The sequence below is a fragment of the Asterias amurensis genome, chromosome 1 (genome assembly GCF_032118995.1).
Source record: "Asterias amurensis chromosome 1, ASM3211899v1".
Classification (NCBI taxonomy): Eukaryota; Metazoa; Echinodermata; class Asteroidea; order Forcipulatida; family Asteriidae; genus Asterias; species Asterias amurensis.
Window position 1 is genome coordinate 25,699,327 of NC_092648.1, and position 121,896 is coordinate 25,821,222.

Below are 121,896 nucleotides of genomic sequence, written 5' to 3' on the forward strand. Positions count from 1 at the left end.
TCGCATTATATAGACATAAATCATGGTGCCATCTTGATTGTTATCCATTGACGTCTATGTAATCAAACCGAGGCTGGAAGAACAAAATAGTCTGGTTCTTATTTGCAAAATGATTATTAGCATTCATTTTTGTTATTTGATACAAGGAACATGACCAAGATGGTGGCAGCATAATAATGTAGGGGCTTATCAAAGAGCTCATGTTCGGTTTTCAACATCAGGGTAGACAGAGTTTTAAGTGAATTCGCCTAACTTTACTTGACCCGTTGCTTCATTTGATTCTGGAACAATTTTCAGTCAGTCATCACTATTTGAACTCATTAGACATTCTTATGAATACAAATAAATAAATTTACATGAGAATTGTATTTCATTCATCAGGGTGTTCAACAAAATTGTGCATGTGGTTATAAAAAAATACAACATAACTTGGTGCATTGTGTCATTTGGTTCTAGCAAAGATTTCAGTCAGTCGTCACCTATACGGACAATAGTAGTCATTGTATGATTTTAAAAAACAATTTCACATTAAAAATGTATTTCATTTATCTTCGGGTGATCATTAACATTGTGCCTATAATAAAAAAAAAGGGCCAGTAGTGGTCATTTAAAGGAATATTACAGAATTAGTATTTAAAAAAAAAACTATTCTGAGATCACAGATTTACATAAAACTTACACGATCTAATGATAATGATAGTAGAAGACATCCCTTTACATAACATTTCTGTCTGAAATGTATTGTTTGTTAAAAGATATTTAAAACTAATTTTCCGTTTGGAGTTTCCGCTCAGTGGGCGTTTTATTTTGTTTTCTTTAAAGTCACTGGACACTATTGGTAATTGTCAAAAAGCAGTTTTCTCAGTTGGCGTATCTCAACATAATGCACAAAATAACAAATCTGTGAAAATCTGAGCTCAATTGGTCGTCGAAGTTACGAGATAATAATGGAAGAAAAAACACCTTTATCACACGAAGTTGTATGCTTTCAGATGCTTGATTTCGGCACATTCAACAACTTATTCTGAGGTCTCGAAATAAAATTCAAATATTTTAGTGGAATATGACTTTTTTCTCGAAAACTACGTTACTTCAGAGGGAACCGTTTCTCACAATGTTTTATACTACCAATACCTCTCCATTGCTTGTTACCAAGTAAGTTTTTATTCTAACAATTGTTTGAGTAATCGGTTTCACTATAATTTTCTTATGACCCAGATGGCCAAACGATCTCAAACTTCTACAGGTTTGTCAGTTTATGTATATCTAAATGTATATGGTGGATGCTTTCACTGCCGCAACTGTTTTGTTAGAAGAAACTTTTTTTTTAAATAGTTTTAAAACGCTTCTCCTTCAGCCGTTTGCTGTCTAACTTGGATGATTTAGTGGCTTTAGCCAGTAGTCACATGTAAGTCATCAGTGGTCAATGAAAACACATTTAAAATGTCGTTTTTAAAACGGCTGCAATGTAATTTGGGGCATTGCTTGTTGAAGTATCAATTTTTGCGGCAATCCCGTGTGGTATACTTTATTTCTGATGTGTAGATTTTGTTCTTTGAGAACTTGCAAGTTCTCTTGCTATACTATTCTACAGCCGTGGAGTAGGCTTCAGAATGCGAAACTTTACCTGTGATTCAGAAGGATAGGCTTACCCATGGAGGATTAGTTCTTGTATAAACTTTATAATCCGATATACAATAATAAACCACAAGGGAAACTGACTAGTTGAATTTAAAAGAACTGGACACTATTGGTAATTACTCAAAATAATTGTTAGCATAAAAACATGTTTTTTTAACGAGCAACGGAGACATGGAGAAACGACTCCCACTGGGGTGATATATATATTTATATATTTTTTTAAGGGATAATTTTTCTCTCAAAAACTAAAGACTTTAGGCCTGAAGCGTTTAATTATGCATCTGAAAGCACAAAGTTCACCAACTGAATCGACATTCACAGATCTGCTTTTTATTGCACATGTTGGGATACAATAGTGATAATACTGGTCTTTGACAATTACCAAAAGGTATCCAGCGCCTTAATCTTGATAGTTACACTAATTTAACAATAGTTTCAGAAAATTCGGAGTGTTCTTAATTGGGTATTGATAGAGATTCGGTGAACTCAAATTTAGCTCCTTGCAGAGTATGATGGCGAAACTAGTCGGTCATTAAGTCGGGGGTCTTCAGAGCTGAGCAAATAAAGAACTTGACAATTAAAATGATAGTTAATAAGAGATGTTAATTTGCATCGGGAATAAAGAATATTAATTTTGATTTTTTACAAATGATAGTTGTTTTGATTTTAGATGAAGCTATTATACTTCGTATGAAGGTTCAATAATCAGTTGTGCGATTATTGTTTGGAAGGTGGCTAGCGGGAACCTAGCTGTTATGAACATACAATATTCTTCGCGACTGAACCGTATAATGATGATGAGCCCTAGAGTAAACAATAATATTAGCCTACGTTTGACATAAACGAGAGGAGAAACAAATATCATCAATCTGTTTCTTTACTCACAAATTAGTGCATGGCTGATTGGGTTGCATTTTGTTATGTGAAGAACATACGTGGGCATACACTATACTTTGCATTTTGATAACAGTCTGCCAATACAATTGACTGTCAAGCAACAATTATATGACGTCCGCGGCATATTGTGTTTATTTGTGTCCGATCGCCTGAATAATTAGCTTTGGTAATTGACGGAAATGTTCAATGGAAATATTGTCGTTCAAAACTATGAATGGAAGTTTGAAAATATGAGAAAATTTACTTAAATGCCGGTGTTGCGGGATTTTGTTCCCATAATACACTATAAAACATATACTAGGCAATAAAAAATAGTCCCAAAACTTTTTCAGAGTAAAGAGAATTATATCATTATTATTATAATATATTTTTTCTTATGAAACGCAAGGATGCCTCATAAATGAAACCCGTGTATAAGGATGTTTGCTTTAGATGTGAGGCCGTAAGGCCGAAGCATCGGGGTAATAAAGCCTACTCGCACACGATGTTTGGGTTGCGTGCAACATAATACCACTACACGGGACATGTCTTACTGATGTTACTGATTTAGGCCTTTTACTTGAGCCTGATCTTTTTATGCTCTGCCTTTTACATGATAAGCAATTGCCCAGTATCTTGTAAAACTACAATTAAATGCTACAGGACAATACACACTTTACCAATTTGTTTTGCCATGTAAAATAAGCGTATAACTAATATCTCAACACGAATACGACTAGTGCAGACGATTATGGATGTCGCGGATATAATTGGCCTGCTGGTGGCAGTAGCACTGATGAGAATGAACTATCGCTCAATTTTTCGTTCTAGGCATGTTAGTACTTATTTTAATGTTTTGTTTCAATGGTGATTCCTAATAAGGTAATGAAATTAAAAGACATTTCTTTTGTTTATAAACAAACCGCCTTGGTTAGCATGGACGGCTGAATGTTACTAAAACACAAACAAAATCAACATGTTTTGCAAAATTATAACTAGTTGTTTGTTTAACAAAATGAACGCCTTGTTTTAATATTTTTGTAACATTGTTACAAACAGTAGCGATCTCTTTTTGATTTGCATTTATGGCTTTCCATTCCAACCAAAAGAAAGGTATATCCATCTATTTCACGCGCTCCCCTGTTCTGTGCCATTTTGCACAAAGTTGCACTGGTTTCAACTGGACAGATGAGGGCGCCCTATGATTACTCCGTAAAAATCACTCCGTTTCTCTTTCAATATTAGGGGACTTTTGGAAAATAACATAATTTGTTATCATACATAATTCAGCCGGATATAATGTAATAGAAATAATTATTATCAGATATACCTGGTCCAAAGTGTTAAAGAGAGCAAATGTCTTGTTCTCATTTTTAGAAGGAATCAAACAAAGAAATGGTAATTGTAAAACAAAAAAGATGGCAATTGTAAAACAAAAAAGTTTATTTCTTGTATATGATCTTATGATCTTATGATCTTTTCATGTGATCTTATCAGCCTTGATGTTGTTAGGTTGGGGTGACAGGCCTATCCTCTCCCATGCATTTATAAATAAAATAAACAAGAGTCACCCTTATCCCACGATGCTCACTTGAAATAAAGTTCAACAACAATTGAACAGGAACATCCAGTTTGGCCAGTGCTTTACCATTGCTGCCATAAAGGTGGCCCACATCAAATCATCGCCCCAGTCCAAATCTTAAAGACACTGGACACTATTGGTAACTGTCAAAAACCAGTCTTCTCACTTGGTGTATCTCAACATATGTATCAAATAACAAACCTGTTAAAATTTGAGCTCAATTGGTTGTCAAAGTTGCAAGATAATAATGAAAGAAAAACACCCTTGTCACACGAAGTTGTGTGCTTTTAGATTGTTGATTTTGAGACCTTAGAGCTGAGGTCTCAAAATCAAATTGGTGGAAAATTACTTCTTTCTCGAAAACTACGTTACTTCAGGGGGAGCCGTTTCTCACAATGTTTTATAATATCAACCTCTCCCCATTACTCGTCATCAAGTAAGGTTTTATGCTAATATTTATTTGGAGTAATTACCAAGTGTCCGGTGCCTTTAACAATACTTTTTTGACAATAAATTTACAAATAAAGATTTTTGTGTAAAAATTACCAATATAATTCTGAATTGTATTTATTTACAACAAGAAATATTGCAATGTACTATAAATCATGAATGAATAAATAAAACACACTTGAAAATAATGCTTTTTACAAACATAGAGAATAATATTTTATGTAGGCCTACACATTTAATCACTTGCCAACAACCACTTCTGATGTTTTAACATGACCAATGGAAGATGCCTCACTCGACCAACTGACCATCTCAGGGAATGAAAAATGTGGTAATTCCAAAGGAGTTTAGCCTTCTTGAAAAACACAAGGAAAATGTGATAACTCTAATTATCCTAAGTTGCTTTTTAAGAAGTTGCGTGACTTTTTAGGGTATAGATGGCCGAGTAAGTTTTTTTTCCATTGGGCCATGGAGATACACATATGACCCAGGGGGCAACTGCCCTCCCACAATCAAGCAAAATAGTGGGGGAAATTTGAGTAGAGCAAGAACAAATTTTCACCCAGTATTAGAAATGGGTACAATGTACTTGTTTTTATGTGTGCATTTTTGCTATATTAACTCATCTGTTCCCTAACCGAAGAGTTCCAAAGGCCAGGAAGACCAATCTGATCCAAGTTGAAACATTTGAGCATTGATATACCATGGAGAGGTACACCTTGAGGTTAGAACAAGTTCTCTTGCCCCCAAAACACCAGGAGATCAAGGTTAACATGGGTTCTTTGGCCCTCAATGTCAATGACAAAAACGTTTGCAAGAATCTTTAGATGATGTGTCACATATTGTGAGTTGTTTGATGCAACTGATTTCCATTAAAAAATGTATTTACTCAACCTCGCAGATTTGACTAAACTCTATACCACTTCTATGTTAAAATCACATTCTGTGAGAATCAATGGTATTTTAACACAGCCCATTTGAGCAAAATGTTGCAACAGTCGCAAATGACAACATTATTTGTGGAATAGCATTACACATTGAACATCTACCATGAGACTTTTGTAACATTAAAGCAAGTGTAAATTTCATAATTTTTTTTAAATAAAACCGTATTCCCTCTTATTATGTAAACCTTGTATAATAACTTACTTGGTAAAATGTAATAAATTTTGGGTGGAACAAAGATAAAATATTACAAATATAAACTTTCCAAATAATTAACCAAAAAGTCTCGAGCGAAATGCTCGTTTTTTTTCAAGGGGGGGGGGAACCAAGTATGTAATGCTCTGTGATGTAAACAAACCTGCACATGCCCAAATGATGGAATATGAGGGCTCACAGGTCCACAGTCCCGAGGCCAGTAGTTTTAGTGACTGCAGTCGACTGGACAAATCCAGCAGTCTTTTATTTTTTTCCATTGAGTAATAAAGCCAAAATGTGTAATTAAAAAAACAAGTTATGTTCAATGTTGACTTTGAGTCTGACAAACTACTTTCAATTATTTTGAGTAGGCCTAATGAAGTATGTATACCCAAAAAGGAAAAGGAAATAAATCGTCTCTCATAACATAATGATTTTTCAAATCAAAACAGTTTGGATGTTTTAAAAACTGTTCTGGTCTTGTCAAAACATTCTTCGATACCATTATTTTTTAGCAACAATCCCTTTGGTCTTGTGACCCCCCCCCATCTTGTGGACACCCCCCCACACCTTGTAAAAAAAAAATACATTTAGGATATTTAAATCACTTTGGAGTCAGAACTGATTAGGATCATCACTTTCTGATGGTGTGCTTCATGAGGAACCCTGGGTCACCATACTTTTGGTTAACGTTTTTTTCCTTCTCAATTTATGGTTTGATAATAACGGTTACATTGGTTTGATTCTACAATCAGACTGTTCTTTAAACGTGTATAATCACTGGGTTTTCCCCTTGTACGTTTTTGCTTACTTGCAAGACAGCGCTCATTTTCATAGAGATGCTTAAGCACACAAATAAGCTAAACACAAACAGATTTGCTTATACCAGAACAAAGGTAACGAGCCAAATCACAATATCATATTGTCTTTGACAGGTTTCATGGTTAGATTTGCTAAGCAGAAAAAAGAATTGTCTCCTTAAGCAAGGCACTGACACCTCCTTCACATCTAAAGGTTTCCTTTAAACAATGTCATTTGTTTTGGATGTAAAGACAGATCTGCTCAGGCAGTGGTTTACATGTGTGAGAAGCAATGGCGATCTTGTTGGTAAAACAATCAATTTCATGCCTGCGTGTCTGCTGCACGCCCAAAGTTTTTGCTACTTCCCGCTCTAAAGCTGGCGAACATTTTTGAGTAAGTTCACAAAAGATCACCATCCAAAAGCAAATCTTATGACAGAAACTTGTTAAACTGAGAAGACCTTCATCTGTGAAGAACACATGTGAAAGCCAAGTCCAATTAAAATTGTCTTGCATAAATCATCAATGTAACTTCTATGAGCTCTGGTAATCAGTGGGCAAGGGTTACAGTGGAACTACACCACACTTACCAAAATGCTACAGCGAGGCCACATGTAAATTTTCACTAGTAACCTTGCCCCAAGCAAGGCTATAAGCCACTCTTGCTATTTAAGGGGCTGCTAGAAGAAAATATTTTAGATAAAAATTTAAAATAAACTCAGGGGAGCTAAGGGTAGTTGATATTCCACTTAAACAGGTCTAGATGGTAGGATGGAGGGAAACATGCACCAGGCAAGGAGTTCCAAAGAGATGCAGTACGTGGAATAAACCTGTTGGAATGGCTCCTTGTTTTAGATCTCAGCAAAGCAGGACCACCATCATCAGGGAGAACACACTGTCAACTCATCATGAGCAGGACTCAAAATTCACTCTGGACCGCAGGCCCTAGGCCTATGGTTTAAGCGATCGGGCCAGTCAACTTACATATGACCGTACATGTCCAGCTGTCTCGTGTTTTTGAATAATAACAACTCACTGCATTTTTAATTTAAACTGATAAATACAATATCTTTTCAATTCTATTGAGCATTGCCCCTAAGAAAAATGATCTTCTCTGTGTACTTGTTCCAAAAACAGCTCAATTGTGAAACTGTGTAGATAGTGTTCTCCTCATTATGATTCCAGTCTTGTAACAAATTATGTAGCCTTAAACGTTTTGAGCTACAAGCCCTGCACAGGCCTTGAACTACGCTCTTGAAGGGGCACAGCAATTTTCCTTCTGGTAAGGGGCACCTCTATGAGGACAATGTAAATTTGTACAGGAACCTTGCAGAGGGCACCACAGCTAAAGCACAGGGCACCACAGCAAAAGCACAGGGCACCACAGCAATTTCGAGGCCTGCCTGCAGTCTTGTGGAGTTTCTCCACCAACCTCGAGCCCTGGCTGTAACCATACCTCAATGTTGATATGATTTCCTGACAAAGTTTTCGGGGTTAGAGTTTAAGAGAAAAGGAGACACCGCATGAGCAGCCGTTTTCAGACATGGGGATATTGATGACCCTGAAGGCAGAGCGGATCAGTTCCTCGTGGTAGTCCACGGTGGCTCCTTTGATGTACTCCAGCGACACCTCATCAACGATCACCTTCACACCGTCTCTCTCAAATATCCTAGAAACACCAGGAGGAAAGATGCTGTTTATTTCAATACAATCATAACTTTGTGAGGATGTAGATTAGAAATTTCAAATCAATCATACATGTAACTACCTTTATTTCGAAAAAACCACCCCATCTAAAAGCTCAACCAATCCCAACTCTCACACAGTTTAATCAATTAGGCAAAATAATATATTTATCTGTACAGTTCCATGCAATTTGCCAACGATTTGACAGGGTATTAGCTTATATAAGCTTAGCTTATTATGGTGACATCATGAGCGCCCAAGCTACATGTACTAGACTTACCCACTGAAGGCCCAATTACAACAAAAAATAAAAAAATCATTTCTTGTTTATTTTAAATCAAGCCCATGGTTTGAGGGTAAATTTTTGTTTTATGGCTACATACAAAGTGAGGATCTGAGAACAAAAGAGGTCCACAAAATGTAGGGACTTTAAAGCAACCGCACAACATCGGTAAACAGTATTGTCCAAAGGCCCACACTTCGTGTATCACAACTTATTTATAAAATAACAAACGTCCTGTGAAAATTTAGGCTCAATCGGTCAACAGAGTCGGGAGAAAATAACGGGAAAACCCACCCTTCTTTTCGCACGTTTCACCGTGTCATGACAATGTTTAAAATAAATCCGTAATTCTCGATATATAGATATCGAGTATTGATAATTGTTTTAATGTTTTCTCAAAAGGTAAAGCATTTCATGAACGGAATAATATTTTCAAGAAAAGTCTTTCTGTACCTGTAAATCTGTTTCTTAAAACACTATAATGTGGACTTACACCCTCACATAGTGTTATTTACAGTGATGAAGAATATGATTTTCCCTTACAAAGGAATGTCCACACTGACTGCAACACAGAGCATGCATGTGTGTGGTCTGTTCACAACCATAACACAGCATGTATAAAATTAGACTGCTAACTCTGGTGATTATAAGCACAGAATGATGTGTGCCTACGGCTGAAGCAGTGCCATGAGACTAGGCTTGGCTTAACTCATGAGATGGGGCATAAGTTAACCCATAAAATGGGGCCTAGCTTGACCCATGAAATTGGGCCTAGCCTAACCCATGAAATTTGGCCTAGCTCAACCCATCCCTCCAAAACCACCACGGTTGACCAACCTGGCAGTTACACGTATATTAAATTCTTCCATACCTGTCATCTTCCTGAATGTTTTGCTCAGAGTCCAGGTTAAACAAACACTGGAAGCCAGAGCAACCTCCTCCCTCCACAGACACTCTCAGATGCTGCTTTCCTTCATTGATCTTAGCAAGATGCTAACAAGAAATTCAAAACAACAAGTTCAATATCAACGTTACTTCCATAGTAACACCATGTGTAGGCTATATATCCACTTGCTGGGAATGAGCATGTTCTTTTAAGAACTTGTCTTGCTATTATTATACTGTGGAGTAGATTACTTGCAAGACAGCGCCCATTTTCAGAGAGATGCTTTAAAAAGCACACAAATAAGCTAAACACAACAGATTTGCTTGTACCAGACGTGAGAACGAGCCAAATCACAATATCATATTGTCTTTGACAGGTTTCATGGTTAAATTTGATAAGCAGAAGAAATTGAAATTGTCTGCTGAAGCAAGGCCCTGACACCTCGTTCACCAAGTGTATATATCCACTTGCTGGGAAGATTATGTTCTTTTAAGAACTTGTCTTATTAATATTATTATACTGTGGAATATATTTTTGTGAAATTCTAAAAAGAACTGTCCTTCTTATTTTAACTACTACTACGGAAGCTAGGACCTCGGCTGGGACTACCAGTGGTACCTGCGCTTAGTGGATCAAAATTAATTTCACTGCTGCGGGGTAAGTTCTTAATTGGTCTCAACATTTCGACTAGCTTACTGTAGGTAACTTTAGGGGGCATTATAGTAGGAAAAAAAATTCTCTCTCTTTCTCTATTCATGTAGAACTTGACTGCCTAAGCATGGTTTATACTTCCTGCAAATGGGGAGCGCATTTGATGTAAAAACTCTGTTTTTCCTGTGAGTGAGAATTGCAAGAAGAGCACAAACTCTTATGAATTGTTTGTTGAAATTATGCACATCATTTTCCAAGGGGGAAACAAAAATATTAATAAAATTAATAACAACAATATTCTCACCTTGGCACAACTGTCGGTGATGTTTATATCCTTTGCTGTTGATTCTGCTTGAGGTTTTGTTGAGAGTTGTCTTGTCTGATACAGATTGAGATTGGCATAACTTCTGAAGACCCTGAATAGCGGAAACAAGAGAAGATACTGTAAACAAACTACACAAATGGATACAGTTGAGGGTGCAAATCGTGGCTATCAAAAAGTGGTTCCCCCCTAATAATTTTAGACAGGTGTGTCCCTTCCAAGTTTTAATTTAAAAATCTTGATCACCGTTGGGTTTTTTTTATCAGAAATTTTACAAACAAAAAGTAAAGTCAGTTATCATGCACACAACGTTCACAGCTTTTGTACTGTTTATCCAAAAGCCAAAGTCAGAATGAGTCTGAAAAAAGACAGTTCCAAAGAAGTAAACCACACAAGGGAACTTAGTGACTAGTTTAATAACTTTACAATTTCAATGAATTTTGAGTCAAACAAAGACTGAGTGTTAGTGTTTGACAAATTTATTAACTTAAGCAGGACTTGAACTTGCGACCTCCGGATTAACATGCCTATAGCACTAGAGTATCAACACACTGAGCAATTTACCCAGCCCTAATGTTGGTGGCCACCCTAATTAATGCTTTGATAAATGATAATTCACAAATGCCCAGGCAAAATAATATAAACATAATGGGTGCGTTCGTTTAGCTTCCCCGGGGTCATCGCCCGTCTTCCCCAACGTGCGTTCGAATAGCTTTTGACGTCATTCTAGGGGCTCACCTAGCCTTGCTCAAGGCAGTCGAATTATTCACTCCGAAAAAAGACCGCCGCTGTATAAAAACCCACCCGTATTCAATGTGCGTAAAACCCACCCGTATTCACTGTGCGTAACATCGCACGACACGATGCCCCCGTACACTATCCGCATGCGGAGGCCGTCAGGCCGACAGCCTTGTAGGGTCTGGATTGAAGCCACTGACCTCATTACTGTAATAAGCAAAGAGTTCCCACGGTCAGCTCATTACTATAATGCCCGCGAAAGATGAGACATGTCTACATCATCACACACCACCACCACGGACGCTCAGCGAGCATGATAGGCGTGTGTGATTGGACGTCAAAATGAATAATTCATTTGCCTCACATCCTGTGTTGTCTGATAGGTCTGACGAACGATATACATATTCATGAGCTGCATACTAGCATATCCTAGAGCCCCCCCCCCAATTTCGTCCACTATTGGAATTTTTTCAATACAACACATTAAAACGGGAAGATACAGACCCGACAAGGCTGTCGGCCTGATAGCCTTGATCAAGGCTGTTGACGTACTGTTCCCCGGCCCGGTTCGCTGCACACGCATGCAGTGCATACACAAATGTACATTACCATACATTGTATAGCGAGAACAGTATAGCGTAGTCGTGAGTACGGTCGTGTCTTTCTACTTTCAACCTCGCACACGTGGCTCAAACAACAGCCTTGATGGGTTTGTAAAGCTTTATCGGAATTCCGATAAAAGGGTATTCATGATGTGGGCGTGTCATTCTAAACATTGGCCAATCACAGGCGCGATTGAGAATGACGTATTACTGCAAGCAATCATGCCACGTCCATGCATGCATGCGTGTGTGTGTGTACGCTGTACGCTAGCTGTATGGACATGTACTGTAATACGTGCTTTTTATAGCAGTGTCGGGAGCGTGGTGTGTATATTAGCTATGATTGTAAGGGGTCTGAATGCGCTGCCGGACGGGTGAGCCGGACAAGACTCGCCCGGTCGGTAATGGTGTTGAACAACTTCGAACAACTTCCGTTGTCTTGCGTTTCATTATAACACGAGGACTAGCATCATAATTACAACGTAGCTGGTAGATTTGTCCCTGAATTGAAAGCTGCTGTACTATAAGTGTAACGTTGTAGTGTAGTACTAGTAGTATGGCAAGAGTTAGTTTATGAAATTGAACTTTACTTGTAGTTGTTGTTCAGCCACATGTTCAGCCACACGCCATCTTCTACCGTCTGGTATGTTTTCGACAACACATATTTTCGATCCCCAACTTTGATTTACCGCGAGAAACGTAATAAATAATAAATGTCTACATTAAGACAAAATAAACAGCTGGGTTTCTTATCTCATCTGGTCTGTGTTTGTGCTTCAAGGGGATGGGGTGTGTTGTACTGTCATATGCCCAACACCTAAGAATTCTTACCAAGTAGCCATCTTGCCGGAAACCCATGACACCTGGATACTTTTTTAACCTTTCTCAAACACATTTCACATGTTCTAATTTTCTTCCTTCTATTTCTAAACCCATGATTGATGCATTAAACGCGGTTGTTATATTTTGTTGAAAGTTTCTGTAGTTGTGTTGCAAATTATACACCACTGATTTCCAGCGACTTACTGTTTTGTTTTACTATTACTAGTAGGGATTTCTCCCTCGCCCGCCGCCATTGCAACTACAACCACGCACGGTTTGTTTACAGCTACGTCGACGAGCACGTGTGTGCGAGTGCTTGCAGAACGTTGTGATTGACATCGCAGCGAGAGGTTATAGGTCAACCAACAACCAATGAGAACGGGTTGTTAGTAAACATTAGCATAATGAGCTCCGCCCTAAATTTTGGCAGATACAAAACCATCAAGGCGCTACTTAACAAGTACCCATGTACCGTAAGTGTACCGTATACAGCTGGTACATGTACATGTACAGTACATATGTGTGTACATACGCTGTATACGTATTATATGCACTGTGTTATGTATGGGGGTGCACTGGTGGAATTCAGTGATGGGGACTGGGATTTTGCAGATCGCGGCTGGCTGTAGCGCCTTGATCAAGGCTATCGGCCTGACGGCCTCCGCATGCGGTTAGTGGTGTACGAGTGCGATGACTTGTGTGAACAGTATTCGTGCGATGTGACAGTGTGTATACGGGTGGGTCATTCGGTGTGATCGCACACACCATGCACAGGGTATACGGCGGGTGGGTTTACAGCTGCGTCTTTTCGGAGCGAATAATGCAACTGCCTTGAGCAAGGCTAGGGCTCACCCAGGTCAGCCCCCAGTGCCCTGCTTGTGGAGTGGGTCACTTGGGGGCTGGCCCCAGGTAAACAACGTCGAGCAGTGAGTGGTTGTTCGTTTAGCTCTTGTCAGGGGCTCACCCGAGTGAGCACCGCGGGGTAGACCTTGGGAAGCTAAATGAATGCACCCACTGACACCGGCAGCAAAAGTCAGAACCTAGATTGGAACAGTTTCGCTAGGGCGCTACCACTTTTTCATTCGATATGAAATAATATAATAATAATTAATAAATAATAATTGTAAAAATGAGTGAAAAAGTGGTGGAGCCATCCCGGAAAGTTATCCCCTAGGTTTATTTTGTACCTCCGTCCGAGCTCCATGCATGGTCTGGTTATTAACTTATGGTCAGACAAAAGACATGAAATTGAAAGAGCATGACACAAACAGAACCATCCCATAGAGAAAACCCTCTCTCTATGTCAGATCAATTCAATCTCTTTTCCTGTGCCTAATCTTGTTGAATATAATAACTGTACTTGATCTTGAGGTGAAATAACACTGACACGACAATCCATGCAATTGCAATGACTGAAGCCCGGTTCATTTCATACTTCATGCGAATGGGCTAAGCTAGCTGAGCAAACAAAATTACGTAATTAAAAAAAAGGAAAACATTTCAAGACAGGCAAGATTTGTCCCTCTCAGTCTCATTTTCAGCCATGGTGGTTAGGTTAGCTGAATGCTTAAACAGTCTATGACACTGAAACATGATATTCATTTTATGAGTAATCGCCAAACTTGAAACAAAAATTAAATAATTGTACGTCCTTACCTTCGACTGAGGGAGCCCACGTAAGCGGCCATTTTGTTTGTTATGATCGTGCAGCAGGAATAGCAGCAGTCGCCGTTTAAAACGCTGATGACATGCGAGAATCAGCCTCCTTGCCAAAATTAAAAATCAATCATGACCTGCCGTTTAACATTACAAATGCCAGCCCAACCACACACACAAAAGAACACCAACCGTGACAAATCTAAATTTTCAACTTCTTCCTTAGATACCAGATACAGACGTAATCAATTTCACGAAAAGGTGGAAAATTGAGTTATACAGCCGAGAATTTGCATGCCTGGATTATTAATGTTCAACAAAATTTGCAAGGTCATCCAGGGGCATTGTGGGATCGCGTAACAGATTTCCTCAATTTTTCTTTATCCGAGACGGTTCTCTACGCCTGCCCCATCTGTCAGCGATGAATATGCCAAAATAGAGACGCTTTTTACAGCAATTTCGCCGGCTCTCCGGCCCCCTGGTCTACATTTTCACCGAGCAGTGGAATCAGTTGTCACCGGTGCGCCGGGAAGGAGATAAATTGCCGTGAAAATGGTGGTTTTTAACGGTACTATTCGGATGCGAGTGTGCGAGGCCGTGGACTTAAAACCGACCGATTTCTCCACCCGGCACAGCGTATCATCGAAAGACTCAAAGAAGGGAGTTACAGTGATAGACCCGTACATTATCATCACTGTCGACGACCAACATATCGGGAGGACCACGACCAAGCAAAAGACGGTCAAACCTTCATGGAATGAAGACTTTGATTCCAAGGTCCAGAATGGCGAGAGTGTTTTACTAACTGTGTACCACAATTCCATTATTCCACCAGATGATTTCGTGGCCAACTGCACAGTTCCCATCGAGGATCTGTTGCAAAATGGAGTAAATAAGAATGGGGCGAGCATCTCTGATATCTGGGTAAGAATCGGGTATCCTTCTTCCTTGATCAAGCTTTCTTTTGGAGAGGATGCGAGCTTCCACTGCCTGTGTACCCGTGGAATATGTGTTTTCTTGCTGATGATATGGAAGAGCTGGTGGAGTGGAATTTATACAAGTTGTTGGAGCTGTGAGATTTGCTGATGATGATAATTTGAGAGTAACTTCTTGAATCTGAGTCTGATGGAAGTGGAGATGTTGATAATTACTTGATGAAGTATGATAATGATGATTTCATAATGTTTTTTTTTTTGTGAAAGTGGCTGTGTGTTTGATTCAATAGATAATAAAATTGCATCGGGGATAATGAATATTGTTTGGTTTTACCTTTAAATTAAGCTGATGTGTTAAAAACACTGTCCTGATGTCTAATGTATGTGGACAAAAATCACAACTGAGTATTAACTATTACTAATATCAATGCATGTGGTTTTTCTTTTGCACACAGGCATGACAGGACTCGTGTAAAACAGCGCTTTACGCACATCGGCTTAAAATGTAATACCAAATAATATGTGTGTTTGCTTGTTGAAGGGAATTCCTACACCTGTCATACTTGAGCTTGCTGAAAGCATGTTAAGTGATTACTGCCAGGAGTGGTGAATTCCTAATCATATGTCTGAATTACAAATTGATACTATTGAACTTTCAAATTTCAATTGTTTTCAACCTAGTCACATATTGGCCCCTACCTACTGGGAAATTATACACTCAAAAAGGTTCAGATTACATACAACAACATTAAATTCTTGATTTAACACAAAATGCTGGATTGATTCGGTCCATCAATTTTACATTTAGAAAAATGTTGAGATTGAAAAATACTTGTTCACACACTGCATGCTCAAAACAATTAAGTAGCAAATAAATATTTAGTATAAGACTTGATGATTCCTTTTGCCAGGCCACTGAAAGTGAAATAATTTTCTAGTGATGATGATCAACATTCAAAACCTTGGTAATTAGTGAAAAGTTGGCTATGACAAATGATTTACAACTTAATTGCTTTCAAACGGGTGGTGGTGTGTTAGGGGGGAGGGGTGCTTCCTTTGTATGAAGGGGGGGAGATTGATGAGTATCTGAGTAAGTTATGAAAATTGGGACATGAGTAACGTACATAAATCAATAAAACATAGTGATGCAGGGATTCTTAAGAAAAATGACTCTGTGAATCCAATTGCTTTTCACAAATTTTAGCCCTGCATCATTTCACAACTGAACAATCTTGTGGTAGTCATTTGGTGGGTTCACTGGGTTGGGGGGGGGGGGAAGTAAATAAAAAACTAGCATGCCCCTGTACATTATTAAGAAAACACACACATAGCTATTTATACATTTATAATAATAAATTGATGCGGTTCTAAAAATCTTCTGCAAACAGAAGCATTAAAATGCAATAATTTTTTTTCCAAATGTTGAAGACTAGTGACCAGTGTAACACTTTGTGCATAATTACATGTAGGTTCAAATGGGGAGTTGATAATTTATACTCGGTACTAGGCCTACAGTGTATATTGTTTTACAACCCAGACCCACCTTTTCTTGAGACAGAAAGGAGGAATCAAACTAAACAAAAACTGTATCCCTAATAATTCCAGGTGGCATTTTGTTTATTGTTTTGTCACTACTAAGCTAATTCAAAGGCCTTCCCCTTGAATCAGGTCAATGTCCTGGCTTTGCTACCAATTAAAAAAACAAATTCTGCATTGTCAGCTGAGTATCGGCTCATCCTTCAAATCATTTAGTGACAGTGCTGAGAAAACATTTGGGAAATTATACCAAGTTTTTTTGGAGAACTGCCTTCAGTTGCAAAGTTAAATTACCTGATATAAGAAACATAATTTATAACCATCTAAAGTAAAGTCTTATTTGAGTACTGTTGTGAAAATCAAAAACTTACTCTCCTGAGGTCAATTTCTCAAAGAGTTAGGACTTATCCCTTAAGAGATATAAATAATGTATGGCTAGTCCTAAGTTAGGACGAGTTACTTGTCCTAACTCGAGATACATTGTAAGACTAGTCTTTACTCTTTATGAAATCCACCCCTGAGTCTATACTGACCACTAAAATAACTGGCCTCTGGTCTACAGTGTACAGTCCACTGTTAAATTTGAGCCCTGCTCTAACCTGGAGTTTTAAATTCCTTAAGAAAAAATTCCTGTGAGGTCGAAAAATTAACCTTTTTATCTCATAGAGAGAATGATTCAAAAAGCATCAAGAATGGCAGGAGAGCTTTTTGCCAAGGATTTTAGCTATTATAAAATGCAAAAAACAACTTTGCCAATTTAAAAAAAAAGGTAGGCCTAAATATGGAATCCCCAAAGGGTTTTTATGTGCACCAAGCTAAAGAGTGTGTGGTCTCCGAGACTGTATGCCGGACAGTCTCCTAAAATAGACTCATTGGATAAAGCGACAATGTAAAATAAAATGTGTATATTTTTTATGTATTTCCTAAACCTGCATTTAATTTTAATACAAATATGTATATGTACACTAGGTGACATTTCTTGTCTGGGTGCGAAAAATTAATAGTTACCCGGTTGTCCGGGGAAACAAAAAAAAACATCCAGGATCAAAATCGGTGATCAAAACATTGATGCCTGTCGGACAACCTTATAAAATAAAAGTAAGAATTTAGGCCTACATGTACACTGCTTATTATTGTGCCAGCTCCAAAGATCATTTAATTTTTCCACATAAATTGCTTCAGAAAGCTTCATGGACCATTGATGAATCTCTCAACCATATAAAAGGTATTGCACAAAGTACTTTCAGGCAACCAAACTCACTTGCGTGCAACCTAAATTTTCAGTTGTTGGTTGCCCTGGGGCAGCCAGCAAAATTGCTATAGTTAACCAAAAGTCTTTTTCTGTTTCAACATTTTGCTTTATCCATTGTAAATATTTCCTCTCCTTAACCAACACATTTTTAATCCTGTATATTTTCCTGTAATTTGACCTTTGGTCGCCATGGGAATTTTGTTTTTAAAGAATAAGATCCAATAATGAACGAACAACCAAAGTAAATACAGTCGTACAGCCTACAGTACAGGTTCATGAGCGCTATACAAATTAGCATTAACATCAAACTACTTAATGAAAACATTATGTAACAGGCGTGGGTTGTCGTTATGACACACAAGATGCTGAAACTGCTGACATCATTCAGGAACTGTTGCTTGGTCATTTTATAAAATATTTGATTTTTATTACTGCAATGGTGTCAATACAATAAAGAATACAAGTTACTTGACAATCTTTCCTCACTATCTTACAATCTTAAGATTTTATCAACAACTACAACAATGTACAATACATGTATCCCACTCCTCTAACAGAGCGACACTCCTCCCATCATGATCTTGTCATACCGTCATAAACTTGAATCTTCAATTTCAAGTTAAAAATGTGTTAGCTGTGAATAGACAGGCACGGCTTGGTTTGTTTTTTATTTATTGCAAGAGCCCACAAGCAGTCTTACTCATTATGCATAGTAGTCCTCAGTCTCACATTTATGGCAGTGACACACTACTTTGTATCTGACTCCTTGGATGCTAGGTTTAAGAACATAAAATAACAAGGTTCTCCCCTGGCTCCCCTGGATTTCTTTTTTTTTAAATGGTGGGGCTTTTCAGACCAAAAGTTTTACCGAAGCAAGGAACAAGGTAACCCTCCCCTTTTTTTTAACTTGATGATATTTGTTTGGTTTTTAAAATCTAAATTTTCTTTTTATCTCTTAAATATTCTAATGAACTTCTTTTTTTTTTTTTTTTGGGGGGGGGGGGGGGAATTGGCCAATAAAGCTGTGTGTATTGGCTTGATAGCTAATGTATCGTAGCTTGGCTGTTAATTTTTCAATTTATATACACTTGTCATAAAAAATCTCTAGCAAAATAGTCCTGTTTGTGGATGATGAAAGTAAATTTATTTAATTTTCTATTTTTTTGAGAGATGTTTCAGACATTACATTTTACATTACAGACGAATGAAAAAAACAAACTCAGTTGTCAGACATTACATTTTACATTACAGACGAATGAAAAAAAACAAACTCAGTTGTCATTTTTATTATTCACACATTTCCTTTGGTTCTTTCATTTCATCAGCCTATTTTTAAATTCCTTTTAAGTCAGAAACATTTATCGATATTCTATTAAAGTAATAATTAACAACAGTTACAGGAAAAGACGGATACATGTATATGATGGCATTCCTCACAGGAAACCGAAGCTTGTGAAATGACTCTGACCACCGTTGATGACAACAAATCAGACAAAAACTCAACTTCTAACTAAAGTAAACAATGAACAGATGGGTTGGAGTATAGGCAACCAGCAAAACGCTGACAGCGAAACCTGGTTACATAATATTACCTCTTGCCAATTATTTTTGTCACAACTGCTGGGAAAGATTAGGTGGTGCTGTTTGGGGAAATTAAAGTTAATGGACCTGGAAAATCTGAATAAATCACCAGAAGTTAAGAGTTTATGGGAGGGTAATCCTTTGGTAATTACTCAAGAAAGTAATGACCATTAAAACTTCCTTAGTAGGTAGCACTGCAGCTGTTGATAATGTGCATTTTGTAAAATAATTTCCTTCAAATGAATGTGGTTTTAGAGAGAGGAATTCAACAAAATCTCAATCTGAAAAATGGTTCTGCATGAAACGTTTCTCAGATTGTGTATTCCAATAACGGAGTAGGCCTATTCTTCCTGCGTGGACATACATTGTACGTGTACATGTATAGCAGCTCCAGATTTTCGGCAATATCTAAAAAATGCTACCTCATAGAAAACAAACTTTTAAATTTTAGTGTTATTGTATGTGGTTCCAAAAACAATTGCCTTTATTAAAGGCAATAAAAGAAAAAATTACAATGTATCAATTGAGAAAAAAGAGGATTGTAATATAGTTGATTAGACAGAGTGAATTACAGAGAAAATTTCATTGTCATGATTGTGTGCAAAGTGTGTAGGCCTAGTTGTGTCATACGTATGAGATGATCTGATTTATGATTTATTATGAATACTGCAAGTGATAATGATATGTTCATACACACCTCGGGAGACATTCCTTAAGACTTGCACACAAACAAGTAACCAGACCCCCTGTTCAACGTGCATGTTGGTGTTGCTTCAAAACTTTTGCATTACAAGCTAGAGCGTCCCTTTGGGGTAGTTAGTGACCATAAAAAACTTGGTTTTGTTGGGAGGAACAATGTAATAGTGCCCCCCCCCCCCATTTCTATCATACTGTAATCTTAGTGTTTTCGGGAAACAGACCTTTTTCTTGGTGCAGCCATCTAGAAATTTCTCCATCTATATCAATGTAACCATTCCGAGGCTGGAAGAACAAAATAGTCTGGTTCCTATTTGCATAATGACTGTTAGCATTCATTATTGTCTAATTTGATACAAGGAACGTGACCAAGATGGAGGCAGCATGATAAAGGTCTATTCTTCCACCTCCTTGGGAGAAGAAGTGAGACAATATCAGGGATAGCAGGATTTTCCATATTTTCTTTCCAAAACTGGGGCTTTCTGGACCCACATAGCATACTGAATTAGTCAATTAAGTTCTTTGAAAAAATTCTCTTTTTGGTTTGCACCGTTTATATTGGTTAGAAAAAAAGTCCTACTGAACAATTTGGAGCATTCTGTATGGTTTTCTCTTGATGTTTTTAGTGATTTTATTACAAACCAACATTAAATTTGTTTGCATATCGGCCAACATTTGCGCGAATCGTCAACAATTTGCGCGAATCGGCACTCAAATCACGCTTAACGGCCCGTATACACTAGCTTGTGCATGAGGAGAACCCTGTACTTGATCATATTTCCCCAGGAGATTTGTATAGTCATAAGACAGTGTTAATTTTGTGTGTGAACAATGTAAATATACATGAAATAACAAACCTGTGACAATTTGGGCTTAATTGGTTGTGAGTCAGGAAAAAATATTGAAAAACCATGCACATTTTTCAGCATGTAAACACATTGTCCTTATAAATTTTGGTTGTATACAGGTTTTCAGATACAGTAGACTGGAATATGACATTGTTTCAGAGGGAAATGTTTAAAGCGTTGCTATAGAAATGTGGCTTGCTGTTATCAGATAATGATCAAATGTTGAGTTTCCCGTAACAGTATGGCAATTGTCAAATGACCAGTATCCTCACTTGGTGCATCCCAAATTCGCAACACGCAATATAACATACAAAATGTAACAAACCAGTTAAAATTTTTGTCTCAATTAGTTATCAAAGCTGCAAGAACATAATTTTTAAAAATCCCATCCTTTCATATTCAAGTTTTTGGGTGAAAAATGAACCCTTTCTCTAAAAATACATTACTTCAAAGGGTGCAGTTTCTAACGACGTTTTTTTTAAATATCAACAGAAGTGTTCTGTACCAAGAAGTATTTCATGGTCGGTTGTTTTTTGTGTAATTTGCTAAAGGTACATGTATACCCTCCCTTTAAATATTTGTTCAGATAAGGGGTCGGTATTTGATATCCCCCTATGCGCATCCTTGTTTTTTGACAGAGTTTTCCTGTTTTCAAAAGTGAAGTTGGCTCATTGGATAAGGAATGACATGTACTAAAGTATGTACATTACAGATTAGAGGACATATTTTACACTCTGAATGTTGGCTGCAAAATGGGCTTAGAAAGGAACACATACAATGCAGTAAAACAATAACAAAACTTCATTGGATTGCGTAGCTTTAAAAAAATAAACCACTCACATGGTAATTTTTTTTGTAAACTCATGGTTTGTTTATTGATTGAATAACCAGGACACAGTTTGATTTTCTTTTTACTGAGTAAACATCATGTATTGAAAAAACAAATTGAATTGTTCCATGGTTGGCTATTTGAGATTGTTTTTTCCTCAATAACATTTGGATATAATTATTGTTCTTGGTCCCGCTAAGTGACCTACTTGGTCCAAAGCCCCAAAATATGTGTTTTGAAAAAGAAATGCTTGCAATTGATGTTGCACTACATGAACATTTTGGGGACTGGTGTTTCGGAGTCTGCTTACTACTTTTTATTAAAAAATTTATGACAGAAATACTATTTCATTCATACAGTACTGCCATGTGATTTCATTCTTGCAACTTTTGAGTAATTCACAGGCCTGTATGCTTCTTTTTTAAAAGGCCAAGGGCACCAAGGCATTTTCTCCCTGGTAAAGGGCAACAATTTCCTCATAGAATTTCTATGAGGAAATTGTAAATTTCTACTGTACAGCATTTCAAGGACATCAGGGGACATAGAGGCAATCGCCTTTGTTGCCCCCGTGAAGTATCAGGCCTCAATTCATTTCTTAACTCATACATCACTTTAGTGAAAATGAGTTTTGCCTGCAAAGCACTGTGTACTTGTAAACCAATGCATATTGAGATTTTAAAAACACTACGCGCTTCACTCGATACATGTAGTTCGGACAGATTACAGGTCTAGACCGTCTAGGTCATTTCATGAAAATGCAAAAGTTGAGACTGCGCTATACATGTAGTTAAAGGCACTGGACACGATTGGTAATTACTGTTAGCATAAAAACTTGTTAACGATCAATGGAGAGCTGTTGATAGTATAAAACATTGTGAGAAACGACTTTCTCTGAAGTAATGTAATTTTTGAGAAAGAAGTATTTTTCCACTTAAATATTTGTATTTGATTTCGTGACCTCATAATTTGATTTTGAGGTCTCGAAATCAAGCATCTTGAAAGCACACAACTTCGTGTGACACGGGTGTTTTTTCTTCCATTATTATCTCGCAACTTTGATGACCAATTGAGTTCAAGTTTTTACAGGTTTCTTATTTTGTGCATACTGTATGTTGAGATACACCAAGTGAGAAGACTGGTCTTTTGACAATTACCAAAGGTGTCCAGTTAACCACTAGGGAAAGCGACTGGATAAATTCAGGCAAGACTGATTTACAAATGTTGTAATTTATGACAGATGCATACATGTAGATGTAGATGTAGGTCACTTTGTGGCACCAGCATCGATATTTGTCCTCATCATCAGATAGATATCAAGAGAGACAAACCAAAACATGAAACAAACAAAAACAATCAATTAAAAAATTGTGCAGGCATTGTTATTGTTTGTACATGGAGATTATGGACCACTAGCCAACCGATGGTTGTTGACGCTAACATGTAAATGGCCTCAAATTAAAATGCAAAACGACCCCTCCCCTTTCGGATTCACCCAAGTCAAATCTTGGATGCAATTTCACTAACAATCTTCGTCAGTTACAGACCACAGATCCTTGAGAATGTTAGTTCATTAATAACTTATAAATAAAAGAAACTACCCCTTAGCAAAACAGCAGGATATCTTATAATGATTGTGTACGAGCCATGCATACAAAACAAAAACAGAACACAAAATCAATCCTGGATTTTCTGCGTACCCTTGGGCTTCTCCAAATCAACAGCCGTAGTGTGTTTTAAAAAGATGAGGTGCTATATTGCAGACTACGGCTGTTGACTGTCATACTGCCTATGTGGAGTAATATCTTGTTGATGGCAGTTTGTATTGTATACAGTTTGAGTCCAGAATAAGATGGTATAGCCAGAGGGTGCATTTTGTTTACTTCATTTTGTTTGTCAAGATACATGTATACTGTTTTGCCAAAGATGTTTTCTTTTGTTATTTTGCGAGTAACAACATAGATTGAACATTCTACAGGTTCTACATGTACTGTATAGTCATTAAGCAGTTTGTTTTTAAAGAAAACATGTTTGGTTGACAACATTGTTTTCTGTTATTTTTAACTGGGGTAAAAAAAATTAAAAAAATGCCTTACATAGGATAGGCCTACTGTTCAACGTACATTGGTTTGTGAAAGAGTTGATGCCCATTGTCAAGTTTTTGGTAAAATTTCCTTACAGTGAACCCTTGAAAATCATATTGTATACACTTTAATTTTTTTCTTTTCTGTTTTTCTTGTTTTGCACAGGAAAATAAACACAATTGTTAATAGCCTGAAACCTGTCTCAGATGTAGATCAACCCTTGTACTAAATAAAATAAATGGTCCCACTCTTTTCCTAAAAATATTTCCAAATGTTATACACAGGATAACAAATAATCAGTAAAAACACATCAAACACATCAGAATCACTACAAACTCTTACTGACCAAGGCACGTAAATGAGTCCTGACCCTGACCTCATGAAATAATAGTGCAAGGGATTCTTTTTCCTTATTTCACCGGCCTTAGTTAAAAACACAACTGAGATGTTTTTCAGATAGGTCTATTTTCTCACCAAAAATTTTACCAGTGAGAAATGTAAGTGATTTTGTGCATATTCAGCTTTTCATTTATGTATGATACAGGCCTTGATTTACGCAGAGACTACTTTGAAATTCACTACATATATCCCGCTTCCCTACCTCTTTAAAAATTTTAATTTTATCCTCATATTCAAATGTGATATCAATGGTAATCTTTCTACTGTTTGATTTCTTCTTCTGTGTTCCCCATTCTTCCCTTTTAGCCATCACCTTGAGTTGGGGTTTTAGACCCTCTGATTGGAAACCCCTCCACCTGATTTTTGTTTTATATGCAGGCCTGGAATTCATCTGTGAGAGGGCAAGACCAGTTTCGTTTTGCAAAGGGCACCTCCATTGGAAAAGGAGCATCAAGGCCAAGACCAGGGCAATGTGGGTCATGGATTCTGTAGCCTCCCTGTAATTCAAGGCATGTATATGGCCTCCGTTGTCTCAGTCTTGGCCTTGGTGCCCTTCCAATTTTCCAATGAGATTTTTAAATGGAATTGCCCTTTGCCCTTTGCAAAGGTAAAGCAGCTTTGCCCTTTCAAAGATGATATTCCAGGTCTGAAAAAAAAAAAATTAGGATGTTTTTTCCATCAAGCCAACCAAACTAAGTATTGTGGCGTAATGTTCTTGTACGTTGTTAGTATTTTGTAAAATATTTCTCAGGATATATCCCTTTGGTAATTGTCAAAGACCAGTCTTCTCACTTGGTGAAAATTTGAGCTCAATTGGTTGGGCGAAGTTGCGAGATTTGATAACTAAAGAAAAAACACCCTTGTTACATGAAGTCGTGTGCTTTCAGATGCTTGATTTCAAAACCTCAAATTCTAAATCTGAGGTCTCAAAATCAAATTTGTGGAAAATTACTTCTTTCTTGAAAACTACGTCACTTCAGAGGGAGCCGTTTCTCACAATGTTTTAAACTATCAACAGCTCTCCATTACTTGTAACCAAGTAAGTTTTAATGCTAAAAATTATTTTGAGTAATTACCAATAGTGTCCACTGCCTTTAACCTCTTGCTTTTCATCCCTTTAAAGGGGCTGTATACAGTTGGTAATAACTCTGAAAGTTAATGGCAATAAAAACTTACTTGGTAAGGAGTACAGCAGCTTTGGTTTGTAAAATGCATTTTGAGAAACTATTCGCTTCAAAGTACTGCGGTTATGGGAAAAGAACATCACATTTTATCCCCCAAAGTTTTAATCTGAGAAGCATTACTGACATTGACAGTTCTAAGACAGGTACTGGACACTATTGGTAATTACTCAAAATAATTTTTAGCAGAAATAACATTCTTGGTAACGAGCAATGGAGAGTTGTTGTTGTTGAACGGCTCCCTCGAAAGTAACGGGTTTTTTTTAGAAAGAGGTGCTTTCTCACTCAAATATGAAAATACTTCAGGCCTGACGCCTTTATAAGGCATCTGAAAGCACACAAGTTTGTGCAACAAGAGTGTTTTTTCTTTCATTATTTTCTTGCAATTTCGATGACCAAATGAGTAGATTTTTTTATCCTAGATGCTTTCGTTTGAATACACCAGGTGAGAATACTGGCCTTTGACAATTACCAAAGGTGTCCAGTGCCTTTAATGGGAGATTCAGCTACCTGGAGTAGCCATGCGTTTAAAATCCAGACGTAGGTACTCCACTCTTAGACATGAACATTCAATGTGCTGATCAAGTCAAGAGGCGCTTCTTGACTGTGCTTCACAACTCAGTATCTAATATGAAGCACTTTGTGTACAGGGTAACAAACAGAATGTAAAGGGAAGGTACAGTACGTTTGCGTAATCACTCCTAAAATTAATGGCAGTATAAACTTACTTGGTTAGAATTACAGCAGCTTTTGATAGTATATAAAAAGCATTTTTAGAATCATTTCATTGAAGTAAAGTATTTATGGAAACAGATACAAGTTTTTTATACCCCTAAATTTTATTTTTAAAAATGTTTTTTTTTTTAGATTGTTTATTTTTTTCAATTACGGATCATTCTTCCTGCTTGGACATACATACATGTACATGTACATTGTGGTGTAACCGCTCCAGGTTTTCGGTCGATAGGGCCTATCTTAAAAACAATACCACCTTTTGAAATGAAATTTACACAGCTAGGTTAGTTTTATGGTACATGTATAAATCTACATTTATATAGGATTAAAACAATTGAATATTATAAAAAGGTATACAGTCCCTTTAAAAGAGGGGGAAACAATAAGGACCATGACATGTCAATCTGCCTAGACATTACGAAGCCTCATGTTTTATTCAATGGATCCAAGCAGTGCATAATAAATCTAGCCTTTTCTCAGTCCTCATGATATCACTTGGTTAATTCAATTTTATAGAATGTAGACTTGGCGGTATGGAAATTGAAAAGCTATTACGGTAACATTGTGGACATTAACAGTTAAAAAAGTTAACTTTGAATTATTTACATAAAAAAACCAAGAGAATAAATGATCTTGAAACTGATGACTGTGATCATGCTTGTTTTAAGTCCAATTTAGTCCAATCCAAGGGCGAGCAGTTCAACAAAAATATTCCTTTTTAAATGCAGTGGACACTATTGGTAATTACTCAAAATAATTATTATCATAAATTAAAACCTTTCTTGATTACGAGTAATGGGGAGAGGTTGATAGTATAAAACATTGTGAGAAAGAAATAATTTTCCACGAATTTGATTTCGAGACCTCAGATTTAAAACTCGAAATCAAGCATCTGAAAGCACACATCTTCGCGTGACCATGGTGCGACAAGGATGTTTTTCTTCTTTCGTTAATATCTCGCAACTTTGATGACCGATTGATCTACAAAAGGACCGTAATTAATACTGCTGAGTTAGTTCTTGGATTGGTCTCAATGTTTTGATTTGCTTGCTCTAGTCATCTTCAGGAGACTGTCGGGAGCAAATAAATGTTATGTACACGAACATCAGCGATAAAATGCAGCATAGAGACATTTCAACTGTGGTTTCCCCAAAAGTGTTTTTATGCATAAACCCAGATAGCAAGTGTAATAAAAATTGCATTAAACACCTGATTAGCAATTGACAGGATGTGTGTATGGTACATGTATGAGATTGCACTGTGCATGAACGCAGATGATCTGTTTAGACAATCAACTCTCACATGCACTATTTGAACACATTAAAGGGGGACGCACTCACCTTTTTGTGATCTGGCTTTCAAGTAATATTTAATCAGGAATTTTTGTGGGAGATGTAAAGTATAGTGTTGTACCATATAGAGCAGTGGGAGTAGGTTTTTTGTTATTTTGCTTGTTTATCTTTGTTTCCTAGGCACACTGTTAAAGCCATTATACACTTTCGGAACAGAAAGAAAAGAAAAAAAAGTTCACAAATTTACAAATAACTTACAGGGTTTACAGAAGGTAATGGTGAAGGACTTCTCTTGAAATATTATTCCATGAAACGCTTTACTTTTTGAGAAAACATTAAAACAAACTCAATTCTCGATAACGAGAATTACAGATTTATTTTAAACACATGTCATAACACGGCGAAACAGGCGGAAACAAGGGTGGGTTTTCCCGTTATTTTCTCCCGACTCCGATGACCGATTGAGCCTAAATTTTCACAGGTTTGTTATTTTATATATAAGTTGTGATACACGAAGTGTGGGCTTTTGGAGAATACTGTTTACCGAAAGTGTCCAATGGCTTTAAGAATTTGATTGTACCTTCAAACTTTAAGCTGAGTTTCACCACAATGTTTAGTACAACATTAGGTACGGTGCAGCCATATTGTATTGCCCCCCCAAAAATATATCAGTTGATCATCCGGATTTTTCTAAAAAGAAGAAAGATGAGGGCCTTATTATTATTATTATTATTTTTTTTTTTCTTCCAAGATGGCCGCTAAGTATTTCATGTCAAACAGGCCACCAAATCATCAGTTTGAACCAACCGCAAACTTACTTTATATATATCTATTGCATGTTGCATGAGGACTCGGGTTAACAGGGTCGGATTATTACACTAAAAATACTTGCTGGTATGCATTCACTAATTTTGTTTTATGAACTGATGACACAGACGGTTAAACATGTTCGAGAGCATCAGGTAGATTCAGGAAAAGCCCCATAGCCAGTCCTTTTGAAAGGATGGATTAAAAAAAAAACAGTACAAAAAATTGAAAGTAAAAAATAGTAAAAAAAAGGATGCGGCCCCAAGGATGCGGGCAGTGACCATCAACTGGTCATTATTTTTTATTTGGCCTAGTTTTATTTATTTCTTTCTTCCGAAGGGAACATACATTACATGTAGATTGATCCCTTTAACAAAAATAGAAGGAAGAAAAAGAAAATCATTTTCAATTCTATTTGGAAGCTGTCATTAATAAAATGGTGACTAAAGGATCATCAGTAATTTTTTGTCTAAATAAACGACACCTTCGCACAACATTTTTGTACCAAACCCTGGCTAATAACAGTGCCCTGCATGGTGTGTTTACCACAATAGAGGGCAGTTGATGGAGCCTAAATGATAGTGACTGAAAATACGTGGTGTGTATGAACTGAAATAATGTTGCTAAACAACGGAACCTGGAAAAATAAGACAAATCTCAGTCAAAACACATACTGACAGATGATCTTTTTAGAGCTTGACGTTGGGGCTAATTGTTGTGTTATTTCCTGGCTAAGTTTGGTGAGAGGGATGAAACTACATAGCCCTGTAATTTCAGAAGTTTTGTTTTTAGAAACTGCCTGACACTTCATAGTTTCAGTTCACACACCTCAGTAAACATTCACAGTTTTAACTTGAAAATTGAATTATCTAATAGTTTCACTTGTACATGTATGTTGGAGTGAAATAGTCCGAAACCACCTCATGTTTTGATCGTCACAATAGATTGTCATGCATAATTTAGTTAACCACAAATGATTGGGGTTTTGTTTTTTACATCATTTGCATATTATTTGACATCAAGGTTCTGAACACTTTAAAATTCATGACGATTAGAATAAGGTTATATTCTAAGAATATCTATCAAATTTAACATGGGTTGTTTACTGAATAGTACAAATTGTGGACAAACGCCGATTACAGGAAAAGGAAAATAAAAATAAACAAATCTTAAAATTTAGAAATCATACAAAACATGTAAATGTAAAGAACTTAAATTAGAAAAGTTTAATTAATAAACAAATAAATAAATACATTCATTCCTTTTCTGTTACATCTTTGATGATTTTCCCCCCTCCCAAATTCCTCTCTTTTCCCCCTCTTTCTCAATCAAAATCGTGCATTTAAAATTCAATGGATCACAATTTTTTTTCTATACAAAGAAAGGACTTTCACTTTGAATAATGGACTCTTTTTAGAACATTTTGATCTTTTGGAGATTATACCACATAAAAGATACAAGTGTGCAGACAATGCAATGTGAAACACAGTACATGTACTTGTCTTTCATGCTGTTGTGAGCTATGAATAAACAAAGTATGCTTACATGTATAAATAAACGTGCTTTCTCTCAGATTCAGCTTCCAAACTGTGAATGGGTCCGTGCAGGCCTGCGTTAGACATTTGGCGCCTGGTACAGCAATGTGCCTACGTTGGACATACAAATTAAAAAAGGGTGATTTTGGGTAATGAGCCCAATCCGCCTAGCGTCTAATCCGCAGGAAATTTCAGTACTGTCCCCAAAAAAGCGCCAGGGTTCACAATTTTTTGTATTGTGCCCCTCCTGCAAATTCTAATTCTATAGACTAATGATCATCAAGAGGTTGTTATTCACAGAGATGTAAATTCCTAACACAGTATTACTGTCATACTAATACCACCACAGGTGTAAATGTGCACAGAATACGTGGAAATATTTCTTCTCCGAAATCGGAGCTCTGCCTCTGACTGGCCCGATGTGACCTAATTAAACAGCAAGACGGAATATTTTACATTCAGACCGTACAACCAAGCAACAAGACGTAAATAAATACCTTGCCTTTAATTGAGCTTCTGTATTACACGTATAAGAGTGTGCCCTGGTGTTATTCAGAATAGTGTATTGATTTGTTAGTTAGCCCCAACTGGTGGCGGCAGACGCTTTTGCATTTCATGCACTGGCTGTTGTCCGCGTTTACGGTACGCCCGGTGCATATGTAATGTTTAGCCTACCTATGTGCTTTGTCATGTGAATGCACGCCGTACATTTTCCCCTCAAGAAATTTAGCCAGAAATTTGAGTTGGGAAAAGGTTAATTACATGTGGTTGAGGAGTAGACTGAATAATGTACATGATGCACACATAGCCATCGAGTGATATTTAGAATAGACTCCAGACAGTTGCTCTACCTGTCCATACCATTTGCACATGTACATCATGCATACATTACATGCACTTGTTGTACATACGTGTAAATTTCACACCTCTTAGAAATTAATATGTGCAGAGTGCAGTAGCAGTAATACACTGTGTGTACATACATGGAGGTAGGACTCCATGGTAGATGTACATTCTATTAACTGTTTTTGTTTACATATAATGAATAAATGAAATCTTATAAAGCGCACAAATCCATCGAAGTGCTCATGGCGTGTGCTCATGGTGCTAAATACAAACAAGTACATGTACACATGCCATGTACATGGTGAATGATAACCCACATTGAAATGTGACGAAGACATGGTTATTGTACATCTGATCGTTTCAGTGGTGTAAAGAAAGGGGTGGGGCACGTAGTCACCCCCATCCCCCCCCCCCCCAGAGTTGATGTCCGTTTCTCCATTTGAAATCTGGACTTTCCAAAAAATAAAACATCAGAATAAAATGTTACATTTGAGTTTTTATATTGCTAGTTTTAATATTTTTAAAACATATTTAGGTCAGATTTTCTTAAGAAGTAATTTTAAATAACATGGGTTGGCCAGAAGTGCCCCTCAGAAAAAAAATGGTGCACCCGTTTGCCACCCTAAATTTGTACAATACAGGGGGCCTGTTGTCCCTTAAATGTGTGATAGACTTTGTATTGTACCTCCCACAATTTTGGTGATCACTGATAAAAAGAACGAAAAAAGAAAACAAAAAGAAATGGAGTGATGAGCACTGCAATGGACCTTCACCTTGGCCTTTGCCGACAAAATTTAACGACTTTAAGTGAATCTGCAATAAATTGGAAGGAGAGTTTCAGAATGAACGCCTAATGTATAAAAAGTGAGAAAATGCGACTGATGTTAGGTATTCCCTGAAAGTAGATTGCAGTTTTATTAATACCACAAGCGCACTCATGCGTGGGTGTGAGCTGATATGCAATTAATTTTTATGATTTGTTATATTTTTTATGGGAAATCATCTAACATCACAAAGCTAGATGAATGCTTCAAGGTGGGGATACACTTAACTGGTTTGGGCCCTCAACCCAAATCAACTGCCACGAGGGGCATGTTGCCACTTTCTCATGAGACTCAAACAGGGTTAAATGCCCTTTACGGTTGGTAAGCGCATGGGTATCTCTACTAAAGACCTTTATCACGGTGTGGTCATCTTGATTTTACTCCATTCCAACTCTTTGTAACCAAACTGAGGCTGGACAAAATAAAAGTCTGGTGCCATGCGCAATGAATGTTAGCATTCATTACTGTTATTGGAAGCGGGGAACATGACCAAGATGGTGACAGTGTGATAGGAGCCTAAATGTAGCTGGTATAGCAGAATGTACTTCATTTGTTGTACCTTCCCAACTTGTTCCATTGTTGCACACTGAGCATAGCAAAGAACGGCCAGTAACAACAGAGACAAATCCAGCAAAACTATGGATTTCCTCAAATCTTGGAAATTATTATTAGATTTTGTTCATTTATACCTTGTCATTATGTCTGTACTCCATGAGACTTTCATAGTATAATACATAATTCATACAGTTTTGTGTTAATGATAGATTATGATGATTATTATTTCTCAGAGTATAACATACTCCTTGTTAATGTTCTTGAGTGCCTGTAATCAACAACTCTAATCGCATTTGTTTTCTAAGAAGTTTAATATTTGTTATGTAAACATGTGTATTGTATGTTAATTTTCTTGCTCATTCATATACACATGTTTTGTTTTTTGTAAAGCGCGTTGATATTTTTTTCAATTCTTAAATGCGCTATGAGAAGAATTAGCGATGATTTTATCATGGAATCAGATTAATTCTTAAAACAGACATGGAGTAGTCTGGCTCCCCCAGTGCAGTACAAGATGTTGTGAAACAAGCTTACATATACATGTAGTCTGGACCCCAGTGCAGTGCAATAATGTTATGAAACAGGTTTAAAGACACTGCACACTATTGGTAATTGTCAAAAACGAGTCTTCTTACTTGGTGTATCTCAACATGCTTAAAATAACAAACCTGTGAAAATTTGAGCTCAATTGGTCATCGAAGTTGCGAGATAATAATGAAAGAAAAAACCACCCATGTCACACAAAAATGTGTGCTTTCAGATGCTTGATTTCGAGACCTCAAGATCTAATTCTGAGGTCTCGTAATCAAGTTTGTGGAAAATTACTTCTTTCTCGAAACTATGTTACTTAAGAGGGAGCTGTTTCTCACAATGTCTTATACTGTCAACAGGACCCCATTACTCGTTAACAAGTAAGGTTTTGTGCTTGTAAATATTTTGAGTAATTACCAATAGTGTCCACTGCTTAAAAATGTTGGTGTCAAAAGCTGTCTACATGAACCTGAGCTCAGCATAGTGTTAGAATAGCCTGCCCCCCCTTTAGGGGATTAACGCTGTATAATGGACAGCACATTATTAATGCTGGTGTATAAACCTGTGGCTGTAACAAGACCAATATCATCATCCTAGCCTGCATGTTTATTGTCTGTCTGCAAGATTTTCCTTCCAAGGGCAAACAAATTAGGATTGAACTAATTACAGAAAATGTCTGGCATGTTGGCCATGTTCTGTGAATGGGCTGGAACACTGCAGCGGGGGTATCTTGCACTATTGTCACATATTCTCCATATGTTTCCTTTGTGTGCAGTTTCCAGAAATAAGGTCTCATTAACTAGGCATGGTATTATTGAGGAATTGTTATATTATTTTAGGATGAGCAGTGTACTGTTGATATGATGACAAGACGATTAACTAGACATCCATTTTTTTTGCTACTTGTAAACATCACCAGATGATAACAAAATGTTTGTTTTTTAATTTTGTTATTATATAGTTGGAAATTTGCATTGGGGATAAAGAATATTAATTTGGGTTTTACACATTACACCGATGTGTATTAAGGTAGCAATGTATACTCGATACTTTCACAAGCTCTGTGGACAAAGTACTGAGTATACAGTGCTACATATAATATGGGTAAAACCGAAGTTAATATTGTTTATTATTTCGACTGTTGATATGGGCTTGCACCATTATTATGAAAACGTTTGAATCTAAAAAAGCCACAATTTAAAACTTATTTGGCATTGTCAAATGTGATGATGTCATCATCATTGTTACATAAATATTTGATTGACAAAAAGTTGTTTTCATTTAAAACGTCCTTTCAATTACAATTAATCTTGGGAGCGAATGTCAGACCTTATTAAATTGTTCTTGAAAGAAGCTGTTGCGCATGATACATGTCAGGCCTATTACTTTATGGGGGCAACAAAGGCGATTGCCTCCATGCCCCCTGTTGCCTTGCTGTTCTTAAAATGCTCCAGTAGAAATGTAACATTTCCTCATATAGGGTACCCAATTACCAACCAAGGAGAAAATGCCTTGGTGCCCTTACAGGTCTGGTCAAGATGTGTTAGTTTTCTAATGAAAGTATAAATCTGCATAAAGTTATCCAAGTATACCCCGAAAAAGCCGATACACCGAGTGAGAAGACTGGTCTTTGCAAATTACCAAACGTGAACCTTCCCTGTAAACAAATATTACAAGATGGAAAAAATTTGCTTACTTGTCGGTAACATAAGTGGAATACTTTTAAGGTACTGGACACGTGTGATAATTGTCAAAGACTGGTATTCTCACTTGGTGTATCCCAACATACACGTACAATGTATGCATACAATTACAAATCTGTGCTCAATTATGGTCATCGAATTCGCAAGAGAATAATGATGCATATAAAAAAGGGTTCAGCTGAAGTCTTTTATTATTTGAGTGAGAAATTACCTCTTTATCAAAAAATACAGTACTTCAGAGGGAGCCAGTGTCCAGTGCCTTTAATGTATTTCCTGTCAGAAGTGAACAATAACGTTTATAGTAATAACAAAAAAATGAAAAAGAAGCATTTCCTGCCGCTCTAACATTGACAAATTTGATCATAACTGTACTGGGTAGTAACTCACACGCCCTAAACCCCTGGTAGCACCAGTGCTTGAGTTGTGTCCCAAAATTAAGGTAAACCCTGAAAGTTATAGGATGTTCCGGAAATTGAGCATTTCCTCGTTTCTAGCTCTGTGGTCAAAACAAAAGTTTCTGGTCTCTGGAGGTCAACACTCATTGTAAGTTCCTTAACCCTAAATTGACGTGAAGTACAGTAAGTACAGTTCTAGTTCTACTTCTAGGGTTAGTAAAGGTATTGGTTAAGGTGTACAAAGGTCTCTAAAAATTAAGGGAACCCGTTGCCTTGGATCGGTCGAGTTGGTCTTTGAAAAGCGTTTGTAACCGTTTATTTTAAAATGCATATGGTTAGAAAGATGTCTAAAAAGAAGAATACAATGATCCATACAAATTTGCCTCGAAATTGCGTGGTTTTCCTTTTGCAAACTAACACGGTCGGCCATTTATGGGAGTCAAACATTTGACTCCCATAAATGGCCGACCGTGTTAGTCGACGAGGTAAAAGGAAAACCACGCAATTTCGAGTGATACTTGTGTGGATCATTATATTCTACTTTTAAAATATCTTTCTAATCATGCATTTTATAACAAACGGTTACAAACGCTTTTCAAAGACCAACTCGTCCGATCCAAGGCAACGTGTTCCTTTAAATACTGAAACATTTTGGGCTAATTGTACCTTGTAGATCTATCTATAGGATAAAATTACGACATATGGATAATCTTCATTAAAGGAACACGTTGCCTTGGATCGGTCGAGTTGGTCTTTGAAAAGCGTTTGTAACCGTTTTTTATAAAATGCATATGGGTAGAAAGATGTTGTAAAAGTAGAATACAATGATCCACACAAACATGCCTCAAAATTGCGTGGTTTTCCTTTTACCTCGTCGACTAACACGTCGGCCATTTATGGGGGTCAAAATTTTGACTCCCATAAATGGCCGACCATGTTAGTTCGCACAGTAGAAGGAAAACCACGCAATTTCGAGGCAAACTTGTGTGGATCATTGTATTCTACTTTTATAACATCTTTCCAACCATATGCATTTTATAAAAAACGGTTACAAACGCTTTTGTTTTGACCAACTCGTCCGATCCAAGGCAACGTGTTCCTTTAACTGTGCTTTACTGATATTTCAACGAAATGCAACAATATTTTTCAAGACAATATAGTTCACTTGTCAAGCCTGTATGATTCGTTTTTAAGAGGGCCAGGACACCACAGCATTTTCTTCTTGATTAAGGGCAACCTATGCTGAAATTGTAAAATTTATACCAGAGCATTTTAAGGGCACCAAGGCAATCCAGTGGGCATGGAGGCAATCCTCCTCATGGCCTCCATGAATTATCAGGCCTGCCCTGTTGATGTTACACAGTGTAAAGTGGGTAATTTTTTATGGGCAATGGTAGTAACTTTTTTAATGCACTTTTGTGTTAATATTGCAAGCAAGAGTTTATCAAATTCATTGCATGATTGGTCGGTGAACCACTTGGCTGCTGCAAAGGTAAATTAGGCAGTAGACGCAGCTAAAAGCCAAAACCCGTAAAGATGGCGCCATAGAACTATCAGCAATGGTCTTTCTAGGTGAATGTCAGCTGTCTACGTCTGACTGACTAGAAAAATAGAGGGCTATCTGAACTTGTTCTGAGCACTCAAAAACATCCACAAGGAAGCCCAGAATTTTTTTAAATATTTTTTTTTATACTTTACTTTGAATGAAAAAGCCCACCATTTTTTTTTTTTTTTTTTAAATTGCAATTTGGAAAAGAAAAAGAAGAAAAAAATCTCTTCCCACTAAACAAAATGTATCTTGCTGATTCAGGTTGCCTTGGCACATCCCAAAGTCCATAATATTTCCTGAGTATATGTTAATGCCCTCTTGTGATGTGGGTCGTACATTACACTTGATGACACTTTTTGAGTATACTGAATGACATAATTTCTTTCCCATCTGACTATGTAGTAGAATCTCAGATTCACATATTGAAGTCCTTAAAGGTGTAGTCACATATTGGTAACTACTCCAAATATCGCGTGATGGGGCACAACTGTTTCAGCCGTTGCTCTCGACCAATAGGAATGTAGAAACTGTCTTATAAGCACAGGTGCAAGCTCGCGTGTCACGCCCATGTTTCAACACTTTATACTGGTCATAAACAAAGGTTTAAACACACCCACATGACGTGCTCTCCACCAATAGGAATAGCGAAACTGTCTGAGGTATTTGTGAATGATCATTAACAACTTGATGGTGGGAAGCACTGTAGCTTTTGATGGTGTAAACTGTTTTGAGGGAGGATTCTCTTCGATGTAATAATATTGGTTTGGATAAATTTTCACCCCAAATCATTGAATCTGAGAAACATTTCATGCTTGAATAGTTTCTCAGATTTCTGAGAGTCGGTATCCGTTCGTGAATACTGCATTCAGAGTTGCGGTTGGTACCCTGTCATCTGGCTTAATGTGGATGCATTCAACATTCTTGTGAGAAGAATGTGTCTTCTGTTTGCTGTTTTCTTGGCAAGTAGCGGTGTATTCAGCTAAAACTTCCACAGATCATTTATGGCCACAGATCATTTTTCTTACGCTGCACCATTTCTTCGGAAAAGTTTGCCTGTGCATATTCGCCAGGCTACTTCTTTTACACTGTTTGAAGTCTCTGTTAAAGGGAAGGTACACGTTTGGTAATTACTCAACACAAATATTAACTTAAAAACTGACTTGGTAACTAGCATTGGAGAGCTGTTGATAGTATAAAACATTGTGGGAAACGACTCCCTCTGAAGTAACGTAGGTTTGAGTTGAGAAAGAGTCAATTTGTCTCTAAAATAATAAAAGACTTTCTAGCTAGAAGTCTTTTATTCCTATCTGAAAGCACACAGATTTGTCCAACAAGGGTGTTTTTTCTTTCATCATTTTCTCCCAACTCCGATGACCAATTGAGCTCACATTTTCACAGGTTTGTTATTTTATGCATATGTTGAGATACACCAAGTGAGAACACTGGTCCTTGACAATTACCAATAGTGTACCTTCCCTTTAAAAACTCATTTATTTGAAGCTACTTAATTGTAATCTGCTTATTTGCAAATTTGTACCTTTCACTTCTTGTATAATTGTTCTGTTTATGCGCTTAGAGGCTTTTGCAGTAGGCGCTTTACAAACGTCTTTTATTGTTATAAGAAATGTTAAATTTGCATTCAGGGATAAAGAATACTAATTTTGGTTTTTACCCATACACCGATGTGTAATAGCACTGTATACTCTTTATTATTATTATTATTATTTATTATTATTGACTTTTGTTATATCTTTATTGGTAATTTTGCCTCTAAATCAGCATTTCATTGACAAAAACCAATCTTTAACCCTATTATTATTATTATTACATGTACCTTTAATTTTGAGTACTCTTGAAAGTGTGTACCATACATGTGCAGTTAATGACATATCTCTGGCGTCTGCACTCCAATTTTGTGGGTGCGAAATGGAATTATATTTTAATTGAATGAGTTCATAGAGTCATGATTTGATTTGTTGGGCAATTATATCCTAAGACCCCCTCTAGAATCCTACCACAGTGAGCCGGTCTCCCACTTTGCCAACGTGAAGCGGAATGGATGGGTTGGTGTCTGTGTGTGTTCGAGGCGCTAAAACTGTACGCTGTGATTGAGTTTCCACGTGTGAACAATTAAGATGTGTGGGTGCATGTGTTCATATACAGCTGACAATGTAAAACACGGGTGCTGATGTTTCATGTACGTTTCTTGTGAGCTGATGTGTTTTAAATTTCTGCACCATTTTTGAAGGTTCATTAACCTTGAAAGTTTGGGTTAAAGTATTGTAAAGGGTTACACGTCTAATTTAAAAATTACTCTAAACGTAAGAACTGGAAACCAATTCTTTATTAATTTTCTACATAGCCACAATTAGGAAATGTCAATTTGATTTACATTTTCCGTGATGGCGGTACCCAACTTAGTTAAACATTACGAACCATGGCAATGGAATACATTGTGTGCTTTCAGTCTGACTGGCTTTATCGAGTAATCATGATCTTTTCTTCGCTGGCCTTGCAAAAGGAAAGTTTGGTCAGGCAGTTCTTGTTTTTGCCTTGTCTGCCGTGAACCTTGCTTTTATCTGGTTATCTTGCTTGCACTACTATCTGAATGACAGGTTGATTATTCAGTAAGAAGTGAATGTGCTGTGCAGCCAGGGGGGAAAAAGGAGCTTCAATGAGCAATTGTGTAGGATTATTTATAACATCACATCGCCTGAAACGAACCTTGTCCTACAAGTGTAAAAGGACTGTCACCTAAAGTACATTTGTCAAACTGGTAATTATCAAAGACCAGTATCCACACTTGATGTAACCTATAACATGATGAAATAACAAACATATGAAAGTTTAAGCTCAATTGGTCTTTTTATTTAGTCACAAGACAAGTGGATAACAAATGTTTTCACTGTTTTCAAACATTGATTTTTCGGCAGTTGCAAGATGCAAGCCAATTGTTTTTTACTCATTTCTCAAAAACATTTCAAGCAAAACTATTTCAGAGGGAGTTTCATAATAATTTTTTTACCATGTAAATGAATTTGGTTTGCAAATCTGTGAATATTTATATTTTTACTCTGTATAAACAAGTTGAGACATGTAATAGTAGGCCCTACAATAAAACTAAGCTGTTAACATTTCTGAGATTCCGCAAATCTGGAGCATTGATGTCTCGCTGGAAGAATAATCCATAATTGGAATACACCTTCTAGGAAATGTTCTAAGCGGAATGTTTCTCATATTGAAATGTTTTCAAATCCCTCTCTCTTAAACCATGTTCCTTTGAATGGAATAATTTCTCAAAATGTTGTTCATTATCAATAGCTGCAGTGCTTCTTACGGGGTGTCGTGGTCAAGTGGTTTAGAGCATCAAATTTAAGTTCTTGTGGCTAAGGGACAGGGTGTGGGTTTGAATCCCTGTCATGACACTTGTGTCCTTGAGCAAGACACTAACTGTAAATGCTTCTCTTCACCAAGGGGAAATAAAATGAGTTTCTGTGAATGTGTGATGGCAGAGATAGTTTTTATGATTGATTTAGATTAGTGTGCTACACACATGTACTTGGCAGCACAGGCTATAAAATACATCTCCCCAGGGAGCTGAGATGGTTTAAGGAATGACATAACCGGCCAAGTGAGTGATAAAGCCAGTATTATTATTTTGAAAGTGAGTTTTTGTAATTATATTTTGGAGTAATAACCAAAGGTACATGAACATGTTAGGCCAAATAAATAAAAATACCAGTTGATCGTCCGGATTTTTCAAAAAAGAGGAGGATGAGGGCCTTATATTTATTGTCTACTATTTTTTTCAAGCTGGCCGCTTAGTATTTCAAATCAAACAGGCCACCAATTCTTCAGTTTGAATCAACCACAAACTTATTTTATACCTATTAGTTGCATGAGGACCTGTGTTAACACTAAAAAAGATTTGCTGGTAGGCATTCACTAATATTGTTTTATGAAACAGATGGTTACAAGTGTTCGAGAGCATCACATTAGATTCGGGAAAAGCTCCTAGGCCAGTCCTTTTGAAAAGATGGATTTAAAAAAAAAAATTGAAAAATAATAATGAGTAAAAAAAAGGATGCGGCCCCAAAAAAGGATGCGGGTATCCTTTGATCAACTGGTATTTTTTATTTATTTGGCCTTATACCCACCTTTTAAGTAACCTCACTTTGTTAGCCTTGTCTGAGGCTCTTTACTCAAGCACCCAGCTCTCTGAATAGCGTTGAACGACAAAGTACTGTGCACTGTCATGGTACTGCGCGCGTACTTGATATACAGCACTTGATACTGTGGGGTTGAGGCATAGTTTGTCAAGGTTTTTCAACCTCGTACAAACGAAGCAGCTACAGGCTTTGTTTTGGCTTCATTGTACGAGGTTGAAAACCCTCCGACCCCACGGGATCATTAAGGACTGTTATGTACTGCGCAGTACATTATGCAGTTCATCGTTCGAGTGGGCCAGTGCTTGCGTAAAGAGCCTTTGGACAAGACTACACTTTGTTGACATGTAGCCTAGATGATCCCCCTTCTTAATGATATTTTTGCTTGTTGTTTTCCTTTTCTGTAGATTGACCTTGAACCCTCTGGGAAGGTCCATGTAGTCATTGAACTGAAAGGATCTTCTGAAGGTAGGAAATATTAATTGTTTTAGTTATCCCTGGACTTGTAAAAGTTAAAGCCTGGTGTATTGGTTAATTTCATTCTTGATGAAAGATGGCTCCCTTTGCTATTTGATGATTGAGACACCCCAGGTGTTTTAAAAACAAAGGAGAAAATAGGTTCAAGTAAGGGAATAAAAGGGTAGCGACAAGTTATTTCATGCCGTTTAAACCGGCAGGGTCGTTGCCGTGTGATAAAGGCCCAAGCCGAAGGCGAGGGCCTTTATCACACGGCGACGACCCTGCAAGGTTTTAAACTGTCGTTTAAGAACAAGTCGCTACTATTTTATTCCCATTCATTATGCCCTTTTGGTTAATAGTCTTGATAAAGTAAGAAACATGTGTAAAACTTATCTGTTTCCGACATGCTTCAGCTCTGTACATGTACGTCCGTGTGTTGCACGGTTATGACTGAGACGTCTTTTTCCGACAGTTTCCGGATTTGTTCTTGCGCATATCGTCTTGGTGCAAGATGTTCTCGCTTTCCTTTCACACACAGCGCGGCCAACTCACCGACAGCGGCCGCATTGCCCGTAACAAGAAATCGCTTGCACTAAGATTAACTGGTTATAACAGGGTCCAGCTGGTCATTATCAACCGTTTAAACACCCCCACGTGACACGCTCTCCACCAATAGAAAAAGCAAACTGTCTGAGGTATTTATGAATACAATTTTTAAAAACCTTAGAGACCGATAAATTTCTATCTGAAAGCTCACTGACTAGTAGGGTTCATCTGAATTCTGAATGCTCAATGCATGGTTATTATTAACATCAGTTGGATTCATAGTGTTAGCAGGAGGGGTGTCTGGGTGTCTTTGGACACACTATATTACACATGTTTTTTATCTTTCATTAACTTGTATATAGGCCTATATGTATTGTTTTAAAATTTCAAGCAAATGTTGACACCCTTTTACCATGTTAACCATGTACTGGCTGAAACCTTGGACCAACTCAAGTGTACACAACTCACTGACATTTTCCCCAGGAATTCCCAGAGAAGTCCAAGTGTTGTGAAAAGGGCTACTATGGTGTGTTTCTTGAAACAAAATGTTGCCAAAGTTATGTTTATAAATGTTATGTGTACTTCTCACAATCATGTTGCTTTTAAAACAAGAAACAAATTGGCACCTCACTTGGCAAAACTCCATGCAAATACCGAGTTTGGAAGTGACACATTCAACACTTGTACACAGTAGGTATATGTTTATAAATGTACATGTAGGCCTAGGGCTACAATTTAGTCACATATACTGCTGTTCAGCCTGGATAACTTCCGTTTAGATGATAGAAACCAGAGATCCAATCAGATTTATGGAAACTTACTTTGACAAGCAGTCAGGAGTATTTCAAAGCAACTACTTTCAATTTGAAAGTTTCCTAGGGAACTGGTCTTCAATATAATAATACACGTACATGTAGCTGAATATTTATAACGGCCAAGTTTGACACCTGCCAAGTTTGGCTGATTGTGAATGGCTATGCTATTCAAATGACATTATACACACAGACCTACCAAGTCTCAAGCATTAGGCGTGAGACTCGATGCATTATGAGTCCAACTCCTGTTCACACGCACGACAACCATTTGCTCACGAATAGCTCCAGACCGGGAAAAAAAGAAGATATGTAGGCCTATATAAAAAGCGTGTGTACAATAAGCACATTCTACAAAATTTGCACAATCTGCAGATTGCATGCAGTTTTTCCGAATCATCATCAGCTTTTTGCTCTCTCAGCAGATTCAGCTGACAATTCGGAAGAGCGCAAAACTTAGATTGCGCACAAATTTGTCCCAATTCATTGAGCAAATTCGTTGAATGCGCTCCACGAGGGTAGACTCGACAGGCGGAAGTCGTGACCGTAGGATTTAATTTTAGCCGGAAATTTATCTTTTTTTTGGGGGGGGGGGGGGAATATATCTGACACAATCGTACCTTCATATTAACCAGCAACATCTCCTGCATATACCTCATGTGAGTTTGAAGTAAACTGAAGTGGTCTTTGATGCATTTTGAAACTTTTGATTTTATTTTTTAAAACAATTTTTTTCGTTTGGCCATTTTTGTTTGTAAACCAAGTAAAACATGGCCTAATCAAAATTAATGAAATTTTTCAGGGTGGGGGGTCTGAAAAGTCTCAAACCTAGCTGTTCTCTGAACTTGACATCTCTGTACACATGTCCTCATATCCTTCATCTAGAGGTCCATTTTAGTCTAGAGGTCAATGCTACACAATGTAGTTTAAAGGTCAACTGGTCATTGGCCCATCCTGGGCATTGTGCGTACCTTTCTGGGTTAGTTTCAGCAGTGTTTCGTCAATGTTTTACCTCTAAGATGGTAGTGGGATGTCGTTGCACATGCCTGATGCTCGTTAACTTTTCTGTTTGAGCAAGATGAATTTAAAAAAACAGTTCAACTACATGTACATTAAACCTGTGCATCTACAGTGTACATGTACCTCAATACATATCGGTTCTCCAAGTTGTGTTAATATCAACTGAGGTCCCACTGTGTACCGTATAAGTATGTTCTCTTGATATCAAATATGCACGAACTGTACACTTGGGGGTTCTTGGAGTCAATTTATTGTTGTATCAGTTACACGTATGTATTATTTCATGATGCATAAACCTGAATTCAGAGGAGTGTAAAACAGAGTGCCGTCTCTGCTTACAAAAAGAGGCTCTTACTGTCTATAGGGCCATGTCATCGTGCAATGAGGTATGGTACGTCCAAAAGGTGTAGCCGTAGAAGTAGATTTGGCCTAAGTGTACATTTGGCACGTTTAGCTATGGATCTATATGTACATACATGCCCAAGTTAACCCAAAGGCCAATAGACCGTATTGAATATGACGTCACCATTCAAAAACTTGCCCTACAACATGGCGTCTTTGAGCGTGTGTGCGTAGGTGTGCCATGGAAATAAAACCGGGAACGATGCGTGCTGCGTGCTTCATTGATGTACGTGTTTAGACGCGCATACGGTTTGCCTTATATGATGGCGACTTTCATAGCAACAAAGGGATAATTTAATTTGGTCTATTGCTGACAAGCGGCCAGTCCCTGGTAAACTGCATACAGTTTTTGGTAATGAATATCCGGCAATTTTGACAGGTTTTCCCGATGGGTCATTTCACTTAAATGACCCATGTTTACATATACAGTACATGCACCATAAACTCTTAGATACTCGTAGTTCCCAATAAACGCCATCTTCATACAGCAGCTAGGTTTTGGCTTTGAGCTGCATCAAGCGCTGTTAATTATTATCTATGCAGCCAATTGGTTCAACGAAGTAGTAAACAAATTAGTTCAAAACTGTGATGGAGACAAATTGCGCATAAATTTGTAATGTCTATATTGCCTATCATCTGATGATCATTAACTGATGACCCAGCTCTGACTTGTTAGCCTTGCTTAATTGAGTCCAGAACTAGGATTCAGTACCATACAAGTTTAGTCTGCGTACATGTTTAATGTGACCTGGCATTGGGGCCCAATTTCCCTGGGCAATGGCAAAATGTGTTAATTTGCAAAGTAATAATAATAATAGTGGCAATTTATAATGCGCCATGTCTGTCTTACAGAAACTCATGGGGAGATGCAGCTAAGCAAGTGCATGTACATGTATCTGTGTATGACAAGAAAATAGCTTAGCAGAAAAAATAGTTCTTTTAGCGCGTATTTTACAGTAAGGTTGTATGACCTTTTTTCGGGCACACAAAGTACAACTTTTTTGCCCCAGCAGAGGGTCACAAGCAATTTTCTAGGTATTATATTAAAAAAAAAAAAATGAGGGAGGGCATGATGGTTGTGTTACTGCTATGTTTTTTCATTCCCGTGGAATTTCACACTCACACTCAGTTTTTCTTGAAACACAATTTTGGACAGTGATTGCTTACGACCTTTTGTGGGTCACACTTTCGTAAACAACAATGGCTCAAAATTATATTCACCTACAGTGTAGGTACGAAGAAAGAAAAAAAATAAAGAAAACAAAAAATTGGCAGTGCCTTTGAACCCAAATGGCAAAAGGGGAGTTTAAAGACACTTGACACCTTTGGTAATTGTCAAAGACCAGTCTTCTCACTTGGTATATCTTAACAATGCACAAAATAACAAACCTGTGAAAATTTGAGCTCAATTGGTCGTCAAATTGCGCGATAATAGTGGAAGAAAAAACACCCTTGTCACACGAAGTTGTGTGCTTTCAGATGCTCGATTTCAATTCAAATAATTTACTGAGAAATAACTTCTTTCTCAAAAACTATGTTACTTCAGAGGGAGCCGTTTCACACATTGTTTTTTTACTATCAACAGCTCTCCGTTGCTTAACAACTATTTTCAATAAATAAAATTATCAATAGTGTCCAGTGCTTTTTTAAGGGAAGTCTTGAGGTGATGGATGAATTAGAGTTAATTGGAAGCGTGTATGTAAACATACAGTGTGCTTCTAAAAATGAATACTACACAATCCCAGTACACCCTGGGAAATGCAAATCTCAAAATGGAGCAGCCAAGATTTACGTTGGTGGCAGTGTCAAGTGAATTGGGTCAAGGGAGCTCGTTGTCTAGTAATTGATTACTAAGTTGTAGCTGCGCCAAATTCCATTAGACTTGTGGGCGAACAAATTTGCTTAGTCCCGGAAAATGTTTGCTTACAGTAGAAAATTGTTTTATTTAAATTGTTTCTTTTATGCACATACAAGGCATACTGTAGTGGCTCATTGCTCTTGAGTATACTTTGCTAATAATTGGTCATGTTGGGAGCCGAAATTACATACACACAGTGGTGCGCGTCTAAATATGCATACACAGTATTATAGGACACACCAAGAAACCTAACTCTCAAAATGGCGCAAACAAGATTTACTAGTGGTGGCAACGTCAAGTGAATTTGGGTCAATGGAACAGGTTGTCTAGTTATTTACGTTCGGCTGGCAAAATATACACATTGAGTCTAATATTCTGGGCATGGCATCTGTGCACCGAGTAAGAAAAACAAAAAATAAACAAGTATGGATTTTTGTGTGTGGTGTAATGGCTACTTAGTGTCATACCTACACGTATTTTAATTATATCATTACCAATAGTTATAAATGTGAAAGAAGGTGTTCCCCAAATGTACCTGTATTTTGACACACTCTTTTCCTCTTGATACAGAACTACCCCCGCCCCCTTGCATCCACTTAAGTTTTCCTGCAATTTCCAGAACAATACGCACCATCAAATGTCATCTTTGATGTAGTAAAACAATGGAAACTTTTCAGCCAATGGTAGCTCTTCATACATGTACGTGCACAATTCATCAAATACGGCGGCTAATGACGCCTATTGCAATCCACGTATAAGAAACAATAGGAGGGGGTACACCAAGCCACATACATGTTTCGAGCATTTAACCAATTTTTTCATGCTCGAAACCTTAAATAGAGTCAAGACAAGTTTGTTATATATGACATTTTTCTTTCTCAAAATACATGATGGCTGTTCACTCTTTTCCTGAGCCTGGCATCCTCTTTCTCCTCCCAATACTTAAAGACACTGGACACTATTGGTAATTTGTCAAAGACCAGTCTACTCACTTGGTGTATCTCAACATATGCATAAAATATAAAACCTGTGAAAATTTGAGCTCAATTGGTCGTTGAAGTTGCGAGATAACTATGAAAGAAAAAACACTCTTGTCACGCAAAGTTGTGTACTTTCAGATGCTTGATTTTTAGACCTAAAAAACCATTTCTCACAATGTTTTATACTATCAACCTCTCCCCATTACTCGTAACCAAGTAAGTTTTTATGCTAATAATTAGTTTGAGTAATTACCAATAGTGTCCACTGCCTTTAATCCCTGCCTCATTCCACATGTTCTCAAGTGTTGACGCACCTGTCTGGAAGAAGGGAACCTGTGATAATACCTTCCAGCTCTCACTTCCCGCTGGACAATGGCTGAGGAGCAAAACTCAAAAACTTCATGTCCATGCCTCGTACAAAAAGCCCGAAAACCTGATTTAATTACTTGATGTTCACTTAAGGGACTACGTTCATGAACACTCGGTGCCTTTTTCTTTAAAGGTGTAGCATAGCAGGTACTTTGGATGGTCTGAAAGGCTTGGTTAGTGGTAATTAAAGGGTGTTTTAAAAGTCACTGGGTTTGATTGTAATAATTTAATACAGAAGGCCCTGTAGTTTGCTTAAAAGTATTTGCAGTTGGACAGGGCCTAATTCCATGGCCCCCTGCTTACTGCCGAATTCTGCGCTGACGATGTGGGCAAGCGCTGATATTCTGCGCAATCTGTGTAAGCTGAGGAGCAAAACTAAAAAACTTCACTTCCATGTCTCGTACAAAAAGCCAGAAAACCTGATTTAATTACTTGATGTTCACTTACGGTGACGAGACTACGATCATGAAGACTATTTAAAAGGTGTAGTGTACCTCAGATGGTCTAAAATAGGCTTGGTTAGAGCATATAGAGCAGAGGTAAGGGGTTTTATAAAAGTCACTGGGTTTGATCCAAAAAGGTGGAATGTACACACAGTAGGCCATGAAGTTAGCTTTAAAAGTATTTGCAGTTAAACAGTAATGCCCCAGTATGGACTCTAATGGCTGGGAAGGCACACACAGGCAATGTGTACACAGTGTAAGCTATCTGACGAGTTTCCAATGAATTGCAACCTTTCAAATGCACATTTTGTCATGTGAAGTACATTGTTGTAAGAACAAAATAATTAGTATTCAGCAGGCCTGGTTTTAACCAGAGGCACCCACAGGGCATAGCTGTGCACCCTTTGCTTTTGATGTGGTGCCCTGTGCAAAGTTCCTATCCAAATTGACATTTTCCTCATAGAATTCCCCCTTACCAGAGGGAAATTACTGTGCCCCGTTAAGAATGTACATTAATGTTCGTACAAGTACACACCCATTTATTTTTTACATCCAATAGTTCATAAGTGTCAAATTTTACTCTGAAAGAGTATCAAACAGAAGTTTTAAACCAATGTAAGGTTAGAATTTTCAACAGTTTCCCCACTTGCCCTTAAGGAGTATCCATTGAAAAATCAGCGCATTCCGAAATTGAACTTGACCTTAGAGCTCTTCTTTAAATACCGTATGAGGTACATGTACCTACACATCCTTTCTCAGTATATAGGTAATGTATGCATCCATAGTACTTTGTGATATTTTCACAATTTGCCATCAGGTGAGTTGCTGCGCCACATTTCACACAGCAAAGGCAAATAGCGTCACGTGCATACCCCGATGAGCAAATGCTATACTATGCAACCACACCTCTCTACCTGTCTGAAGGCAAACATTCAATGCTTCTTCAGTCCTGTCCGACAATCTCACACCCGACTTCGCCCATCAGCTCATTTTAACAGATTCAGTACACATACGCAAACCTCTGTGATGTTACTACGCTTGATTCCAAGCTGTCCATCCAAAATGAATTGTTCATGTGAGCTTGTCAAATAAAAGCTCATTTTCCAAGAAAGAAAATGTATTAATAGGGATTTTCCCTTTTTTAATAATACCTCGGTGATTGAGCGTTTTCTAGTAATCTTGTGTACACAGTCAAAGTGCATCACGGTTCTCTGCACTCACGCAGTGAGCATTATGTTAAATTATTTGATTTGATTAAGACTTCCACTTCTTTCCATGCTGTATCATACATGTGTAGGGGGAAAATAAGGAACAAATTGCGTACGTGTACAATGTACATGTACATGTGCATTGCCCAAATTTAACACTGGATCACAGGCTCGAGGCCAGTAGTTTAGCTTCGGGCCAGTTAACTCATGACTGGACAAGTCTGGTGGTATTTTGTGTTTCAACTGAATAATAGTATCTCACTGTGTAATATGGTGTTCAAATGGCGGCTTTGAGTTTGATAAAATATCTTCCAATTCTATAGGGCCTACAGTACTGAAGTATATTTAATATGTAAAGACAAACTAAAGAGATAAATCTTCTCTTAACATGTCTTAGTGCATACATGTACGTAGCTGTGTCGGGAAGTATTTTTCCTATTTGAGTCTGGTCTTGTAAAAACATTTTTGGTCTAGTAAACATTTTTAGTAACAATCCCCCGTGATCTTGTGGATTTTCCCCCAAAATTCTAGCCCTAATGCAAGGCCTGGAGTTTAACCTTTGAGAGGCAAGCATCTCAGCTCAGGCCATTTTTATTTTGCAACACGGCACTTCTGTTGGTATGTGGAGAAACCTTTGAAAGGGGCACTTAGGGCAAGACAGAGGCCGTCGGCTCTGTGGCCTGTCCAATGTAATTCTAGGTCTGAGGCCCTATAGCCTTTGAATAGCAATGAACCTGTCATATGTTCTTGTTTTTTATACTGGGTGGATTGAATTGAGTAATTATTGATAATTGATTAGTGGTGTTTATTCAATTTGTAATCAGAAAATCCATCACAAGGTAAAACAAAAATTGTCACTGTAGGTTTTATGTCTTATTGTCAATGAAGCTATAATCAGGGAATGAACGCGTAGTGAGTAGTTCTTTCATGACTGATTTTAACCAGACGTTTAAACAAAATGTCAGTTTAAAAAAACTGTCAGGGTTGAAGGCCCTCGCCTTCATCACTGCGGCAATTTGACCCTGGAAGGTTTTAAACAGCCTTGAAAGAACTAGTAGCTACCCTGTTATTCCCATTCATATTACCTTTTTGGTAATAAGGTAAAAAACTCTGTAAAACTTATCCGTTTCCGATGTGCTTGGGCTCTGTATGTTTCTACCTCCATGGTATGTACATGTTACATGTACATGTCAATGTCCGTGTGTTGCATGCCTATTTCCAGCAGATTCCGGTTTTCCTTTCACACACAGCGCGGCACACTCGCCGACTGTGCCTGCATCGCTCGTAACAAGAAACGTCTTGCATCAAGACTAGCGCGGAGTATCCGCTCACAACCGGTTATAAACACTGGTCATTATCAAAGGTTTAAACACCCACACGTTACGTACTCTCCACCAATAGGAATAGCGAAACTGTCTTAGGTATTTATGAATGATCCTTGTAGCACGGGTCAAAACATCTGGCCCAAAATAAATTATGTTTATCAAAAATATCATCTTCTAGAAACTGACCTTTGAGCGTACCTCCGGAATTCTCGAAGACATTGTTAGGTGGATATAATTAAATAATTAAAGTATACATTGTAAGTGAAAATGGGGTTATCTTGTGAGCTACTGTATGATGTTGTCAAGATGCCTAAATACGCATCATTATTACACGCTAGTCTTGGTGCAAGAGGTTGGCACATTTTCTGTTATTATGCGGGGGAGGGGGGGGGGTGGAGAAAAAACAGCATTTTTTTCCTTCTGTATTAATAAAACCCTTTCTCCAGGGTTTTCTAAAATGGGTGTTATGTGACTGTGCATGAAGGCATTTGTTTTGTAGGCATGAAAGGATGGTGACCCAGACTTCAACAACTAAAGTATTGATGATGGATGGTTGTGCCAATAGTTCAGTGACCTTTATGGGTCGTCACACTTTTTCCTGTCTTTCTCCTATTCATGAATGTACATTGTACAGATATGCGTACATAGGTGTACATGAACATAGTTACATGCCTGTACATGCTGTATTTTTGAAAGGGCAAGGGCACCAAGGCATTTTCTCCTTGGTAAAGCGCACCCCCTATGAGGAAACTGTACATTTCTACTATCTCAAGAGCACCAAGGCAACACCCCCGGGCATGGAGGCAATCCCGCCTTTCGTTGCCATGGTGAAGTATCAGGTCTGTAAATTGGTCTGTTTTTTTCTTTCCTCCAGAATGTTTCATACCTTGTTTGATGTGATTGCCGCTGCATATTGAAATAATTTCTTTAATGAGATAATACATAAAAGCAATCTGTTTTGACTCCTCTTTCCCCTTCTAATGGTTTTTTTTTTTTTTTAAATGCCAAAATGTACAGGTCTTTGGTTTTTGGAACCTATCAATTGTTTTTAAGACACTGGACACTGTTGGAAATAATCAAAGACCGGTCTTCTCACTTGGTATATCTCAACATATGCATAAAATAAAAAACCTGTGAAAATTTGAGCTCAATCGGTCATCGAAGTTGCGAGATAATAATGAAAGAAAAAACACCCAAGTGTTACACGCAGTTGTGTGCTTTCAGATGCTTGATTTCGAGACTTCAAATTCTAAATCTGAGGTCTCGAAATCAAATTTGTGAAAAAACACTCCACTTCTCACAATGTTTTTACTACCAACCTCTCCCCATTACTCGTTACCAAGTAAGGTTTTATGCTAATAATTATTTTGAGTAATTGCCAACTGTGTCCAGTGCCTTTTATCCTTTATATACAAAATCAAATGTACATGTATCGGTAAAAAGTTCATTTTAAAAGGTGATAGTGTGTTTGAGGTATTGTTGAATATCTGGAGTGGTTATGTCCATGCACAATGTAATCAGAATGCACAATATTGGAATACATTAACTATCTGAGACACTACTATTTTGTATCCCATTGAAATATTTGTTAATCCTACATGTATTCTCTAAAACTGAATTCCTTAGAAAGGAATAGTTTCTTTTTAAATGAAATTTTCACATTTTGTTTTATTGTATATACGTATCTACATTTGTATAGGACTTAAACAAATTGAATGGCTCCAAAAAACAATGGTATACTTTTACCTTTAAAGGCTGTGGACACTATTGAAAATTACTCAAAATAATTGTTAGCATAAAATCTTACTTGGTAAAGAGTAATGGGGAGAGGTTGATAGTATAAAACATTATGAGAAATAGCTCCCTCTCAAGTGGAGTAGTTTTTGAGAAAGAAGTATTTTTCCACGAATTTGATTTTGAGACAGCAAATTTAGAATTTGAGGTCTCAAAATCAACCATCTAAACGCACACAACTTCGTGTGACAAGGGTGTTGTTTTCTTTCATTATTATCTCGCAACTTCGATGACTGATTGAGCTCAATTTCTCACAGGTTTGTTATTTTATGCATATGTTGAGATTCACCAAGTGAGAACTTTTATCTTTGTCAAATACCAGTGAGTTGTCTTTAAACAGAGTATAAATTTGAGCAATTCATCTGTGGGAAGTGGTGTGAAGTATGCGGTGACTGATTTGTACATTGCAGAACTAGGAAGATGCATTTATTCAATGTGCCCTCAGTACACACATGACACATAAGGCATATTTGTGTGGATGCACCTGATGCATCTGAAGATGTTTTCAGATGCGGTTGCCAGTCAAAAGAGCAATCAACCAGAAGAGATGAAGCGCAGTCAGTGGGCTGAATTAACTGTACTTTGCAGTCCATTGTCAAACCCCATGGAAATTTCGCACTACATATCACCAGGCCATCTAAAATTAAAAGACAATAGTGAAAAACAAAACCCACGGGCCAACATGGTGAAACAGCTGGGCGAAAGTAAATCTCTTTAAATAACGACGGATTAACTGGTTAGGTTTGTTCATTATAATGCACTTTGACATTTAGTCTGAGCACGGGGCAGGCAGGCAGTCCCTGCTTACTCTGTTCATTTTGCATTAATAACACATCGTCGGTTTGAAGCTACTTAATATAGACATGGAACGAATAGGTTTAGCTCGCAAATAAAGCGACTGTCAGCGTGACTTTAGGGAGGAAGAGAAAAACTTGAGATGTTTATTGTCTTGTGACCTTTTCTTCCTCCAAGGTCTTTTGCCGTTCGGAGACGGCGTATTTATCGAACTGTGTCGAATTGAATTGAGCCGTGCCAATCAAGTGTTATACAATTTAGGTTTTTTTCCCCAAAATTTGTTCAACCATGAGGAAATTCATGGTAACCTCGTTCTGAAAAAGCAAAAAAGTAAAAAAAAAAACAGAAACAAGAATAAAAACGACAACAATTTATTTATCGAATCCTCAAAATACTAGACAATTAGAATTACAACTGTTTTCAACGAGAGTTAATATCTACAATGTACCTCTCTGACAACCTCATAAACCGCCAGCATTCATGTAGGGCTAGATGTCTCAGTTGGTAGAGCTAGGGCAATATATATTAAACCTAGTTGGAGTTGGACCCAGAACTGTCAGCATACTAGAAGAGATTCTTATTCTTGACACCCCGTAATTCCCCCCCCCCTTAACAATTTTTTTTAAAATGTTTAATCTTACTGTTTAACAAGAGATATACCGGTAATAGTTGGCAGCCAGTCATTTTGTAATATAAGGAATACATTTGTACAAACATTACTTTTTCAGATTGTAATAAATTTTTCCTTCAGTTAAGTGTGAAACATAAATGATTTGGTTACATTTGAACATTTTATAGATTTAAAGAATTAATTGACTTGAAAATAATACAAGTTGCAGCATAAATGGGAAGTATTTTGGGGAGTACACCTTATTGTTCTTGGTGCAGTTCTCTGAGCATAAATTATTATAGGAGAATCCATGTTGTAAACGCTGTCAGTATTTTGTGATGCTAATTATACTACGCGTGGCGTGTCATGGCCAAGTGGTTAAGAGCTCCGGATTCAACTCTCGTGTTTGATCAGGAGAGTGTGGGTTCGAGTCCCGGTCGTGACACCTGCTACGTAAAATTGGGGAGGTAGAGCTTTCTGCTCTACCGGCCAGGCTTCGGACCGATGATACCCAAGCCTACATACATGTACATATGGACTGTAAAGGGGGTAAGCCTGTTTCAGCCCTAGGAGTTGGTGGCAACGGCCTCTGGAATAAAATAATAGTAGCCCACACCTTGAAGTGGCCTTCAGGCCTTGTGTGTCTGGTGACTTGCATATAAATCCTTTTTCTGTACCACTTACAAAACTTGGGAGGTAATCTGTGCACACTTCTTTTTCTTATTCTTATTCTTTATTTGGCCATTAAACAGTTACAAGCAGACAGTATATGTAAAATTAATATATAAATCCAAAAGTAAATACAAAGCAAGACAAACAAACTGTAAGGGCACAAGTAAATTTCAAAACAACCGTAATGTGATGGCCAGGATCAACAAAAATCTAATTAAACACTGTAGCTGGAAAGCCTGTTGATCCAGTCACATTTGGGTGGCAAAAATCTATATAACTTTATAAAATACTCCCTTTTATTTTTTTTTTTAAAATAATTTAGAGTAAATATATATAATCTGTAATCACCCAAGCACAACTTAAAATAACAAAAACAAATTTGATGCAAAAACAAATGCTAGAAATGTGACAAGCCAAAAAAGAAAGAAAAGTTAGTTAATTTTTGTTTAGAAAGTCCAAGACGGATAGTCCAAGATAAACCTGAAAACAAGCTGAATATACCATTTGAACCATCGATTCCTAGAAGAGATAAATTTCACACAACTGTTATCAATGTCTTACTTCCAACACCATCTCAAACTCTTACCTTGGAAATACTTACGTGTATGATGAACTCAAAAAATACTGTTTTTTCTCAAAAAATAAAGTTTTTTTTTCCTTTTTTCAAAACGAATACATTTTGTGGTGGAGTGCACCAACGAGCCTGATCAAAGAAAAAAAAATATATGAAAGATAAAAATTCCTTCGTATTAATGAATTAATTCTAAAGGCCACATGCTTGAAAAATGAGTGAATTTTGTTAATTGTTGTAAGTCTTATCTTGCCCTAAGTGCACCAAGAAGCCTGATCAACAAATAAAATTGGTACAAATAAAAATATACAACTCAATAGATGAAAAATTTGCATCCTGTATAAAGAATATTAATTTTGGTTCCAACCATATACACCGCTGTGTGCATAGTGTTAGCAGTACTGTTCTGTGAAATAGTGTGATTTTTTTCACAGAGCTTAGGAATGTACATTGTAGTATAAACTGTGCCAACACAAATTGTATGAGGAAAACCAAATTAATATAAGATAAAATTCCTTGTGTAAAGGCCACATGCTTGACAAATTGTGTGAAACATTGTGAATTGTTGGGAGTCTATTGCCCCTTTAATGCTTGCCATGGCTGCCTGATCGTTATTACTCAGTTCCTTGTCATAAATTATTCAAATCAACCTCTGGAAAAAAAAATCTTCTCGTCTGATCTCGGAGCCAGGTTTCCCATCATGTGTGGGGACAGTCTATTTTAGTATCTAAAGTGTTACCAGGGCCCTCCTAACGACCACTGGACATGTATGCAAATGTAGCATCTCGGCTGTTTGAAATTTTAATGTCCCGTGCAAAAGAACGATTTTAATGATTCACAAGGTTTGAGGGTATTTGGAATGCCAGGACTCTTGATTCAGCACTTGGAATCCGGAATGAAGTTGTCATGTCTCGTTGATGTAGATTAGCCATATTCAAGGAGTTTTCTTTCTTCTCCTCTTAGAGATTAGTCCTCTCTCTACTCTCTCTCCCTTTTTTTTTTTTTTGGGGGGGAGCTGTTTTGCCAATTGCGTTTTAGGATTGACGCAAACATTTTGTTTCAAGCTGGCAACTATTGATGTGAACTTTGAAATCAACTAGCTGCGGCAATAATATTGAATAATCAATACAGCACAATAATTAAACATGTTGAAAAGGGCAGATACCCTTTTGTGCCATTGTATTTCTCTTTGTGTGTCAACAATGTGAGGTACATGTAGTAGGCTACATGTATTAGTGAAAATGCTTAATTTGTACTTTCGCCTTTTGGATATGTGGGAATTCATTTCAAACCAGAGAACAGGAATGAACTTATTCTTAAATCAAAAAAATATGTTTGATAACTCATGTACATGTATGTGAAGAAATTATGTAAACATTTTTAGGGGTGACTCATTTTTGCATCTTCTACAATCACACATGATGAAATTTCCACAGGAAAAAATAACACCATATTCTTATCAAAGCACATACATTTTTTCAACAGGGTACAAGTAAATAAAAGTCTATGAAGAAAATTTTCTTGACTATACTTTAATTTTTCTGAATGGGTTTGTGAGGTTCTGTAAAGATAGCTGTGCCAAATTTTATGTGTCTGCTGCTGTATTTTGAGCTGTCCATCTCCTTTCTCCGCTTACTATGCAAGCACTGAACTTCTGCACAACATGTAGCCGTATAAGTGAAGAAAGCTTAGTGACGTGGAGTACCTATGTATGCGTACAGGTGAACGTTCCCTGCCTACCTGAGAAACAGGCGTGGCGTTATTGTGGAATTCCCTGCTTTCGTGATTGCCGATTCTTTGCTTGCAGTTACATGTAGCAGAGCCATGAATTTTGGGCCCAGGCATATAGCTAGTCCTAAGTAAGGACGGGTTACTTGTCCTAACCTAGTACTAGCTCTACGTTTGTAATATCTCCTTGAACTTTTCCTAAGTTAGTAGGCGTGTACCCAGAAATTTCCTGGGGAATTTAACCTGGTGTGTGAACGCGACTTATGTAAAGAGGTGATTTTTCTCCTTAAGAATTTCGTCTGGTGTGAACATGACTCAAAGGGATGATTCTTTTCCTTGAGTCCACAGTTTGGGGAGCTGACTTTTTATTTGACAATGGCAAGTGACAGACTCTTGATAACTACAGTAGGCTGTCAGGCTTAATGGCACTCATATGCATGCCTTGGTGTTCATGAATGCCTCGGTGTTGAGGAATTTAATTCTGGCAAGCAGTAATGTAATTTTTGTCTTCTTCTTTTCCCCTTTTGTTAAAGGGAAGGTACACAAATATTAACTTAAAAACTGACTTGGTAACAAGCATTGGAGTGCTGTTGGTAGTATAAAACATTGTGAGAAAGAGGTAATTTCTCACTAAAATAATAAAAGACTTCTAGCCAGAAGTATTTTATTCCTATCTGAAAGCACACAAATTCGTCCAACTAGGGTGTTTTTTCTCTCACCATTTTCTCGCAACTTCGATGAACGATTTAGTTCAAATTTTCACAGGCTTTTTATTTTAAGCTTACGTTGGGTTACACTAAGTGCGAAGACTGGTCTTTCACAATTACCAAACCTTCCCATTAACGACACTTCAGTGTGAGAAAATCTTGTCTGATTTTTTCTTCGCATTTTGTCTGAATGTTTAAAGGGTTTTGATACCTTTTTATAGATCAAGTTTTTTTGCCATAATATGAATTCCTACTCACTGTGAATGAAGATGTATGCGATATAATTTACCAGTAGAAATTTCAGCTTCATAAGTTGTCAAGTTTTTGTGATATTCACAGTGCAATGTGAGAGTGGTGTAAATTGTTGTACATGTACGCATGCTAACATAATTTTCGTCTCACTGAGTTGAAAAATATTTTCGTGAATTTGTTTAACTCATTTCTCAAAAACTAAAGCACCTCAGCAAATAGTTTTTAAGTTTGATTGGTGTTCTCTGAGGGAGGGTGTGTGGGAGTTCTTGTCATTAAAGCTGTTTTCCTTGTGAGTGTGCTCAATACTAAAGCAGAAAAGAATGTGTGTTTAAGAATAAACGTGTATTCCACAAAGGAGGCTGAAGATGTGACAGCGCGTGTGCTTGTTCACAATGGGTTTGCATTATTGCGGTACTTGTCTACTTATAAAAGCCGCTGGGCAAGTTAGTCTGCTGATTGCTTTGCTTATGGTAAGCATTGGTTATGAATTAGAAATTCTGGTTATAAAGGCCAACAACAAAATGTTGTTTGTCCATGGGGGTCCTCAAAATGTAGATTCGGGTTTAAACCACTCGTTGAAAACCGATTCAACACATTTTAATTCCCATTCATAAATTCATTTTGGTCAAAAAGTAAAATAAATGCAAAAATTGTAATTGTTCAATGATTTCTTTCAACACAATACCCCTCCAGCTATGAAATGGTAAGGCCCTGGGGTAAACAACTCCTTATAAGGGAATGCTGTGCGCGTCGCGTGTATCGCGTGATGTTGCAAAACTGTCCCGGCCGTTGCTCTCGACCAACAGGAATGAAGAAACTGTCTTATAAGCAAAGTTGCAAGCTCGCGTGTCACGCCCATGTTTCAACACTTTTTACTGGTCATTAACAAAGGTTTATACACACCCATGTGACACGCTCTCCACCACTAGGAATAGCGAAACTGTCTGAGGTATTTATGAATAGTATTTTCATACTAACAACTGTTTAAACAAGATCTTTTAGTTTCTTCTTGCATTCATCGTGCGACCAATTTTTTTGAGATTGCTAATTTAAAATTTTTGGGAAACTTAAAAACAATAATAACAATAATTTGTGTTTGTTGCGACACAAATGACAGTTGGTCAGACAAGAACAAACACATGTTTTGGGGGGCCCAAGCAGAAAACATATGGGCCAAATATTATATTGTTCAGCTGAAAATGGTGCTTATTAGCAAACTGTTCAGCTTAGCAAAGATTAGCAGGGAACCCAGTCTCAAACAGTGTACATTGCATGGTAAATTTGGCTGGTAACCTCATGTATCTGCTTTTCAAGATTCTACTGTGCTAAGCAGATTATTTTGAAATAGTGCCCTGCTTACCTTGTTTGTAGATTCATCAGTCCATATACATGCACATTGTAATATCGGAGTCTTATACATGTATAGCGCATGTATCTACCAAACAAGGTACTCAAGGCGCTGAGTATATACAAACTTTCAGAAAGATAGGTAATTGCAGTGATGAATTTTGAGACCCAATTATTTAGCACCTTATAAATATAAGGGTTTACAAGGTGCTACGGCGCATACAGCAGCCACGGCCAGGAACACCGGGGCGAACCCCTTCTCTTTTCGAAAAGTGCACTGGGTTCTTTTACATGCGTTACACAACCTGACAACACATGGGACCAACGGCTTTACGTCCCATCCGAACAAAGACCACTTTACTTCAGGTACATTTTGTACTCTTCAAATTACCTGTTTATAAATGCAAATTACCATACCCGTATGTTTACGAGTTCTGTCACATAACTAATCTAAGGTTTGTGATATTGTTGTCAAAGAAAGACCTTCAAATTAATTGATTGTTTTTAAACATGATTTTAAATTGATAACTGTTAAAGCCATTGTAAACTTTCGGAACAGACAAAAAAAATTAAAGTTCACAGATTTACAGATAGCTTACAGGGTTTACAGAAGGTAATGGTGCAAGACTTCTCTTTAAAAATAATTCCATGAAATGCTTTACTTTTTGAGAAAACACTAAAACAATTATCAATTTTCGATATCGAGAATTACAGATTTATTTTAAACACATGTCATGACATGGCGAAACAAGCAGAAACAAGGGTGGGTTTCCCATCATTTTCTCCCGACTCCGATGACCGATTGAGCCTAAATTTTCACAGGTTTGATATTTTATATATGAGTTGTGATACACGAAGTGTGGGCCTTTGGACAATACTGTTTACCGAAAGTGTTCACTGGCTTTAAAGTCAATAATTATAAAAAGATTAAGGTGTATAAACTGAGAATTGGATAGTATGAATGAAATAAAAGCTCCTGCATGAATCTCAGCAGAGCCTCACCACATTCAGGACTTGCTCTGTGTACTTGATCTGTCACAAACAGGCTGTCATATTTACCCACACACGTATTGGAATTTGCGGTACACACACACCAACCGCAAAGATATTAAGGCAGTGCATTTTGGCGCTCGGCAAGTAACAGTGCCGCCGGTAATTCTATTACTCCCGTGTTCGAAGGAGTCTTTTGCCTGTACATGATGCAGTGAGCGGTGAGCAGTGAGCTCTGTGTTTATGTATGTAGCGCTGTTGAAGGGACTGGCTGCAACCAATGCAGCTGTATCTAATGCTATTGGATATCATGTGCTCTTCACTGTGCTGTGTATGGGTACAGCAGCGGCGACAGACAATGGGCGTGTGTACTTTTGCTAGACGTGTGTGTACACAGTACACACGTATTGTGCATCAGTTTCTTCTTGCCGGCAAATTCAGATTTGATATCACTGGTATCTCCTAACGCCTCCCCCCCCCCAAATAAGAAAATAATTATCTAGTTGTTTAATAAAACAAAATATCATCCAAAAATAGAAAAGATGAAAACAAAATTGTTGTACAAAATTATAAATAGGCCAATGACACAATAAAAATTAATTAATAAACAAATAAATGAATAAATGGGATACATAAACAATTAATCCACTTCTGTATGAGTTTACCAAAAGCATTGCAAATTCCAAGAATTTTAAAGAGCGTACATATTTTATCAGCATCAATTTTCCCTGAACTAACTGCTCGTAACTTGTTCATTGCTTGTGTTGGCCAGCTCCTGCGTTTTCGCAAGTTATGTATGTGGACAAAATCTGTTTATCTTTAAAGCCACACACACACACAATGGGCTTTAAATATTGAGACGTTTTTATTGTAGCATCTTGTTATGACATTGAAAAAAACAAAAAACAATGATAGAATCAATTTTGTCAGTATTATTCATAAATCAATAATCAGGCTTCTTGTCAGCTAAGATTAAAGTTAGTTTAAAGTTCCTATTTTAAAGTAAGCAAAGATTTTTTCTACACTTCGCTGTTGTGCACTCTAATGGTGACGGGAATGAGTAAATGAGTACTTTCCCACACTGTACAAGTTTGAATATGAGTACAAGTACAATACTTTATTATTGTGAGTATGTACCAGACGGTGTCTGTGAGTAACAGTAGACAAGTACTAGACTTGTTCTGTGTGTAATATTATGAGTACAAGTACTAGACTTGTTCTGTGAGTAATAGTATGAGTACAAGTACTAAACTTGTTCTGTGAGTAATTGTATGAGTACAAGTACTAAACTTGTTCTGTGAGTAATAGTATGAGTACAAGTACTAGACTTGTTCTGTGTGTAATATTATGAGGTACAAGTACTAGACTTGCTCTGTGTGTAATAGTATGAGTACAAGTACTAGACTTGTTCTGTGAGTAATAGTATGAGTACAAGTACTAGACTTGTTCTGTGAGTAGTTGTATGAGTACAAGTACTAAACTTGTTCTGTGAGTAATAGTATGAGTACAAGTACTAGACTTGTTCTGTGAGTAATAGTATGAGTACAAGTACTAGACTTGTTCTGTGAGTAATTGTATGAGTACAAGTACTAGACTTGTTCTGTGAGTAATTGTATGAGTACAAGTACTAAACTTGTTCTGTGAGTAATAGTATGAGTACAAGTACTAGACTTGTTCTGTGTGTAATATTATGAGGTACAAGTACTAGACTTGCTCTGTGTGTAATAGTATGAGTACAAGTACTAGACTTGTTCTTTGAGTAATAGTATGAGTACAAGTACTAGACTTGTTCTGTGAGTAGTTGTATGAGTACAAGTACTAAACTTGTTCTGTGAGTAATAGTATGAGTACAAGTACTAGACTTGTTCTGTGAGTAATAGTATGAGTACAAGTACTAGACTTGTTCTGTGAGTAATTGTATGAGTACAAGTACTAGACTTGTTCTGTGTGTAATAGTATGAGGTACAAGTACTAGACTTGCTCTGTGTGTAATAGTATGAGTACAAGTACTAGACTTGTTCTGTGTGTAATATTATGAGTTCAAGTACTAGACTTGTTCTGTGTGTAATATTATGAGTACAAGCACTAGACTTGTTCTGTGAGTAATAGTATGAGTACAAGTACTAGACTTGTTCTGTGAGTAATAGTACGAGTACAAGTACTAGACTTGTTCTGTGAGTAATAGTATGAGTACAAGTGCTAAACTTTTTTGTGAGTAATAGTACAAGTAAAAGTACTAGACTTTTTCTGTTTTCTGTGCGTAATAGTATGAGTACAAGTACTAGACTTGTTCTGTGTATAACAGTATGAGGTACAAGTACTAGTACAAGAATTTTTTCGGTGAGTAACTAGAATATGAGTAGAAGTACACACATGTACAAGTACAAGACTATTTAGTGTGAGTACTGTAGGCCTATTCATTGAGTTGAAGTACCAAGTACATGTACATGGTGATGAGTGAAAGACAGTGGTAATACAACTCTGTAACAACCAAGGATCAGAGCCATTTACAAAGAAAATATATAACACAAATGTTGGCCCTACATGTACATCCGCAAGTCATCTTCTCCTAGTTATCTTCTCCTATTTATGAAAATAAATAGCACTACATCCTTGCACTGTGTTGGCTGACAAGACGGCCGACTACCATGACTACACAGCTGTATCATGTTGCGTGACTCTATAAAGCTATGCTATGAAATGCAATCCAAATGAGTAGAATTAATGGTTTGATCATAGAAAACCACAATGGACATTATCGCTGACCTTTCCAGTCGCTCTATTTCCAGTGGTAACCCAGCCCAACCTAATGGCTCCTACGTAAATGCCAAAGACGTGAAAAAGTACCCACTCACCTTTCAGTGTACTGTGTGTCAGTTTGTGTGTAAAAGCCATGGAAAAAAACTCTCTCCGTTCACCATAGAGATATGTAATTTCAGCTCTTTGTATATTTTTGGAAGGACACAAACCAAACAGTCTCATCATTCAGTAGTTTAATGTCAAACAAAAGGTTAATTACTGGTGTTGTTTCAGGATTATTTGTGTTGCACTCTAATCCGTCCTGTTTAAAAAAAAAAATAAGTATTTGAAAGCAAGAGATTTGAATTCAAACCTTTTAATAGGAAATACATCATGAAACTTACCCCCATGGGAGTTTAAAGTCACCTGGAAATAGAATTATTTTTCTTTCAAACATAAGAGTATATGCTTACGAACAATAAAACAATTTTTTTAGTAATTGTTTGTCTCGATTTATATGTTTAAAAAATATATAAAGTTGTTTGGGGGCTGACTCCGCCTACCCCTTTTGTGACGTCAATCGAGGCAGACTTTGCCTGCAATGCGTATAGTAAACACACGTGCAAAGTACATGTACGTCCAAGTCGTGAGTTGGTACATTTCAAAAAGTGTTTTTCTGCATTCAGCAGCAAAACACCTGGTCGTACAAACTCACGACTTGGTCCGTACATGTACTTTGCAATTGTGTTTACTCTATGTATTACAGGCAAAGTCTGCCTCGATTGACGTCACGAACAGCACCCTCTCGGGTCGGGGTCTACTCTTAAATTTGTAAATAACATAAGAACTGATTTTTTAAAACCTTAGTTAACTGTTTATTCACATTCCACTCATCAAAACACATATATTAGTGACAAAAGCTTTATTTTGAAAAAATACCACTTCCAGGTGACTTTAATAGAAATTACTTTAAGAAATGTAACACGTAATTTTTTGTCACAATTTGAAAAGTTTTTGATGTCATTATGTTCAGCACCACACACCATGGGCCCAGTTTCATAGAACTGATTGAGCAAACCATACATGTATTGTTCACAAGTTTACTGCTATGTATGTACATGTAAAGCAAAATTGAGCAGGATACTAGTCCCAGATAGTAATTGCAGGCATGATATTTTTTAGTCTGTTCCGATATTTTTGCCCTAAGATAAATGAGAAAACTTGTAATTAAAATGATAATCCACATTCATGTAGGGCTTCATAATACTCAGTGTTTCTTAGCACTTTATAAATATTAATAAAAACAACAAACTTGCGGAATAAACATGTGAAGAAGAGCAATCAGGAAGTTTAACTTTTAAATAGGTATGTTTTCAATCTATTGTTGAGATATTGAGAGTCGGGGAAATCACTTTATGACAATGGGAGATTGGATATTTGTCCACAAAATAATTTGGAGCGATGGGTAGTAAGACGGTATGATCTATGAGGGTTATTCTTTACACCACAGTGAAAGCCATTGGGTGGATTTAAAGGAACACGTTGCCTTGGATCGGACGAGTTGGTCAAAACAAAAGTGTTTGTAACCGTTTTTTATAAAATGCATATGGTTGGAAAGATGTTTTAAAAGTAGAATACAATGATCCACACAAGTTTGCCTCGAAATTGCGTGGTTTTCCTTCTACTGTGCGAACTAACATGGTCGGCCATTTATGGGGGTCAAAATTTTGACCCCCATAAATGGCCGACGTGTTAGTCGACGAGGTAAAAGGAAAACCACGCAATTTCGAGGCATGTTTGTGTGGATCATTGTATTCTACTTTTACAACATCTTTCTACCCATATGCATTTTATAAAAAACGGTTACAAACGCTTTTCAAAGACCAACTCGACCGATCCAAGGCAACGTGTTCCTTTAAAAAGAACAAGTTTAGGATTTTTTGCACACAAAAAATCTTCAGTGGCCTGACGTTTCGACCCAAAGTCTTTCTCGGGGAAACAAATTTTTTTCGGACAGAACTTTAAAGGCAGTGGACACTATTGGCTTCCTCTGAAGTACATGTAACATAGTTTTTGAGAATGAAGTTATTTCTCACTAAGATATTTGAATTGAATTCGAGACCTTAGCTGAGGTCTTGAATTCAAGCATCTGAAAGCACACAACTTAAGCAACAAGGGTGTTTTTTCTTCCGTTATTCTCTCGCAACTGCGACGACCAATTGAGTTCAAATTTTCACAGGTTTGTTATTTTTTGCATACGTTGAGATACACCAAGTGAGAAGACTGGTCTTTGACAATTACCAATAGTGTCCAGTGCCTTTAAATCAGTTGCAAAACAAGAATGTGGCTATAATGGCTGTGCTGTGATCATTTTGTTGTTCAGGATTTGTTATGTCTGTCGTGGTGTTTTATTTTGAGACATACCAATGTTCTTCAGTGTGTCTCCAAAGTATTGTTTCTCAAAGCTAGACACACACACAACCTGTAGTTCTCTTTTCTCGGAGGACCAATGGAAGTGCATTTTGCAGACCTACCTAATGGGACAGCAAAACGGACTGCAAACCCCAAGTTGGTTAAAGGGTTTCGGTACTTTTTGTATGACACAAAACACAATGTCCACAGATTTACATTAAACTTGTACGGTTTGAAGGTAATGATGGTACATGTAGTAGATAAAGCATTTCTGTAAAATATTACTTACTGAGCTGCTGTAGTTGTTGAGAAATGAGTAAAACAGTTTCACGAAAATTACGTTTGCATAACGAATTTACGCGACGCTCCTGAAAACATTTCTCTGTGATTTTTACTTTTTTTCTCCTCAAAATTTTGATGACTAATGAAGTTGAAACTTCTACATGTATAGATTAATACGTCTTCATTTACAATGAATATTAGAGATTCATATCGTTGCCAAAAACTTGATGTACAAAAAGTAGCAAAATCCTTAAAATAGGACTCCCTGTTTACTGCCATTCTTGATGACATTGCAAATCAAAAATCCTATTGTGCAAGTCTCGTCAACTGAGCCCCAGGAACATTTAGAAATTGCAGGGCTCTCCCAAGAATTTTTAAAAACTGTGGGGTATTCTGGACCCAAATTTAGAAAGTTTGGCCAAAGGAGGCTGAATTGAAACACATTGTTTAATTTAAAGACACTGGACACTGTTGGTAATTATCAAAGACCAGTCATCTCACTTGCTTTATCTCTACATATGCATAAAATAACTAACCTGTGAAAATTTCAGCTCAATTGGTCGTCGAAGTTGCGAGAATGAAAGAAAAAGCACCCTACATGTAAGTCACACAAAGTTGTGTGCTTTCAGATGCTTGATTTTGAGACCTCAAAATCTAATTCTGAGGTCTCAAAATCAAATTCGTGGACAATTACTTCTTTGTCGAAAATACGTTACTTCAGAGGGAGCCTTTTCCCACAATGTTTTATACTATCAACAGCTCCCATTACTCGTTACAAGTAAGTTTTTATGCTAACAATTATTTTGAGTAACTGCCTTTATTAGATGTTAAATTTACATCGAGGATAAAGAATATTCAGTTTGGTTTTACCCATTTACACCGATCCACCGATCCACTTTAATGGTATATTATTTTAGGCCCATGATTAATCAACAGTTTTGCGTGATTCAGGATTTTTTAAGACCTCTGCGAGTCTTTAGATTTACTTGAAATAGTTAAGTAATCATCAAAAGGAGAAAGAAATAGTTGACATTGTGTACCAACCTGTAGTTCTGTGATGATTCATCAATGAGTCTGTAAGCCTCCTGCCATCAATTTCACAAAACTCTTCCTCACTTAAGACTAATCTTAGGACTTAGGACGAGTCCCAACCCTGCACTGGAGCATGAAGACCTTATAAGACGAGTCCTAACTCTTTGTGAAACCGACCCCTGATCTTTATTATCAGAGAGGGTTCTTGATTTAGAATGAGGAGGGTAACCCACAGGCCCATAGGAATTTTTCATCGTTAACAAATTTAGATTTTACAAAAAAATTTCTTTTTGTTTTCTTGACACGGTTGCAGATCCTCCCAAAGAAAAAGTTTTCAAAGTCCGGGAAAATGCAATACGTAAGAGAAGAGGAGCAGTGCGAAGGAGGGTTCACCAAATCAACGGGCACAAGTTTATGGCCACGTTTTTGCGACAGCCAACATACTGTTCACACTGCAAGGATTTTATCTGGTAAGTTTTACTAAAAAAGCTCCTGAAATGGACACGTTGCCTTGGGCCAGGCAATTTGGTCTATGAAAAGACTTTAAAAGGGTTTGTTGCAAAATGCATGTGGTTAGAAAGATGTTTTAAAAGTAGAAGATCCACACAAATATGCCTCAAAAATGCATGGTTTTCCTTATATGTCGTGAAATAACACAAGTTTTTGACTCCATAAAGCAAAACCACGCAATTTCGAGGCACATTTATGTGCACTATATTCTACTTTTAAAAAATCTTTTTAACCAGATCAATTTCATAAGAAAGGGTTCCAAACGCTTTTAACGGACCAACTCGACCAATCCAAGGCTACGTGTTCCTTTGGAAAATCATTGGGTATGTCAAAGACAAGTTTACACTCTTTTTTTGACCCCACTGCAAACATTAATGATTTGATGATGTTAGTGAGCCCTAATGGAATAACCTCAATGGGCCAATCATATTGTTCACTGCCACTGAATAAATTTATTAACCTCTAGGGTAACAGACTGGGTAAATTCTTAATGATTTGGGGTTGAATAAAGAAACTTTACTAGAGCGGGGTTTGAACCAGCGACCTCTGGATTAACATGCCAGCTCTCTTAAAGCCATAAGACACTTTCGGATCAGAAAAAAAGAAAAAAGATTTACAGATTTACAAATAACTTACAGGGTTTACAGAAGGTAATGGTGAAAGACTTCTCTTGAAATATTGTTCCATGAAATGCTTTGCTTTTTGAGAAAACATTTAAACAATATCAATTCTCGACATCGAGAATTACGGATTTATTTTAAACACAATGTCATGACACGGCGAAACGTGCGGAAAAAAAGGGTGGGTTTTCCCGTTACTTTCTCTCGACTCCGATGACCGATTGAGCCTAAATTTTCACAGGTTTGTTATTTTATATAGAAGTTGTGATACACAAAGTGTGGGCCTTGAACATTACTGCTTACCGAAAGTGTCCGATGGCTTTCCACTTACTGCTGCTTCCCATGTTGTATTCTAAACTTGGGTGTGATGCCTGCATGGGTACACAGCAGCTAATACTTGTATAGTTTCTGACTGGCACCACGAGCAAAGATATTGACAAAATAGGGAGACTGCCAACATAGGGCTAGATACATGTAGCTCAGTTGGTAGAGCGCAGGCACGTTAATTCGGAGGTCGTTGGTTCAAATCTTGCTCTAGTCAAATCTTCTTTGTTCAATCCCAAGTTATTTTAAAAAAAATATAACATAAGAACTACAAATTTACAAAACTTGAAACAAAAACATTGTGTAAACCATGAGGTGATTATTGTTAGAGTGTCAAACAAGCCTACTTCTTGATGAAGTCTGAATGCCATGGAAGCTACAGTGAAATCAAATGAAAAACAAAATCCTGAAACAATTGTGTAAATTGTTCACCAACAGTTGAATGTGTTTTTCCCAAAAGGAAATGGCAAAGTTTTGAGAGTTTGAGCGATAAAATCCTGAAACAATTGTGTAAATTGTCACCAACAGTTGAATGTGTTTTTCCCAAAAGGAAATGGCAAAATTTTGAGAGTTTGAACGATTCCAAACTCTTGAAAATCATACCGTTAGGACTCCCTACCCCTGAACCACATGACCATCACACAATCCAAGTATTTTTGTCTCCCAAAGATTGGATAGCATTTTCCAAAATTGAGGTTAAATTCTTATGAATTTGAATGAATCCTGGACCTCTTGGTGAATATACAGTAAGGCCTCCCTAACCCTGAACCACATACAGACCATCACACAATCCAACAATTTTTGTCTCCCAAAGATGGACAGCATTTTCCAAAATTGAGTTGAAAACCTTCATGGATTCATGCATGAACTTGATCACCGGCTCTTTCCCACCATACCTGTACATCTATAATACTTAAATCAGATTTATGTGCCATAATTTCAATTAGTCTCTCTCTCTAGTAAAATGCAATGGTATCGTGTGTACACAAACAGCACTCGTCAATCTGTTGTTTTCAAAGGCATTTAATACTCACATGTAGCACGTGATTAATTGTGCTTTTTCGAAACCCCATGAAGCAAGCGATTAATTGTGCCTTTTAGAAACCACATGTTACCAGTACATAGACAAAAATCTATATAAAGAAATCAGAACCAATTAACACGTATTATACATAAATAAACCCTGGATATGGTATTCTGTGTGGTGTAGCTCTCTACCCCTCTCTTTCCAAACCGTTAGCTCCCCACAATGAGGGACTTCTAGAGAAGAAAAAGAAAAAAAAGGGCTAATATCTCAAACGACGATACCGAAGGACTACAATCGGCCTCAATGACAGCTATATTAAAGGAGCAGAGGTCCATCATCATTGAATAAGCAGTTACCATGGCAACGGGACCGAAGCAGCCACAAAACTGGGTTAATGTATAATGCAATGATATTGCACCCTTGACGGGAGAACTGATGGAGTGATGCAGGACATCTTACGAACACCGTACATACGTACATGTACGTACAGTGCATAGTGGGGGGGGGGGGGGGTCTCCCTGCTGCTGACTCGCCGTGCACGCAGGGTACGAGATGATTTCGGTCGTGGTTTTGTTTCAGTGCAGGGTTGCATATGAAACTAGATTTCTAGAGATTGGTCTAGTAACTTAATTATGCAGTGATTCCCACTGGCAGTTTGGGCTGACACATTCAAAGGGAAACGCAGAATTGATTCATTTGTCTGGTGCGCCTGTTGCAACTCAAGGAAAAAAAAAACAAAAAAACACATACAAAACCAAAAATGCTGCTGCAGTGTTCTGAGATGAGCATTATGTATGAGTTACTGGTGCATTGGTGAAATGGTTGCAAACAACAAAAGGCAATATACCTGACTAAACAAAGTCATGTCATGTTTGTAATTATCTTGTTTCATTATGTATTTACACAATATAGCATTAGGCATTGCTGCATAAAGACAAATACAGAAGAGATCAATGCAAATATTAAAAGTACTCTTTTTCATTTGTCGATTAGCCGAAGGCAGATTGTTAAATTTTTGAATTGGCGCAACTCTACAAGTTGAATACGTTGTACATGGTTGAATAACTGTAGGCATGTGTATGTAAAATAAAATGCTGTACAAGTAAAATACTGTACAAGTAAAATGCTGTACGCAGCAGAAATAATTCAGCAGTAAAACTTCACATTGTTTTAAAAGGATGGGATGTGATTTCGAAGTTTTTGAACGGAATTTCATTATTTTTTTTTGGCCTAAAAAAAAAGGGAACTCATTTTTGTTTTAACCCCCTCCCCCCATTTTTGTGCTATTTATTATTTATTAATATTTTTGTTTTTATACATGTAAATAAAATAAAATTAAAATAATAAATAATAATAATAAAAATCCAAACCAATACCCAAATTAGGCATATTACTCAATTGGGATGTGAACCCACAGTCCCAACATTCTACATGTATGTCAACCACTAAACCACTGAGCATGTCTGATGAAAAGAGGCCAGTTCGAATCCTGTTCTACTTAGCAGCAGTAAAATTTGCAGTGGGGATAGACCTTTATCACGATGTCACCATATTGGTCATGTTCCCTGTTTCCAATAACAGTAATGGGTGGTAACATTCATTGCACTTAGCATGGCACCATACAGGGCCCAATTTCATGGCTCTGCTTACTGTAAGCACAGAATCGGCGCTTACAGAAGCAGGGAATTTGTATTTCACGGGTTAGCGGCAAACTTTGGCTTTTGCGCGCGTGCGTTCTTCACGTTACTAGGCATTCTACGCTAACAAGGCTAGCGCAGAAATTTGACGCTTGGACGTAAACGGGGAATTCGCAGAATTCGGGGAATCGGCGGTAAGCAGAGCCATGAAATTGGGCCCAGATTGTTGGTTCGACCAGCCTCAGTTTGGTTACAATGAGTTGGATTTGAGTAAAATCAAGATGGCCACACCATGATAAAGGTCTATAGAGAAAGGTTCTTTTGATTTCACATTGATGTGTGATAAGCAGGAACTTCATGGAGGCAGCGAATGCAACTGCCTCCATGCCCCCTGTCCATTGCCTCTGGTGCCCTTATAACGATACAGATAGACATTTACCAATTTCCTCATAGGGTGCCCTTTACAAAGGAGAAAATGCCTTGGTGCCCTTGCCCTTTCAAAAACGAAGCATACGGGCCTGGATAAGCCTTGCAGTCCTGCAAAAACCAATTAATTAAAAAATACACATACATGGTAAAAGTAGTCCAAACGCTTTCATTAGAAAGAAAGATGTACATGTTGATGCGCATGATTTGAGCCATGAAACTATTTTCATAAGTTGTATTTGGCCTTTAAAGGCAGTGGACACTATTGGTAATTACTCAAAATAATTATCATCATAAAACCTCACTTGATAATGAGTAATGGGGAGAGGTTGATAGTATAAAACAATGGGAGAACGGCTCCCTCTGAAGTGATGTAGTTTTCGAGAAAGAAGTAATTTTCCACAAATTTGATTTCGAGACCTCAAGTTTAGAATTTGAGGTCTCGAAATCAAGCATCAGAAAGCACACAACTTCGTGTGACAAGGGTGTTTTTTTCTTTCATTAATATCTCGCAACTTCGACGACCGATTGAGCTCAAATTTTCACAGGTTTGTTATTTTATGCATATGTTGAGATACACCAACTGTGAAGACTAGTCTTTGACATTTACCAATAGTGTCCACTGGCTTTAAACAGCCATTAAAGGATGATCTCAAATATATAGATAATTACAGTTTTCTAATAGCTGCAGTCCATAGGAAACAAACAAAAATATAACGAGTCTCTTACCTCACTTTAAAACATGGTAAAAATGGGTTTTTCTCAGAACGCTCCAAGCCGAATTTCTGAAAAACGCGGAGTCAAATAAACCCGAAGGACAAGGAATTGTAACGTCAGTGGCGGCTATTTGATGTGGAAAATAGCGCCCTCAGTTTGCCAAAGCTTGACAACTGTGTTCAAACATTAGGGGAAAATCATCACTTGCGTCAAGGGGTCATTATAATAGATAAGCCGTTTTCGACTCTCGGCTGAAAAAGCAGCGCAGCCGGGTGCATTTTTGACTCAAGTTATTTATTACTAAATGCAAATTTTGAGAGGAAAATGGTTATTAACCTGTATCTACGATGTTTATTTGGCCATAAAAAGGTAATAGTTGAAATACTCAGATCATCCTTTATTGGCTGTTTAAGGTTTTATTTGTGTTTTATTTGTCCTTTTGTTGGGGTGTGGTGTCATTCAAGGAAGTAAAAAAGTCTGGCCATGCAACCAAGGTAATGATTTCAGTAACCGGACTAATGTTACGGACTAAAGGTATTGGCGCACAATTTCACACGAATCGGCCGGATCTCGCTAGCTTGAGCATGTTGAAAATCCTGCTGACATGTACATTTCAACAAAAATGGAACTGTACAAAATGTAGTAATTTATGCCTCAAATGAAACGTGAAGTTTTGACTAATACAATGTATTTTGAATAATTGGTATTGATGCTTGTACTTTTCTTTGATTTGTTTTCAGGGGTTTTTACATGCAAGGGTATCAGTGTCAAGGTAAGTGTAATAACTCAGGTCAAAATTCCAGTTGAACCCAGTTAACTGGGAACAACTGGTTTAACTGGATAGTGACCAAACTCGTCCATTTTCCATATTAACTGTGTTCAACTAGGTTTAAATAATCCAGTTGGTTTCTGTCCATTTTCCATATTTAACCAACTGGTTTTAACTGTGTTTAACTAGTTTATCAACTGGTTTCAACTAGTTCCAGTTAAACCCAGTTTAACTAAGTTCAACTGGAATTTTGACCTGGGAAGGTGGTTATTATTACTATTTACTCGAAACCAAAACACTACATGAAAGGTACAAGGAAGAAAAGTACACAGAATACAAGGTAAAATGGAGCTATAAAGTAAAGGTATACAGTAAAGTTAAAAAACGTAAGCTAAAAATAAATACATGCATGTACACACACAAAATTAACATGCTATTGAAGAAAGGCAACTTTAGTGGGCCATCACCAAACAAATAATATACATTTTATTTTTGTTCAAATTGTTTTGTTTGTATTTTAGTGTTCGAATCATTAATTTTCCGCGTTTTCAATTCTATAATTTGTATCATTGTTGGGATGGACAGTATTCAAATCAGACATTATTTGTAGATTTTCTTCTTACGTTTTGGTCCATCACCAGGCCTGGAATTTCATCTTTGAAAGGCTATTTTCATTTTGCAAGGGGCATTTCCATTTGAAAATCTTAAAGTCAATGGGGAACTTTTGAAGGGGCACCAAGGCTAAGATCAGGGCAACATAGGCCATGGCCGCCGTGGCCTGCTCGTAAAACGCAGGCATGCGATTCACAACATTTTTAGTTCACGCTTTTTATCCATTGACGACACCAGCCCCCTTTCCTCGACACCACTCCCCCTCCTCCACCCTAGGCATTTGGGATGTACCTCAGTAAAGAGTCTGCTTCATCCAACCTCCAGCCCCCTCCCTGCTCAACAGAGCAACCTCCTCCCATTCAAGAAGAAAAAGATTGTCCCCCAAGACTGCGTCCAAGACTCAAAGGGCAACATTGGCATTTCTAGCTGTGAAGATCTTCTCAGTTGTTCACATAGGGCCCCGCAGCACACTGCAGTGCATTTTGTTCAAAATGTATCAAGCGGAGAGATTTTTAATCAATGCTTAAAGGGTTTTGATACCTTTTGTAGGTCAAGCTTTTTTTTTATCAAGAATCCCTACTCACTGTGAATGAACGCAATTTATGTATAGACTAGAAGTTTCAGCTTCGTTGGTTGTCAAATTTTTTTTAGAAACAAAAAATGAAAATCACAGAGCACTATTTTCAAGGGAGTTGCATAAATCCATTGTACTTCTATGCTAAAAAATGTTTTGTCTCACTGGAAAATCATAACATTGTTGTCCTCAATTGGCCCAGGTGAATTAGTTTACATTTTGTGGGTTGTTTTGGTTTATTGTTATTTTTTCATGTTTTTTTTTTTTTTGTTTTTTTGTTTTTTTTTTTTTGGGGGGGGGTTGTTTGTTTGCCTGTTTGTTTATTTATTAAAAATGCTTCACTTTAACAAAGTACAAGCTTACAATGTAGATCAGGTGAGCTTTTTTAACACTACCTCCCAAAATATGTCACTAGTGACTATCTTTGAAAATAACATTGTTAAAAATGTTTCATTCAGGGTTATTTTTTGTAAAAATCTGTTTTTCTGACAACAAACTTTTGAATGCAATGTTCTCTTTTCAGTGTGTACGGTAGTGGTCCACAAAAGATGTCATGAGCTTGTAGTAACGAGGTGTCCAGGACACAAAGATGATATCAAAGAGGTGAGTGCGCCCTCTTGTGTCCAACCTGTGGTCATCTTCTGCCATGTTCTGCATGTGATGATGTACATGTGCATGGTACACGATACCGGGTAGTACATGATATCATGTATAGCCCTAGCCTGAACATCTGACGCCACACTTCGAGGCTTGTGAATAACGCCAGAGAGTTGCCTCTAGCACCTTTCCCTTACATGTACATTCATTTCATGCACAGTTGTGCAAGTAGATGTACTGTACATAATACACAATCTGGTGGACACTAATAATAATAAGAAGAAGAAGACTTGTAATGCGCACTTATCCAGCCTGCTGGGTGTTCAAGGCGCAATTAAAACCAACAACAAACAAAACAAATCAAAGAAAAACAGACAAAACAAAATAAGTCCTTGAAAACCTGTGACATAAGATCAGTTTTGAGAAGAGATTTGAATGTTGTGGTACAAAGACAAGATCTTAGATTAAGTGGTAGAGAGTTCAGCTGAAGAAAAAGACCTGTCTCCCCATGAGTGTCAAGACGTGGGTTCAATGAGAAGAAGCATGGAACTGCATGCAGATGAGCGAAATTAAGCTTTGTTTTGATTGGTCTGAGGTGATGTTCGCAGCTGCACTCACATCACCCCAGACCAATATGTAAAGCAACGCCTCTGCACGTTTGTCCATGACATCATTGTATCCAATAAAAATCACATGTTCTTAAAAGCAAATTGCAATGCCATTACCCGGGTTTTTGCCAACCTAGGTTGGAAAACTACATATGAAAATTCATAAATGTAAAACAAAAACAGGTAGCTACATGTACTGTTAGTAACAAAGTTACACAAATATTCAAAAAATAGTGTTGAATTTGTTAGAAACAAAGCAACCAATCAATGGAGTTATTTTTGTTTGTTAATTGAATGTTTGCAGAAATGGTGAATTTTGAGATAATTTAAAACACGATATAGTATTTTACCTTCCATCATGTCCATGCCAACCAGCACGCTTTGGTTATTATTAATGGAAAGGTCTATACATGTTGCTGAATGTGACCCAACCTGAACAGAGTCATTGACATGGCTGTAGACCAAGAGATTTCTGACTGAAATTCATCTTGAGCCATGTTCTCTTTTTCTTAGAAATGGCTCCCCCCCCCCTTCAGTGTGTTAATCTTGTTAACAAGCTCAGTATTTTACATTTTAACAGACTCTGCTGATTTAATCACAAGTGAAGATGGTGAAATTTGACACTTTTAAGCAGGCTTTTTACACACATTTGTACTCACAGGGACCGGGAAAGAATGGTTCAGGGGTTTCTTTCCTTTTTTGGGGGGCGATTCAAATAAGGTTGTAATAGTATACGATAATGATATTTGTATTAAGTATTGCGATGGAATCATGACTCCGTACTACTTAGCACTGACTTCAGAAATTACATTTACTCTCACTGGGGATAACCTAATAAAATGATTGGCTATTCATGCTAAGGAGTAATCTGATACACAAAAATGATGTCGCATCACAGTGAATATTGGTGTGGTCAAATACATGTAGTATCCAATTATAATTTACCTTTGCACAGCGATGCTTACCTCTCCGGTCTGTAACGATTTGGTCGACCTAGGCTCAATTTTAAGGCTCTGCTCTGCTTACAGTAAGCAAAAAAAAAAACCAGGGAACCAGACCATGGAACTAACATAGAATTCATCTTTTATCCATCACAGCCTATACACCCATTGGTTACCCTCCATGAGCTAAACTGCAGTGAACAGATTTGAATCAAACTTAAATACTTGAGTGTTGAATGTTCATCACACACCGTTTCTTTGCTTTGTTCTCGTATGACCCTTTTGGGGGGTTGGGGGGGGCATGGGTGGTTTCCCTAAACAAAATTAATTGTCACAGTTTTGATGCTTTGTGCTTTTTTTTTTTTTTTTTTTTTTTTTTATCGGGGGGTTGGGGGGGGGGGGGTTGTTAATTCTGATTCCCACACATGTTCATCATTATTGCATGCAGCTTAGTGCCAAATTTCAGTGTGGTTCTCTTTTTTCTTCATTTGCTTTCGTTTCTCAGCTACTAGCTCTTGGCTATATTTTCCCAGTAAAGGCTCCAATTTCTTCAATCATCCTATACACAACCTGGGAATCTCAAAATTAATTGCGGCCAGGTTTGTTCTTCTCCTATTTGGGTACAGCATCCCTTGACTTTAAGATGTGGGTTAGATTTCCAAAACATGAGAAGCACATGGGGACCATTCAATAGGGGACCAGGCAACAGTATGCATCAAGTGACGGTTCATTTTCCCTTTTGAGTGTCAATTTTCTGAGTTGACATTTCAGGTCGGGAGTTTGCTCTCTGATTTTGGAGGTTTTTTTTTTTTTGGTTTTTTTTTGGGGGGGGGGGTTTCTTTTCTCTGATTATAGGTGTTTGGCCAACAGTCGACAAATCTATTATTATTATTATTATTATACTGAGTACCGTTATTGCTCTCACGTCTTCTTCCTTCAGCCTGTACCTTCCCATTAAGGTTTCACGAAAAGAGTCATGTACATGTAGACTTGAAAATTACCATATTACCTTAGACCTTAGTGTGTATTAAAACAGCAACTTTTTTTACATCTACTTTTACTGGATTAAAACAATCAGACGGCTCCAAAAACCAAAGTATACCTTCCCTTTAACATTTGAAATTTTCACAAAACTCTTTTTCTGGGAACCGTGATCGACAGCTACTATCGTTGCACGATATGAAAGCTCTTGACCTACTCTTAAGATCTTACACAGAAAGTGACCACATTTGACCTTATAGGGACACGTTGCCTTGGATCGGTCGAGTTGGGCCATGCAAGCGTTTGAAACTGTTTTGTTATGAAATCGACATGGTTAGAAAGATAGTAGAATACAGTTGATGTACTCATTTCCAAGAGGACTGATGGTTCTCTTGCACACTCCGTGTACAGAAAACCCATCCACATACCGCTACCTCAACGCTCGGTCATTCCATCCTCCTGTGAAAGCCTCAGTGAACCGGACCCTACTTCAAAGGGCACACATTATTTGTGACAAGCAACATTTACCTAATGAACTGGAGCACCTTAACATGTGCTCAAAGAGAATGGGTATAGACCGAACAAACGAGAGTCCCTTTCCAAACACAACTCTCAGTCTGCACGATCCAAAGATATGCCCATTGCGGTCAAAGATATGCCCATTGCGGAAATCAAGATCGAGAAACTTACGCACAAGCTTGTTTTAGTCGCGCAGGGGAAAAGCTTTTTTATTGGTTGTTGAGGCATCAGCTTCCTCTTTAAACTGCGTCACGCGTTAATCTAACACCCTCGCGACCATTGTGCGTCCGCGTATAAACCAGATTCTAGTAGTTCCACATTCAGGCCTAAATTTACAACAGGGGTTTCAAAAAATTGTACATCAAATAAACACCCTTGTCCCAGAGTTCTACTTTCGTCTATACATAAACTATAACTGATTAATTGTATATTTGTTTTTAAAGCCAAAACTAATTTAAACAAGCTGTAATGAGCATTTTATTAGATTCACCATTAATAATAATTTAAATCAAAGATTTGATTGCGTAAAAATAAGTTTGTCGTTTGTCATGTTTTCTCGCTGCACACGAGACTTGCACAGTTTATTATGACTTCATGCGATGCAAATGCGATGCAAATTTGACGTTAGTGTGACGTCACAACTTTGTTTTCGCTGCGAATATTCACAAGAGTTGAGCACAGCTCAATGCTGCGAATTTATGACGTCAGCATTCACATAGCATGTACGCATTTGCAGGAAATGAACTAGGCTTTAAGCAAGGCTATGAAATTGAACTCGGATCTGACAATGGGCTGTAAAACTGGGGCTTGATTTTTGCACAGATTTGTCAATTGGACTACATGTATGTAAATTATAGCGAAGAATACATTTACAGTACGTACAATCTGTACACTCCGGTGAATCATACCAGCCAAGGCAATTATTAAATTGTATAGAGTCATCATATGAAATGAGCAATACCACAAGATGAATTACTGCAGCTAGATGTTTTTTTTTCAATCTCCTTGCTCTTTATTTTCATAACCATGATTTCCCCTCCCCCACGCTCCAGCTCCCCATACTCCTGTTTGTGAAAAAAAAATCCACAATCCACAGTAGCATTGTAATTATGAACCATGCGTCCCCGGTAACAGATAAAAAGCAAAACGATTAAATGCAATTATTGATTGGTAGAGACTGCAATCAGGTGGTTCCCTTCTTCGCTACCCCCCCCCCCCCCCCCCCACCGCAAACATCCTCCAATAAAAAGACAGCAAAGCAGTGAATATGAAGCAAGACAACATACCACATGTCCCAGTTACACACCCAGGCCCTACAAGTCTGGACTGTAGGCCCTACAGCCAGTGTTTATTGCATTTCATGCTTGCTTAGGGATGCAGCATGAATAATGTTGGTATCAGGGTATAGGGGAGAATGCACATGTACATATTGAGATATAATGTACACACACCCAGCCCTGCTGATTGAAATAGACACAAACGAGATGAGTTGTGGCAGTGCAGTGTTTTTGCAGCCTGCACAAACCTTTCCTGAATACACAAAAGCATGAATTCATAGAAACATACAGTCTGTACATTGTCAAATGTTTGTGTGTACATGTACATGTATACATGTCCACGCCTGTACACTTGTTGAGTGTGATATGTACAATTAGTCTATGTTTACATACGATGTTGTTAATAAAATAACAGCATGACTTATATTAACAAAAAAATTGATATTTTATGAAGCACACACAAACATTGGATGTGTGGATATGCATGTCATTTTGTTGGGTTTTAAATTGAATTAAACAATTTGGTGTTCATAGTTTCTTTTTTAGAATGGTTGAAGTGGATGTACAACAAAAATTATTTGGGACTTTTCTTTGACTCAGGAAAGTGCCATACTCTTAAATTTCCAGAATGCAATACTGTTAGGCTGATTTAATTAAGTTATACGCTTATCATGATAAATGACGAACAGGAATAAGAAATTTGAGAGCAGTGATTAGCAACATGAATAGCCCGCACATAGACAAGCTCCATCTTGAAAATATATTGCAATGCATCTTTGGAAACCAAGTACAGTAAAAACAAATAACCAACCCTGCCAAGATGGATGCCATACTGTAGCTACATGTATATGGCCTTTTTCAAATCTACGGCTTTAGCTTCAGATTCAGCTCTCAGCATTCAGCATATAGGCGCTCAGGGTTTCAGACAGACAAGAGGACGGAGCCTGAAGCCAAATCCAAAGCCAAAGCCATAGTTTCGAAAAGGGCCTACATGTACTGTATGTTTTATAGTTATTTATAAAATTGGCTTCAAAATAAGCACGGCATGATGGTTGTCGATGTCAGCTTTGACCTAGAATCCTTTGTGCATCAAATCATGTCGTTGGGACATATTGCGTAAATAAGGGAATAAAAGGGTAGCGACGAGTTCTTAAACTGCTGTTTAAAACTGGCAGGGTCGTGGCAGTGCATTAAAGGCCCAAGCCGAAGGCGAGGGCCTCTATCATAAGGCCACGACTGGGCAGTTTAAGAACATGTTATTGCTCTTTTATTCCCATTCATGAATGCCGTTTTGGTTAAACAGAGTAATAAATTAAGAAACTTTGTAAAACTTATCCGTATTCCGACGTCCTTGAGCTCTGTATGTGTGTTGCATTTTTATGACTGAGACAGTTTTCGGATGCATTCGTGCGCGTAGTATGCATCTTAACATATCTGAAAACAACCGGTTATAAACAGCTCCAGCTGGTCATTATCAATCGGTTAAACGTGACGCGCTCTCCACCAATAGGAATAGCAAAACTGTCTGAGGTATTTGTGAATGGAATATTATAGTTTATGGTTAGATAAACACAAATATTTTATTCACATAACTGCATGAATGTGCTGGAAAGTACAGGTTTAATGGTGTCCATGTAAGTGTGTCCAGTGTAAATTTGATACAGAAAAAACACAACCAAATGTGCGCTGAATGTTTTTCTGATGGCTAAGTGGTTTTAGTCCTAATGTGTTAAAACATTTAAATAATATGCAAATCAGTGTGTGATCATTCATTTTTGGAGTAATAATATCAACGGTATTCCCTCCCTTGCAGGTCCATTAGCTATTCTATTACTACCTATGCGAACCATTCTTTAATCTTTATCCATTGTGTTTGATTTCACAGTCGCAGTCGCTGTCACAGCGGTTTAATATCAACTTGCCACATCGATTCAGTGTTCATAGTTTCAAGAAGCCAACATTCTGCGATCACTGTGGGTCACTACTATATGGTTTACTACGGCAAGGGCTTCAATGTGAAGGTAATGGCATTTTTTATGAGCAGCAGTGATGCAGCAGTCTCGCTACCGTGGGCAGCGTGCCAGATCGGTACCTCTCGTCACTAGCCCCTGGAAGGGAGAAACTAAAAATCAACGCTGATTGGCTAACCAAAGTTGCTGCTTTGCGTGCATGCTTGTTAATTACTTTCCAGCGCTTGTAAGGTGCCTAGCTCGCGCATGTGCAAACGCATGCATTACGACGCAATATGTTCAAAATGTTTTTTATGTGGTAACCCTACACTGCATACAGTTAGACAAATCACAAAAAGAATGAGAGGGGACCAGTTGATCTATGACTTAGACAGAGCGTTCTGAGTAATCTCTAACACAGAATCGATCGACTACAGGACTAACTGATATGTCCATTATTAGTCATACTTCCAGGGGTTACGATCAAGCAAGGAATTCTGGGAAAGAAATAAAATGTCGCGGCGAGATGGTACACCTCTAGGAATGAGGTTGATGCTGCAGTTAATCCATAGAGAAAACAAAAAAATCAAGTTAGCACACCGTTCCGCCTAGTTCAAGTTAGCACACAGCTCCTGCCTAGTTCAAGTTAGCACACCGCTCCTGCCTAGTTCAAGTTGGCACACAGCTCCTGCCTAGTTCAAGTTAGCACACAGCTCCTGCCTAGTTTAAGTTAGCACACAGCTCCTGCCTAGTTTAAGTTAGCACACAGCTCCTGCCTAGTTTAAGTTAGCACACAGCTCCTGCCTAGTTCAAGTTGGCACACAGCTCCTGCCTAGTTCAAGTTAGCACACAGCTCCTGCCTAGTTCAAGTTAGCACACAGCTCCTGCCTAGTTTAAGTTAGCACACAGCTCCTGCCTAGTTTAAGTTAGCACACAGCTCCTGCCTAGTTCAAGTTGGCACACAGCTCCTGCCTAGTTTAAGTTAGCACACAGCTCCTGCCTAGTTTAAGTTAGCACACAGCTCCTGCCTATTTCAAGTTTGCACACAGCTCCTGCCTACTTCAAGTTAGCACACAGCTCCTGCCTAGTTTAAGTTAGCACACAGCTCCTGCCTAGTTTAAGTTAGCTCTTTTGTATGAAGTGCTACTGCATACAGGCATCAACACTAAGGCAAAATGGTCTCTTGATTCCACAAACTGCAGTTACTTGCTCTAGATCAGTATCTTGAAGTGAACTTGAGGGTCAAAGCCGTCACTACAGTCCTCAGGGTATACGTATTCACACATAGTGAGTTTAATGTACACAGAATTTGCAGACTTGCCTGCAGAAGACGACCAATGAGTTTTTGTCCGGCTGTGTGATGAATAGCACTCTGCTAAAAATAGAAGCTTAATACCGTGATCTCAGATAAATGTACAAAATTTTACGCGCGTGTCTACGTTTTATGTTTACTCGTGTTACACTAACTAAGTAGTGTAACGCAAGTAAACATAAAGCGTGGACTCCTATCCTAGTACTACTACTACATGTACAAGTGCCATGTGGCGCTCTGATGATTGCGTGAAAGTAGTGAATGTTTGTCTGATAGCCAGGTATTTTGAGCAAAAGTGACGTTATTAGTGCTGTGTGCTATTACAGTTCTAAATTAGTTATCAGCAAACTTACTCACTCTCTCTTTCTCTCTCTTTCTCTCTTCCCGTTTCCCATTTCAATTGTTTTTATCAGCCTGTAAGATGAACATTCACAGGAGATGCGATCGAAATGTAGCGCCAAATTGCGGCATCAATCCCAAGAGAATGGCAGAAGTCCTTTCCGAGATGGGTGTGACGGGTGATAAATTATCAATACGCAGGAAAAAGGTAAAGATCAGAGTCGCCATTTACTTCACCTCTTAAACATAGCTTGGCAAAATGTAGATAGTCTTGTATTTTGCGGAGTCATTCATAGGAGTGTGGCGAGTTTTAAACACTACAACGTCATATCTTGTGTCAGATAGTTTGTGGGTGGAAAGAAAACTTACTGATGGGGTTGGCGTTTTGTTTTTGTGCTTAGTTAGCTCACTTTCAAGCTGACGAATGCCAAGAATGAAATGTCAGTATAAGTCTTCCCCCTTTACGGTCTGTTCATTGGCAGTTTAACTCCTGCTCCCCTAGTGCTCTCGGTCTTTTTAAGGGTCTGTAAATGTTTGGTAAGGACTCTGAAAACTAATGCCAATCAAAACTTTCTTGATAAGAAGTATAGCAGCTTTGGATAGCATAAAAACTTGAACAAACTTTTCACTTTGAAGATATACCTTTTTTCCTCCAAATGTTTAACTGAGAAGCACTAACTGACAGTTATGTCATCTCAGATTGTGTATTCCAACTGCAGATTGTTCTTCCTGCGTTGACATAACTGTTTCAGAGTTTTTGCAGTATCTCAAAAAACGCTACCACTTTTTGAAATGAAATTTTTGTAGATTAGTTTTCCTCTACAACTATAGATGATTGAATCAAACACTGGCTTCCAATTACCAAACGTATCGGCAGTCTGAAAAATATTGGTTTTTTCCTTTTTTCAGTCTACTACTAAGAACATAACCGTTGTGGGAGCAACGATGCCATTTAAGATGTTGAACGTCTCAGAGGGCTTGAAGTGAATTTCACTTGTAGAGCAGAACATTCTGCTTCTCCTTGAAGACTTCTAAATTGCTTGCTTCTTTTCCCGAAGGTTTTTATGTGGCACTCTGTTTTTGGATATGACCGGCCGATCATGTCAGATTTGTTTTATTTCTTTTACCAAGGCAAATCTATACAGAGAGTTACAACACGAGAAGTGCTGAAATCTGCACCTATAACGAAGGGTTTGTTAGTCAAAATTTGGGAACTAGATTGACACTGAGTGGTTGCAGTTTGCAGTGACATCAAAATTCTTTCCGTTGTTTCTTCTCTTTTTGTTTTTTGGTTTCTAAGTGCAGACTTTTACCTCATTCTTTCACCGTGCCATGCCTCAAGTCTTTTACTAGAGGAAAACATAGGTTTTAAGATTTAATGTCAAGATGAGAGTGGAGGCAAACCAGGAACACAAGGTTCAGGATAAATAGAGTCTGTGGTCGACTTATGGATGGTCGACTTATGGATGGTCATTATCTTACAGATTGGTTTCTACAGAGCTGTGTTTGTACAGTCCCATTTAAAAAATAAAAAAGATTATAATATTTTGTATACAAGTACCCAGACACACAAGGCCTGATGGCCATTTCAATGTGTGGGCTTCAATCTAATTTTCCTTGTGCCGCTGCCACCTACTCCTGGGGCTGAAACAGGGTTACCCCCTTTACAGTCCGTACGGATGTAGACTTTCTAAACCTAAGTTGTCTCGAGCAAAAGAAGAAGCACAAGCCTGAACCTAGGGCGGTATCTGAATTGGCGGCAACTGCTACGGCTACGGCTGGATTGCCCCATCATCATGTGTTGAATGTAGGACACCCTTGGCAACAGTCAGAGCCATAGCTGATCTTGAGTTGAATGTAGGACACCCTTGGCAACAGTCAGAGCCATAGCTGTAGCTGCCAGTCTGGGTACCGCCCTAGGCTGAGGCTTGTGCGCCGTCTTGAGCTCATGCGCCGTCTTTGGCTCGTGCTCTCTCTTTGGCTGAGGTCTCCTGCTTGGGCTCTGGCAATAAACCCTTCCCATGAAATATGTAAATTGCACATAGCGCGTGCGCACTAACGTTTTGGTTGGCAAAATGAGGGAACATCGCGCTGTTTTGTACACGGCTAATGGATGCGTGACGCAGACGCGATTGCGCGTCTGCTTAGTGCACAACTCTATGGCATTTGCCAACCAACAGGGTCTGTACGCATGCGTGAATGTGATTAGCATATTTCATGGGAAGGGTCCATTGCTCGGGCTTGGGCTCTGTCATCAGTTTTTGGAGCAGGGGCGGAGCGTAAGCCGAGGCTTGAAGAAAAAAAAACTTATTGTCTTCAAACTGCAATGTAAAACCCACAAGCTGATTACCCTTGACATCAGTGGGTAACAATCTCTAAACTACCTTAACATGTATTCTGGAACCACTTTATCACTTCAAATGTAACAGAGTGATTTTTGACAAAAAGGATGCCAACTAAATATTCAAAATATTTTGGCATTTCAAAAGAAATTGTGAAATTATCCAACAGGGTTTAGTTATTGTACAATGGAGATCAAGCATTCTGCAAAATTGGAATTCAATTGCTGTATACAGTATGTAAATTTGTGAAGTCAAACAAAAAACGATTTTTGGTATATCTTCACTGCTGTAGCACACTACACTTTGGCCAGTTGGTTCATTTTATGTAGTATAAACTAGTTTCATTAGGGGCGGTACGGTTCCCCGTCTTCTCATCGGACAACATACATTGCCTTCTAACCTTTACATCCACCATGCCATGTATGTACCTAGGCCTTTGTCAGTGAGTCACCTTCGACCTCTACAAGCGAGGATGCAGATGCCTCACCTAAGGAGTCAGGTAAATGAAGTGGCTTGCACGATTGCAGGCCACAGTGGCTGGCCAGAAATGTGGCTAGCTCTGGCAGTTTGACATGGGGCTTTCTCTTTTACAGTGAATAATAGATGCACTTCTTTTAAAAAAAATAGTTGTGTTTATAGTTTGCCTTGAAATTGGGCAAGCTGTTTGAAGTGCTTTTGTATAGTGTTTGTATTAATTCTGGGGTATGAAATTGATGAATTTTAAGGGGAAAAGAGGGGGACCATGTAGAAGGTCAAAGGTCGGGAAAGAATTGACTAGGTTTTAAGAATATTTTTTTTGTGTGCTCATTTGATATTATGATTTCGTGTAGAGGTAAAAATCATAGTCTTAAACCTTGGACACATGTAAGGCAAATTTATTTAGAAGAACGTTTTCCTTTTTTTTGGTGGAGGAGAAGCGTTAATCTTGAAAGTCTTTTTATAGTTGCAAATTCTGGTACGAAAAAGAGGTTTTTACATCTGGTATTCAATGTGAAAGAGAAATTTCCTAGCGTCATTTGTTTAGCCAGCCGGGCATCTAGCAAGGCAATAATGGAATAATTCGCCATCGTTGGAATTCTCAAGTCCAGCTGTGCAACAGGTTGATTGTGTTTTGTTGTTGAGCTTAACGCCAAAATAACTGCAAGTCAGGTGATCTGTTAGCTGATCCGTCAGCTGATCTGTCAGCTGATCCATCAGCTGATCTGTCAGCTGATCTGTCAGCTGGTCTGTCAGCTGGTCTGTCAGCTGGTCTGTCAGCTGGTCTGTCAGCTGATCTGTCAGCTGATCCATCAGCTGATATGTCAGCTGAACCATCAGCTCATCTGTCAGTTCATCTGTGCATCTCATAATCAGTTTCGGTTGCAGCTGGACTCAGGAATTCCAATGAAATGCCGACTTATTCTGGATCCATGCCTTTGGGGTTTAATAACAACTAATGATGAACCAAAATTATGTCTGATGTCAAGTTTTTTTTGTTTTGTTTTTTCTTTCCTCCCCCCATCATTTCCTCCCTCGTGTGTGGGCGTGTTTGTTTGTCCGTCCGACTGGCCGCCATGATGTGTCTCTGTCTTTGTCCGACCTGGCTGTCTTTGCTACCTAATCAACTCGTGTGTGGTGATGTCTATTGTGTTTTATGTCCAATGTGTCCTTGTTATGTTGGATGTGGTGTCGTCCATTCTATGAACATGAACATAACCAGGCCTCCATCTCAGAATATCCCAAATTGGGTTCTTTGGACGCCTGTGCCTCATCCTCTCGCCCCTCATCCCGGCCCACGTCGCCCAGGTCCGCTCCCGCTGAGCTGGCAGGTATGGGCGTAATATGCCATTTTCATTTATTTATTTCACAAATTGGACATAAAAATTATAAGTTATAATATCATTTTCTAAAGTTTGTTTTACTCTTTAAAAAAAAACACTGTTTACAGTTATTATTTGGCATGCTGCACGTTGGTTTTTCCACAATATCTTCACTTTGTATGGTTTGCAACTTTCTTTTTGCATGAGTTTTTGGTGCACATTTTGTCAGGGAGTTCGTGCCCATTGGTTGTGTGCAAATCACATACAATAAAACTTCTTGTACTCCAGTGGGTAGAAAATGCAGTTTCTCTTTTCTAAATGGTCAGAAGTCCTTACACAATCATGCCCATTTAAAGTTTTGCACCTGCACTCTGATATGAACGAACATAATAAATAGCAGAAAAAAGAAAGAAAATTGTACTCCAGTGGGTAGAAAATGCAGTTTCTCTTTTCTAAATGGTCAGAAGTCCTTACACAATCATGCCCATTTAAAGTTTTGCACCTGCACTCTGATATGAACGAACATAATAAATAGCAGAAAAAAGAAAGAAAATAGAATTATAAGCTGTTGCAAACTGCTAACCAACCAAAAGGACCTATGGTATAAATGCAAAAAATAATGGCCTGATGTTTTGACCCTAATAGAGTCTTTCTCAAAGGCTAAAGGATTCTGCTAGGGTCGAAACGCCAATCCACCAAACTATTTTTATGCATTATGAGCGAAAAATAATAAAGAAAGACAGATGTTTTCATAAAATTGGAAATTTCTTTTATTGATTAAAGAAAAGAAGGCAAATGCTCTGAGAAGATTTCAAAGATGACTCAGGAGGGATGGGCTCTAAGGGTTTTAAACTAGGCTCTCAAGTGCAACATCTCACCCAAATTGAAGATTCTGAGACAGCTGAAAAATGTCTTATTTATACATGTGTGTGTGTGTCCCCGAAGCATGGTTTTTACCCCCATAGAAACCATTGTATAAACACCATCGGATATTGATTCCTTGAATAGGGGTGAATGTCTCTTGTGTGGACCGCTGCCATGGCAACGGAACCTTAAGAAAAGATATCCCGCTCTTTTTATTGTTCAATGCTGATGCTCATGACCAGTACAACCTGTGTGTGTTGTGTGTGATTGTAAGGCATTCTGCTCTGATCACTCACTCAGAATCAAGCATTCTTGCCTTGCAGCTAATGACATAATGAGTTCAGTTTACCAACCGTAAAAAGTACCCTCACTGTTTTTGTAACTGTATGGCACAAAATTATAGCATGATAATCGATACAGAGAAATGATACACATGTATGTAACAAGAGAACGTAGTGGTTCATTTTAGGAGGAAGGGAAATTGTAAGAAGTTTTGTACTGTAGTACTAATTTTCCAATAGGTAGCATCCTCATGCGAGTGGGGGAAAAAATTACAATTCTCTAACCTCAAATTCAAATGGTGTAAATTGCCATTGCCATCAGTACTCTTCTAGTGCAAATTTTGTCAATTTCCAAAACATCCGATGACATCATTTGGAGAAAAATGGGTCGGCATGGGGCTTTTTGCTTCTTGACTGACTTTTATAGGAATTTTATTGGATTTCAACAACTAATGGTCTTTACATTCAAGGTAAAAATGGCAGTTTAAATGTCAAATGCGTGGTCGTTTTGATTGAGTATCTTTGAAGTAAGGAATAAATCAAAGCATCCCCATACAAAAAAAAAAACAGACCCATTTTGCTTTGGATGTTGACAAATTTTGCCTGTAATGTTTTGGATTACAATGGCAATTGACACCATTTTAATGTGAGGTTTAGCGACTTGTGATTTTTTCCCCACACACATGAAGACTTTTGCTATTGCAATGAGTAAATCAAATTGAGTTTTGACATTTCCCTAGCTCTTTAAAATTCCATCATCACTCAAAAGCTTTGAATCGTGTCGAATTTTATGAAAATGCTGTTGATGATTAAGAAGCTGTAATGGTTTTATCACTAAACAGAAACTTTTGTCCTGTTGACTTGAAGCATAGTTTCGACATTCTTTATTGGGCAATTCTATTTGAGTATATTTTGTTCAACATGGCAGTGCATTAGACAAACCTTTCAAGTCTTCAAGGAATTATGTTAACGCCAAACCGTGGCCTTTATTTTGAGAATGCTTGAGCTACTCCCAGTCCTGATATAACGTGAAAACCAGAGATCCAATTTATGGAGCTTCTTAAAGGAAGCAGGACTCGTGACGATGTTGTTTTCCTTTAATCGTATCCGGTGAAGAACAAAGTGAGTCAAAAGCAGATGGGGACAAAAAAGGGAGGAAATTATAGACAATAAACATGCCCGTGTCGCTCGATTGAATCGCTTCAAATTAAATTCCTTTTGGGAAACTGACAAATTTCCTTTTCCCTCGGTGAGCTGCCCAGGACGATTCAACTGAGAAATCCAGAATGTGGGAAAGTCTTGTTGATACTAGCATGCGATTCCATGTGATTGGCCGCGTCCAGGGGTAGCCGGGGCTCCCTAGGTTTGATTTTTCAAACAGATAAAAGAGTGCTGAATCTGTGAAATGTTGCATTTGAGAAAATTGGTTCCTATTATGGTCAAGTGGGGGGGGGGGGTGGGGGTGTTCATCTACTTAGCTAGTGCGGCACTTTGGTACACAAGTTCCGTCTTGTTCTGGGTAGAGTCATGTAACAAATGATGGGATTAAAGCCGTACATCAATGCCTTAGAATGAAAAACATCGTAGTATCCTGACAGAACCATTTTGCAAGGTTTAGATTTTAATGATGTCTGGTACCTAGACTTGCCTGGTCACAAGTAATTGCTCAATTGAAATTCCTCATACTAAATCCAGTGCTGTACAATTTTCATGTATCAAGAACTGGCTCTTCTATCAACTGGATTTTGATAGAAATCAACATGGGCCCCCTCCGAGTCGACTCCGTAATATTTCACAAGCGTCATTTTCATGCAGCCTTCACACTTCTGCGATACATTTGCATATTGCGCTTCACACTGCACAAGTTACACAAGTATGCTCAGTGGGAAGCTTTAAGCCTCCTTGTGCCAATTTAAGCAATTGTACTTGAACATTTGAGGAAAAGTGGATCATAAGTAGTGTGAACTTCACAGTTTGTGTGGCCTGTTCATGGATTAGTTATTCTGCTTTTTGTTGTTGGCAAGTACAGTGTACACGGGTTGGCATAAAACCAACAAGCATTCACACTGTTGCATTTAACACATGTTCAGTTCTTAATACATGGATTGAGAGCTCTCAACCCATCTCCTCGATAAGGGTTAGTTTGAAATGGATTAAGTGCTCTGCATAGGTGTATCAGATTTCATTTATCTACATGAGTATACACCATGTTAAAACGCTGAGATGTGGAAAGGTCAATCCAGAGTGCAAGTATGGAACCCAATGTCCAACGTGGAGATTCTCAAATGTGCCAACAGGCGTATACAGGACAAACAACACTGGACTAAGCAGAGTATACTTTTGTTAATTTGTGTATCCCAACATATGCATCAGTGAAAACAAATCTGTGAAAATTTTGACTCAATTGTTCATCGAAGTTGGAAAGAAAATAATGAAAGAAAAGGACATCCTTGTTGCATAGAATTTGGTGCTTTCCGATTTCCTGTGGACCCTTTTTCACATTCAAGTCTGTTATTGAAAATCTACCTCTTTCTCTACATTACAAAGGGAGTCGTTTCTTACAATGGTTTAGAGTATTAACAGCTTTCCAGTGAGTTTTTATGGTCATTAACTAGTGGAATAATTACAAAATGTATGTCCTGCCTTTAGTCTGAGGAATTCAGGCTGGACATTCATTTGTGACTGAAGAAGGCATTGAAGAAGGCATGGTACCAGACATCATTCAAATCGAACCTTCGCAAGTGACTCATTTGGATAGATATTTACACTGTTTACAGTACATTGGAGAGCCTAAATATTGTTTTCATTTTGTTGCGATGATTCTTGTTTAGTATGGCTGTGAATGCCTAGATTGAAATGTTTCTTTTTGTGTTCATTTTTTCTTGTCTTTGTGCTAGGTGTTCCCAAGCTTGTTTTTGTTAGCACTGACTTAATTGCAGGTGAAGTTTGTTTGTAAAAATTGCACTGGGACAAGAAATCTTTGTAAAAGGGGATTATATTTTTAATTTGGGTACTAACAGAGACACTCTTCAGTTTAAAGTTTAGGAGATTGTTTTCTTCTTCAAAATGCTTGAAAATGGTAATAAAACATAGTTTATTAGGTTTGCAACTTAAAACATGTTGGACAATCTTTTAACAACTTAAAGCAAGTTGAGAGCAAAAGGAAAAAATGCAAAAGGTGTACTGGAATTTTGAGGGAAATCCTCATGGACTGTGCAGAGGTAGAGTGTTTCAGCATTTGAAGTAGATATTATACTTGTAATAACTACTTTCAAATGTAGCGTAAACTTGCGTCACGCTGGTGTTACATATGCTGGTGTTATGTTAACTAGTGTTACGCACACTCATGTTACATTGCATCAACAATGTTACCCAGAGATGCCTGTAAGGTGTTGTAAACAAAATGGATGCTGGGCACAACTTATGCCATTATAGTGCCTACCTAGTGGGTGCACACAATTGTCACTTGGATTCAGTGGTAGGACAGTCCATGTTTATTCTCAAAATGTTACGCATGTAGTCTCCAAGAATTTCCTTTTTGCATTTGTTTTGTTGAAGTTAATTTGGTGGAACCGTTTGTGTTTTGCATGCATAAGTAAATATGGATCTTTTCTTTTTGCATAATTTGTATACTTGCGTCATTGTTTCCTTTTTATAATCGCTCCTGTTTCTTTGCAAAACAAAAGCCTAAATTCATGATAGAAAGAGAAGGGAACCAAAATTGCAGCCATCATGCTTGTAATTAAATTAAAAATGAATTTCCACATATTATTTCCAAATTAAACCATGCACTATCCACAAATGCCGTCTTTTCGACTGAGTCCGTCCACACGTTTGTCCACTACATATCTGTTCTCTCTCACCCCCCACTATGTCTCCTCACACTGTCTGTTCTATTCGGTACGTGGCTGTTCATTACACCCTGTGTGCTCGCTCTGTGATGTGTATGTATGTGGCAGTTAAATCTGCTCCACCACCATGTATGTTCATCACCCTTCTGTCGCTTCGATGTATGACAGTTCTGCCCAAAGATTATTGAGGGCTGAAAGGTGCAAGATGGGTAACTCCTAGTGAAATGGGCACTAGAAGCACCATTTCAGCAAGCAACGCTTTTGATGCAACAATAGATCAGGGGCCAATTTTCGAAAAGCCTGTAAGCACAAAAACATTCTGAGTGCAGAAAAGGTCTGCTTAGCGAAAAATAGGTTACCACCCAAATAACCATACATTTATCAATGCTGTGACTGGTACCCAACTCATTTCTTGCCTGGTAAAGGAATTTGCAAAGCAGAGCAGAATTTTCTGCTTAGCAGCTTTATGAAATTGTGCCCAGTGCAGACAATAACCATTGCTATTAATGATAAAATAACAGATTTGCTTGCTGAAATGGCGCCCATGTGTATGTCACGTCCCAACAGAGTTCCCCATTTTGTGTCTTCAACACTCTGTAATCGTTGGTTCTGCCATACATGTATCACACATTGATACCAGTGTGTATGTGATATGTGATCGCTGTATATTGGCACATTTGCTTCAACCCCATCCCCTAACCCCCTCCCCCCTCCCCTTTGCATCCCACTTGATCAATGTCACCCCCAAACCATCCACGTTGGGATTCATTCAGTTTCTTCCAATGGGAATATTTGTGTAGTAACGCCCCCCCCCCCCCCCACAGCAGCAGTAGCAGTTAGATTGAATGCTCCATTCAATTTCATAGAGCTGCTTAAGCACCAACCTTCGCTAAGTTTGTCGCTAAGCACAACCTTCCTACCAGAAGGGGTTGCCAGCCTAAACACAATTTCACATGTACAATTTGTGATTGGTATCCTGCTCAGAAAATTGCTAAGCTTAAGCAGCTCTATAAAGTTGGTCCCAAATCTGCTTACTGTATTTTGACAAATCAGTACAAATGGCTCAGTAAGCAGCATTGTGGAATATGCCCCAGAACCATGATTGCATTAAACTTGGAACTTTTTTCTCAAGCAAAACAAAGTTTGGAAAAGCATTGTGAATTTAATTGGGCTAACTCACCTCAAAACAAACCATAGCTATCATGTGCACTACACGTGTATATATATGTGCGGGGTTACACAATGCGAGTAATAGACTGTGCAAGTCTCGCGCACATTCAAATGTTTGGACTTGTTAAAGTGCGCGAGTTTGTTTCCATCATGCGTTACAGCAATGAACAGGGCACCAAAGTGGTCCTGGAAATGTTGGGATACCTACGGTACAAGGCTTGCATGGTCTATTACTTCCCACCATGTAAAACAATAATCCCCAATGGGAGACTTTTGGGAGCTCTAGGTGGCAGCAGACTTAACCAGGTAACTCCACTGTTCTTGTTAATGTGTGTGTGTTCAGAACGATGTAAACAGTGGAAATTTACCTGGAAAGTCTGCTGCCACCTAGCATTTCAAAGTCTCCCATTATTTGAACATGCAAATGGCTAAGAGGAAACTCGGACACAGTGAAAAGACATTAAAAGCAATGGTGACTAACCATACATGTACTTGGATTGATCAGAGTCATTTGGGGGCACTCCAATCTGCTTGGCGGAAAAGTTACCAGCCAAAATGCTGTGTGATTTATGACTTGTCCTAGATTGACTTTTGCTTAGCATTATTTTTATTGACACTTCACCCTAGCAGTGCCCTGTAATAAAGCTTGCCTTATGCCATTCATATTAAGCTGTAAATTATTCCCTTTTATTTCAAAATTCTGAATAAAAACTTAAGGAATAAACACTGCCCTCAAGACTTACACAAGTTCATAGCTGATTTCTAAAACATTTGTGGGTCAATTCCGCAAAGGTCAGTTTAAGGTTTGTTGTAAACCAATACAGTGCGTAACAATTATGGCTGATTCAACCTGCCCCTGCTACAATACACAGTCCATAAATTGGGCTAGTAAGAGGTGTACATGTATTTTCAGCCGAAACTTTATTTACTAAAATTGCATTCTTTTAAAAGCGGCATTTAGACAAGATCATTAAAGTAAAATCTCTTCACGCTTAGCAGATTTGTTGGCATTTTTATTTATTTTTCAAACGGCTCCACGAGACCTAGCCAAGAACCATGCCTCCATTCATGAGGTGTAGACTGTTACCAAGCACAAGGGAGTTACGCAGACAGTGTATAATGATCATTCCAGCTCTACTTGACTCATGATTTATTGAATGAGTAGTCCCCCCTGACCAGTGTAATTACTAAGCTACATGAATGGTTCACACCGCAACAGTGACCATGCTTTATTTTGATTAGTGCGAGGGTACATAATCGCTATAGTTGAACGACAACTTGGAGAAGGAGGAAGGGGGAGAAAGAAAAGCAATCAAGTATCAAACATTCTTTAAAGAGAAGACAGTCCTTTGGTTTTTTTTCTTTTGCATCCAGATGGTTCAACGTTTTTACTATTTAAACATAAACAGTGTGAAATGAATTGTTTCTTGCAAAGTCTGATTGGACAGGGTCATGCTCGCTTCCAATGGCTTCACTGTGTCTGAGTTTGTTATCTGAAACTTTGTTTGTTCACAATTTACACACGTCACATGGAATGTTAGTAGATGCACACAAATAATCAACAGAACAGGAGTGTCATGTGATACTCTGGGTTTGGAAATATTTTAATTTTCTTCAGTGTTGACCCCCCCCCCCAAAAAAAAAAAAAAAAATTGCTTAGAATCAAGTGGAAAAGAAAACAGTTTTGTTTTTCTGCTGCTATAAGCCCCTCTCCCAAGTGACTCATTTGATTTCTCCCATTAACAAAGCAGAAACCATGAATTCAAACTTAATAATCCTTGAAAAGGGTTCCTGCCAAAAACAAAAACTAATACATTCCAAATGAATGCCACATTTGTTTGGAAGCATTTAAATTTGTTTAACAATTGAGAGGGAGTCTTTTTTGTTGAGCTTTTATTGAAAAAAAAATCACAGAGTTTCAGTCTCTGCACTTGTTTTTCATTTGAACTTTCCCGAGTCCTGATTGGTTCAGAGCTACCAAGATACCTATGAATATTCATTTGAACATTTCAGCAAGACAAGCTCCCTTTTATTTGCATACCACTAACACATAATTATAACATTCCTCCTAACTTGAATACATTCTCACATGTATCATCCTATATTGAGCATGAATATTCATGAGCCTGCACCCATTTCTCCGCCAATCAGGTATCACCAAAATTCATGACCTCGCCGAAGCGACAGCCAAGCTGTCGATGGAGATGGATGATGGGAAACTAGGCGTTGGACACCTAGGGTCGTCGGTGTTAAGAACGCCCTCGCTCAAGGAAGAGCTGGAGCGGATACCCAAGAGAAAGTTTAACCTTGAAGATTTCAACTTCATCAAAGTTCTAGGGAAGGGAAGCTTTGGCAAAGTGAGTGACAAGTTTTTTTTTCTGTTTGAGAAAATCTCTAACTGATGATAATAATAACAGAACTGAGAAGTCCCTCGAACAATCCGACAAATCTACTTTGTGGTAGTGGAATACATAGCAAGACAGTTCTCTAAAGAACAAAATTTACAGTATATGAAAGGTGTTTTGTAATTGTGAGTCTTTAAAGGAACATGTTTCCTTGGATCGGTCAAATTTTTGACTCCCATAAATGTCCGACCGTGTTAGTTCACAAAATAAAAGGAAAACCACACAATTTCGAGGCAAATTTGTGTGAATCATTGTGTTCTACTTTTAAAGCATCTTTCAAACCATATGCATTTCATAACAAACGGTTACAAACGCTTTTTATAGGCCAACTCATCCGATCCAAGGCAACGTGTTCCTTTAAGTGCTACCAATATCTTCCATGTTTTGCCTTTTATAATGTAGACATCAAGTATTTGAGTCCATTAATCCTTTTTTGTATTGAACGATTCATCCTCAACCAGGTGATGTTGGCAGAGCGTAAGAACACGGAGGAAGTCTACGCCGTGAAAGTACTGAAGAAGCACGCCATTATACAGGACGATGATGTGGAGTGTACTATGACTGAGAAGAGAGTACTGGTACTAGCTAACAGACATCCTTTCCTAACCTCGCTACACTCCTGCTTCCAAACGGTGGTAAGTCAACATCTTCTTTAAAGACACTGGACACCTTGGTAATTGTCAAGGACCAGTCTTCTTCTCACTTGGTGTATCTCAACGTATGCACAAAATAACAGACCTGTGAAAATTTGAACTCAATTGGTCATCGAAGTTGCGAGATAATAATGGAAGATTATACACCCTTGTCACACAGAGGTTGTGTGCTTTCAGATGCTAGATTTCAAGACCTCAAAATCTAATTCTGAGGTCTCAAAATCAAATTCAAATATTTTGGTGGAAAATTACTTCTTTCTCAAAAATTATGTTACTTCAGAGGGAGCCGTTTCTCACAATGTTTTATACTATCAACAGCTCTCCATTGCTTGTTACCCAGTAAATTTTTATGCTAACAATTATTTTGAGTAATTACCAAAAATGTCCAGTGCCTTTAAGGTTCTTTCACAAGAGTGCAGTCTGTCGTATGGTGTACTGTGGTTGTTAAAATAGCTTTCTCACCGATGATGTTTTGCTCAAGTAGCCGTTTAAAGTCCCCATCACACTGAACTTGTTCTTACTACGTTCTGAAAAAATGTACCACACAGACTTTAGGCTGTGTGCGAACGTGGAAGTAGTAGCAACTGTCTGTTTATGAACTTCATGAACAGGCTCGGACGGGTTTGATCCAGAACTTTGAGCCTGCTCACAAATTTTGGGCGACCATCCTGTCCTGCATTTAGGCGAAAGCATACTCTGAACGGAATTGCCATACTTGTGGTAAGGGGGGTCTTTTTCTTTTCTTGTGTACCCCTGTTTTTACATGACAGAGTCTTACAATTTAGAAGGTGTTGATACACCTTGTTACAATTTACAATTTGTTGGCACACCTTGTTCGGTTTTCAAGTTCCGGTTCGAATCCAATCGGCGGCACTATGTGGATTGGGTTTTCAGTCCCTACATGACTTTATGGTTTTCTCTGGTATTCACATGGGTTTTCCTACCACATCTAAAACTGAAACTTCCTTCCTTGTCTTCTCTTCATATGGTTCTTGGCTGGTGCAGTGATTATTTTCAATTTTCTGAGAATCATTGGCTTCACAACCAGAACTATATATAACTAAGTAAACAGGAGGGACTTATGGGTGATGTAGAGATAAGCAAACCCCTTACATTTTAGCACATGCCTGTTTTACAAAATATTTTGTCTAGCACAGCAAAAGCAAGCTCTTCGACCACTGCATTGAGAATCTTTCCAATCGGTGTGCAAGATTCAATTTTGCATGGGAAGAAATCTCCAATTAGGGCGGTATTTGATTCGGGTGTTATTTTGATTTTATATAAACCCTAATCCTATCAATTTTGGTGAGGGCTTACCAAGGAGAGCCTGCTTCCACAACCCATTATACTACCCAGCTTTATGGCAGTCCCTCCCTTTTTATCCATCATCAAAAACAACGCAACGCCCACAAAAGATGTCAAGTTATAGAGGGAACTTTCACTCTGAGCAAGATAGCTACGCTCTGGACACGTTTGGTAATTGTCAAAGACGAGTATTCTTACTTGGTGTATCCCAAGATATGCATGTATGTACATAATAACAAACCTGTGAAAATTTGGGCTCAGTTGGTCATCGAATGTGCAAAAAAATAATGAAAGAAAAAACATCCATGTTGCATTACTTTGTGTGCTTTCAGATGCATAATTAAAAGCTTCAGCTGAAGTCTTTTATTATTTCAGTGAGATCTTACCTCTTTCTTTAAAAATGTTTTCTTCAGAGGGAGTCATTTCTTACAATGTTTTATACATTGTCCAGTGCCTTTAACCTTAGCTTGATTACTCTGTAAGCGCGGCCGGAGGGCACGGATATGTATCGCAAGCGAAGCCAAAATACAGCATCGTTAAGTTACCTCATGTATGTTTACGCTGACTAATGTGCGTCTTTGTTGTCAGGATCGGCTGTACTTTGTTATGGAGTATGTCAATGGTGGAGATCTGATGTTCCAAATACAGAGAGCGAGGAAATTTAATGAGCCGAGGGCAAAATTCTACGCAGCTGAAGTAATTCTTGCACTACAATTCCTTCACCGGCACGGTGTTATATATAGGTGAGTAAGCTAGATGCTTTTATTGGGTTTTGTTTTTGTTTTAATCTAGTACAAACAGTGCAAAGGTACTGTATACTTTCCTCAGTTCTGTGGAAAAAAAACATCGGCTAAAGGCAAAGTCACACAGGCCCCGATAATGAGAACGAAAACGATAACGATAAAAATGCACGCCCTCGATTGGTTGAATGAGCGTGGCCGTATTCTGCGCGGAGCATTTCAACCAATCGAGGGCATGCACTATTATCGTTATTGTTTCGCTCTCGTTATCAGGGCCTGTGTGACTTTGACTTTAGCCGGTGTTTTTTTCCACAGAACTCAGGAAAGTATACAGTGAATAACCCTTACATAATAATAACAATAATAATAATATATTATTAGCACTAATACCGCCTGCAGCTGCCCTGCATATCACCCACAGTGGCCCGCAACAGCCTTTGAAGTTTGACAAGTTGTATTTTTGAGTACAATTAAAAACACAGCAAACAGCCAAAGATAGAGCACGATCTCAAGATGACAACAGTCTAAAAGTAACACATAATTTGCATAATAAGTGTTTAATTTATGCACAATGAATATGATATCAATTCAAAGACTTTTGTGCACTTGGATACCGACAAGGTCACAGCTTTTTGAGATTTAAGTTTGTCATTGTTTTCTGCTAATTTCTGTAGTACAAAACAAAGTCTTCCAACTAGACCACCAAGCTAGCCCAGTGGATTGAGGCAGTAGACTACTTGAATATGACTGTTCTCACATTATGTTGCTTAGTTGCCAAAGAGAGCTAAAATGTTACAAAACTAAGTGTCGAGAAAATAAAATTAGCTGTTGCAAACAACTTACATGTACCAACCAAATGGACTGATGGTATAAATGCAAAAAATGAAATAATGGCCTGACGTTTCGACCCTAGCAGAGTCTTTTTTGAAGGCTAAATGACAACACAACACACATGAACAGGTAACCAAGTGATACATAAAACTTAGTGTCAAAAAATTGCATAGTATTTGATACCCGCCAACAAGAGCAAAATTTTTCAACATCCAAAACATTGATGACATCATTCTGAGAAAAATGGGTCTGTACATTTTTCCCTTCGGATGTATTGGTTCATAACTGACTTTTACAGAGGGAAACTTGAAAAATGAAGTCATTGGATTTCAACTAATAATGGATCTTTCCATTCCAATGAGTAATTTAACGAAAGTCAGGAATAAACCAAAACGTTCAAATACAAAAATGTAGAGACTTTTTTTTCTCAGAATGATGTCATAAGATAATTTTACACCATTTACACCTTTTTAACTTGAGGCTAGAATATATCAAGTAATGAAACTGACTGGGTATATTTTAAATAATTTGTAGATGAACAAAGACAACTTATTGGCTGCTATAACAAGAGGAATTGCCACAAATGGTACTCAAATAACTTGGGAAATCATGTATAATTTTTGTTGCTTTTCTTTGTGTTTGTGTGTTGCAGAGATTTAAAATTAGACAACATCTTGTTAGACATGGAGGGTCACTGCAAACTGGCTGATTTTGGTATGTGTAAAGAAGGGATCATGAATGGTCGAACGACGGCAACGTTTTGTGGTACCCCAGATTACATTGCTCCAGAGGTTTGTATTTCTGTTAAGTTTATGTTTGAAGTAGCACAGTCTCTGCAACAACTTAATGGATTGGGGAATTTATACATAGATTTTATTTTATTTTATCTTTAATTTTTTTTTTTTGGGGGGGAGGAGAACAAATTATATTTTCTTAGTTGTATGATACTTTGATCACTTGTATGATTTGTGGTGGTTCTGAAAAGAGTCATTAATGTCTGAAAAGTATGAGGGGCCGTTTATGACTAAATGAGCAAACCCATATATATAAGAGCAAAACTATATATATAAGAGCAAACCCATATATATAAGAGCAAAACCATATATATAGGAGCAAAACTATATATAAAGGAGCAAACCTATATATATAGGAGCAAACCCATATATATAGGAGCAAACCCATATATATAGGAGCAAACCCATATATATAAGCGCAAACCCATATATAAAGGAGCAAACCCGTATATATAGGAGCAAAACCATATATAAGATCAAACCAATATATTTAAGAGCAAAATAATAAATATATAATGATCAAAACAAATATATAGAAGACCACCGAAAATATATAAAGGATCAACGGCAAATATATATAAAGGACCAAAATCCTCAAATATAAATGACAAACACAAATATATTTAATAGCGCCCTCTATATTGGACGTAGTTTCATACAGAACCAAATTGGTACAGAACCAATGGTTCTAAAAAGAAAAGGTCATTCTGTAAAGAACTGGCGGTTTTGCTAAGAACCAAGGTTTCTGAGAAGAACAAGTGGTTCTAAAAAGAAGCGGTGGTTCTAAAAAGAAGCGGTGGTTCTGAAAAGAAAAGGTCATTCTGTAAAGAACTGGCGGTTTTGTTAAGAACCAAGGTTTCTGAGAAGAACAAGTGGTCCTGAAACCAAAGGTGTAACAAGAGTTCTTCAGTTCCTTTCAGAATTACCACAACTCGTTAGAGAGTTCATCAGTTTGCCATATACAGTGTGTTAAAGTAAAGACGTCTCATTGTTTCACTTTCTAGATTCTCCATGAGTTAGACTACGGACCGTCAGTAGACTGGTGGGCCCTCGGTGTTCTTATGTATGAAATGATGGCCGGTCAACCGCCATTTGAGGCAGACAATGAAGACGATCTCTTTGACTCTATTCTACACGATGACGTTCTGTATCCAGTCTGGCTAAGCAAGGAGGCAACAGCCATTCTGAAAGCGGTAAGTTTATGGGTTTTTAATTTTTTTATATATCTTCCTGGGCTCGATTTCCTAGAGCTGCTTAAATAGAGCAAGTTTGAGTGTGCACTATGGTTAACTATATAAAGGTTGACTTATTTTGACTCAAACCCAGTCTGGTTGACCATTGGCTGACTACTGTGGTTGACCATTTAGATCCAGCCTTGAGCCCATGGTTTCTTCACTGGTCCCAATAGCCTGTTACAGTGTTGTCCATGGACGTTTTTTTTAGGAGGGTGGCATGACGTAATCAAAATGGCGCCCGTCAGTACGACGTAATTATCAAAATGGCGCCCATTTTGATATGACGTCAGCGGACGTGAAAGCAACAAATGCTTGAGAAAACCATTTTCTTAAAATAATGTATTAACCCCTGGGCCCGACGACGCTACCTACCTACTGACTGGCATCCATTTCGGTTGGAACAACCTTATTTTAAAAACAAAATCAAAACTACAATTTGTTATACATTTGGCTTTGTGCACCGCGCCAATTACCTCAAAGGGATGATCGGCATGCCGCACGTCGGAATTTAGAAAGTGGGTGATCGGACCATGATCGGACGGTCTTCGTGTGCAATTTTCAAAACGGAAAAAAAAAAATCAAAACCCACTTTTTTGGACGATCTTATCCCCAAATTATGGCCCTAAATAATACTTTTTCCATCCAAAACCATTTCCATGAATTAGCGGTTCTGTCGTTAAAACTTCGATTGTTATAAAATAATCAAGATTCAACAATAGGTAACGCACCAAACAATTTATTTATCAATGAGCTTTGCCCCGCATCGCGCACGCCCTCAATGGGCGAAAGTCAACATGTTTGAATATGCTTCGAGGCTGTACATTGTACCATTCTGTACATGCGTGCGGCACTGTGTGGCAATTCTTTCTCAGGTTGTGAATGTGCGTATTGTGTTGGAGTCTATCAACGGCCAATCACAGCGTGCAGACTGTTCATGCACTATACATGCAGTGGGTATTCCCATCGTCGACGGTGTGCGTGGTGTGTGTGCACGGTTGGTTGATGCACTCTGCATATAAATACGAACCATGTGGTCACCGTGTGTACATGTACATCGTGTTTTAACGTTTGTTTACGATCGCATTTCTGATGCTATAATTCTGAAGTCGGCTCTGACTTGTCAGGTACTCATTTGATCTTATTAAATGCACTCTAAAAATAGTCTCTTTGCCCTTTTTTGGGCAGGGCGGCCAATAATTTTAGCAGGGCGGCCAATTCTTTGGCAGGGCGGTCAAAATTTTAGGAGAGCGGCCTAAATTTTAGGAGGGCGGCCCGCCCTCCCAATTTTGGTGTGGAGAACACTGCTGTTGCATTCTAACATGTGTAAAGCGCAGAGGGGAACCAGTGACACTATAGCAAAAAAGCGGAAGGCAATGGATTGTTGAATACGGTGGTACCAATGGGTGACTTGGAACAAGTCGTCGAGTGAGTGCTTCACTGCGCATGTACGATGCTGGTCACTAGTCGACTAAATGCGCAAACTCAAACTTGCTCGTGGCCGAGTGGATAAGGGGTGTCGTGGCCGAGCGGATAGAGCACGGAATTCAAGCTCTGCTGATTCTGTTCAGCAGAGTGTGGGTTCGAATCCCGGTCGTGACACTTGTGTCCTTGAGCAAGACACTTAACTATAATTGTTTCTCTTCAACTAGGGGTAAATGGGTACCTGTGAGGGCAGAGATGGTTCTTGTGATTGATTTAGCCGAGTAGCTCATTTGTTGCACGAGGCTTGTATACTCCGGGGAGCTGAGATGGTTTAAGGAATGATTTAAGGCCCAGTGACCAGGGGTAATAATTTGAAGTGCTTTGGGACACTCTTCGGGAGTGAAAAAACGCTATATAAATACACAATATTATTTCATTATAATATTATTAATATTTTTACATAGTTTTTAACGATTCCTGTAAATGGCGGCTTTCCGCTGTTGGATGTCAATAAATAAATAAAAAAATAAATAAATTATTGCTCTTAGCAGCTGATTTTATTGATTACTGCGCAATTTCCATTTCGCGGTGCTGCTAACAGTAAGCACACAATAAGGCATGCTAACCTTCTAGTACTCACTATATGAAACTGAATGATGTAGCAATGTAAATCCATGGTGAGGGCACAAGCTAGCGGACTAATTTTCTAGCTAACCAGTTCACTTAAGCAAATTTTTCTCTAGCTGATGTCTTTCTTTTCCAATAACCACATTACTTCAAAGTGATATGTTTCTCAAAATGCTTTATACTATCAAAAACTGCTGTTATAATATGTAGGCTTTTAACCAAATTTGTTTTCTTACCATAAACTGTAAGAGCGATTGCCAAACATTTACCTTCCCTTTAAAGGCACTGGACACGATTGGTATTTACTCAAAATAATTTTTATTTAGCTTAAAAAACTTACTTGCTAATGAGCAATAGAGAGCTGTTGATAGTATAAAACATTGTGAGAAACTGCTCCCTCGGAAATAATGTAGTTTTTGAGAAAGAGGTATTTTCTCGCTTAAATAATAAAATACCTCAGCTGAAGCCTTTATTATGCACACAAAGTAGTGCAACATGGGTGTTTGTTCTTTCATTATTCTCTTGCAAAATTTATGACCAATTGAGCTTAAATTTTCACAGGTTTGTTATTTATGCATATTTTAAAATACACCAAGTGAGTAGACTGGCCTTTGACAATTACCAAAGGTGTCCAGTGCCTTTAAACATTGCAACCCTAACTGAATGTTCTTGTCCTTTTTGCAGTTCATGGAGAAGAATCCAGCCAAGAGGCTAGGGTGTGTTGAGAGCCAGGGTGGGGAGAATGCCATCAGACAGCATGCTTTCTTTGGCTGTATCTCATGGGACAAACTAGAAGAGCTGAAAGTAGAACCTCCATTTAAACCCAAGATTGTGAGTCAACTTTTGTCTGTGTTTTTTTTAATTTTTTTTTTAGTACAATGGAATCAGTTTGTCTTTACCTTTTTATTTTTGAGAGAGAGAGAAAGAGATGTTTGCAAGAGGTCTTCAAGATTCATTCATAAATACCCTATACAGCTATTGGTTGAAAGGTGGTCACATGACCATGTTTATCTGATGGTAACAGGTATTAACTCTCTTAGTGCCAAGATCATACATGTACGATCTATTTTATATATTCCGAAAGCACTGTGATCATACATGCACGATTTTGTATATAGACTCAAAAGGGGGCATGTATCACTAGTGACTTTGGTATGTACCAGCAAGATAAATTTCGTTTGGAGAAAAAGGCTCTTTTGGGGCTGAAAACATTTTTAAAAAGGGAGCTATTCTTTTTAGCTCAAAAAGCAGGAAAAAAATGGGCACTGAAAGTGTTAAGATTCATGACCATGGCCATCATTACCTGGTATTAAAAGACTGATAAGCACATAGCTGGAGCTGTTTAAGACCAATTGGCCAAAGCGTGTTCGACATTCATAGCCATCCTCGTGTCGGTGCACAAGCTTACATGAATGTTAATTGTTTAATTAGTACACCCGCATACGCACAACCATTGAAAATGCTTACAAAATTACAAGTTAAATTACAGTTTGTCCTCTAGTTTTGCTGTTTTGCACGCAAAAAATGAATATTCACGTAGTTCACAGAGCCGGTCTTAGTGACCAGTCTTTGAACAATCGGAGGGCAAACTATCCATCGTATTTATTATTAAAATTATATTTTTGAATAATTACCAATCCTACCAGTTCTGCATTAGATCTGTCTATTGGTTGGAACTAGTTATAATGAGATAGTATAATTATATTGGATAGTGACATTTTAATCATATATTGTTATCATTATTATTTGTTATTTTACCTGTGATTTTGCTCGGAACAGAAAACGAAAAAAGACGTTAACAACTTTGATGCCGATTTTACACGTGAGGAGCCCAAGCTGACACCCATCACGGCTAACATTGTCAAATCCATAAACCAGAACGAATTCACCGGCTTCTCGTACACACGGCCAGACTTAGACAAACCCCAAACAATGACAGACATCGATTAAAGAAACCAAAAAGTCAATCCAAGTTCAAACTTAGGGATCAGCTCGGAAAATTGTCATGAGAGGGTCTTTTGAAGAGGTTGGTGAGAAGGTAGGAGAGGGAGAAAGCCTTGAGAAGATCGTTTGAACTCCACTAGGCAGTGCCGCCGACGTCTTAGGGAGAGTCTTGGAGTGCTGCTCACTGTGGGGGAGTCCGACCATCGACTTTTCATGGATAAAACCACACATGTTGAAAGAGCAACGGCTTGTTGGAGTCAGAGGCAGTAGGTTTGCTGGCTGGAGGACCCAGCCATTGGCCAGGTAGTGTCTGTAGTCAACTGCAAAACATGTACACTGTGCGAAACTCGACTGCACTTGCTGGTTGGAGGTTTAGTATGACTGGGAGTCTTGAATTTGCTGGAAGGTCAGTGGGGGTGGAAAGATGGCGTGAGAACTTTGATTTACTTGAGAGCACTGTGTGTGACATTTTATGTCCACATATCAACTCTTAATTAGTCCTTTTTTATAAGAAAAAAAAACTTGATGTTAAATTTGCCACACAATGTCAACATTAAGGTTACAGGCCCCCGATTTATCCGTGAAACAAAAATGTGACTATTTGGGGGTTTTTCAATTTTTTCAGTATAATGTCGCTCACTAAAAACACTCAGTTCAAATGATATCAAAATTGCTTCGCAAGACAAACTGTTAGCAAGCTTTGTGCACACCATGTTTCACATCACTAGTATGTCTGGTTTCAAAAACTGTCTATAAAAGAAAATCTATAAGAGTCTATATAAAAATATACAAAAAAAATTGTCACAACGGCAGTCACAGTTTAAAAAAGAAAGTCTATTTTTGGGCAGGAGCCTTACTTTCATTCCTGTACATTTGTGCACTAAAGAAAACCAAAGTGTCCACTCTGTGGGTCCACTCTGTGGAGTGCGAACATGTGTGCACAGTGTTTAATACCATAAACATGCTCTTTGGCAGTATTAGTTGTGTCAGGTACAGTGGATTGCAGGTGGGTTTATTTTGGTCAACAGAGGGAGACAAACCATTTTGGTGTTACAAAATATCTTGCCCTCTGTAACCATTTTGGTGTTACAAAGTATCTTGCCCTCTGTAGCCACAGCTTGTCGGAGATATCCTACCTGTGTGGAACTAAAGAGTAGCAAACTTGTGCTAAGTTGATGAAAAAAAATACATAAAATGAAGTATTTATATTAGGCATAGAATAACTGTGTGAATTATTCTATCGTGTAGATGAGATAGCATTTTTTGTAGAATGACAAAATAATGATGTAGCTGTAGGCTTTAGGCGTCATGTTATAATTTTTTTTAAACCAGGATTATAAAAGGAAGTCTTTAAAGAAAGAAGAAAGAAAAACAACACTGTATAAAATAATGCCACTCTGAAACTGTGTATATAGTATAAAGTTATTGTTATTAGCAAACAAACTATTAAGATTTGTCTGTGTATTATTGTATCTATGACAGTAGCTGCAACTCATGTTTAAAATCTTGTACAAAATTGTTTTTTTGTTTCGTTGTTTTCTTGTTTAATTTGTTTTCGCTTTTCGTTTTAATACCGGGGACAGAATGTCAAATGTGCAATCCGCATTATCAAAATGTTTTTTTTTTTAAATATAAGTAAGACACGGTTGAGGTTTAACTGAGATCAGTTGTTGATGAGAGCAATGTTTGGATATTAGAAATGGAGAAAATGTGCCTAGAAGTGTAACTATTTGTTGTCAATTGGTGCAATGACCGGAGAGTTTCAATAAAGTTGAGAAGTCATCAAGGAGATGTGACTTTAATAAGAGCTAACACCCCCGCCCCACCAATCTCCACCCCATTCCCCAATATCAACCCTAAACAATTCACAAAATAGTCATCAAATATTTCATTTTGCTTTCATTTCTTGGATGTATACAGATTTATGGGCCTTGTTTTGGGAAATTTGAAATTTAATTCTGTAAATTATGTAGCAAAAGTTTATTATTTTTTTCTGTTTATCTTGAGTCAAACTTGCCATGTAAAAAAATTGTGTGTAATACGAAAAAAAAGTTGTGAAGACGGATGTTTCCTTTTGAGATAAAAGAAAACATTTTTCTTTTCGCAAAACCAAAGAAGTAAAACAATCAGTGAAATGACCTATTGCTCTCATGCCAACATTCTCTTGTTCATACCCACAATATTCTGAACAAATAAAAGTTTTAGTGTGGTTTTGGGGGGGTTCTGTGAAAAAGATGTTGTTTATCAAATCGTTAAAATATTTTTTTGTAAAGGCACTGGACACTATTGGTTATCACTATTAGCATAAAAACTTACTTGTTAACGATCAATGGAGAACTGTTCATAGTATAAAACATTTTGAGAAACGGCCCCCTCTGAAGTAATGTAGCTTTCATGAAAGAAGTAATTATCTACTAAAATATTTGAATTTGATTTTGAGACCGCATAATTTGATTTTGAGGTCTCGAAATCAAGCATCTGAAAGCACACAACTTCGTGTGACAAGGGTGTTTTTTTCTTCCGTTGTTATCTTGCAACTTCGATGACCAATTACGTTCAAATTTTCACAGGTTTTTGTTATTTTGTGCATATAATTATGTTGAGATACACCAAGTGAGAAAACAGGTCTTTGACAATTACCAAAGTTGTCCAGTGTCTATAAAATAAACCAATTTACACTACCATCTTAATTTCTAGTCTTAATTAGTGCAGTCATTGCGATCATGTAATTTAAAACAAAGGGTTACAATTCAATTTCACCTTTTGAAAACTATTGAAAATATGGTTAAAACATTTTGAATGGACTCTTTTTTTTCTTTTCTTTTTTCATGTATGAACAATGCATTTTGTTTAGTATTTATTATTTTATCGTGCATTACTCAAAAGCTTTGCGCCACAACAGTGACTATTTTTGTTTTTGAGGTTTATTTAATCTCAAATGTCATCTTATTTTATAAAACAACACGAATGTGCATTCTGAAAAGTTGTTTCGCTCGTTTGCATAATTGTATGCAAAGTTCATATGATGTAGAATCAGAATTTATGTGTTTGTTCACATTTTGGATAGCCAAGCTCATTGTCATTGAGAAACAACCCCCTCTCTTGGTCACTGCTGACAACAACACATATTGAGAAGATAAGATCAGGGCCTAATTTCATAAAGCCTGTAAGCACAAAAACTTACTTGCCACAAAAAAAGCTTTTGCTAAGCAAAATTAGGTTACCAGCCAGACAAAAAACATCAGGTACTGAGGTCATAGTTGTTGGTTTTTATATTGTACTTTACTTCTGAAGGGCGTCTCAAAACGCTTCCACATTGATAGTTGCTTAGCAATTTCTTGCTTAGGTAATTTCTTGCTTAGCCATGTAGTTTGCTTAGAAGAGTTCTCTGCTCTATGAAATTGTGCCCAGGTGGGAATGCATAATAATCTATTCTCTCTCAATAAAAATGCCCAGAAGAAAACAAAAATCTGAAATAACTGTAATATTGGTTGTGTCCTCCGCAATTTGATTAACACAACACGTGTTTAGTAATACACCACACGTCAAATTAACATGAGCCAATAGTACTTTGTGCAATGATATTGTAAGAACAGTGTAACATCAATGCAATATAGAAATCGGTAGAGTACTGGATATGATAGAAAACAATGATCGGGAAATTACAAAAAATTACTGGGTTTTTTTTGTCCAGGTGCCTCGTAGGAAGAAAGAAATTCTGTAATAGTTATGGGAAATGAATGATATGATCATGAGTTCAATTAACTATATTTCAGCTATTTATTTTTCGATATTATTTTGTTTACTTATTTTTGATGAATCTATCTGGTAATGAGGTTAAAGGCACTGGACACTATTGGTAATTACTCAAAATAATTGTTTGCATAAAAACTTACTTGATAATGAGCAAAGAAGCCCTGTTGATAGTATAAAACATTGTGAGAAATGGCTCCCTCTGAATTAACAGGGTTTTTGAGAAAGAAGTAATTTCTCTCCAAAATATTTGAATCCAATTTGAGACTTCAGCTGAGGTCTCGAATTTAAACAATATGAAAGCACACAACTTGTGTGACTAGAAAGGAAACTATGAAGAAATGTTCAGGTTTGTTTTTAAACCAGTGTGATCAGGTACCCAAAGTCTAAACAGCGGTGTAGAAAGGCAGGACAAATTCCACTAGGCTAATCTAACTTTTTGATACAACACCCATGTTTTGGGTTTTGATGTATTTTGGCAAATAGTTTGGTTTGATTTTTATGATAAACATACATGTACGAAGCTCATAAAAGGCACTGGACACTATTGGTTATTGTCAAAGACCACTATTCTCACATGGTGTATCTCAACATTTGAACAAAATAACAAACCTGTGAAAGTGTTGAATCAATTGGTCATCGAAGTTAACGTGATAATAATGTGGGTGTGGTTTGGTCGTGCTTGCCTATTAACTTATTTACATTCATCTACCAGACAACTGAGGCTGCTGTTAGTTAGTTTTATTTATTTATTTTCAATTTCAGTTTATAAACAAAAACTTTTTTTTTTTTTTTTTTATCATGGCGTATATACCTTGGTACTGAAATTTATAGGGTTCATTTATGGCTTGATGTAGCGGATTCTTCAGACAGATTCTGATCCAATTTAAAGGGAACATTACAGAATTGGTAAGAACTTGTCTAATATCACAGATTGACGTAACACGAACACTGTCAATTTCTTGTTTGCAGTGCATTGCTCAGTGAGCGTTTATTGTTTCTTTCTTTGTTTCTTTAATTGATGTCATGCAAAATGTGTTGTCGGTTTTTCACTATTTTCTTGTGACCTAGATGGCCAATTGATCTCAAGCTTGAACAGGTTTGTCAGTTTATGTATATGGTGGATTACATAAGGTGCTTACACTGCCAGCAACTGTTTTGTTAGCAAAAATCAATTCTGTTATGTTCCATTAAAACATGATTTGGTCCACCCAGGTTTTTCCCATGGAAGATGGCATTGTTACTGGTGATCTATTTATGTATTTGTTAACTTTTTGTAATTGCTGAGACATTCGGATCGCAATTTTCAATTACTCAAATCATGAACACAAAGTTTAAAGCATTTTGCTTGTGTAAGGGGTAAAAATAAATTATATTCTTTATCCCAGATGCCAAAATTAACATCTATTAAATACAAAATTCTAATTTGAAAAACTATTACAAGTAAAGAGAAGCGAGCTCTGATTGAATGTGTGGTTAATAATTTTTTATGTGAACAAAAGATTTATCTGTTTGTTTGTTAATGGGATTGTTGTTGTTTTGGAGTGTTTTTTTTTTTTTTGGGGGGGGGGAGGGGGTGGCTGTCTGTTATTAAATGGGAATAATACACTGCCATTATCTAGCCTTGTGGTAGATTCAGATATTTTCTTTGAGGGTCAAAATTGTGAACATTGTGTTTGTTTCTTTTTGTCTCCATTTTAAGGCTTTTATTTATGAGAGCAGATACTCAAATATAGACATTTTAATCTACATCATGACATTTTAAACTTTATTTTAAGCTCTTGGGGAAAAAAGCAGGAATAGGCCAAGCCATAAATTGGACAAACTTAGTTTATCTTTTAGGTTGTACAACATTTTGTTTTAATTGTTAAAACTTAACGGTGGGGTGCTGTCCCAACAGTAGATTTCAAAGATCCATTTTTATTTGGACTGTCTTCCAAGATTTTCAGCTCAAATGGGCCGCAGTTATAAACCTTGGTTAAGCAGGTGAACTGCCCAAAAGACATGTACAAAACATTGTGTGATTGGTGCCCTGCCTTTCTTGGGGGGTGGGTGGCTAAGCAAACTTATTTTTGCTGAGCAGCTTCATTAAGTGGGACCCTTGGTTCTGCTTACTGAAAAAATCTGCGCTTAAGGAAGCAAACAAATCCATGCTTCACGAAAGTGTATTTCATATGTTGGCAAAGATTTGTGGCCGTGTAATTCAAGTTGTTACTATGTACATGTGTAGCCATACTTGGCCAGCAAAGCTAGTACAGGAAAATGGCCCTGTAACACCCCCCGCTTCCCCACCCCCAATCACAAGGATACTATGTAGGTAAACACACAATAAACCATCAAAAGTGTTAATCATGCAAGTCTATTAAAAAACATGGCATACAATCAGTGTTATAATAATAATAATAATAATAATCATAATAATCATAATAATTATTTAATTTATAATGCAGCAATTCCGGACAACGCTGTTCAAAGGGCACATGTTACCTTTTGTAATACACAGTTAATTTCCATCAATTTTATTTGTATTTATAAACAGTCATGTTTTACTTTAGACTATGTCTAATGTGTTTTTTTCTTATCCCCCAAGTGTGCTTTGACTGTAAGATTAATCAGAGAGTTGTTTGTAAGTCGACTGAGAAAAGAAGAGAAGTAGAAATCATGAATGGTATCTTAAAATTCAGCAGGATGTTTGGTCTTTGAGTGTAGCTGGCTTGTGCAATATAAAACCCTTTTCACATGACATCAATTTAGCAGGGGTCCCTTGGTTTATTTTAGCATGGTTGTGACATTTTACAAGTTGGAAGGACAACAATGTTTGAACTGTCCAAGGTCCCTAGTACAATCCTCTCAAATTTGCCGTCCTTTATAGAGAGTATAAACATTATTTTTCTTTCACACGAGGTGCATTTTTTAAAGTTTTACAACCATGCTAAAAATAAACAAGGGGAGCCTTGTTAGATAGCTGTCGTGTGAACGGGCTTTAACCTGCATACATTGATGGCCTCACCCTGTTACGATGATATATTGTATTTAAAACTTCACTCCACTACTTTTTTGTTCTAAAGATTAGTATCAGAAGGTTGGTTCAGTTTTATTTAAATTTCGCCAATTTGGATTGGATTCACACCTGGGCTCACTTTCATAAAGCCTGTAAGCACAAAACATGCTAAGCACAAACAAATCTTGCTTAGCTAAAATATGTTGCCAGCGAGAACCATAGTTACTATTGCTGCATTTCTTGCTTAGCAAAGACATTTGCTCTGCAGAGTTTTCTGCTGAACAGGCTTTATAAAATTGTGCTCAGGTTCCAATTTCATGGCTCTGCTTACCGTTGAATTCAGCGCTATTGGGCCATTAGAATCACACGCATTACAAGACGCCCTAAGTGCTGAATGCTGTGGTAAAGCAGAAACATAAAGTTGGGTCCAGCCGATGAAGGGAAAGTACAACATTGGTATCGGAATTACATCAGATTCACTAAAAGATTCACTAACCATCCTAAGAAATGTAAAGTTTTAAGTTTTGTATCGATTTCATCTGCTTGCGATTGAACATGCAGCGCTTTCAGGCGTGCAACTTATTCAGCTGATCGGCTGATTTCCTCTTTTCTTTTCATAACAGTGCCATAGAAAAGTGGAAAACACTGTACAAAGGTGATCAACCATTTCCTCTTTTTTTTTGCAATAAGAAAGTTATATGTCTGGCTTTGTGTAGAAACTTGTTACCTATTACACAGTTGCTCTTGGAACACACAAAAGTGCTATTCACATGACAGCAATTTGACTAGAGTCCCTTGCTTACTTTTAGCATGGTTGTAAAATATAGCTATGTTTGACAAGATTATGCACGAGAATTTAACATGGACAGTAGATAAATTGTCCTTTCACACGAGGTACATTTTGTAAAATTTTACAACCATGTTACAATTTAGCAAGGGACCCTTGCTAAATTGTTGTCATGTGAAAGGGGCCAAAGTGTATTGTGCTTCCTGCTGGTTCTGATTGCACATTCACCACTAGAAATGCATGCTGTGACTACTCATATAGCCCATGAAAGTACAAATCTCAAGACGGCATTTCCAATTGAAGTCTCACTTTTGTTTGATAAAAAATTTCCCAGGTTTTATTTTCTTCTCTAAACATAAAAATGAGTGGTGTTGCCGGTTTTTATCAAAGTGTACCTTCCCCTGTCAGAGACAGAACCTTGGCCCAAATTCATGGCACTGCTTAGGACAGAGCTCTGCGCTTATAGCATTGCACAGATTTCTGTGGACAATAAGCACAGATTTCTGTGGACAATAAGCACAGATTTCTGTCAAAAGCATCATCAAGAATTTGGCACTTTGGGTATTTTTTAAGCATATTTACAAAAATGGATACTCGGTTAGGTAACCAAGGTCTGTAGTTTCTTTAACGGCAATGTTTATTGCAATTGGGGCAATATTTTCATAGAGTATTTTATTTGTGTATGAAGTGAACCACCATGGTCTTTCCATATTACCTTATTTTAATTAAAAGGTTCATGGTGAAAGCAAATTTGATGCATCTCCTTTTCTGTTAAGAACCCTCTCCCAAGTCTGTTAAAAACGTTGTTAAAACAAAATCAACGCTAAACAGGTTCATCTTAAAGATTTGGGTGGTCTTTGCTAAAGAGAGATATTGGTAGATTTGGCTTATGTATAAGGTAAACCATAACCGTGTAATGGTTGAACATTTTATGTTGATGTACTGTTTTCAGTCTTGGACAGTTTTGTCCATCTATTTATTTTAAATGAATGTACATTTCATACTTTTTTTTACGGGCCTAGAAATGTACTTTTTTGAGAAACCACGCCAAATGTGGGTACTCTAGACTTTGTCTGTTCACATTTGTCTAGTTCCACTCTTTTTTTCAATAATAATAAAGGGGTGGGGAAGTGGTTGTTGTTGATTCAAGACCACAGTAACTGCCTTGTTTTTTTTTTTAAGAGCCAAATTTTAAAAACCTACAAAGTTTAACCACTTAATGGATATTTTGTGTGCAAATTGATTACTAAATTCTTCATCAAGTTTCCACTTGAGAATTGTGTCTTAAGAGTTTATATATTCATCATCTCTGAAGCTTTCAGAAATTTAAAGATTTAAATCGTTTATATTTGAAATCTGGGTTCAAGCTAAACGCACAAGTATAACATTTACACAGACAGTGAGAATGCGGTTTTTTTTTAATAGTGGTGCACACACAGCCGTGTGCTTTATACTAAACCTCGCATAAAACAAGAATACATGAAGCTATTTATCCCATGTTTAAAAACAAAAAATAAACATAGCTAGATGGTGAATGGCTCCTAGCTGTACTTGTGTGGTGGACCTGTTGTTCATGTGGTATATAATTAAAAAAAGATTACGGTGAAAAAAAATGTTATCGAAAATGTACTGGAGTTTAGATACACCACCTTGCTGTATCATACCAGTTATAAACGTTAATGTGGTTCAAATCTATTAAAATAAATGTGCACCTTGTATACAACTTCAGTTGGTAATTTTTTTGTCTTTATTTGAATGCATTCATTGTTTTATTGTGGTATAGACTGACAATTTGATGTCACAAGTTAAAGGAACACGTTGCCTTGGATCGGACGAGTTGGTCTATAAAAAGCGTTTGTAACCGGTTTTTTATAAAATGCATATGGTTGGAAAGATGTTTTAAAAGTAGAATACAATGATCCACACAAGTTTGCCTCAAAATTGCGTGGTTTTCTTTTTACTGTACGAACTAACACGGTCGGCCATTTATGGGAGTAAAAAATTTGACTCCCATAAATGTCCGACCGTGTTTGTCGACGTAAAAGGAAAACCATGCAATTTCGAAAGATACTTGTGTGGATCAATATATTCTACTTTTAAAATATCTTTCTAATCATATGCATTTTATAACAAACAGTTTGCAAAGACCAACTCGACCGATCCAAGGCAACGTGTTCCTTTAAATGATGATCAAATGTTTACAAATTGTCATTATTTCATTTAATTACCGTTTCTTATGTTCTTTGTGTGCCTTTGGTGCCATTATAGGCAGATAAATGCGCTTAACAAATCTTTAATTATTATTATTATTATAATAAAGAGTAATAATAACACAGCATTTTTAAAGCGCACTTATACTGTAAAACATTCAAAGGCGCTGGTCAATGAACACAGAACAAGAAGAAAATTTCACTCAATGTCTGCATAGGCTAATCTGAAGAGATGGGTTCGAGAGAATTTTTGAATCTTGAGATGTCATGCGTTCCTTGAGATATTGAGGCAGAGAGTTCCAGCAACATAGCCTGAACTTCCTACAGACAAAATTTTATACAACCCTTGCATAATGTGAAACGCTACATGGACGCTGAGCTCACGCGCACGTTTATACGCACAAAGAACAGCACTGTTCAATCATTTGCCTCCTTTGACCCAAGAGAGGGTGCTTTTTGACCCCAATAATTTGTGCATTTATTTAATTTTTTTACAAAAAAGTGTTGATGTCTTTTGACCGAAAAGGTATTTATGAATGGGAATCAAAGTGTGTTGAATCGGTTTTCAACTAGTGGTTTAAACCCGCCAAGGCCTGATTCTTAATAATTTACCTCGACTCTGTCTCAGGAAAATTATCAAGAACCAGACCTCGTTGGGTTTATACCACTAGTTGAAAATCTCTTCACCACACATTGGGTGCGTTTGTTTAGCTTCCCTGGGTCGACCCCGGTGTGTGGCAAATTTTTTTTCCAAGACGAACGTGGGTAATTATCTGCACATGTTTGTCCTGGAATTTTTTTTTGCCACACACCGGGGTCGACCTAAGTAAGCTAAACGAACGCACCCATTGATTTGATTCCCTTATTAAAGCCTACACCATGTGTACATGTAGGTTAGCCCTTGTACTCGTTAAAACTTTTTCTACCCAAGGACCAAATATCATGCCTGGTTATTGCACTCATGCACTCCCTCCGTATCATGTCTATGGAGAGGTCACGCTTGCATGCAGTAACTGGGTAGGAGTTCATAATTCAATGTTCAGCCACAGGTCTGTTTCCTAGAGCAGATGTCTCAACACTAGAATCATAGGGTGAAGCTTAAAAAGTTAAAAGTACGAGGAATATTTCGCGATCTTCTGGAATACTGGGACTCCAGCGTCAAGTACTCAATGCTTTCAAGAGTCCTGCTGAAAAAAATCCACAGGCATAACACTCGGGTGGGATTCGAGCCCACAACCCACGCCATCCTATTAATAGCAGATGTCTTACTACTAGACCACGGAGCATGAAGCTTGAAAAGTTAAAAGTACGACGAGGAATGTTAGCGATCTTTCGGAATACAGATATTCCAGCATTGAGTACTCAATGCTTTCAAGAGTCCTGCAGAAAACAAAACTCAGGTGGGATTCGAGCCCACTACCAACGCCACCCTATTAATAGCAGTTGTCTCACCACTCGACCATGGAGCATGAAGCTTGAAAAGTTCAAAGTACGAGGAATAATTTAGCGATCTTCTGGAATACCAAAATATTTATCTTTCCTCGTTATCCTCCTCTTCCTCTTCTTCGCTATCGGAGTAAAAATAAGTCACTGTAGGACGATTTGTATTCACAAACAAATCGTCGTCGTTATCGCTGTCACTCTCTTCATCCTCATCTTCCTCATCACCGCCGCCGTCTCCAAGGGGACTGCCGGCATCTTTCAAGGACATTTCTGAGATGTCTTTGGCGAGCGCGTCTGTACTTAGGTCGTAGCCTTGTTTTCCAGCTGTGTCCAGGTCACTGCTGGAAGTCTTGCTCTTGAACTGGTCTGGCCTAGTGGAGAAATAGATGGAATAACAATTATTACTTAATCCTAGAAAAAACCTTTTAAGTTAAATGGCCTTAGACACACACACGAAGTCGGACATATGAGTGGGCGGTGACAAAAAAAGGCAAAATCTTTTTGGGGGTTTGTGTAGCTTGTGTGGAGTGTAGTGGAACATCATGGTATCTAAGAAAGGCCCCATTTTTTCTGTAGATTTGAGGTCCACAAAACTGCGATTGCTGGTTGCCATATTTTCTCCTGTAGTACATGAAGGACTTCTGCTTTCACTGTTAATCAACATTAATGTCCATTCAGTGTATGAATTGGATTGAAAACAGACAAATTTCCACTTGCAACAAATGTCAGGCATGCAACTCTTCAGCTGAAAATATTTTCCTATTGATCGCGCGTACTGAAGCTAGCCGCGTATTGGAAATCCCCCCGCATCCCCTTACATGTATACAACAAGCAATAAAAGCACTATGGAGCCTTTTTTCATACAGCGTGATTTTGCGCAGAGTTTTTTTGTAACGGCAGAGGGAATAAGGTGGAAAGAGGGGGTGAAGCAAAGGGTTCTTAGCAGGGGCTCCTGCCATCCCTGGCCCCCTCTTGTTACGCCTCTGGTGATCACATTTTGGAAAACAGGGCGTGGTCCATAAGATGTTTTTTCCCCTCTGACTGAACGTCTGACGACTCACTTACTGACTAATCTTACTAACTATAATAACAATGACTTACCACAAGCTCTCCTGCTGAATGTATTTGATCTGCTTTGGATAGAGGATGCTTGATATCTCTGCTTTCACTTTATCCCCTTCCTGTATGGGGTCGACTATCACAAAATCACCTAGAAAGAAAAAAAAGAAAAAAGCATTTGTATGGCGCCGAGTTAAGCCCGGTGCATACCTCCTGCGAAAACGAATGCGAAACCAATTTGACGTGAATTTGAGGTAACACCTCTTTTTTCGCAGCGAATATTCGCAGAAGTTGAGCACAGCTCAACCCCTGCGAATTATTGGTTGAGAATTTGTGTCTTCAACATTAATATCGCATTAGCATTTGCAGGAAGAATGAACCAGGCTTTAGATTTAAATAATGTCTGGTACAATGACTTGCTTAGTCACAATGTACCATTTACATTCAAATTCCTCAGACTATAGAGACAGTTGCTGTGTCAAAATAAATGGTTCGTTGAAAACCTTTTCATAGAAACCTCCAGATGAGCAATCCCTAGTATCATTGTGCCATAAACATCCATTCAGAAATGTGTGTGGGTGTTCACTGACTCTTACGCAACTATGGAATAGCTTGCTTTGAATCATGTGACATAGCAACTGTCTCGATTGTCTAAGGAATTCAAATTTAAAGGCAGTGGACACTATTGGTAATTGTCAAGGACTAGCCTTCACAGTTGGTGTATCTCAATAAATGCATAAAATAATGAACCTGTGAAAATTTGAGCTCAATCGGTCATCGAACTTGCGAGATAATAATGAAAGAAAAAAACACCCTTGTCACATGAAGTTGTATGAGTTTAGATGGTTGATTTCAAGACCTAAAGTTCTAAGTCTGAGGTCTTGAAATCAAATTCAAGGAAAATTACTTCTTTCTCGAATACTATGGCACCTCAGATGGAGCCGTTTCTCACAATGTTTTATACCATCAACCTCTCCCCATTACTCGTCACCAAGAAAGATTTTATGCTAATAATTATTTTGAGTAATTACCAATAGTGTCCACTGCCTTTAAGAGGTAACTTGTGATCAAGCAGGCCATTGTACCAGACAATTATTCAAGTCTAACACACAAAAAAGGGCTTGTTAGCGTGTTGTCTACTGCATCAGAATCAAGTTCTTATGGCTGAATCATTGGAACATACGTCCTTGAGCAAGGCACTTAAAGCCAGTGGACACTTTCGGTAAACAGTGTTGTCCAAGGCCCACACTTCGTGTATCACAACTTCTATATATAATAACAAATCTGTGAAAATTTAGGCTCAATCGGTCATCGGAGTCGGGAGAAAATGACTGGAAAAACCAACCGTTGTTTCCGCACGTTTCGCCGTGTCATGACATGTGTTTACTATAAATCCGTAATTCTTGATGTCGAGAATTGATAATTGTTTTAATGTTTTCTCAAAAAGTAAAGCATTTCATGGAATAATATTTCAAGAGAAGTCTTTTACCATTACCTTCTGAAAGTGTATAATGGCTTTAACCATGATTGTTTCTATTCAAACAGGTGTAGAAATGGGAAACCGAGCGAGCCGAGAAATCACCAAGTTGAATGAACCCTTAGCGCTATTTAGCAGGGATAATAAAAGTTGTGTCTTGAACTAGCTTACTAGGATATCTGAGCTATATGAACACATTTTGATGTATTATTAGTTTGAGAAGTTCAGTGACCCCAGCTCACTAAACATTCTTGTGTCTGACTATACTCCAATCAAATAGCAAGGATCTGCTTTGGTGTCATAAATATTTATATACATTTTATGCAAAAGTCTCTTTTGTCAGAATATAACAAGGTGAAAACTGGACCAATCCAGTCTCGTAGAATCGGTACTGTACCTCGTTTAATCCAGACGTTTTTGCGGAACCTAGTTGGCATGCTGACAAGGAACAGGTCCCCTTTTGCCGTCTGCACCTCATGAAGGTTGTTGCCTCTGCTAGCAGTCACCTAAAATGAGTTTTGGTTATAGAAAAAACAAACACATAATTGAACCTGTGGCAAATATACGAAGTTGTCATACACCAGTATCTGCACTTTTTATCACACATTCAACATAATACCATGTATAAAAAAAATTGCAATTATGAACAAGAAGTTCAACTATTATGACGATCTAACTTGTACAAGGGCAATTGTTACTGAACGATTGAAGTCGTTAATAATAGCCCATCACTGTTTTCTGTTTCTGCCATTTACTAAAAATCTTGAATCTCCCAATCATGCTTAGTTTTTGTCTAGTTGCATCAGCATCATTTGGTTGGAGATGCCAGTGGTAGAAATGAAATCTAACCCCAATCATATCCAATCAGTAATGGCAAATTACACTTACAAGTTTAGGGTCATGAATTTCCCTAGGGTAGGTCCGTCGGGTAATCGGAAACAGAACATTTATTTTATTTGGCTTTAGTACCTTTACAATCTGCTGTTGCCCTTCGGGCAGATTGTAATCATCAAGGACTTCCCTGGTCACATGTTTTCTCTTTGTAGCTTTCGACATAACCCTTTTTTATGAGACTTCTATAATCGTCCGCCAACTGGTCAGGATCAAAGTCCAAGCTTGTTGGAAACAACGTCGTTGTTCTACTGTCACTGGTGGTGAGGGCTGGTGGTTGGTGGTTCAAAATTGCACTTTACCTGTGGAAAGAAGAAGGCCACTAATTACATCAGCCGTCCATTTCACAAAACTCTTCCTAAATCCTAACTTAAGAGTTAGACTAATCTTAGGACTTCTTAGGACGAGTCCCAACCTTAAGATTAATCCCAAGTTCTCGAGATAAGACGAGTCCTAACTCTTCATGAAATCAACCCCTGGGCCTACTTACATAAAGGGTTTGAAGGCAATGATGTAGGCTACGGTTTGTGGCAACCAGAGACAACAAATAAGAGGTTGGTAAAGCCCTTTCTCTAACTTTAAATTGTTAAAAAGTTATAAATTCTTACTATAAATTCAGTTCCAATCCACACCATGCGGCAATAAAAAAATAAAACGCTGACAGTGCACTCTACAGCATTGCAAGACAACAGACAGTAGACAGTGACGCCGCGCCTGTATATGCTTCCCGCCTTTCTCTTCGCCCTGGCAAGAAAGGCACCAAGCCATTGTATTTTCTCCTTATAACTGTTTAATAGTAAATACGGCCGTAAATACATACATAGGATTAGGACTCAGGAGGGCCGTGTGACACCCTCTCTTCAGTTTATAATAATATGAGGAAATTGTACATTTCTGCATACCTGGAATTTAATCTTTGAATATGTTGAAAAAGCAAAAGGCAAGGCCATTTTCATTTTGTAAAAGGGCACTTCTAATTAAATTGATTGGTTGGAAAATCGGAAAAGTTTCCGTATGGCGCCACCACTTTTTCATTCGATATGAAATAATTTAGTATCTAATTTACCTCAATGAGATATCCTTTTTTGTAAAAATGAGTGAAAAAGTGGTGGCGCCATACGGAAAGTTATCCGGAAAATCTTTTATTTTTTAACACATCTTGTCACATGGGTGGGATAACTTTCCATATGGCGCCACCACCTTTTCACTCATTTTTACAAAAAGGGATATCTCATTGAGGTAAATTAGATACTATATTATTTCATAACGAATGAAAAAGTGGTGGTTCCATACAGAAACTTTTCCCATGGGTGACATGGTATGATATGATGGGGGCTAGCCCAGGTTAGATGGGGGCATGGGATTTAGTCACTGGATAGTAGTATAGTCAACAAACGGGAACTTTTGAAGGGCACCAACAAGGCCAAGACCATGGCCTCCGTGGTCTTCGTATAATTCCAGGCCTGTTTCTACTGAAGGTACTAGCACTAACAATCAGACCATTTACTACATGTACTATGAATTGATACAACCCAAACAAGACAGTGAGCCGACTCCTTCATTCCATTGCGTCATCATCATACCATGGAGTCAGCCGCATATATCACTCAGCAGTTTACTTACCAAACACCGTGTAAACGAAACGGCCTAGAGTGCCAGTGTTCGACTCCACTCTACGCCTCGCTAGTTAGCCATAATTGCAGACAACTCCACAGTGTTATGTTCTACAAGTTTTTGATTCCAAAGCAAGAGATGAAAAGACGGAGCAGAACATTGGACATCTAAAGATTTTACAAACTGTAACACATGTCGCCATTTTGCTTTATTTTGTGATTTACGCTCTCTGAAGAAAGAGTCAGGTAACTTTTCTGAAACGCCATTACGTGTGTATCTCAGGGCATCCTAGTCGACTGGGTACCATACATCAATATTATTTCACAACCTTCACGCAACTTTTGTCCAAAATTATGCGCGTGGATAATATGTTGCACTCTGAAAAGAAAAATAAAAGAGCTTTTGTTTAAATTTACTACAAGTCTACGTTTCTTCCTCGAAAATAATTTCGCCTGATGCGCTTTTACTTTCGAATTTATGACTTTTATCATTATCTTCACGAACTTGGGACGTCGAATACACGAAATCATTAGCCGGGGCAACTGTCTCAGGGTTGGAGGGGGGGGGGGTGGCAATTTTTCGATCCTCTGTTCGATGATTCTCTACTCTGTGCTGAATCTGGTGGCCCTCGATCGGTTGTTTTGATTTATTTTTTACAACCACTAACTAACTACCTTTATGTGACAGAAGACGTTTGCCCCTCCCCTAAAGTTTCACAATCTTATGGACAAACATTTCCCAACATGTATGACTTGAATGGTCTATAATAAATTGCATATTATTATTTGTTTAGTTTTAGATTTAAGTAGGCCTAATGAATACCTAGCGTTTAAAAAAATGTAAAACAAAAAATCCCTTCACCCAAAAATACAACAACAATAAATTTTACAAAATACGATAGGGACATGGATTTTCCGGGGGGTTGACATCTAACTTTCGAAAAAATAACATTAGTTTTCTGTCATAGATCCGCACCTGTTAACCCAAAAGGGTTCTACTGCAGTCACATTTTAAAGGCTTTTATGTTCTGTTTCATTCATTTGTGTCTCTTATTGGCCTAAGACTTGACGCATGCATCTAAAATGCACAACCCGGGCACTTGAGCGGGCCCGGACCCCAAGCCGTAAAAATCCTCGCGTTCAACACTCTTGCACGCCCCATTTTAATAGATTTGCCCCCCCCCCCCCCTAAAATTTATTGTCTGGATCCGCCGCCTTGACGATGATGGCGATGATTGGGATGAAACGCTGTCTGGGCATTAAATATGAAGAAATAATATGGATACGAAGCTATAATTGAGTTGTTTTTTGATACAATAACCAACAGCAAAAACGAAATGAGAGGGGGCACATCATACCCATCAGACTCCCTAGATTGCACCAGAGAGCATCGGCCTCAAACTTCCCGGCACTCTAAAAACTCTTGCCGGGCCGGGTCACATTGTCACGGATTCCGGGTTTAATTGACCAAGAAATGGGTCTGGCGACCCAAATCCGGGTCAATTCTGACCCAGGAGTTTTTACGCCGTAAATGTTATTACTGATGTCCCCCCCCCCCCCCATCTTTCAAGACAGATTGACGCCCATGACCTTGTTCTGCTGGCTAAAGTGGCAGTTAGATGTTAGAACATAGGAGGACAAGTAAAAATTCTCTCCAAGTCGTCCGGCTGGCTAGTTCGGTATTTTTACAAACCTGCAGCCGATCTCACGAAACGCTAGGATTAATCGTATCTCGAGTTAGGACGAGTAACCCGCCCTAACTTATGGATGGGTTCAATTCGTCCTAAACGTCTTCGAACTGTACTCGTCCTTCTCCTAAGATTAATCCTAAGTTAGGAAGAGTTTGGTGAAGTCGACGGCTGACGGCCGTGAAATGCCAATCTAAAAGGTCCTATA

The 121,896-nt window shown here is 37.9% G+C and overlaps 3 protein-coding genes across 5 annotated transcripts; 1 reads left to right on the forward strand and 2 right to left on the reverse strand.

Moving 5' to 3' along the window:
- Nucleotides 1-4,650: 4,650 nt before the first annotated feature.
- Nucleotides 4,651-14,458, reverse strand: LOC139934573 (iron-sulfur cluster assembly 2 homolog, mitochondrial-like). Its single transcript, XM_071928852.1, has 4 exons — nt 14,136-14,458; nt 10,300-10,411; nt 9,330-9,451; nt 4,651-8,158 (listed from the first exon to the last, which is right to left on the reverse strand). Exons 1-4 carry the CDS (start codon nt 14,165-14,167, stop codon nt 7,984-7,986), a joined length of 441 nt encoding a protein of 146 aa, XP_071784953.1. The 5' UTR covers nt 14,168-14,458; the 3' UTR covers nt 4,651-7,983.
- Nucleotides 14,459-14,630: 172 nt separating this feature from the next.
- On the forward strand, nt 14,631-112,907 carry LOC139934540 (calcium-independent protein kinase C-like). 2 transcript variants are annotated; one of them, XM_071928807.1, is made up of 15 exons: nt 14,631-15,059; nt 40,819-40,879; nt 66,078-66,234; nt 71,766-71,797; nt 73,504-73,583; nt 79,789-79,924; nt 81,578-81,711; nt 84,278-84,344; nt 93,962-94,167; nt 94,677-94,850; nt 96,762-96,916; nt 98,397-98,535; nt 99,543-99,731; nt 102,507-102,653; nt 103,602-112,907. In XM_071928807.1, exons 1-15 carry the CDS (start codon nt 14,688-14,690, stop codon nt 103,770-103,772), a joined length of 2,220 nt encoding a protein of 739 aa, XP_071784908.1. In that variant the 5' UTR covers nt 14,631-14,687; the 3' UTR covers nt 103,773-112,907. The 2 variants fall into 2 exon arrangements, with proteins under 2 accessions (XP_071784908.1, XP_071784900.1); XM_071928799.1 differs by lacking the exon at nt 84,278-84,344 and adding an exon at nt 85,545-85,653.
- Nucleotides 112,908-113,031: 124 nt separating this feature from the next.
- LOC139934559 (probable RNA-binding protein EIF1AD) lies at nt 113,032-120,241 on the reverse strand. 2 transcript variants are annotated; one of them, XM_071928832.1, is made up of 5 exons: nt 120,011-120,241; nt 118,466-118,689; nt 117,894-118,002; nt 116,062-116,170; nt 113,032-115,331 (listed from the first exon to the last, which is right to left on the reverse strand). In XM_071928832.1, exons 2-5 carry the CDS (start codon nt 118,550-118,552, stop codon nt 115,049-115,051), a joined length of 588 nt encoding a protein of 195 aa, XP_071784933.1. In that variant the 5' UTR covers nt 118,553-118,689; nt 120,011-120,241; the 3' UTR covers nt 113,032-115,048. The 2 variants fall into 2 exon arrangements, with proteins under 2 accessions (XP_071784933.1, XP_071784942.1); XM_071928841.1 differs by lacking the exon at nt 120,011-120,241 and adding an exon at nt 118,996-119,014.
- Nucleotides 120,242-121,896: the final 1,655 nt, after the last annotated feature.

Coding starts and splice junctions, on each gene's coding strand:
- LOC139934573 (XM_071928852.1), bottom strand. CDS start 14,167: ATGGCCGCTTACGTGGGCTCCCTCAGTCGAAG. Junction 9,452..10,299: donor TCACCGACAGTTGTGCCAAG/GTGAGAATATTG, acceptor ATTTCTTGTTAG/CATCTTGCTAAGATCAATGA. Junction 8,159..9,329: donor AACATTCAGGAAGATGACAG/GTATGGAAGAAT, acceptor TGGTGTTTCTAG/GATATTTGAGAGAGACGGTG.
- LOC139934559 (XM_071928832.1), bottom strand. CDS start 118,552: ATGTCGAAAGCTACAAAGAGAAAACATGTGACCAGGGAAGTCCTTGAT. Junction 118,003..118,465: donor GGCAACAGCAGATTGTAAAG/GTACTAAAGCCA, acceptor AACTCATTTTAG/GTGACTGCTAGCAGAGGCAA. Junction 115,332..116,061: donor ATTCAGCAGGAGAGCTTGTG/GTAAGTCATTGT, acceptor TTTCTCCACTAG/GCCAGACCAGTTCAAGAGCA.
- LOC139934540 (XM_071928799.1), top strand. CDS start 14,688: ATGGTGGTTTTTAACGGTACTATTCGGATGCGAGTGTGCGAGGCCGTG. Junction 94,851..96,761: donor ACTCCTGCTTCCAAACGGTG/GTAAGTCAACAT, acceptor CTTTGTTGTCAG/GATCGGCTGTACTTTGTTAT. Junction 98,536..99,542: donor CAGATTACATTGCTCCAGAG/GTTTGTATTTCT, acceptor TTCACTTTCTAG/ATTCTCCATGAGTTAGACTA.